The sequence below is a fragment of the Bos taurus genome, chromosome 16 (genome assembly GCF_002263795.3).
Source record: "Bos taurus isolate L1 Dominette 01449 registration number 42190680 breed Hereford chromosome 16, ARS-UCD2.0, whole genome shotgun sequence".
In the NCBI taxonomy this organism is placed as follows: Eukaryota; Metazoa; Chordata; class Mammalia; order Artiodactyla; family Bovidae; genus Bos; species Bos taurus.
In genome coordinates this window covers 29,119,215-29,263,393 of record NC_037343.1, presented here as the reverse complement: position 1 = coordinate 29,263,393, position 144,179 = coordinate 29,119,215, and the positions used below count along the sequence as shown (strand labels likewise).

Here is a 144,179-nt window from a genome sequence, read left to right as displayed (position 1 = left end):
TTTAAGTGCCTCTCTTTATTCCAAAACATCTCTTTTTCATTGTCTGTAGACCAGACTATCAAAAATTCTCATGATTAAAAAGGAACATATCAAGAAATTAAGGGAAATGAACACAGAAGCAGAAAAACTGGTAAGGATATTTTTTTGTTTACTTGTCTCATTTTCAAATGGTGGGGGCTTCTATATTTAAGGGTTGAAAATATTTTATGAAAGAAAACCTAGAGATAACTGTTATTTTAAAATCCTGATTTACTCTCCCTATGTTTTATTATACTGAACACATGCTTAATTAGCAGTACAGAACAGTTCATTACCCTGGACCTCCTTATGTCATTGAATAGGATTAATGGATATATATTAGATTCTTAGACAGTTTACATGAGTGTAGAATTCCTAGCATTGGTGCTTCTGACTAAGGAAATCATATTAGCAGAGGTTATTCAAATGGTTCAGAATAAATAAATCAGGAAATATGTAGGCTGGTATCTTTAGTTATCTTGACAAAGCTTATATCCTATTTTATCAATCCAGTGAGTACAAAATATGAAAGTCAATTTAATTCATAGGAGAGAATTATCATAATTTTTTAAGATGTAGAAAATATTCACTAAGAAAGTTTTTTAATCATACTGAAAGTCATAGTTATGATTTTATAGGATGGTGAATGGTTTTTATCTCAAATACCATCTCCAACTGATTAGAAATGGTTGCTAGAAAGTTTGAAAGAAAAGGAGAGCTCAGTGACTAGACTTGGCGGCAAAGGGCTTTAGCTAATTACCAGTGTCTGTCATGAGTACAAGAATAGGGAGTTGTCATAACATTAATCACCTCTTGCATGGAATGGTGTGAGGGGTAGGTGTGAATAAACAGCTGGACAAGTAGATACAGAATTGAATGAGGAACACTCTTCTTGTAGGTGTTTTTTTTAAAAATCTGAACATGACTTTGAATTATCCAGTTCAAACCCATCATTTTTATGGAATTGAAAACTGAAGACCAAAGATGTCGAGGGATTTTGACCTAAGATTTTGCTGCTATTTAGTAGTACAGATACCAAAACAGACTTCTTGGTTCCAGTTTAACTCAAGTAGGCATGTTATAAAATTAATATTGTCAGATACACAGACTATCAAAGATCGAAAAAAATTAGGCATAACGTATTGCTGTTGTATATCCTGAACATAATAATATTAATGTGCTTGCTTCTTTGCTACTGGACTCTCGTTCTTATCTTGGTTTCCATTAGTTCTACTTCTGCCCTTTATTCTATGGTTTTTCAATGTTCACCCGCTGCATTTCCTCTGATCATACCATCTTTTCCATCTTGAGAAAAGTGTTTAAGTTCTTCAGTTGTGTCCAACTGTTTGTGACCCCATGAACTGTAGCCCACCAGGCTCCTCTGTCCATAGAATTCTCCAGGCAAGAATACTGGAGTGGGTTGCCATTCCCTTCTCCAGGAGATCTTCCCAACCCAGGAATCGAACCTGGATCTCCTGCATTACAGGAAGATTCTTTACCATCTGAGCCACTAGGGAAGCCATTTCATCTTCATGCGTAATCAAATTATTTTACTTTCATACCACTAACTAGGACTTTTCCCTGTAGCTGGGTTTCACACCTTAAAGTATTAGATTTGACTCAGCCGAATTAATGTTACCTACTTTTAAATAAAGGCCTATTTTGATGTTGGCTTGGCTTCTTGGCATGTGGAAACTCTGCACAAATCTAATTTTCTTGACAGACTTTATAATTTTATTTATGATTAGAAATAATTTCCATTATAAAAATACAAATATTGTGAAACTAGTATATGGTATAAATATTTTTTATGCTTAGCATATGGATTTCTTCTTCCATGCATTTACTTTCATATTTTGTTTTGTTTTTTGAAGTATAGTTGATTTATGGTATTGTCTTAGTTTCAGGTATACAGCATACTAATTTAGTGGTTTTGTCAGATTATATTCCATGATAGGTTATTATAAGATACTGGGTATAATTCCCAGTGCTATTCAGTATATTCTTGTTGTTTATCTATTTTGTATGTAATAGTTTCTATCTGTTAATCCCATACCCCTAATTTATCCCTATTTTCCTCTCTCCTTTGGTAACCACTAGTTTGTTTTCTCTGTGAGTCTGTTTCTTTCTGCTTACACATTCATTTGCATTGCTTTTTAGATTCCACATATAAGTGGTATGCAGTATTTTCCTTCCTCTGTCTGACTTATTTCACTAAGCATAACATTCTCTGGGTCTGTCCACATTGCTGCTGATGGTTTTATTTCATTCTTTTTTATGACTAAGTAATACTTCATTTGTGTGTGTGCAGGTGTGCGTGTGTGCCGTGTCTTCATAAACCAATCTGTTGCTGGGCACTTGGGTTGTTTCCATTGTCTTGGCTATTTTAAATTGTGCTGCTATGAATATTGGGGTACATGTATCTTTTTGAATGAGTGTTGTCATTTTTCCCAGATATATACCCAGAAGTGAAATTGCTGGATCCTATATATTTTTAGCTTTTTGAGGAACCTCCATAGTGTTCTCAGTAGTGACTATACCAATTTACATTACCAGCCATGTACAAGGGTTCCCTTTTCTCCACACCCTGACATTTGTTTTCTGTAGACTTTTTGATTATAGCCATTTTGACTGGTGTGATGTGATACCTAATTGTGGTTTTCATTTGCATTTCACTAATAATGGTGATGTTGAGCATCTTTTCATGTGCCTATTAGCCACCTGCATGTCCTTTTTGGAGAAGTGTCTATTCAAGTTTTTTGCCCATTTTTGGATTGAATTGTTTGTCTGTTTGGTTTCTTAGAGTTGTATGAGCTATTTATGTATTTTGGATATGAACCCTTGTCAGCCTCAAGTTTTTTTCTTTTGTTGATAGTTTCCTTAGCTATCTAAAAGTTTTAAGTTTAATTAGGCCCCATTTGTTTATTTTTGCTTTTATTTATTTTGCCTTAGGAGACTGATCCAAGAAAATATTGCTGCCAATTTCTGTCAGAGTATTCTGCCTCTGTCCTAAGAGTGTTATGGTTTCAGGGCTTACATTTAGGTCTTTAAACCATTTTGAAGGGGTTTTTTATTTGGTTTGGTTTGGTTTGGTTTTTTGTATAGAAAGTGGCAGGGTCAAAATGTATGAGCATTTTAAAGATTTAATTGTACTCCTAACTTAAGATGGTAGGCTGGACATGTGTTTTCTTGTCGCTTACAATTTCCACATAAAATAAGTACGAAAAAAAAGTAAATAGAATATATGGAAACAGATTGTTTAACAATGTATGAAAGGGTTTGTTTGTTTGTTTTTTTACATTTTCTGACGTGTTGGATGAAATTAAAACCTTGGCTAAAAGAGGCTGCATGTTGGAACCCTGAAGAGACTCCAGGCCAAGAGTTGCAAATATGATAGAGGAATGCAGAAGTGAGATGCTATACTTTAAAAGGAATTGATTTAATTTCTGTTTTCACATTTCCGATCTTCATGTAAATGTGGCTTTTACCCAAGTTAAAAGGAGAGAAAGAAACTGACACTCCCCTAAAGAATTTGAACATACTGTTTGGAAAAAGTTAATGCGCTTCTGCTTTTGGTAATGGTAGGCTAGATAATTTGGATTAGTCTTCCTAATCCAAATAGTTAAGAACAGCTATTTCCTCTGGAATAAAATGTAAAAACAAGCCAAAGACACTGGAGCATTAATAAGGTATTTAAGAATTTTAGGGATAGGATCTAGGAAAAGAATTAAACACAGAAGGAGGATTCTGGCAGTTAGGATTCCTTTTTCCTTAGGGGCTTATGCAAATTTCAGAAAAGATGGCTGAGAAACCGAGTGGTGTTCTTAAAGGGCTTAGAAGAATGGGGAGGACAAAAATTAGAGTCCAGAGAACCAGCAAGGGTTGAGAGAAATTGGCAAATTCCTTCCATGTTCTGGATTGGACCCCAAAAAGGCTGCATTGGCCCAGCTTCAGATTATTTTATCTCTGAAATTGAACTAAGTTGATCATGGAGTTTCCCAGATGGTACTAGTGGTAAAGAACTCTCCTGCCAGTGCAGGAGCCATAAGAGATGTGGGTTTGATACCTGGGTTGGGAAGATCCCCTGGAGGAGGGCATGGCAACCCACTCTAGTATTCTTGCCTGGAGAATCCCATGGACAGAGGAGCCTGGCAGGCTACTGTCCACTGGGTCTCAAAGAGTCAGACACAAGTAAAGCAACTTAACACACACAGGCCCCAAAGCAGCCATCCAGAAGTAAGTAGTCCTCTTAGGGGAATATAATATCATACTAGACCTGAAATTATTTCTACAGTTATTAACATACAGTATCTAATACTCAATTTTAAATCCCAGAAACAGTAGGAGACATGATAACACTAACGAAAAACACAAGAAAATATGAACAGAGGGCAGATTAAGGAGAATGTTATTTTTAGACATAGATTTTGAATGCTTATTTTGTTTAACGAGGTGAGACAAAACAGAATTTTAGAAGAGAACTAGAAACAACAACAAAAATGACCTAATGAAAACTCAGGAAATAAACTACAGTAATCAAAATTAAGAATTCAATTGGTAGATATAACACAGCAGATTAGGAACAGCTGAAGAGAGAGCTAGTATTTGAGAACAGATCAGAATGTCCAGAATTAAGCATGGAAAGATGGATAGAAAGTACAGAAGAGAAGAATAAGAAATAAGGGATATAGTGAGGAGTCTAACATGTCTAATAGGGTAGCAGAAGGAGAAGAGAAAGAAAAATGAGACAAAAGGAGAGAGAATTTTTGAGAGATAATAACTGAGAATTTTTCAGAACTCTCAAAATTCAACAGGCTACAAATCCAAGGCCCCCATAAATCATAAGGTAAATAAAAAGATAATGACTCCAAAACACAGCGTAGTAAAACTGCTGAAAGCCAGACACAAAGTGGGAGGTATTTAAAGTACCCAGAGTAGGATGGAGAGGGGGAAGTACTTTCAAAAACAGTAACAGTTCGTTTGACAGCTGACTTCTCCACAGAAAACACAGAGGACATAAGTGAATGGAATGACATCTTTATAGTGCTGAAACAAAATTACTGCCAACCTAGATTTCTATATCCAGTGAAAATTTCGTAAGGGTAAAGTTAATACAAGGACATTTGCAGGCAAGTTATAGAATTTGTTACCAGAGTATCTGTACTAAAGGAAATAATACAGGTTTTCTTCAAGCGGGGGGGGGGGTGGAGGGAACAACTTGTTTAAGACACTTAAAAGTTTCAAAAAGGAATGAAAAACAACAAAAAGAATGAATATGTGCATTAGTCTAAGTGTCACCGTATAAAATAATAAAATTGTATCTTGCGGCATTTAAAATATAAAGGTTTAAAAATACAGTGCAACATTTGTTGATTAGGGTAAGGAGTGTGTATTCCACATAGATTTTGAAAAATGAAGAATGTACATTTTACTTTCTAAGGCACCTATTCAAATAATGGTAAAAGATTAATAACTACCAAGCTTATCAGGGGGAGTTGCATGAGGGAATGGAACAATTAAGTGTTCACTCAGTCCAAGAGAAGGCAACAAAGGAAAGGAAAAAATGACACCAAACAAGTGGGACACGTAGAAGGAAAATAGTGAGATGGTAGATTTAAATCTAAACATTTTGATAAATAGCACTGAGTATAAGTGGACTAAATTTCTTAAATAAAAAACAAAGATTGCCAGACTGGATGAAAAATAAAACCCAGTTCCTACCATATGATTCAGCAGTTCCACTCCTGGGTATATATTTGAAGAAAACAGAAACACTAATTCAAAAAGATACATGCATTTCAGTGTTCATAGCAGCATTATTTACAGTAGCCAAGATATGGAAGCAACCTAAGTGTCCATCAACAGATGAATGGATAAAGAAGATATAGTCTGTATATATGTGTGTACATGTATATACACACATGCACGCATACATGCTTACACACACACACTCAGTGGGCTATTACTCATCCATAAAAACAGAAATGCTGCTGTTTTCAGTAACATGGATCGAACTAGAGGGTATTATGCTTAGTGAAAGAAGTTAGAGAAAGATGAATACTACTCTGTGTTATTACTTAAATGTGGAATCTAGAAAATAAACATGGATATAACAAAACAGAAACAGACTCACAGATATAAAGAACTCGTGGTTACCAGTGGGAAAAGGGTAAGGGGATGGGCAAGATAGGGGATTTAGAGTTACAAGCTACTTCTATGTATAAATGGACTTCCCTGGTGGCTCAGACGGTAAAGCGTCTGTCTACAATGCGGGAGACCTGGGTTCAATCCCTGAGTTGGGAAGATTCCCTGGAGAAGGAAATGGCAACCCACTCCAGTACTCTTGCCTGGAAAATCCCGTGGACAGAGGAGCTTGGTGCAGGCTACTGTCCATGGGGTCACAAAGAGTCAGGTGCGACTGAGCGACTTCACTTTCACTTTTCACTATGTATAAAACAAATAAGCGACAAGGATACTACACAAAGAAATTCTTAATATTGGAGAGTAATTAGCCTCTAATTAAAAGAAATAAATTAAAAAATAATAAAATTAAATAAATTTAAATTTTTTTTAAAAATTAAAAAAAAAGAAATTCTTTGTACTACACAAGGACATTTAGCCATTATTTTGTAATAACTTTAAGTGAAGTATAATCTATAAAAAAAAATTGAATCACTGTGTTGTATACCTGAAACTGATATATTAGTTTAAATAGTTGTAAATCAACTACAACTTTAAAAAAAATCCAACTCTATGATTCTTGAAAGAGACACATTTAATATAAAAAAATCCAGGATAAAATCATTAATGTATGAAAAAATAAACAATACAATTATTTATTTATGGCTATGCTGGGTCTTTGTTGCTTTGCGGGCTTTTCTCTAGTTGTGGTGCATGGGCTTCTCATTGCAGTGGCTTCTCTTGTTGCAGAGCAGGGCTCTAGGGTGGGTGGGCTCAGTAGCTGTGGCACATGGGCCTAGTTGCTCAGTGGCAGGGATCATCCCAGATTAGGGATCAAATCCATGCATCCTGCATTGGCAGGTGGATTCTTTATCATTGAGCCACCAGGGAAACCCCAGCAATACAAATTTTAAAATAACAACAGAAAAGCATGTAACTATATTCAGTTCAGTTCAGTCACTCAGTCGTGTCTGACTCTTTGCAACCCCGTGAATCGCAGCACGCCAGGCCTCCCTGTCCATCGCCAACTCCCGGAGTTCACTCAAACTTATATCCATCGAGTTGGTGATGCCATCCATCCATCTCATCCTCTGTCGTCCCCTTTTCCTCCTGCCACCAATCCCTCCCAGCATCAGAGTCTTTTCCAATGAGTCAACTCTTCTCATGAGGTGGCCAAAGTACTGGAGTTTCAGCTTTAGCATCATTCCTTCCAAAGAACACCCAGGGTAACTATATTAGTATCTGATAATTAAATGTAGGGCAACAGATATACTGGTATTACTGGATATAGAGAGAGATGCTTTCTAATGAAGAAAACTTTAATTCACCATATCTTACTGGATGTAAAGAGGTGTGATTCTTAATGATGAAAGGTATAGTTTCAAAATAATAACTTGAAAGTTATATGTACTTAATAACATGGCATCCAAATATATAAAGCAAAAACTGGCAAAACTCAAAGGAAAAGTACAAATCCACTGTTGTAACAACACAGTTTCCATAGCCCTCTTAGTAACTAATAAAACAAATAGTCAAAAATCAGTTAGAGAAAAAAAAAAAAAATCAGAGGGCTTCCCTGATGGTTCAGTGGTAAAGGATCCACCTGCCAATGCAGGAGACACGGGTTCCATCCCCAGTCCAGGAAGATCCCACATGCCACAGAGCAACTAAGCCCGTGCGCCGCAACTACCGAGCCTGTGCTCTGGAGCCCAGGGGCTGCAACTGCTGAAGCCTGCGGGCCCTAGAGCCTGTGTTCTGTAACAAGAGAAGCCACCACAGTGAGAAGCCCATGCACTGCACTTCTCTCTTACCACTAGAGAAAAAGCCTGTGTAGCATTGAAGACCCAGAGCAGTCAAAATTAAGTTAGTTAATTAATAAAAATTTTTTAAAAATCAGAATATATACTTGAAAGACACAGTTAACAAATGATTTCATTAGCATACGGAGACAGTTACACCTGCCAACTGTAGGATACCTATTATTTTCAAGCCTGCATGGAATATTTACAAAAATTAATTGTACACTGGTCTTAGATCAGATTTCAACAAATTGCAAAATGATTAAAATTGTCCAAAGTAAGTTCTCTGACCACAGTACAGATAAATTTAGAAGTTAATAACTAAAGGATCAGTTCAGTTCAGTCACTCAGTTGTGTCTGACTCTTTGCGACCCCATGGACTGCAGCACACCAGGCATCCCTGTCCATCACCAACTCCCAGAGCTTGCTCAGACTCATGTCCATTGAGTTAGTGATGCCATCCAATCATCTCATCCTCTGTCGTCCCCTTCTCCTCCTGCCTTCGGTCTTTCCCAACATCAGGGTCTTTTCCAATAAGTCAGTTCTTAACTAAAAGATACCAAGAATAAAACTCACGCTTCAAGATTAAAGAATACAATGCTAAATAAACCATAAAGCAAAGAATGAGTTATCAGAGACCAGAAAATGTTTTTAATTTAGTAGTATTGAAAATTATATACATCAAAATGTTATTATGCAGCCACACCTATTTTAGAATAAAAGGCATGTTTAAATTGAAGATGGACTGAAAAAAATTAGTGAGTTACATCTATCTCAGTAAGTTAGAATAAGAACAACAAATTAAATCCAGAGAGAAAAGTAATGAAATAGAAAACAAATGTAAAATAGAGATGATCAACAGAGTAAAAGTTCAGCCCTTTGAAAGACCTAATAAAATTGATAATCCTGAAAATGCTAATCAGGAAAGATACAGCTTACTGCTATTAAGAAAGAGGGTGGTCCAGTGGTGGGGAATCAGCCTGCCAAGGCAGGAGACACGAGTTTTGTCCCTTACCTGTGTGCCACAACTGCAAAGCCTGCACTCTAGAGCCTGAGAGCAGCAACAAGAGAAGCCTGCACAGTGAGAAGTCCAGGTACTACAACACAGAGTAGCCCCAACTAGGAAAAGCCCATAAGCAGCAATGAAGGTCCAGCGCAGCCATAAAAAGAAAGAAAGAGGGAACATCGCTATAAAACCTACAGACATGAAAAAGATCTTGAGAGGATACTGTAGGATTGAATTTTGTGTGCTTCAAATTCATAAGTTGATGCCCTAAGCCACAGTGTAACTGTATTTAGAAATAGGGCCTTTAAGGAGATAATTTAGGTTAAATGAGGCAATAAAGTTGGGACCCAAATCAGTAAGACTGGTGTCCTTACAAGAAGAGGAAGAGACCCCAAGAGGTCTCTCCATGTATGCACAGAAGGAAGGCCATCTGAGGACACAACGAGAAGGCAGCTATCTGCAAGCCAGATAAAGTTCTAAAGTTCTATTTAGAAACCATCCCTGACAGCACCTTGATCTTGAACTTACAACCTTCATAACTACAAAAAGAATTTATTGCTATTTTTTAAGCCACCAGTCGTGGTATCCTGTTATAGCATGCCAAGCGGACTAATACAGTTCATAAACAGCTTCCTGTAAATATTTTTGAAAATTGAAATGAAGGAGGCAAATTCTTAGAAAAATACTTGTCAACACTGATATGGGAAAAAAGTCTGAATAGTCCCATCACTGCCTTATAAATGAATCTATAATGTAAACTTGACCACAAAGAACCTACACCACTAGATGAATTCTTCCATACCAATGAATTCAACTAAATATTTACCATTACCATCACCTTGCAAAAACTTTTTTTAGAGAACAGGAGAAAAACTAGGAACATTTTCCAATTCCTTTTTGTAATTCTTGAATAAGTTGATATTAAAACCTAACAAAGATATTACAAAAGAAATAACTACTAGCCAATATCATTTATGAATATAGGTGAAAGAATCCTAAACAAAGTATTAACAAATGGGAATGTTTCCAAGGTACATCATGCCAACCAGTAGATTTATTTCAGGAATGCAAAGGTAGTTTAACATTCAGAAATAAATAAGTGGAGTCTTAGCCACAGAAGAAGATGATGGTCCACAGACAGATTACAAAAATAGAATATAAAACATGTAAGCTAAAATGACCTAAATATCCAGAAGCTCCTCCATTAGGTAGATTTACAAGAAAACTTAATATGAAAAGAGTTATTTCCAATGGGGTGGCAGATTCACAGAACATACTAATGTTAAGCAAAATGTCAGAATTCATATTAGCTTTAAAACCATACTTCAGATTCTTTTCCTGTTTAGGTTGTTGTATAATATTGAGCAGAGTTCACTGTGCTATACAGTGGGTCCTTATTGGTTATCCATTTTAATTATAGCAGTGTATACGTGTCAATCCAAAAGAGATACATGTATATGTATAACTGAACCACTTTCCTCCACACATGAAATTATCACAACCAACTATATATATTGTTAACCAACTATACTACAATATAAGATAAAAGGTTAAAAAAAGCTAGGAAATCTAATGATGTCCAAAGAAAATATGAAACTTCTGCAGGCATTTATATAAGAAATAGCAGTTGATTTTAGGGGCTATCCAGCTTCCTGTCTTGGTTATTATGGTGCAAAAATCTCAAACATTTAATAAAGTTATTCCAGCTGGTGAACATAACATGTTCTTTCGTTGGTAATAAAATATTTAAAACATGTATACTCATTATGTTTTCAGACAGCAGGAGGACAATGTGCCCCTATTTTTTTCCTGATGTCAAGGACTGTCATTTAAGCATAAACCTGGAATTCAGTTCTATAGGATAAGATCAAGGTATGAAGTATCAGACTGCTTTAGAATAAAACTGTTCCCCAAAGAAGAAGAAGCATAAATCACATACTAGCCTGGCGAAAGAGTTGAAATTTAAATTGTTCAGTGTAGCGGGTATAAGGAATGCTATTGCAAATCCTGTTGCTTTTTAGAGAGTTGCTAACTGCCAGTAGTATAAAACAGAGAAGGCGATGGCAACCCACTCCAGTACTCTTGCCTGGAAAATCCCATGGACGGAGGAGCCTGGTGGACTGCAGTCCATGGGGTCGCTGAGTTGGGCACGACTGAGCGACTTCACTTTCACTTTTCACTTGCATGCATTGGAGAAGGAAATGGTAGCCCACTCCAGTGTTCTTGCCTGGAGAGTCCCAGGGACCGGGGAGCCTGGTGGGCTGCCGTCTATGGGGTCGCACAGAGTCGGACACGACTGAAGTGACTTAGCAGCAGCAGCAGCAGCAGTAGTATAAAAAGTATATTCAAGGTTATTTGATCCTTGTACTCATTAAAAACAAATGGTGGAGAGAGATGGATTTCTATTCACAGTAGGTCCTGTGTATAACATGTATCATGCATGGTAATTGTTTGGTCTTTGTTTAATAAACCATACCCTTTAATTTAAGTGGAATCATCAAAAAGGAAATAGTATGGTATGTGATGGCTCAGATGGTAAGGAATCTGCCTGCAGTGCAGGAGACCCAGGTTTGATCCCTGGGTTGGGAAGATCCCCTGGAGAAGGGAATGGCAGCCCACTCCAGTTTTCTTGCCTGGAGAATGCCATGGACAGAGGAGCCTGGTGGGCTATAGTCCCTGGGGTCGCAAAGAGTCCGACATGACTGAGCTACTAACACTTACTTACATGATTTGAGATTAGTTTTAAAAAGTAAATAAAACATGAAAATTATCTTCAGAGACTGCCATTTCTATTATATTGATATAAGTACAGTGCTTTGCTGCTGCTGCTGCTGAGTTGCTTCAGTCGCGTCTGACTCTGTGCGACCCCATAGACGGCGGCCCATCAGGCTCCTCCATCCCTGGGATTTTCCAGGCAAGAGTACTGGAGTGGGGTGCCATTGCCTTCTCCAATGCATGAAAGTGAAAAGTGAAAGTGAAGTCGCTCAGTCGTGTCCGACTCTTAACGACCCCATGGACTGCAGCCTACCAGGCTCCTCCGTCCATGGGATTTTCCAGGCAAGAGTACTGGAGTGGGGTGCCATTGCCTTCTCCGACAGTGCCTTATAGAGGTAGTAAAAATCAAATTATATCCATTAATCATAACATACCTATTATTTATTCTGTTTCGTATATCACTTGTGAGTTGAAATTTTGTCGAATATTTCAGGGACAAATACAAATTATTCAATTAGTTTAATTCCTTCTTTACAGAAGGAAGAATCCTAAGTATTATAAGGAGATTTTATTTTTAATATATCCAGAACTGTTATTTTTTAATATCTTCAGAGGTATAACAGTTCTTTCATTTTTATGGATTACAGATTTTCTTGGTATGCATTTTTTCCTAATTTTCTGTGATACATCAGGTTAGTGTCATTGAACTAATTTAATGTTTATGTTTAAACCCAAATGATTTTCACACTGAGTGATTTTATGGAGAAAAGGAAAGATATACCCATTTGAATGCAGAGTTCCAAAGAATACCAAGGAGAGATAAGAAAGCCTTCCTCTGTGATCAGTGCAAAGAAACAGAGGAAGACAATAGGATGGGAAAGACTAGAGATCTCTTCAAGAAAATTAGAGACACCAAGGGAGCATTTCATGCAAAGATGGGCTCAATAAAGGACAGAAATGGTATGGACCTAACAGAAGCACAAGATACTAAGAACAGGTGGCAAGAATACACAGAAGAACTATACAAAAAAGATCTTCATGACCCAGATAAGCACAATGTTGTGATCACTCACCTAGAGCCAGACATCCTGGAATGTGAAGTCAAGTGGGCCTTAGGAAGCATTACTACAGATAAAACTAGTGGAGGTGATGGAATTCCAATTGAGCTATTTCAAATCCTAAAAGATGATGGTGTAAAAGTGCTGCACTCGATATGCCAGCAAATTTGCAAAATTCAGCAGTGGCCACGGGACTGGAAAAGGTCAGTTTTCATTCCAATCTCAAAGAAGGGCAATGCCAAATAATTTCAAACTACTCCACAATTGCACTCATCTCACATGCTAGGAAAGTAATACTCAAAATTCTCCAAGCCAGGCTTTAATAGTAGGTGAACCATCAACTTCCAGATGTTCAAGTTAAATATAGAAAAGGCAGAGGAACCAGAGATCAAATTGCCAACATCCACTAAATCATAGAAAAAGCAAGAGAATTCCAGAAAAACATCTTGCTTCATTGACTACGCCAAAGCCTTTGACTGTGTAGATCACAACAAACTGTGGAAAATTCTTAAAGAGATGGAAATACCAGACCACCTTACCTACCTTCTGAGAAATCTGTATGCAGGTCAAGAAGCAACAGTTAGAACCAGACATGGAATCTTTAAATGACATCCCTTCCCTTGTCTCCCTGTGACATTGTTTCCCTTCCTCCTCTTTCACTGCATCAGATCTCATGGTGGAGGAATTCTGATGCAGTCTACCTTCAGATCCTGCATGCTTACCACTTATTGGCTTTGGTACATGGACCTCAGATTCCTCCATATGTAATGTGGGGATAATTATAGTATCCTTCTTGGGATGGTTGTAAGGATTCTGTGAGATTCTCTTAAACACTTAGAACAGTACCTGGTACATTATTAATAGTGTGTGCTGTTGAGCAAAACATTTAACTTTCCTGGGCCTCAGTTTTCTCATCTGTAAAATGACAAGGCTGAACAAGATGATTGCCAGGTTTCTGTTAGCTCAAACAATTAAAACTCTGTGATTGGTTATTAGTGCAAGTAGTTTACCCTACCAGTCTAGGCACACTTTTATTTCTTAATTGTACTTGTTTCTCCAGTGCACGATGGTCTGCTTTCTTAGAAATCCTGTGAAAAACAGAAGTGTGGTTCAATTTGGCTTGACTAAAGAAGTCTCATTGCAGCATTTGTAGCTGAAGTGGAACGGATAGTGTAATTTATTGGAGGTGTTATGAAGAAAGGAAAAGAAATGGAATCAAAGTCTGTTTACACTTACTGGTAGGAAGCAGATACGAAATGATGGCAATGGTGGTAACAGTTAATACTTAATGAATATTTTCTATGTGGAAGGCAATATGCTACCATATATTATTTCATTTAACCTTTGCCATAATCTCATTAGATAGAAGTTCTTTTATCCCCAGTTTGCAGATGAGAAAACAGGCACAGAGAAATTAAGGAACTTGCTTAAAGTCACACAGCTAATATGTAATAGTGTTGGGTTTTGAACATGTAATCTGATTCTAGCACGCATGACTGTTATCCATTATGCTATACTGAATTGAGTCCAAATGGAGAATCAATTAAATTACTAGAACACTTCAAATGAATATATATAATTTTTTACCAACTTTTTATTTTTGAAAATGATAAAGTTACTAAAAAGTTAAAAGATTTTTAAGAAACATAAGAAACATACATAGATTCAACAGTTTTGAACATTTAATCTGTCTTGCACACACACACACTCTATATATATATATACAATCTCCATTTTTTAAAAAGTAAATGACAGACATCATGACACTCATAAGAACAAAGACAATCACCTAAATAACAATAATACCATTACCACATATAAGTAGTATAACATTGAGCATAGTCTGTTTTAATAACCTGTTTGTCTATTTTGAATAAGTCCTGGGGAGGGAGGAGGGAGGAGGGTTCAGGATGGGGAACACATGTATACCTGTGGCGGATTCATTTTGATATTTGGCAAAACTAATACAATTATGTAAAGTTTAAAAAAAAAAAAAAAGTCCTGTATCCTAGTAGATCGTTGAAATTGCATTGTTAAAAAAAAAAACCTTATCAAAATCTGACTTTTTTTCCTTCTCAGAAATCATATTCCATGCCCATTGGCATTGAATTTCAACGGAGATATGCAACGATCGTTTTAGAGCTTGAACAACTGAACAAGGACCTAAACAAAGTCTTGCACAAAGTTCAGCAGTACTGCTATGAGGTAGGTGGTGTGTGCGGAGTTCCCTTGAGGGGGCTGTGACCCCCTCTTACTTGAAACTGATTCTGTTACCATCCCATCTTAGAAAACCCAAACTAAGCCAAGATCTTTGAGCAGAACCATATTTATATACTTTTTTTTCCCTTACAGCATCAACATTGAAGAGTGCTTTATACACACCTGTCAATTCTGTTGGTTTTTTGTTTGAATTACAAATGATTATAGCTCTCTAAAAATTTAGAAACATCCAGAAAAATAATTACTCTTAATTCTACTACCACAAAAACTTTATTTTTGTTTATTTCCTAATTTTTTTAAACCATACATGCTTTTTCTTACAAAGTTATGACCATGCTGTGTATACAGTTTTGATTGCTCCTTTTTAAACTTTACATTTGGGGATCCCTGGTGGTCCAATGGTTAGGACTCGGTGTTTTCACTGCTGAGAGCCTGTGTTCAATGTCTGCTTGGGGAACTAAAATCCCACAGGCTGTGAGGCACAGTCAAAAAAATAAATAGAAATTTTAAAAATAAACTTTACATTAGAACTATGCATTTTTGAACTGCAGTCACATACATTATAGGATTATTTGTGAATTATCATTATTGTTATGTACATATAATTATATGTATGAAGGTGGTTCACCAGTTTCATCAAAAATTTGAGTTTCTTACAAGGAAGAATGAAATGATTGTAATGAGTTTAGTATGCTCCAGCATTTGCATTCTTAGAAGTTGTATATTTCCAGTAAAGCCACTTTTTTTTTTTTGAAGTAGGGTTTTTTGAATTAGCATTCAAAAGGTATCCTTTTGAATTAGAGTTTTCATCTTTTCCATGAGTGGGATTACTTGATCATAATGGTAACTCTGTTTTTAGTTTTTAAGGAACATCCATACTGTTCTCCATACTGACTGTACCAATTTACATTCCTACTCAGTGTAGGAGGGTTCCTTTTCTCCATACCTTCTCCAGCATTTATTATTTGTAGACCAGTTGATTTACAGTGCTTCAAGTGTACACAAAGTAATTCAGAGACATATGTTCTTTTTCACATTCTTTTCCATTATAGATTATTACTGAATATAGTTGCCTATGCTATACAGTAGGACCTTGTTTATCTGTTTTATATACGGTAGTGTATATCTGTTAATCCAAAATTCCTAATTTATCCTCCCCCCATCCCTTTTCCACTGATAATCCTTTCTATGTCCTCTTTTCTATGTCTGAGAGTCCATTTTGGTTTTGTAAAAAATTTTATTTGTATCACTTTTTGATCCTTTTTTTGGTACCATGTTTTTAGATTCTACAAGTAAGTGTTATCATAATGATATTTGCCTTCTTTGTCTGACTTACTTCACTTAGTATGATAATCTCTAGGTCCATCCATGTTGCTGTAAATGGCATTTTTCATTCTTTGTTTAAAGCTGAGTAATATTCTATTGTATATATGTACCACATATTCCTGTGGTTTGTTTTTTTTTTCCTTATACCACATCTTCTTTATCCATTCTTCTACTGATAAACATTTAGGTTGCTTCTATGTCTTGGCTATTGTAAATAGTGTTGCTATGAACTTTGGGGTGCATTTATCTTTTTGAATTAGAGTTTTCATCTTTTCCATGAGTACGATTACTAGATCATAATAGTAACTGTTTTTAGTTTTTAAGGAACCTCCATACTGTTCTCTGTACTCGCTATACCAGTTTACCCTCCTACCATCAGTGTAGGAGGGTTCCTTTTCTCCGTACCCTCTCCAGCATTTATTATTTGTAGACTTTTTGATGATGGGCATTCTCACTGATGTGAGGTGATAACTTTTTGTAGTTTTGATTGCACTTCTCTCATAACTAGAGGTGTGGAGCATCTTTTCATGTACTTGTTGCCCATGTGAACGTCTTCTTTGGAGAAATGTCTCGGTCTTTTGCCCATTTTTTGATTGGGTTGTTTGGGTTTTTTTGATATTGAGTTGTATAAACTCTTTGTTTATTTCAGAAATTAATCCTTTGCGGTCACATCATTTGCAAACATGTTATCTCATTCTGTAGTTTGTCTTTTTATTTACAGTTTCCTTTGCTATGCAAAGGCTTTTAAGTTTAATTAGGTCCCTTTTTTTTTTTGCTCTTGTTTTCATTACTCTAGAAGATGGATCCAAAAAAATATTGCTGTGATTTATGTCAAAGAGTGTTCTAATATCTTACATTTAAGTCTTTAATCCATTTTGAGTTTACTTTTTATATGGTATTAGAGAATGTTCTTTGCATGAAATGTTCCCTTGGTATCTCTAATTTTCTTGAAGAGATCTCTAGTCTTTCCCATTCTGTTGTTTTCCTCTATTTCTTTGCATTAATCGCTGAGGAAGGCTTTCTTATCTCTCCTTGCTATTCTTTGGAACTCTGCATTCAGATGCTTATATCTTTCCTTTTCTCCTTTGCTTTTCACTTCTCTTGTTTTCACAGCTATTTGTAAGGCCTCCCCAGACAGCCATTTTGCTTTTTTGCATTTCTTTTCCATGGGGATGGTCTTGATCCCTGTCTCCTGTACAATGTCACGAACCTCTGTCCGTAGTTCATCAGGCACTCTATTTATCAGATCTAGTCCCTTAAATCTATTTTTCACTTCCACTGTATAATCATAAGGAATTTGATTTAGGACATACCTGAATGGTCTAGTGGTTTTCCCTACTTTCATCAATTTAAGTCTGAATTTGGCAATAAGGAGTTCGTGATCTGAGCCACAGTCAGCTCCCGGTCTTGTTTTTGCTGACTGTATAGAGCTTCTCCATCTTTGACTGCAAAGAATATAATCAATCTGATTTCGGTGTTGACCATCTGATGATGTCCATGTGTAGAGTCTTCTCTTGTGCTGTTGGAAGAGGGTGTTTGCTATGACCAGTGCATTCTCTTGGCAAAACTCTATTAGCCTTTGACCTGCTTCATTCCGTATTCCAAGGCCAAATTTGCCTGTTACCTCAGGTGTTTCATGACTTCCTACTTTTGCATTCCAGTCCCCTATAATGAAAAGGACGTCTTTTTTGGGTGTTAGTTCTAAAAGGTCTTGTAGGTCTTCATAGAACTGTTCAACTTCAGCTCTTCAGAGTTACTGGTTGGGGCATAGGCTTGGATCACTGTGATATTGAATGATTTGCCTTGGAAACGAACAGAGATGATTCTGTCGTTTTTGAGATTGCATCCAAGTACTGCATTTCTGACTCTTTTGTTGACCGTGATGACTACTCCATTTCTTTTAAGGGATTCCTGCCCACAGCAGTAGATATAATGGTCATCTGAATTAAATTCACCCATTCCAGTCCATTTCAGTTCGCTGATTCCAAGAATGTCGATGTTCACTCTTGCCATGTCCTGTTTGACCACTTCCAATTTGCCTTGATTCATGGACCTAACATTCTAGGTTCCTGTGCAATATTGCTCTTTACAGCATAGGACTTCGCTTCTATTACTCACATCCACAACTGGGTATTGTTTTTGCTTTGGCTCCATCCCTTGATTCTTTCTGGAGTTATTTCTCCACTGATCTTCAGTAGCATATTGGGCACCTACTGACCTGGGGAGTTCCTCTTTCAGTATCCTATCATTTTGCCTTTTCATACTGTTCATGGGGTTCTCAAGGCAAGAATACTGACGTGGTTTGCCATTCCCTTCTCCAGTGGACCACATTCTGTCAGACCTCTCCACCATGACCCACCCGTGTTAGGTGGCCCCATACGGCATGGCTTAGTTTCACTGAGTTAGACAAGGCTGTGTCCGTGTGATTAGATTGACTAGAAATGGTATACCTAACAGAAGCACAAGATACTAAGAAGAGGTGGCAAGAATACACAGAAGAACTGTACAAAAAAGATCTTCACGACCAAGATAATCATGATGGTGTGATCAGTCACCTAGAGCCAGACATCCTGGAATGTGAAGTCAAGTGGGCCTTAGAAAGCATCACTACGAACAAAGCTAGTGGAGGTGATGGAATTCCAGTTGAGCTATTTAAAATCCTGAAAGATGATGCTGTGAAAGTGCTGCAGTCAATATGCCAGCAAATTTGCAAAACTCAGCAGTGGCCACAGGACTGGAAAAGGTCAGTTTTCATTCCAATCCCAAAGAAAGGCAATGCCAAAAAATACTCCAACTACTTCACAATTGCACTCATCTCACACGCTAGTAAAGTAATGCTTAAAATTCTCCAAGCCAGGCTTCAGCAATATGTGCACCGTGAACTTCCTGATGTTCAAGCTGGTTTTAGAAAAGGCAGAGGAACCGGAGATCAAATTGCCAACATCCGCTGGATCATGGAAAAAGCAAGAGAGTTCCAGAAAAACATCTATTTCTGCTTTATTGACTGTGCCAAAGCCTTTGACTGTGTGGATCACAATAAAGTGTGGAAAATTATGAAAGATGTGGGAATACCAGACCACCTGACCTGCCTCTTGAGAAACCTATATGCAGGTCAGGAAGCAAGTGTTAGAACTGGACATGGAACAACAGACTGGTTCAAATAGGAAAAGGAGAACGTCAAGGCTGTATATTGTCACCCTGCTTATTTAACTTATATGCAGAGTACATCATGAGAAACTCTGGGCTGGAAGAAGCACAAGCTGGAATCAAGATTGCCGGGAGAAATATCAATAACCTCAGATATGCAGATGACACCACCCTTATGGCAGAAAGTGAAGAGGAACTCAAAAGCCTCTTGATGAAAGTGAAAGTGGAGAGTGAAAAAGTTGGCTTAAAGCTCAACATTCAGAAAACGAAGATCATGGCATCTGGTCCCATCACTTCATGGGAAATAGATGGGGAAACAGTGGAAACAGTGAGAGACTTTATTTTGGGGGGCTCCAAAAGCACTGCAGATGGTGATTGCAGCCATGAAATTAAAAGACGCTTACTCCTTGGAAGGAAAGTTATGACCAACCTAGACAGCATATTAGAAAGCAGAGAGATTACTTTGCCAACAAAGGTCCATCTAGACAAGGCTATGGTTTTTCCAGTGGTCATGTATGGATGTGAGAGTTGGACTGTGAAGAAAGCTGAGTGCTGAAGAATTGATGCTTTTGAACTGTGGTGTTGGAGAAGACTCTTGAGAGTCCCTTGGACTGCAAGGAGATCCAACTGGTCTATTCTGAAGCAGATCAGCGCTGGGATTTCTTTGGAAGGAATGATGCTAAAGCTGAAACTCCAGTCCTTTGGCCACCTCATGCGAAGAGTTGACTCATTGGAAAAGACGCTGATGCTGGGAGGGATTAGGGGCAGGAAGAGAAGGGGATGACAGAGGATGAGATGGCTGGATGGCATCACTGACTTTATGGCCGTGAGTTTGAGTGAACTCCGGGAGTTGGTGATGGACAGGGAGGCCTGGCGTGCTGAGATTCATGGGGTCGCAAAGAGTCGGACACGACTGAGCGACTGAACTGAGAGAATGTTCTATTTCATTATTTTACATATAGCTGTCCAGTTTTCCCAGCACCATTTACTGAAGAGATACTACCTTTTTTCCATTGTATATTTGTGCCTCTTTGTTGTAGATTGACCATAAGTGCATGGGTCTAGGACTTCCCTGGTGGCTCAGATGGTAAAGAATCCACCTGCAATGCGAGAGGTTCTATTCCTAGATTGGGAAGACCCCCTGGAGGAGGGCATGGCAACCCACTCCAGTATTCTTGCCTAGAGAATCCCCATAGACAAAGGAGCCTGGTGGTCTACAGTCCATGGGCTCACAGTGTCAGACACAACCCAGCAACTAAGCACAGCATGGGATATTTACAGCCACATCTGTTTGTGATGTGAGATAAACAGCTTTTTATGATACTAACCTCATCATTGAGTCCCAAAGATCTGCCATTTTTGTTGATACCAGTCCACTTGAACTGAGAGAAATGAACTGCGATTACCTTTAACTAAATTCTGAGTATGTTTTGCTCATTCCTTCAGCCATCCATTATTATTTTTATTTTCCTGATAATTGTCATTTACCTACATAGCAATATGTGTTGTCCCTGCAAATAGAGTTCTCCCCCTGGACTAGCAACCATCCACAAGAGGTGCAAACCATGCTGTCCAAGATGACGTGAAACATGCAGAAGTGGATGTCCTTTTGTATCTCACTGTGTACACAAGGCCATATGTGACACTCATTTCCTAATGGAGTAAACTTAATTTAATTTTCACAAAGCTCTTATGGAAGCACAATATTGATTTTAAAATGAGAACAAGCAATTCCACTTCTGTGTATATATCAAAGATATATGAACATGTATTTACCAAAGGATAGACACTAGAACATATATAGCATCACTGTTCATTATAGCCAAAAATTAGAAATTACCCAAATACCCATCAATACTAAAATGAATCGGTAAGTTGTCATATAATATGGAATTCTTAGCAATAAGAATGAATATGTGAACATATTTGTTCATATGAGAACATGCAAATATTGAACAAATAAAGTCAGACACAAAAGAATATATAATGCATAATTTCATATTATGTAAAGCTCAAAAGCCAGCAAAAACTAATATATATAATAATATATAGGTCTGTATTGTTTATATATATATAAAAGTCAGGATGGTAGCTACCCTTGGAGTATTATATATTTATGTATACTTCAGTTTAAAAAAATGTTAAATGTTAGAAGACAAGATTATTCATTGCAGTGTTTCTGACAGTCACAAAATATTAGAAGTAACCTAAATGCCCATACATAGGGAATTGGCTGAATAACTTATGGCACATCCCATAGTGGAGCGGTGTGCTGCTCTAAGAACAAGGAAGCTGTCTGTGCTGATGGAGGCACATAGCTTCCTTAACCAGGTGATCAAAGATAACATAAGCAGTAGTGGGGCAGATAAACATCATACACCTCCTAGTCACAGTGAACTGAGAACAACATCACTTTCGTGGTGTTCCCGCCGAAGACCTATTACTTTAGTCTAATCAAGAGGAAACAGACAAACCCACATTGAGGGATATTATGCAAAATAATTGGCTGATATTCTTCAAAGCTATCAAGGTTATGAAAGACTGAGGAACTGTTCCAGAGTAAAGGAGTCTAGAGAAACAGGACAACCAGATGTATTCAGGGGGAAAAATAGCTAGGTATTGGGACAGTTGATGAAATCTGTATATAGACTGTTAGAAAATGGTATTATGTCTTTGCTAAACTTCCTGATTGTGATCAGATCATTGCTCTGTGGTTATTAAGTATTTAGGAGTAAAGAGGCACAGTGTTTGCAATTTATTCTCAAATAATTAAGAGAAAAAAAATTATATACAGAGAAAGGTCGAATGTTAACTCAAACACAGTAAACCATAAGCAGTTAGTGAATCTGGGTAAAAGGTTATCAAGAAATTTTTGTTCTATTCTTTTTTTAGAAGTACCTCAAAATTAAAAGGTACCCAAAATATAAAACAAATCAAAAAATAAATACTGTTAGAGGAGAAAAAATTTCTAAGGTAAAAGTGAGGTTGTTTTTGTTACACAAATGCTACTTTTTAAAAAATCCTAATCTGCAAACAGGGCACAAACACACAGAAATTATCATGGCCTTATGAATGTGTATCTTGTGTTTTAATCATCTGTATTCAGCTTGCTCCAGACCAAGGGCTCCAGCCTGCAGATCAGCCGACAGACATGAGACGAAGGTGTGAGGAAGAAGCACAGGAAATAGTTCGGCATGCAAATTCCTCAACAGGACAGCCCTGTGTTGAAAATGAAAATCTGACAGACTTAATCTCCAGGCTTACAGCTATTTTATTACAAATTAAGGTAAATTTCAGAGGACCTTTTGGGGAAAATATTAAGAATACTTTCTTCATTTTGACACCTAAACAAACTGTGCTAATTTGGTGCTAAAAAATTAAACTGTATATTAGAGCAGAGTTTTTGTCTGTATTCGAAGTACAATTTTGAAATTTTTTTTTCTTTAGTGTCTAGCAGAAGGAGGCGACCTGAATTCCTTTGAATTTAAATCACTTACAGATTCACTAAATGATATCAAGAGTACAATAGATGCTTCTAATATCAGGTAATTCGTTAGATGTACTCTATTTTTATTGAAATTCATAGTGATTTCCAGTATAAGCTTTAAGAATTGTACGTATTTATGAAGTAGTCATGATTTTTATCCTTTAAGTAAATTGTAAATGAGCTTTCATGTTATATGCAGTCTATTGACAGAATTTTCAGATGGATTTTTTTATATAAAGGCGTCAAAGACATATAATATTTAGGTTTGGGTTTGGCATAGAGGTTTAACTTTGAAGTGAGTCTTCCCCAAAGAGAGATTTGTCCATCCTCTTTCCAGTACTTCCATGGTTTCTTGGCTTCTTTCAAGCATACCTTTCAGTTACTACTGAAATAGAATTATGGCTAATGTAAAGGGAAGATATGTTACTTATGTGGGGTTGTTATCTTAGCTATTTCCTAACTGAAATTCAGCTTTTTCTTTTTAGAAAAACTGTTTTTAATTTTGTGAGATAAAGTAGTTAACCATATTTCTTCTTTCTTTAGTTGCTTTCAGAATAATGTAGAAATTCATGTTGCACATATTCAGAGCGGCCTGAGCCAGATGGGAAACTTACATGCCTTTGCAGCAAATAACACCAACAGAGACTGAATAGAAGATTTAATTATCCCAACTGCATAGGACATTGTTTTTGTGAAGTTCTCTTCCTTTATATAGGCTTCCAACACCAAATAACCTATCTGCTGGAAAACAAGGAAAATTTAAATCTCCAAATAAGGCATTTTAATATACTCTACTGCTTCTTGAACCAGCATTGCTGACCAGCATTATATTTATTTTTCTTTTATTACTCAGCTGCAGTAGCACTGCTTATGTTATATATGTTTATTAGCAAGTATTTTTAAACTGAAAATGTCTGAACATAACATAATTTCATGGAAGAATATTGTTGACCATTTTTTTAATGTGCATGAATTCAACTCAACCCAGGCAGACAACTACTGCAGTGGAGAACATGAAGAAACATGGTCTTTTGTGCATTATGCATGGCAATGTGGAAATTCTATCTAGAAAATTACAACTCCAGTTCATTTAGTTGATCACCACTTCAGTCTTCAAAAGATAACATCATGAGATATGGGAAGTCCTCATTTTTAGGAAGCCACTGGAATATAGGTGGGAAATACGGACTTTACAAGTATATATGATATATACTTGCAATGTGACATGGTTCTATAGATCATTTTATAATAATAAATATTTTAATTTATCATAATTTATAAAAGAAACCTTTGTTGTTTGTCTGTTGAAAGAAAATGAAGGAGCAGGAAAGAAACATTACTGCAAGATGCTAAATTTCAGCAAATGGATTTGGCATGTCTTTTCCCATCAATTCAGGGCAAAAAGTGCCATTGTTATGGGATTTATTTTCAAAAGACTGATAACACACTATTTTCATATTTTTTTGTTTATTTGCACAATTTTTGAACCAGATTACTGGTTAAAATCCAACAGTTACACAATTTTTAAAGTAAAAAAAATTTTATAAGGAATACAAATACAATAGCCAGTGCTAGAAAATGGAGAAAAAAGGTTTGTATTTGGTTGTGGGCTTTTTTGGTTCTCGGTTTTTTAAGGAAAACCCTGCCTAAGATGTTAATCTTGTAAAAAGTGTGTATTTGGAATTTTCTCTGTTTTAATATAGAATATTATAAAGTCAAAATATAATAAATTGTTTTCAGATTTGGAGTTTAAGATATAGCTGTAGAAGTGGCTTTGATTCTTTTAGATGTCTCATAAAATGAGACTTTTTATATTAATGTATAATAAAACTGAAACAAGATTATTTTCCATTTGAAATTTTTGTACAGTTTAAAAATGCTTCCATATTCTTTGTTGGTATTGTGCCACTGCAGAACTTTAGTGCAGAGTTTATATTTAGCTAAACTGTTATGTTTAATTAAGAAATGCATAAATCTTTTATTCTTAATATTTGTAATTCTAAATAAATTGATTTATGAAAATTAATGATCTTCATTTTCATTTAATTAATACAAGTTGATAAATATTTCTTCTATTTAAAATGTTTTTTAAAATTATCTTTTCCACTAAACTATATTTTTTGGAGGAACAGTACAAATTTATTACTAAGTCATTTTGAATTAAAATACCATTAGGACGTTTTTTCCCCACGGCTAAGTAGTCACTACGGAAAACACTGAGCACGTAAGTTACTTGGCTTACTCTAGACTAGAGAAAGGTTGCTTTTCAATATATTCTGCCTAGACTTAGGTAAGCATTTTTTATATTTTTTCTTCTACATTTCTTAAGGCTGACTTGTCACACTTAAATTATACCTAGTTTTGCACTTACGTAATTAAGCATCATCTATATCTTTCAGTGCCATCATGTGTTGATGACAAGAACTGTGCCTAAGAATAAATATGAATTTTATTTTTGTTTAAGGAAGAAGAAATCTATATAATTCAAAGTAGTCATTTGGGATCGGCTGTGCATTAATTTAAATGATGCTGCCACTGCTTAACACCTTTATGGAGCCCTAAAGAAAACTATCAAAGCCAGATTGAGCGAGCAAGCAAGTACATCATGCTTTATGTAGATTTGGTTCTGAATTTCTATTAGTTCCAAAAATCAGATTCACTTGCTACCATTGAGAATCTACAAACAAACTTGCCTGTTAAATTTTTTTCCTTGAATTCAAGCCCTTTCTCCATCTTCATTATCACCAGTACTGTCCACCCAGTGCCCTCATCCCTATCCTGGAATACAGCAGAGAGTTCTTGTCTCCCAGCATCCACTCAGCTCTCCGCAGAAGCGGCCAAAGCGATGCTCTTAAAATGAAGAACTGGTCAGGTTATTCCCAACTAAAGTCTTCTGTCTCTCAGGACAAATTCAGAACTCTTCTACAAGACCTACACAGCCATGCCTGATCTGGCCTCCCGTACAGTTTCTCCACCCTGCTCCTTAAGTCTCCAGGGTCTTTGCACACTCAGTGCCCTCTGTGTTCCCTCTCCCTTTACTTTGGTAACTCCTGATGATCCTGCAGATTTTACCTTCAGCATCCCTGTCTGAAGGTATCTTCAGAAATGAAGATAATCTTTGACCACTACATGTCCTCTCCAGGCCCTCACAGGCCTCCTCCATCCAGCACTGGGTCACATTTGCAATTTTGTATTTCTTCTGTCTCCATCCTGGCTTCTTGGGTCCATTAGGTGGGGGACCATTGCTGGTTTTGCTCACCATTTTATTTCCAGGCCCTGCTAAAGTGCCTTTCATAGGCACCAAATATTTGTGGAATAAATGAACAAGAGTTTCTAAGGAGTTCTAAGCAACATTTGAGTCCCTGGAATAAAAGTAGGGTCCTTTGTGAGGATTGCTTTGAAAGATGAGACATACTCACTTGGATGTACAAATACTGATTAAGGAGTTGCCTTTAAACCTATCACGTTATCATTAGTCCTAACTAAAAGGTCAGGCCAATATAACAGCCATTATATGGTGGTGAATAAATGGTGGACTGAGTTCTAGATTTGAGTCCTGGCCATTATTTATTAGCTATGTGACTGTCAACCACTACTTAAATTTCGTAATTTTTAAAATAATAACAGTCCCTACCTTACATGGCAGTTGTAAGGATTAAATCTATAATGCCTGTAATGCATTCAACAGTTAGGGTCTCAAGTGTTTCAGAACAGTACAGACCATTCTTAGAGGATCCTATATTAAAAATCGTGACAGTACTTAAACATTTGTAGATTTTTTTTTAACTGTTCACTGGGGAAAAGAGAACATAATGTAAATACAATAATAAAATTAATATGTTCATTATAAGATTTCCTTTAAATGTGATCCTTAATGGACTGTTAAGTTTAAATGATATGCCTCTCAGTTGTGAATGTATTTATATTATCTCATTTGGCCTTGTCACAAGTCTAAATGCGAAGGAAGCTGTGATTGTGAGACCTCCTGGCCAACCCCATAGTAGGCCCCAAGTATAATGTATAATACAAAGCAAGCACTGAAAATAAGACCTAATGTTTATCATCCCATTTTTTATTTCAGACAGTTTTCAGAAGTCATCTGCTACTAAAGCCTGAACTATATCCTGGTTGCTTATAATAGTGGATGTGCTACTCGGAAAAGTACAGGCCACTCAACCCTTCTATGAAGATCAGGGTAGTGGGCACGTATAATCTCTGAGGTTTTCAGTGTAGTTCACAGTCTTCTGGTAATCAAGACCTGAGTCCTGTGGAATTCCCTGGTAGTCCAGTCCTGGGGAATTTCCTGGTGGGCCCTCGCTTTCACTGCCAAGGGCCCAGGTTTGATCCCTGGTTTGGGAAATAATATCCATGCTAAGGCATGTGTGCTGAGTCACTTCAGTTGTGTCTGACTCTTTGCAACCCTATGGACTCTAAGCCCCCCAGGCTTCTCTGTCCATGGGGATTCTCCAGGCAATAATACTGGAGTGGGTTGCCATGCCCTCCTCCAAGGAATCTTCCCGACCCAGGAATCTAACCCACGTCTCTTGGCTCCTGCACTGCCACCTGGGAAGCCCCATGCCAAGGCATATTCAAATAAAAAAAAAATTCCATTAAAAAAACAGAAACACCTGAGTCCTGGCCCCAGCCCTGGTTTCTCATGCTGCTAAGTTGCTTCAGTTGTGTCCGACTCTGTACGACCCTATAGACGGCGGCAGCCTGCTAGGCTGCCTCATCTCTGGGATTCTCCAGGCAAGAACACTGGAGTGGGTTGCCATTTCCTTCTCCAATGAGCTGCCTCCAAAGTACAATTCACAAAAAAACCTTACCTGTGATTACCTCATATACAAAGAGTTTCCTTTTGCCTTTAGAAGTTTAAAAACCCTCAAAATAACAAGACAATAATTTATCTCAGAATAACTTGAAAATAATAATTTTCATACATCCTTATCATATAAATTGGGAACAAGAAATCTCCTGGAACCAAAAGATTCGTGTTACTAAACTTTGAACAAGCTAGACCGACTTTTAACCAAGTTAAACTTAATACAGTGGCCTCCGGATATACCAGTGACTGGCTTTAGAAACTACATTTGCAGAAACTTCTTGCAGAAATGTTCTTCATGGCCACAAAATATGTGCTGAATAGTTATGGAGTGAAGTGCTGTACTAAGAGCTGTCTAAAGAACAGAACTCATTTAAATAGAATTAACAATGAAACATTTGTGGGAAACATTTAATAATAATAAACTAAAGTTGCACAGAAGTACAGTTAACAAGTGCTAAGGGTAATGATGCTGCAGTGACTGAAGTAACAGGTACAAAATCAGGATTAGAGAAAGTTACAGCCTTCAGCAAGAGGGAGGTCTAGAGTGTTTTGAAAGAGAGAGGTTATGCATTTGCTTCCAAAACTGAAAGAAATGGCTTTGAGACAGACATATATTGTGGATGGGTGAAATTAAAGATGTGCATAACTGTCCTATAGGCTACCAATGTCCGTTACCTAGAAGAGTAACCAAAGGCTAGGCTAAGGTTAAGTCACTTCAGTTGTGTTCGACTCTGTGCAACCCCATAGATGGCAGCCCATCAGGCTCCCCCGTCCCTGGGATTCTCCAGGCAAGAACACTGGAGTGGGTTGCCATTTCCTTCTCCAATGCATGCAAGTGAAAAGTGAAAGTGAAGTCGCTCAGTCTTGTCCGACTCTTCTCGACCCCATGGACTGCAGCCTACCAGGCTCCTCCATCCATGGGATTTTCCAGGCAAGAGTAACCAAAAGGTCTTTATAATTTGGCAGCAACTGAAAGTTACTACAGGTTTTAGAGAGTAGTTTTTTAAAAGTTGAGAAAATAGAGGCAGGGGTCTCTTGAATAATCTGGATGCAGAATCACTGGAACTATGAAGGTGTGTAAAGATGTGAGGCCCGATTTTAAAAGCAGTAAATCTTGACGATAGGAGGAGGGTTGAAGGAGCTGGGTTAACATAAGTTTAAGGGTATTAGCCTTTGGAGGAGCCATATGAAGACAGCAGCTGTCAAGCAAAGGGGAAATTGAGTCAAACTGAGGAGTTCTTGTGAAAATAATGAGTTCTGAGAAACTAATTTGAAAAAATTACAACAGGGCTGGTAAGAAGGAACAGATAAGGGGACCAAAATGAATGTGCATATTTGGAGATGTGTTGATAAAAATAAATGCCAGAACTCCTAGGTGGTGTGTACTGTGAAGAAGGAACAGGCCATGAGCAACAGGTGAGAGATGACTCAAGGACCATTATCAAGGTTAACACGGATGAGTCCTTAACATGGAAGCCAGAAAGGACGGTATTCCGATGTGCGTCCCCCTGACTGTCAGTCATGGTTCCTCTGAGCTCACCCTGAGTCCTCCCAGACTCAAGAGTTACCAAAGGCAGAAAAGATGTGTTCCTCCCATGAGTCCAGCTTTGAACCAATATCTTCAGAGAGAGGAGAACAGGTTTCAAAATTCTGACTCTGGGAGCTAGAGTCAGAGATGCCTCCTCCAACCTTGTTGGGATCGGGCAGGCAGTTCACATCTACCTCCAGAGGCGGCTGGGCCTTCAGATATTTTGCTTCAGTTTCACAAGCAGAGTGGTGGAGGAACAGCTCCGGCCTGGCTGAGGGTTGAAAGGGTTTCCCGCTCTGACGACGTGACTTGGCACGCCTGTTCTGGAACCACACCTGCAAGAGGGAAGAAAGAAACTGCTTCTGGTTGGAGTCCTCGTGCTTTGACCTTCATAGTTCACTGTAAGTTCCAGTTAACATGCCCTGGCTCCCTGCTCTGGAACCTTATGGTTTTCACACAACACTTCACAAAATCAGAGCACCCGGCTTTCTCGACCTCATCATTCCCAGGTGCAAAACTGCAGTAATACCTAGTTCTTTATATAGGGACATCTGCAATGAAAAAATGCCACAGCAACAACAGCACTTAGAATTTTAGGGGGAAAAAATGCTACTATGCCTTAAAAGAATCTGGAGAGTCAATTTTCAAAAGTATACTCCCTTGTCAAATTATTTAAGGAGGCATTTTTCTCAGTGGACTTCATTGACTTAGGTGAATAAAATTTTTGCTCACTATTTCCCCACAAATACCAAAGGACCCGTCCTGCTTAGGAAGCTTCTGTGCCTGCTGTTGAAACTGACAGATGCATTCCACCAGAGAGGCAGAAAAACAAGTCCACTGTTTCCCAGTGTGAAAATCAGGGCTCCTACTTAGGATTGCTCTTAGGTACAGACCATGGTGCTACAGACCAGGCAAAAAAGGTAGGCTTCTTATGACCACCAAGCTCCAGGATTCTGATCTAAATTACTTTAGGCAATAAACACACCTTGCACTAAACTTTTCAAACCGTGACAAGAGACTCCATATGCTTCAGGCTTTACCCGCAAGACATATCCTTTACAACCCACATTACAAATCCAACACCTGCCAAGGAAGTGGCCTAGGGACCCAGGGGGGGCAACTTGGTGAGCCAGCAGGGGGAAACACCAACTGCACCTCATCTGCCCCTCCTTCCTGGATAAGGAAAAAAGTGTGAAAATACTCCCTATTACCTTCCTGCTGAGGATTTATTTTTTGACCATTTTAAGGGACCAGCTAGCCTCCCGGAAGGAGCCCTTATACTCAGCAATGAGAGGCAGAAGTCATTGAGCCTGAGACTGAATTACTTCATTCAAGCCTCACGATCACCGTAGCCAATAGACACTTATTTTACAGCCTAGAACACTAAGGCTCAAAGGAAATAACTTGCCCAACGTCAAGTAGGTGGCACCGGCGAACTCGCCAGCCCGCCGCGAGCCGCTCACCTGGATCCTGGACTCGGGGAGCAAGGTGAGCGCGGCCAGGCGCTCACGCAAGTGGATGTCGGGGTACATGGTCCGGCGGAAGACGAGCTCCAGCAGCTGCAGTTGCTCGGGTCTGAACGACGTGCGCTTGCGGCGCTGCGATGCTGACGAGACGGCCGCGCCTTTAGGGGGCGCAGGCGGGCCCAGGCCGGCGTGGGGCGGCGCGGCGGGCCCGGGACCCCTCCCGAGAAAGCCGGCGAAGGCTACTGGGGCGCCGAGCTCCGGAGCGGAGCCCGAGGGGCGCGCGAGGAGCAGGCCAGCGTTGGGGTTCGGGGGCGGCAGGAACGCCCCGCCGGGGTGAGCGGGCAGGTAGGCTGGGGGCGCGGCGATCTCCTCGAACTGGAGCTGGCTGGACTCCGCTGCGGCCATCGCTGCCCGACCCCAGTGCACCGCCGGGAGGGACACGGCCTTTAGTTATACTGGCCCCGGGGCCGAGGGCGGGGGCCCGGGGTGGCGGTGCGATCAAAGCGGTGGACGCGGGGAGGCCCGTGTCTCTTCGGGGTGCGAGCCCGCCCCCCACCCCGCCAGACGCCGGTGGGGAATAATCGCTTCCGCTGCCCGTGGGATGGAGGGAGGGAGGCGTGAACTTGGGCCTGGGCCCCCTCCGCCCCCTCCCTCGTCCATCTGCCGGGCCAGCCCCACCACCGCCGCCACCACAATCAACATCCCCCAGAGCAGGTCTGCCCGGGATGGCAGTGCCTAGGGATCCGAGTGCGTGGGCGGAGTGGGGCAGAACCGCCCTCCTCTAGGGCCAGGTCCCGCACGCAGGGCAGCGAGGGGCCAGCCGCCTATCTCTCCCATGGCCAGGCAGAGAGCCTTGCCCGCTGCCCTGTCTGTAGTCATCAAAGGTATTTATTTACACCCCCTGCTATGTGCTAGACCCGGTACCAGGTTGGTCAAACAGCCCAGCCCCTGTCCTCCTCAGACCTCCGTAACAAATCCTGAATCAGAAGGAGGGGGTGCAGATAAAGGAACCTCAAAGAGAGGCAGTAAACTCACCTTGGAGGGGAGGAGACCTTTTGTCTGGAATGTCCCAGTGGGCCTAGGAATAAGGGTACCCTAGACACAGCAGAGTTAGGAATGTGCCTTTCTAGATTCAGTTATTGACTCCTGATCTGGCCTCTCTGGAGATATCCTGCAATGCTCAAGGCTCATCTAAGCTGGAAGGGAGAAGATGAAAGGGGCACCCCGAAGTTTCCACTCCCTCTTGTCTTTGCCCTCAGGGCCTCATTTAAGATTCCTATTTTATTCTTATTTGTACTGTGGTTATGGTTCCGGTACCTGCCTCCCCTCCTAGATTGTAAAGGCTTAGGGAGCAGGAGCCACTTCTCTTGATCATGTCTGTCCAGTGGCTGCTTTGTATGTCTGCTGCTATGTATGTACAAGGCACCATGCCAGACTCTCAGTGAAGGTCTGTAGAAGTGGATGGCACTGAACCGATTTATCGGAACTCACGGTCCAGAACGGAAGCAGCTCCACCACAGTGCAGTCTTCAGGAGAGGAGCACAGAGACTTGGCTCTTCTTGCTCCCAGAACCTGAGCCCTGATTTCACCAGGACCATGTTCTGTCATTGGCTCCAAGGGGACTCTGAGCTAGAAGGATCTTTTAGGCCACAGCCCCTGCCTGTCTCTATCCATTCTAGAATGCTCAGAGACAACCTCAGGAAGAGCTTGGATATTTTTGTCCTGAGTGGACCTTCCAGGTGTCAAAGCAGAAAGAATTTTTTTTTTTTTTTAACTTTTTGGTTGCACCTGAGCAACTTCTTACTTTCTCTACCAGGGATCGAACCCTCACCCCCCTGCAATGGAAGCATGCAGTCTTAACCACTGGTCTGCCAGGGAAGTCCCCAGAAAGAATTATTGGGGCTGCTGCAAATAGGATCCCTGTGCTTGATTCTCTCCCTGTGGGTGTGGGGGTGGAAGATGGGGTCTGGGACACAGTCCCAGAGGCTCTTGCAGGCAGTCTGACCATTCTCACAGCCTGCTTGCTCCTCCATCGACCCCACAGCACCCCTCTTTCTCTTCCCCCTCCTCCTTCCTTCTTATTCCTTAGCCTGGTCATTGGGGTTTTCAGACATAGACTGTATGGGATGGGAGGTCAGACCCTTTTATTTTACTCTGTGCCTTCATTCTTTCATTAATCCAAAAACCACTTATGAAGTGTCATTGTACTAGACTGTGCTTTGCATATGTACCTGTGAAGTCGAAATTCCTATCCCAGTTTTCCAGATCAAGAAGTACTCCACAGTCTAGACGAGGCCCAGATGACTCCAAAGCCACCGTGCTAAGCCGGTCTCCAGACATGACCCCTGGGCCCCCTGCTGATCTTCCCAGCCGCCCTCAGAGGTGGGTGAAGCCCCTGGCCCTCTCCCATCTCAGGGTTGTTCTCTGAGGCACACTGGGCCCTCTGGGTTCCCAGGCACAGGCGATGGAGGAGATGGAGCCAGATCCAGTGCTTCCATTGCTTTGCTCTGGCACCGTTAGGCCAACCAAGCAAGGAAAGCAGAGCTTGGCTTGGCTGCTGGCTGCCAGCTGAGGTCTAACAGCCTGATGGCCCAGCAACCCAGAAACTCTCCGCAGAGGTCGAGTCATCGGAATTCTCTAGCCTATGTGAAAATCCCCGCTAGTCCAGTGCCCAGCCTCATTCCTCTGCTGCTGTCTGCTCGCCTGTGAGGGGCCCTCCCCTACCCTCAAGCCTGCCTGTTTTACAGTGAGTGGGCCAGGAAAATGGACCTGCAGAGACAAATGGAGTGCCTGGTGACGATCTGATGAAGGAATCTAAACCTATAAGACAGTCTTCTCTCTGTCTTTTAAACTAGTGATAGGAAATTGCAGTGTTCAATTTGTGGCTTGATAATCCTCCAAACTGACTAAACAAGCATTATCTTCTTATGACTTTTCCTGAGAATCTATGAGAGTCTGTGGAATTAGAATCCTCCATGTTGAAATAACATTTCAGCCTTTCCCCTTCTCTCCTCCTTTTCCTCTAAAATGAAGTTTTATTCATTTCGATATTTGGCAAAACTAATACAATATTGTAAAGTTTAAAAATAAAATAAAATAAAAAAATAAATAAAATGAAGTTTTAATGGCATGTGCTTGTATATACCTACAAAATAACTTCAGTGAGGAGACTGTGCTGCAAACCCAGGGTTGGGAATTGGAGTCAAGTATTAGAGATGGAGATTTTAATGTATACCTTTTGGTGCTGTTTTTTTTTGTTTGTTTGTTTTTTACTTTTTAAATCATGGCCTGTATTGTTGTTATAAGTATATTTTTAAAACTTAGTTTTTTGATGACTAAATGTCCTGTGGTATTCTGAGTTGGGTCGTTAGAAAAGAAAAAAGAACATTAGTGGAAAAACTGGTAAAAGCTGCATTTTTTTTTAACAAACTAACTTTTAAAAACTGAAGCACTGTGGCGGATTCATTTCAATGTTGGGCAAAACTAATACAATATTGTAAAGTTTAAAAATAAAATAATTAAAAAAAAAACTGAAGCAAAGAATACAGGGAAATGTATCTGAAAAGAGATACTACTTCCTGGTAGGAATGAATTTCCCAGTTCTCTTGGATTTTCATTGACTAAAATCGGTAAGCTATAAGTGTCTAGAGGGTCTCTGCAAAGCTCTGAGGTGTTCATTCACTTGAAAGTTATTTTCTGCTTCTCCTTTGACAAACACCTATAAAATCATGAGTGAGTGAAAGTCGCTCAGTTGTGTCCAACTCCTTGCAACCCTGTGGACTGCACACCACTAGGCTCTTCTGACCATGGAATTCTGCAGGCAAGAATACTGGAATGGGTAGCCATTCCCCTCTCCTTCTCCAGGGGATCTTCTCGACTCAGGGATCGAACCCAGGTCTCCCACCTTGCAGGCGGATTCTTTATCATCTGATCCACCAGAGAAGTCTCAAAATCATGAGTGGTTTTCACTAAATCCAAGTTTTAGATTCCATACTCAGTTACCATGCCGCAAGCACACAATGAATATTCGTTCTTTCTCCTATACCTGTTTCTCCAAATGGAAAGTGGAAAGAGCTCGATCCTTGGCAATATCTTAAAAAACAATTATTCCAAGTGATTTTCCCAAAGTAGATGATCTGTGAAATTTAAGTATATTTTAAATAAGCTCTGTAAAGTACTTGTTTCTATCAAAGGAAGTCAGTTTACCAGTTTCAGAATAGCAGACAAGTTCAGGGTTAGCTGAAGATGAGGATCACTGAGATCAGGGGTCTGATTCCCCCTCGCCAGTACCTGGGCTCTGCTCCTCACCACTTGATGTGCTGAGAATTTGGGGCCATTATTTTATTCAGCCTGTCAGGAATGCCTGTTGAAATAGACACAGGGAAGGGCAAGGTGAAATAGCAGACAATTTTCAAGGCTGCTTTCTGTATTAAGAGGGAAGTTTGGTAAAAATACAAGTAAAAATGCAATAGAAAAGTGATGCAGAAAGAAAACATTATTCTCCAGAGCCACACTGGCTCTGAGGCCACCGGGCTGGGGAGGATGGAGCCATTCGGGGTCACCGTCGTGTTCTGGTTGCTCCACATTTCCCACCACGGTTCCTGTCACCAACTCCCCCAGACTTCACAGAGGCCTGCCTTTCCTCTCCAAGTGCTAAGTACTCTCTTCCCCTCTGCGCTGCCCTCAAACCTGGCCCTGGAGCCCCGGGTGTTTATTAAAGAGAGAGCCAGGAAAAGGCAGCCCAGGGGAGTCGATGGCTCTGCTTTCACCTTGAGATCCCAGAGCTGTTGGCCCCTTTGATCCTGGCCTCGCTTTGATTTCATCTCCTCGGCTGCCCAGGCCTCTTCGGTTTCTGAAGTTTATTTCAGAACCAGTGGTTGCAAGAGATCGAAAGGCAACACCCACCTCCCCCCTTCCCCTGCAAAGGTATCAATGTGCCAGGAAAGTGATAAAATGTTAAGAAGCTTTTTTGTTGTTGTTGAGTCAGCGTCATATAAATTCAAATAACAAACACAAAACAGATTTGGAACCTAGCCTGTTGAGCTTTTTGAAAGGATGATTCCTTTTCTTCTTTCAAGGATTTTTACCCAAAAGCCTCTAAGCAAGAAAGACTCTTCTGGACGTCTTTCACAATGCTGATTCCCATAGCTGAGAAATGTTAAAAGAACATTTCAGCCTCAGAGAAAGGAAACCGTAAATTTTTAAGTTTATGTCTACACACTTGAAAAGAAAAACGGAAACAACTAGCAGAGTATTTTGTCCTCACATCCATACTTGTCTGACATTTCTTTCTACAACGTACCTACTGAGCACTTTAAATAGGGTTGGTGCCACCAGGAACTGCATTTTTAATTTTATTTCCATTCAATGATTTAAAATCAAGTAGACACATGTGGCTAGCGGCTGTTGTATTTAAGCTCTATATCATCCAGAAAATCACTCTTCTTTGATCTTTTTTTTTCATATGAAGTTTTTATCTGGTAAATGCTAGGTTTTGTAGCTTAGGTTCTGAAAATTTTCATATTTGTCCACAAGCTGTATGTCTGTGCTCCCCTTTATTTTGATTCTATTTATTTTTAATTGAAATATAGTTGATATTTTTTATTGACGTATAGTTGATTTATATTGTGTTAGTTTCAGGTGTACAGCAAAGTGATTCAGTTTTGTATGTTTAAATTTATAGTTACATATGTAAATATATATATGCTTTTTCAGGTTCTTTTCCTTATAGGCTATTATAAAATATTATGTATAGTTTCCCTGTGTTATACACCAGGACCTTGTTGGTTAACCATTTTATGTATATTAATGTGTACATGTTAATCTCAGACTTCTAATGTATCCCTCCCCCTCTCTCCCCTCCGGTAACTGTAAGTTTGTTTTCTATGTCTGTGGATCTATTTCTGTTTTATAAATAAGTTCATGTGTATAATTTGTTTAGATTCCACCTGTAAGCAATATCATATGACATTTGTTTTTCTCTGACTTACTTCACTTAGTATGATAATCTCTAGATCCATGATAATTTTTTTTTTGGTCGTGTCTTTCAGCTTGTGGGATCTCAGTTCCCCGACCAGGGATTGAACCTGGGCCATGGCAGTGAAAGCCCAGAATCCTAACCACCTAACCAAGGAACTCCCCCATGGTAATTTTTTTATATTTAGATACAAAAAGGTATTCAGTTGATACAAAAGCATATACTAGATTTGAATTCTAGAATCTCATTTTTATTGTTTAAACAAAACTCTGGATCATCAAAATGATTACCAGTTTCCAGCCAGTCAGTCTCATACAGATTTGACTGAGCAGCATATGAAGTACTCCTGTAGCATTCATGCATGGTCTTTCTCCGAAGTGACAGTGTGAGAGAGCACTGCTGATTGAAGTCTTATGATACCATGAGTTTCTTCAATATTGTCATTTGACTTAAACTCCATTTCATTTTGATGATTCTGTTCTCTTCTAACTAGGTAATGAAATTTAGCTTCAGAATTCCCTGATTCTCTGTGGAGTGTGGCATGGTATTGAATTAATGCATATCATGTGTCTTGCACAAAGTTAAACTGAACCAGGACAAGTAAAGAGAGAGGTATTAGGAGAACACAGAATCTGCCCATACCTGTCTTTTCTGCCCCCAAATAATTTATTCATGTGTTAGCAGATACTCAAAGTAATCTAAGATCATTTCTGGACTCTGTCCCAGCCAGCATGTACTGGGTCTGAATTTCCAATACATTGTCTTTTACTGGATATATTATAAGCTTATAATAGATGGGGCTTCACGGGTTGTTCTAGTGATAAAGAACCTGCCTGCCAATACAGATGTAAGAGAGGCGGGTTCAATCCCTGAGTCCAGAAAATTCCCTAGTGGAGGGCACAGCAACCAATTCCAGTGTTCTTGCCTGGAGAATCCCCATGGACAGAGGAGCCTGGTGGGCTACAATCCATAGGGTAGCACAGAGTCAGACACGACTGACGTGACTTAGCACGCACGCATGCTGTAACAGATGAGAAATTCTGTGCAAGTAAAATACCACCTATAGTTAGTCTAATCAATCACAGATTCTTGGTGGATATAAGATATAATAAGGCACTTTCAGGGTTTCCCAAGTGGCTTAAGTGGTAAAAAATCTGCCTGCCTATGCAGGAGACACATGAGATATGGGTTTGATCCCTGGATTGGAAAGATCCCCTGGAGGAAGAAATAGCAACGCACTCCAGTATTCTTGCCTGAAAAATCCCGTGGACTGGCAGGCTGCAGTCCGTGGGGTTGAAAGGAGTCAGACACAACTGAACGTGCACACACGTGCAAGGCACTTTCAAATAGATCCTAGTCCATTTTAGCGTGCACCAGGAAGGGCAATTTTTAAGTAAAGAGATCCACTCTTTCAGACAGTTGGGCATTTAGCTTTTCACTGTCTCAGCATTCAGACTCCTTTGGAAGAGGAAGTAACCTTGACCTCCCCTTCTTTTAGAGCACTCCCGTGCTTGGTGGCCAGCTCTGCTCCAGACACCAAGCTGCAGGACCATGAGGAACATGTCCTTACTGCTGGGCCTTCTGCCTTCCAGCTTGGCTTCTTGGGCCAGTGGCCATCCCATGAAGCCCACCCCATGCGGCTGAGCCACCGCTCTGAGGCCCCAGTCGTAGACCCAGGCTCAGCCCACCCCCTTTTATTGCCCAAAATACACTTGCCTTGGGCTTATCGCTTATACATAGTGCCAAAGCGGGTCCTGCTTTTGATTTGGTTGCTTATTCTAGGATTAATTAAACTCATTCGCATTGAAACTTTGGCTTCTACATATTATTTCCTATTAAAAGGGGAAAAAAAATGCTCCTTTGCGAAATGATTCATTCTAGGCCTAGAACAGCAAATGTATGAGTCTGAAATATTTAGTCATACCTGAAAATGACAAAACTATTAAGCACAACCGAGGGAGCCCTCACAGGAGACAATCTGAAGAAGCTCCTGCTCGCCAAACACGAGGACAGTTTGAGCATCAATAAGAATCCTGAAAGCAAAAACAAAAAATCAAAAGCAGAATACTAAAAGCAATAAACCTATCAAACATGTTAAAATCCTTTATTTCATAATGATCACACAAAAAACCCCCAAAATTGGTCACCTTGGAAAAATCCTTCGTTCTGAAGAAAAGCAAGTATTTATCCTGTCTTTTCTGTATGACTGTAACTCCTGGGAAACAAACTCTTGATAAAGAAAAATTTCTCCTTATAGAGGTATTTTGCTAATACCCGAAGAAGAAATGATAGAATATTCCCATTTGCAACTTCTAATGAAACAGGGGACCTAAGCAGTGATCATCATGCCTGCTAACTGTGCTTTCTTTAGAAATGCACATCACCACCTATAACTCGTTCTCGCCAAAATTTAGAACCAGAATCTCATCCAGTTATTAGAACTCCCTAACGGTTCAGAAGAAATACAGGGAACAGGCACAGTCTCACAAGGTTACTCTCTCAAAACCCAGATTGTGGAAAATTCTGCAGGACAAATCGATAGCTGCTTCATCAAATAAACTGCAGAGAGAGAGAAAAAAAACCTAAAGACTAAACGAGACCAAAGAGATGTATCAACCCAGTGCAATATTTCGGTCCTGATGCCAACGAACCATCTGTAAAAATTCATTTCAAAAACAAGGTAAAACATTTAAACAGTAGATAGGAGATGATATTAGGGAATTGCTGTTAACATCTTTTTCATTATGGTGATTTTGTGTTCTATTTTTTAGAGATTCATTGTCTTTTAGAGATATATGGAAACACTGGCAGATGAAATAAGATGTTTGGGGGTCATCTATTTTGGGGGTTGGGAGAAGAGAGGCAAAATATAGCAGAAACAGAATTGGGTATGAATTGATAACAGTTGAAGTTATGTCATGATCATTTATGATGTTCTTGTCTCTACTTGTGTAAACGTTTGAGATTTTTCCAGAATGAAAGTTTTAAAATGCAATAGACAGTATTTTTTAAAGAAGTGGAAGACAGATGCTGAGCCTGAGGAAAAAAGTATCACTTTGGAGCAGCAGGGTCTGCTGACCTAGAGGTGGCACTTGCTTTATGAACCCCGAGGAGAGCAGAGTCACTGCTTGCAGAGGTGGGGCTGGAGATAAGTAGGGTCTGTAGCAGAGTCTTTCCTCTAGGGAATCTGCCACAAGCCAAGCTGTGCAAATCACAGCCAGCAATCAGTACCTACTGCACAACCATGATACTGCCACGCTACTGTGTCAAATGAAGGGACGCTGGCCGGGGCGGGGAGGAGGAGAGTACATGGGGGAGAGCCGAAGGCAGGCCTGGCGGGCTTAGTGGTGCAGAAACAGTTCCTGGGCGCAGAGTGGCTGGGCTGAGCCTCGCAGACGGTTGTCAGGCTTTAGGGAGGCTGTAAGAAGGACTTTGGGAGAAGAGGGTGTGAACCAGGTACGAATGCAGGAATAAGCAAGGGCCTGTCCAGGAGCTTGGGTCCCCACCACCAAGCATCAGCCTAAGGACAGGGACCTGGAAGAAGAGCTAATACACTAGAGGGAAGAAAATCAAGCTTCTCCTTCCACCGCTCTTGAGGAATTTTTTCTTCTTCTACAAACTGTTCTTCACCCAGAAGGCCCCTTTTTCTTCCCCATCATCCTGTGCAAGTTTCTGGGGCCTCTGAGTTGAGTTCTGGGGCATCCCCTGGAATTTGTCTCATCTGTTGTTAAGTCTTCGCCAGAGGAGAAGTTGCTGGAAGTCATGCCCACCGTGGTGGCAGAGAGCCAGAGAGAGGGCAGCTTGGGACTGATCCATTTAAGTCTGCGAAGAGACTCCTCAGCTGCAGCCACAGCCCTAAGATGTCTTTGAGTAGGGCTTAAGAAAACAGCCCACTACAGGATGGCCCCTCTCCGACCTTGGGCGCTGGGGCTGGGTGTGCCTTGGGGTGCACGCTGCTTGGGGACCCTCACCTTCCTGCGCTCCTGGGCCTGGGCCCAAGGGCAGGAGCAGGGGTACAGGTGATGGGGAACCTCTCCCGGAGGTGCTGAGCTCAGGAGCCCACCCTGGGAACTTTCTAGAACAGGAAAGACTGCCTCAGCCTGTTGCCAGTTCTCCACGTTGTCCCTGTGGGCCTAGCAGAGGACTTATCAGAGGAGGCCTGGCCTGGAGCTCCCTGTGCGGAGGCCGTGCAAGCCTAATCTCATGGAGCCTTGGCTCCCTGGGGTGAAGGGTGACCCAAGAAGGGGACAGGCCCAGGAGGCCCCGGGGGGTTGGAATCAGAGCCCGGCTGACCCAATCCAGAGCCTGTGTCACCTGCTCCCCCTCAGGCCATCCCCCCGCCCCACAGCCTCTCAGATCAGCTCATCTATTCCTCCTCCTTCTCTGGAGTAACTTGGTTCCTCCTCCTGATACTTGTTCCAGATCCCACCCCCACCCACTGCCAGACTGGGTGCCAGTCCTCCTCCCCCAGGCCTGCCCCAGCTGCCACTGTTCCTTGGTTGTGTATGTGGGGGTCTCCAGCCAATTCCTGTGAATCCTGGTTTCTGCAAAAGTCAAATGTAAACCACAGAAAAAAGAAAAGACCCAGAAATAAATCTATCAGAGGTCATCCGTGATCAACTCATTCATATAAAACCTTTTCTTTGTAGCCATGTGTGTGGGTGTGTGTATTTATACATATATTTATATAATTTTATGTATAGTTTTATGTAGTTGAATCTTGTTTCCTTAGCCAGACTATAATTGCTTTGTTTGATATTACTGTGCCCCCTCCATGTGCCTGCTGCAGCTGCTGCTGAGTCACTTCAGTCGTGTCCAACTCTGTGCGACCCCATAGACGGCAGCCCACCAGGCTCCCCCGTCCCTGGGATTCTCCAGGCAAGAACACTGGAGTGGGTTGCCATTTCCTCCTCCAATGCATGAAAGTGAAAAGTGAAAGTGAAGTCACTCAGTCATGTCCTTAGCAACCCTATGGACTGCAGCCCACCAGGCTCCTCCGTCCATGGGATTTTCCAGGCAAGAGTACTGGAGTAGGGTGCCATTGCCTTCTTGTGTGCCTAGCACACTGTAAAAATCTGTCATGGGCTGGAAAGAAGTCACAATCTAAAATCTGTGCGTGTGCCCATCTGTGCAGGGAGGGGACCTAGGTGGGAGAGAGCGGTTTTCACACTTTACCTTATAGACTATAGTGGTTATATCTGTACTTATTGTACAGCAATCAATCTCAAACTCTTGTAATCTCCTGTGTGTTCTAGGTTTGGAAGGACTCAGGCGATGCCCAAGGATGGATGCCCCCAGGGAAATCCCTAGATTCCCAGTTCTGGGACTAGCCCACTTTACTGGAGTCAGTCCTGCTTTGGAAGCATCTGATCCTGACTCTGCATGAGCCTCTTGATGAGTGTGAAAGAGGAGAGTGAAAAAGCTAACTTAAAACTCAACATTAAAGAAACTAAGATTGTGGCATCCGGTCCCATCACTTCATGGCAAATAGAAGGGGGAAAAGTGGAAACAGTGACAGATTTTATTTTCTTGGGCTCCTAAATCCCTGTAGATAGTGACTGTAGCCATGAAATTAAAAAGACAGAAGAAAATGGCAACCCACTCCAGTATTCTTGCCTAGAGAATCCTGTGGACAGAGGAACCTGGTGGACTGCCATCTATGGGGTCGCACAGAGTTGGACACGACTGAAGCGACTTAGCAGTAGCAGCAGCTTATAAGAAAAGCTATGACAAACCTAAACAGTGTATTAAAAAGCAGAGACATCACTTTGCCAACAAAGGTCCAAATTGACAAAGCTATGGTTTCTCCATTAGTCATGTATGAATGTGAGAGTGGGACCATAAAGAAGGCTGAGCACCGAAGAACTGATGCTTTCAAATTGTGGTGCTGGAGAAGACTCTTGAGAGTCCCTTGGACAGCAAAGATATCAAACCAATCAATCCTAAGGAAGATCTGCTGCTGCTGCTGCTGCTAAGTCACTTCAGTCGTGTCCGACTCTGTACGGCCCCATAGACGGCAGCCAACCAGGCTCCCCCGTCCCTGGGATTCTCCAGACAAGAACACTGGAGTGGGTTGCCATTTCCTCCTCCAATGCATGAAAGTGAAAAGTGAAAGTGAAGTCACTCAGTTGTGTCTGACTCTTCCGACCCCATGGACTGCAGCCTACCAGGCTCCTCCGTCCATGGGATTTTCCAGGCCAGAATACTGGAGTGGGGTACCATTGCCTTCTCCGCCTAAAGAAGATCAACCCTGAATATTCATTGGAAGGACTAATGATGAAGCTGAAGCTCCAATACTTTGGCCACCTGATACAAAGAGCTGACTTATTAGAAAAGAGAAAAGACCTTGACACTGGGAAAGATTGTGGGCAAGAGGAGAAGCAGGCGACAGAGGATGAGATGGTTGGATGGCATCACTGACTCAATGGACGTGAGTTTGAGCAAGCTCTGGGAGACAGTGAAGGACAGGGAAGCCTGGCATGCTGCAGTTAATGGGGTCGTAAAAGGTCCACAGGACTTAGCAACTAAACAACAACAGCAACAAAAATGTTCTGCAAGCCTTTAAATTAGGAGAGCGCCAGAAACTTGAGCACACCTCTCCTTCTGTGACCAGAAAGGAATGAGGGTGAGTAGAGAGCGTGGCTGAGTGTATCTCTTACTTGGGGTCCATGAGCCACCTTAAGTCTGTGGGCTGAAGGGGTGGAGTCTGCAGGGACTTGGATGAGGAGGGGCTGACTGAGCTGTTTGGGGAGCACCTGTCTTAGACTCTCAAAGGTCACTCCCTGTGTTAGCCCCAGCTTTTCCTCAAAGCAAGAGTCAGTCAGGAATATTACTGGCTGTGTTTGAGTGTATTTGACATCCTGGAGCCAGATAGGGGTGACACTCTGGCACACAGTCCATCTTCACGACTCCTCCCTCCTTCCCACACCGTCACTACATTTCCTAATCTGAGCTAGATGGCCTTGGGTTCTGTCCCAGGTAGAAGTGTGGTGTGAACACCCAAAAGGAGTGCTGAGCCCAAGACCAAAGCCCCTGCTCCCAGCCCTCCTGTCTGCATGTTGCCTGGGATGCCTGAGTAAACATCCACCTGCCCTGGGAGACTAGCGGAGCTGAATCTGACTTATTCTCCACTCCCTCAACCCCAGCCTGATATCCAGCACATAGCAGAGACTCGGCGCACTTTTCATTATGATAAACACCTAGCAGGTCAGGGCGCCCTGGGGCCTGGCACATTGCACAAGCTCGGGGGTCCTGCCTGCTCTGGGTCAGGTTACCAGCCCCCAGGGAAGGGTGCAGATTCTTGCGTTTGTTTTCACTTTAGTCTTGATTAGTCGTTGGACCTTGGGCAAGGGCTTTAATGTCTCCAGGCTTTGGTTTTCTCCTCTGCAAAATGTGCCCGCGGAGAGTAGAGGCCCTTCCCTCCCCGCCACCCACTCCCCACCTCCGAAAAAGGCTTTTTTTTTTTTAATATTTATTTATTTGGCTGCACCGAGGTCATAGTTGCAACATGTGGGATCTAGTTCCCTGACCAGGGATTGAACCTAGGTTCCCTGCACTGGGAGCCTGGAGTCTTGACCACTGGACTGCCAGGGAAGTCCCCTGAGAAGGCTTTTTAAGCTGGGTAGCCCGGGCCGTGTGCACGCCTCGGCTGACATGGCAATGAACACTCCAAAGACTGCGCATGGAGCCTCTGGCTGGTGCTTAGGACATTACTGGTGGTGCTGCAGAGTGAGTGAGGCAGAGGGACCCTGTGCACTCCCTTTGGCTCTGCCCACACGCCCTCCCACCCGCCATGACCTCCACTGCTGGGTCTCTCACATCTCACATGCTGCTTTGCAGTGTTTTTTCAGGTGTCCTCATCTCGGCTCCCATCTGGCCTGTGAGCTCCCAGAGGGCAGGTCCCTGGTGTCCGCTGAGCTCCGGGGCTAGCTCCACCGTGGCTGCACGGGCAGTGGTTATACGAGGCTGGGGCCTTCGGCTCCTGAGGGTACGAAAGTAAGGGGGTTGCAGCACCCACCCCAGTTACCGAGACGCAAGAAGACATGGGAGGCTGTCCAAGCCAAAGCCACTGTCTGGTCCACCAGCTCTTTCTGGAAGACTCGGTGGGGTTTCTTTCAGCGCCTGCAGGTTTCTGTCAACTGATTTATCTCAAGAGGAACTAGAGGGGGGACAAGGAGAAGGCAGCAACTGACAGCTTCTTCCAGAGCCTCAGTTTTGCCAGCAGTGAAATGGGGGGAGTGGTACCTGTCTCCTACCTTCTTCCTGGGGGTTCTTTGATAGGTGAAACTTTTCACTTTTAAAAGGCTCAGATGAAAGGCTCTGATGGGATGAAAGGATCTTGGGGCCATATTAAGTTTCTCCACAGTTTTTGAAGCCTGAGAGGAGCTGCTGGAGGAAGTGGTCAGCTGACAGGTACTTGTGAAGCCGCCCAGAAGGTGATGCTGGGCAGAATTAGCATGCCAATCAGCCACACCTAGGGCGTGAGGGCAGCAGGGAGCGGAGCCCTTATCTGGGGCAAAACCTGTCATTTCCCTGAAGAGGGGGTTGGGGCAATGTTCTGAGGGAGATGGACAAAGCCCAGACAGGCAAAGCCTCGGGCAAGCCCTCCCCTCCCTGGGCCTTGGTTTCCTAAGGCACAAAAGGAGGAAACAGAGGAGTAAGTTGCCCCCGAACTGGGCCGTATTCACACTGTGATGTCATCTCCTGGGGACATCTTTAAACCCCTGACTCCAGATTGTACTTCAGATGGAATAAACCTGAGCCTCTGGGGTGGAACCCTGGCATCAGAAGTTTTTAAAGCTACCGGGTGATTCCAGTGTGCAGCCCAGTTCAAGCTCTGGAATAAAGGATTTCCAGGATTCTAAGGTTCGCTGAGCATAACTTTCCCCCGACTCAAGGAGTCTCTGAGGGATTCTGTGAGGGATTTGAAAATTTAACTCACATATCTGAGTCTTTTGGAGCCCTCTCTGTGTGCGGAACTCAGTTATTAATTTATTTCAAACCACTTCTCAAATATAAAATTTTTCTAGTGTTCTTTTTAGTCCGGTTTAGTTTTCTTCCTCTAAATTATTTTTTTAAAAACAGAGGACCTCCCTGGTGGTCCCTTCCAATGCAAGGGAGCATGGATTTAATCCCCGGTGGGGAGCTAAGATCCCCCTTGCCTTGTGGTATAACCAAAAAAATGTTTAATTTAAATTAAAAAAAAATAAAAAGAACAATTGCAAGTGGGGAGGAGCAATATAGGGGTTCGGGAATGAGAAATACAAACAGGTGTAAAATATGCTACAAGGTAGATAACCAATGGGCTTCCCTGGTAGCTTAGCTGGTAAAGAATCTGCCTGCAATGCAGGAGACCCCAGTTCAATTCCTGGGTTGGGAAGATCCACTGGAGAAGGTTTAAGCTAGCCACTCCAGTATTCTTGCCTGAAGAATTCCATGGACAAAGGAGCCTGGCAGGCTACAGTCCATGGGGGCGCAAAGAGTTAGACATGATTGAGCAACTAAGCACAGCACAGCACAGATCACTAATAAGAACCTACTGTATAGCGCAGGGAACTCTACCCAGTACTCTGTAATGACCTATAAAGGAATAGAATCTAAAAAAGAGTGGATATATGTAAACATATAACTGATTCACTCTGCTGTACAGCAGAAACTAACACAACACTATAAATCAACTATACTGAATAAAAATTAGTCTAAAAAATAAAGGGAGTGACATACTCTGAACCTTGAAAAAAAATAAACATAAGCTACAAGGTTATATTATACAACATGGGGAATATAGCCAATATTTTATAGTAATTAAATGGAGTATAACCTTTTAAAAATTGTAAATCGTTCTATTGTACTTCTGTAAAATATAATGTTGTACAACTATACTTCAGTTTAGTTAAAAGTTTAATCATTAATTAATTTGATTTTAAAAACCAGAGTTGCAACCCCAGTAGTATTTGAGTTTTCAATCTCCTGTCATTTTTCCTGACCCTCTTTGGTGGAAACCTCAGTGAGCAGTGAGATGGGCACCAAAAGTCAGCAGCCAGGAGAGAGGGCGCAAGAATGGCAGACTTTCCAGGCACCACCAGTAGGAGGGGTTTCCTCCTGATGCCAGCTCCTCTCCCTCTCTCTGCCACAGGGACTCCATCCCCATCCAGCAGAAACTTGCCGTGGCAGGGACTGGTTGGTTTCAGGGTCTCACTGAGTCTCTTGGCTCTGGACCTGCGCCAGGGTCGTGGGTACAGAGAGCGAAACTGTAGTGCCTGAAGGTGGCAAGGATCCTTTGTTTGGCCTAACTTTAGTCAGGTTCCTGAAACTTCTCCCAGGCTCATCTGTGCACTTGAATCCAGTTTTAGCAAGAACCCTGGGCTTCCCTTGTAGCTCAGTTGGTAAAGAATCTGCCTGCAGCGCCGGAGACCCGAGTTTGATCCCTGGGTTGGGAAGATCCCCTGGAAAAGGAAATGGCAACCCACTCCAGTATCCTCGCCTGGAAAAATCTCATGGACACAGAACCTTGGTGGGCTGCAGTCCATGGGGTTGCAAAGAATCGGGCATGAGTGAGCAACACAGTTATTGCTATGTTAGTTTAGCAGGAAACCCCTACCCTCCATGTCTGATCAGGTTCCTCGTCCTTCACTAGCCCCAGGTGATGTCTGGTCACCCTGGCCTGTCTTCAGCAAGAACCTTGTTAGCTTGATTAGCCAGAATACCCCTTTCCCCTGATGTAATTTTAGCAATTACTTCTTAGTAATTTCTGTCCACTAATTCCCATCCTGTTCCTTGCCTAAGCTGTATTTGGAGCTGAGACCAATCTCTCTCCCTCCCTTGCAAAATTCGGTCATTGTGGTCCCTATATCTATCAAGATGTTCCTGAATAGAGTGGACTCCAGCATCTTTAACAAGTAGCATGAATACATTTTTTTTTTCTTTAACATACAGGCTGTTCAGAGGGGAAAGGACCTCGGAGGTATGCCCATGACTGCACATCGTGCAGGGGCCTCCAGACTCACAGCAGCCTGCGGGCTGTCACCCCAGACGTCATGGGAAACGAACAAACAGCTAGTGCTGTGTTTGGAGTTTCGGGGACCAGAGGGAACAGACAGAGGTGGCCAGATATCCAGTGGATTTTTCATCTGTACCAAGTTCTCTGGCCCTTGGTCCCTTGTATGCTAGGATCACTGCCTGCCCCCTCTGCTGACCCAGACACTCTCCCACCCCACTGTCTGAAGCTCTGCAGCAGTCCCTGAGTCTCATCGTGTCCACCACAAGGCCTGGCAGAGAGGCGGCAGCAGCCCTCAGCCCCACCCTTCTGATGGGAGATGCAGCCGTGGTTTTATTAGACTGCTGAGAACAACCCGTGGGACACAGTATGTTGTTGTTTAGTTGCTAAGTTGTGTCCAACTCTCTGCAACCCCCTGGACTGTAGACTGCCAGGCTCCTCTGTCCTTGGATTCTCCAGGCAAGAATACTGGAATGTGTTGGCATTTCCTTCTCCAAGGGATCTTCACGCCCCAGGGATCAAACCCGAGTCTCCTGCATTGTAGGCAGGTTCTTTACCACTGTGCCACCTGGGAAGCCATGGGACACAGTCCACCAGCCTTTTATTGCAAATCTTTTCGTAGCTCTGACCAATAGTGTACTTCATGTGCATGCATGCTTCAGTCATGTCCGACTCTATGCGACCCCATGGACTGTAGCCCGCCAGGCTCCTCTGTGCATGGGATTCTCCAGATAAGAATCCTGGAGTGGGTTGCATGCCCTCCGCCAGAGGATCTTCGCAACACAGGGATTGAGCCTGCGTCTCTTACACGTACTCCAAGTAGACCCACACCAAACCCTCTTGTGAGACTTTGCTCTCATATACATATCTACTTAGAAACAGAGACTCAGCACAATCCACTTAGGCCCTCTTCAGCCCCACTGAAAGGAGAAAGGAGGAGTAAGTATCCATGGTAGGCCAGGACCTTTTCTAGCTGCCATGCACCTATTACCTTAATCCATTCCTCAATAATCCACTCTTCTTGTGCCTTTTCTCCCATTTTTCCTTTCTTTTTTTTTTCCTGTTGCCTTTTCTCTTGTTTTACAAGTGAGGAAACCAAGGCCCCAAGAATGTAGATGACCAACCCGAGATCCCACAGCTTGTGTGTGGTGGAGATGGATCTACCTACACCTCCAAGCCCCATGCAGTTCCCACTACCATCCAGCAGCTGGTACTTGCCTGGAGACGATGAGAAAGCCAGCACCTTCTTCCTCAGCTGCCCTGCCCTCTTTCATCCACCCAGGAACAGCTAGGTGTCGAGTAGTTATCTCGCAGGAACTCGAAAGGGACTGAGGCTTGAGATGACAACCTTGTCTTTCGGACAACCACTCAGGACAAAGCAGATGTTCCCTGACTTTTCTGGAGCCTGTCCCCTGCTCGATGTGCTCTTGCTCCAGTTCTTTCTCAGCATACTCACCTCAGAAGTTTAGGATTTCTGAGCCCCCGACATCCCTCGTGAACCTCAGATACTTTCCTGAGCCCCCCCACCCTGACACAAATTACAGGGGAGGCACGCTGGCCTCCTGACTCATTCAGAGGTGTTCCAAGGGTGCCTACCATCAGCCCAGCACTGTCCCAGGCCCTGGGAACACGGCAATGCACCAAACAGCAAACCTCCTGGCTCCCATGGGGTTCTAATTGAGAGGAGACAGACAATGAGCACAAGAAGTGATTGATAAGATGTGAATTTGGGATGGTGTAACTACACAGTTTGGTAGAATTGGTATAAAGAGTAGGGAAGGAAAATAGGGTGGAACATCTCTGGTGATCCAGTAGCTAAGGCTCCATGCTCCCAATGCAAGGGGCCCAGGTTCGATCCGTGGTCAGGGAACTAGATCCCACATGCTGCAGCTAAGACCTGGTGCAGCCAAACAAATAATTGGTTTTTTTTTAAGAAGGAAGACACTGTGAAGCAGCCTAGTCAGGGAAGTCTGAAACAAACACTGAAGGTGATGGCTGTGAGTGTCTGGAAGGCAAACGCTAATGCAAAGGCCCTAGGGAGGCAGTGTGGCTGGTGGGTTGCAGGAACCCCAAGTCCTGTGTATGCAGTCGGGGAAACAGTAGGAAAACAGGCCCGGGAGGGGACGGGCCCACATTAGGTCGTAGATGGAGTAATGACTTTGGCTTTTCCTGGGAATCCAAGCCCTGGAAGGCTTTGTTCAAAAGAGGGGCTTTGTAACCATAGCTGACACTAATTGAGTTTTCTGTGCTGAATTCTGCACTCAATGCTTTCTATTCTTTATCTCATTTCACTTTCACAGCCTCCCTATGTGGTAAGTACAGTTACTGTGACCATTTATTTTAAGGAATGAACACATAACCTAAAATTAACCACTTCAAAGTATACAGTACAGTGGCATTTAGTATTTATACAATATTGTGCAACTATTGCTTCTATTTCCAAAGGATTTCATCACTCCCCGGGGGAGATGTCGTGTCCACTAAGCAGTTACTCCTCCTCCTCTCCTCCCCCAGCCTTTGGTAGCTGTCAGTCTTTATTCTGGATATTTTATAAAAGCCAAATCATTCAGTATTTGATCTTTTGAATTTGACTTCTTTCAGTTCAGTGTAATACTTTACACTAAAGGTTTGTCTAACGTTGTGGCATGTATCAGCACTACATTCCTTTCCCATGGCTGGAAAATATCCCATTGTATGGTTATCACTAGTTATTTCCTAAATGAAGAGACTGAGGTTTGGGCACAGGACCAAATAACTTACTCAAGACCTCCTTAACCAAGCTGCTTAAGTGGCCGGCCTGATCCAAGCCCAGGTCTGCCTGACACCACAGTCCAACCTCCTCACCGTGGCAACGCTCCATCACTCCCTTCTCTCAACTCGGGCACATTTACAACCTCCAGCAAAACGATGCATGGTCTCCTGTCATTCTCCCCACCCCACACACCACCGCTGCCAGCCACACAGTGCAGCATTCAGGATCTTAGTTCCCCCACCAGGCATGGAACCCACGCTCGCAGAGTCTTAACCACTGAACTGTTGGGGAAGTGCCTCCTCTCATTCTTAATCAGTGTTTGCAGATGTTTGACTTCTGGAGGACAGGAGCTGTGACCAGCATTCTGCCCTTCCCTCAGCACATGCTGGACTCAGAGAAGGTGCAGGAAATATGGACTGGGTGATAACTTAACCCCTTTACAGTTGATCTGATTACAAACCAGCACCAGCAGAAGGTTGGCTGGATAAATTATGGTACATTCATAATATAGAACATGATCCAACCATTGAAAATTGTGTTGTGATATAACATTTATTATCATGAGAAAATGACATATAGCCCCCTCCACCACAAAGGGGGAAAAGCAAACTGTGTGACAAAACTATGGAAAATATATCATTTTCTGAAGATAAAAAGCACACATACACATATAAATTCACAGAAAAATTTCTGGTGGGGCATCTTTGAAAATACTAATGCTGCTTCTTTTCAGATAATGAGATCATAGGTTGTATTCACTTATTAAATATGGGGGGAAATACTCCAATAAATCCATTATTTTAAAACTCCATGAGTCAGATGGATTCACTCCCCAAAGAAGCTACAGCAAAGGCCCCTTGCTGCCCTGACCCCTAGTTCTTGGTAAGGCACATGAAGGCCCCTCTCAGCAGTTTTCAAAGCTCTTCCCAGACCAAGAGGAGGAAGAGGCCAGGGTGGTGGAGTGTGAGGGCAGGGGGATCGAGTCCATAGGGAGGGGTGGTGGGTCAGCTGTGCTGGGGGACTTTGGGTCAAGTACAGGCTTCCCTGGTAGCTCAGCTGGTAAAGAATCCATATGCAATGCAGGAGACACCAATTTGATTCCTGCATCAGGAGGATCCGCTGGAGAAGGGATAGGCTACCCACTTCAGTATTCTTAGGCTTCCCTGGTGGCTCAGCTGGTAAAGAATCTGCCTGCAATGCGGAAACCTTGGTTTGATCCCTGGGTTGGGAAGATCCTCTGGAGAAGGGAAAGGCTACTCGCTCTAGTATTCTGGTCTGGAGAATTCCATGGACTATCTATTTCTGCTTTATTGACTGTGCCAAAGCCTTTGACTGTGTGTATCACAATGAACTGTGGAAAATTCTGAAAGAGATGGGAATACCAGACCACCTGATCTGCCTCTTGAGAAACCTATGTGCAGGTCAGGAAACAACAGTTAGAACTGGACATGGAACAACAGACTGGTTCCGAATAGGAAAAGGAGTACGTCAAGGTTGTATATTGTCACCCTGCTTATTTAACTTCTATGCAGAGTACATCATGAGAAACTCTGGGCTGGAAGAAGCACAAGCTGGAATCAAGATTGCCGGGAGAAATATCAATAACCTCAGATATGCAGATGACACCACCCTTATGGCAGAAAGTGAAGAGGAACTAAAAAGCCTCTTGATCAAAGTGAAACAAGAGAGCAAAAAAGTTGGCTTAAAGCTCAATATTCAGAAAACGAAGATCATGGCATCTGGTCCCATCACTTCATGGGAAATAGATGGGGAAACAGTGGAAACAGTGGCAGACTTTATTTTGGGGGGCTCCAAAATCACTGCAGATGGTGACTGCAGCCATGGAATTAAAAGACACTTACTTCTTGGAAGAAAAGTTATGACCAACCTAGATAGCATATTCAAAAGCAGAGACATTACTTTGCCAACAAAGGTCTGTCTAGTCAAGGCTATGGTTTTTCCTGTGGTCATGTATGGATGTGAGAGTTGGACTGTGAAGAAGGCTGAGCACCGAAGAATTGATGCTTTTGAACTGTGGTGTTGGAGAAGACTCTTGAGAGTCCCTTGGACTGCAAGGAGATCCAACCAGTCCATTCTGAAGGAGATCAGCCCTGGGATTTCTTTGGAAGGAATGATGCTAAAGCTGAAACTCCAGTACTTTGGCCACCTCATGCGAAGAGTTGACTCATTGGAAAAGACTCTGATGCTGGGAGGGATTGGGGGCAGGAGGAGAAGGGGACGACAAAGGATGAGATGGATGGATGGCATCATTGACTCAATGGCCGTGAGTTTGAGTGAACTCCGGGAGTTGGTGATGGACACGGAGGCCTGGCGTGCTGCGATTCATGGGGTCACAAAAAGTCGGACACGACTGAACAATTGAACTGAACTGATACAGTCCATGGGGTGGCAAAGAGTCGGACACCACTCAGCAACTTTGCAACTTTCACTTTCACTTCTCAGGCTCTTTGACCATCTGGTGGTGACTTGGGTCAACACAACCCCTCAAGTTTCTCATCCATATGGTCTGTGCACTGGACTCTTTGTTGTTGTTGATGTTTAGTTGCCGAGTCACATCCAAATGTTTTGTGACCCTGTGGACTGTAGCCCACCAGGTTCCTATGTCTGTGGGATTTCATATGCAAGAATATTGGAGCGGGTTGCCATTTTCTTCTCCAGGGGAACTGGAATCTAAGGCCCCTTGCAATTCCAGGATTCAAACCCTTCCCAGGCCTGCAGTGAGAGAAGAGATGCTGCTGCTGCTAAGTCGCTTCAGTCGTATCCGACTCTGTGCGACCCCATAGACGGCAGCCCACCAGGCTCCCCCGTCCCTGGGGTTCTCCAGGCAAGAATACTGGAGTGGGCTGCATTTCCTTCTCCAATGCATGAAAGTGAAAAGTCAAAGTGAAGTCGCTCAGTCGTGTCCGACTCTTAGCTACCTCATGGACTGCAGCCTACCAGGCTCCTCTGTCCATGGGATTTTCCAGGCAAGCATACTGAGTGGGGTACCATTGCCTTTTCCAGGAGAAGAGGTAATGACACACAAAAGCCACCTTCTGGAAGGTGGCCCCTCTGCCCCACCCGTCCCCAGGTGTGCCTGAGAGGCTGCAGGGCTGAGTGCATCTTGTCAGGTTTGCTGTGCCCTCCACCCGCCAAGTTTCCAGACGGTGCCCATACTCCCTGCTTTAATAAACTGGGGTACATTGGTTCAAAGGCAATCTAGACCCAAGCAGAAAGAATTTGTATTGAGTTGGCAAAAAAGGTTGTTCAGGTTTTCCCATAACATGGTTTGGAAAAACTCAAATGAACTTTTTGGTCAACCCAGTAGCTCTAAATGTACTGTCTGGAAAGAACTGTGAAATGAAAAAAGGAAATTGCCAAACAAGACCATGTATGCTGTGTGTGCTGTGCTTAGTTACTCAGTCGTGTCCAACTCTTTGTGACCCCATGGACTGTAGCCCACCAGGCTCCTCTGTCCATGGAGATTCTCCAGGCAAGAATGTTGGAGTGGGTTGCCATGTCCTCCTCCATGGGATCTGCCCAACCCCGGGATCAAACCCAGGTCTCTCGCATTGCAGGAGGATTCTTTACCGTTTAAGCCACCAGGGAAGCCTGATGCTACTTTAAACACATGTGTATGTTTCTAAAGAGGTTCTAGACTGTATATACATGAATATATTTGCATATGCATAGAAAAAAATTTCAGGGAAGGATACTGGAGAAACTCTGACCTCTAGAAGGTGGGACTGGGGAGTTTAGGGGTAGGAGAAGGGAATTTAACTTTTCACTTCATATCCTGCAGTGCTGTGTGAATATATTTTATCACAAATCTGTGTTATTTTGTGATGAATTTAAAAGTAAATATATTAGAAAGAAGTCAAGAGAAATAAAGAATATTTCTCTAAGAATTAATTACTATTGGTATTTATATAATTATTTTAATGATTGTATTATAGCAATATGATGTATTTGGGCTTCCCTGGTGGCTCAGTGGTAAAGAATCTGCTTGCAATGCAGGAGACGCAGGAGATGCAGGTTTGATCCCTGGGTCGTGAAGATCCCCTGTAGGAAGGTATGGCAACCCACTCCAGTATTCTTGCCTGGGAAATCCCATGGACAGAGGAGCCTGGTGGGCTGCAGCCCATGAGGTCACAAAGAGTTGGCCACGACTGAAGTGACTAAATATGCACAAATGCACATGATGTATTTATCTTTTAAACAATGCACCATATATTAAAGTTTATAAATTATAATTAAGTATTAATATGTAAACTTCATAAGAAATAAAAATAGTAAGAAAATATTGCCTGATCCCACTGTCTGTTTTTTGACCACTGAACTGTTCTCTAGGGCTCTCAAGAGTTGCCATCATCACTCTGCTTCTCAGGCAACTTAAAAAAGTTTGCTTTTTAAAATAAATAGATATAGGCTGGCACACAACCCTGTGCCATGGGGGAGGGCGTACGTATACGTAGCTGGCATACTCTTGGTACTTATTTTAAAGCCCTTTGTGATGGGGGTTTTATTTGATTATCACCTTTACATCTGCCTCAGCCAGAACCCTGCTGTCTGGCACCTGGAGCCTACCCCCCAGTCCTAGCGCTGGGGCTTGCACACCACATTTTTCCTGGGTGTCGGGACTTCCTGCAGCTTGAAGATATGCAGTGTGACTGGGCTGGTTCTCTGCACCCTCCCGGGGCAGCCTCTGGACCGGGTGCTTTTAGTGTCTCCCTCGAGCATTTCTGCTTTTGTCACCCAAGCAGACAACGAACCCGGCGACTCGTGGGCAGGGCGGGGACACTCCATGTCCTTCAACTCTCAGGTCAGGTCACCCAACTCCCACGTCCCACTGGGTGGTCACGGAGACAAAAAGCCAGTCGGCATTTATCCAAGCACAGACCCTGACTTTCACAAAGAAACACAGTGAATTTTTGCACCAAAATTTCCAGGGTAGTGTCTATGCATAATTTCTTTTCAAGAGTCGTTCATAATTTCAAAAAGCTTATTGCCAACAGCAACAACGTCACCCATCTGTATTTATAGCAGATTGTTATAGCGCCTTGTTTTCAAGGTGTACTACGTATGCACGCAAGTATCTGACCACTTCATTATTGTTCTAGAAGTCATGCTTAAACAGCAACACTTTTATTATTAATCGCTTTCCCTGCATTTCTCCTTTATATTAAATTTAGGACATAAAAAATGACTTTATAGATACGCCATTTCATCATCTGATTTTCTTCAGATAGGAAGAGGGATACTAAAAATCATTTGTTTTAAGAAGTGGCGTGGGGTCTGATAGAGTTGAGATTCATGGCCTTTGACCTCCAGGTCCTTCAGTGCAGAAACCACATCTGTTTTGCCCCTGCACCTGGAATACATTATAGATCCTCAGTAGATATTTATTGATCAAATAATAAATTCTCAAAGTAATTGGGGGAAGCTAACGCCAGCCCCTTCCTCTGCCTTGTCCATATAAGTGACCAATAAATAGTTCCTAAATGAAGGTGTGAAAATGTACTTTTGGGTAGAACACCAGGGCTGCAAAGGTTACATTTAAGATAACTTGCTCTGGGACTTCCCCAGTGGCCCAGTGGTTAAGACTCCACACTTCCAATGCAGAGAGCATGGGTTCGATTCCTGGTTGGGAAACTAAGATCCCATTCACTGAGAGAAATGCACTCCCTGCCAAAAAAAATGAATAAAATAAAAAAGATAACCTGCTCTTCAGAGACTACGGGAGAGCTTGAGGGGTTGAGCTCCATAAGTGCAGGAATTTAACCCAGGAAGTGTTCTCTGAAGGTAAACAAAAGTCAGAAAGATATGCCTCCAACCTATTCATCAAAAGTATTCATCCAATGAATAGTTTATTCAGCATCTACTATGTGCCAGGCATGAGGAGGGGTGGTAGTCGTGCCAGCAATGACGGCTATCACCTCAAAAATTCCTAAAATAGTCTTTGAATAAATGTTAACTTTTATGAAATTTATTTTATTGAAGTATAGTTGACTTACAATGTTGTGTTAGTTTCTGCTGTACAGCAAAGTGATTCACTCAAACATATATGTGTGTAAAAATGTTAATTTTTCATATACAAGAATAGATTATCTGTAAGAGTAGAAGAGCCATGTATTTTAACACAAGAATACACAACAGATAGGTTTTAAAAATAAGCCATTATCTTCCTTCCCAGATAATCCTCAGGGGTATTTTAAAGTAAAGCCCATATAAGATTAGAACATTCAAACAGTACAGAAAGGTAGAAAATGAAAGGTTAAAAACCTCCCTCATATATCCCATATACATCAATTTCTTTAGCCACATAAATATTCTAACCTAAAAGAACCATGCTATAAACGTGGCTCTTAACACAGTAATATATTTTTGAGAGCTTTCCACATTGGAACTTTTTTTTAATAGTTACTAGAACTCTACTAACGGAGAAGGCAATGGCACCCCACTCCAGTACTCTTGCCTGGAAAATCCCATGGACGGAGGAGCCTGGTAGGCTTCAGTCGATGGGGTCGCACAGAGTCAGACACGACTGAGCGACTTCACTTTGACTTTTCACTTTCATGCATTGGAGGAGGAAATGGCAACCCACTCCAGTGTTCTTGCCTGGAGAATCCCATGGACAGAGGAGCCTGGTGGGCTGCCATCTATGGGGTCGCACAGAGTCGGACACGACTGAAGCGACTTAGCAGCAGCAGCAGCAGCAGACTTTATTTAAAATCACTATATTCCCTATGCTGTACAGTATATCCTTGTAGCTTATCTATTTCATACACAGTAGTTTGTATCTCTTAACACCCTACCCCTATCTTGCCCTTCCTTGCTTTCCTCTCCCCTCTCTACCGGTAATAAACCACTAGCTTATTCTCCGTATGAGTCTGTTTTGTTATTTTCACTCATCTGTTTTATTTTTTAGATTCCACATGTAAGTGACAACATACAGTATTTGTCATTCTCTGTATGGCATTTCACTAAGCCTAATATCCTCTAGATCCATCCGTTTTGTTGCAAATTTTTTTATTCTTTATGTTTGAATAGTATTCGTGTGTGTGTGTGTGTGCACGCGCGTGTGTGTATCTTCTTTATCCATTCATCTGGTGATGGACACTTAAATTGCTTCCATATCTTGGCTATTGTAACTAATGCTGCTATGAGCATTGGGGTGCATACATCTTTCTGAATTAGTGTTTTCATTTTCTTTAAACACATACCTAGCAGTAGAATTGCTGGATCATATGGCAGTTCTATTTTTAAGTTTTTGAGGACCCTCCATGCTGTTTTCTTTGGTGTTTGCACCAATGTACATGTCCACCAACAGTGCACAAGGTTTTTCTTTTCTCCACATCCTCACCAACATGTGTTCCTTTTTATTTATTTTTATTTTGGCTATGAGGCACGGGTGGCAGGATCTCAGTTCCCTGACCAGAGACTGAACCCAGGCCAGGATAGTGAAGTGCTGAATCCTAACCACTAGACCACCAGGGAATCCCCAACATTTGTTATTTCTTGACTTTTTGATGATAGTCATTCTTACAGGTGTGAGGTGGTATCTTGTCATGGTTTTGATTTGCAAAACCCTGATAATTAGTGATGTTGAGCACCTTTTCCTGTACCTGTTGGTAGATCTCACCAGACAGAGCCTCTTCAGGGAAAAGGCTGTGCATATTCTGCATATGAAATGCAAGAGCCCATGGGCCAGCAAGATGCAGGAGATACTGGCAGACAGGGCCGGAGGAACTGGCAAACCTCCAGGGTGGGGTCGGCTGTGGCTTTGGTATCAGACAGCTTTGGTGCAAATCAAGGCTCCTCCACTTGCTGTGAACAAGGGTTTGTGACCCTATGCATGTGACTTAACCTCTGCAACTTCGTCTCTTCATTTTAAAATGAGGACAGTGATGCCTATTTCAAACAGCTACTGTAAGGCTTCAATGGGAAATGTACATCAAAAGTTTAGCCTAGTTCACAGCACATACAACATGTTCAGTAGCTATTATTGGTGTTCTTCAGCTGTCAGTTCTAATTTTTAGAAAGTCCTTCCTCCTATTGAGCTGAAATTGGTCTCCTGTAACTTCCTTGCATTGCCATGAAATCTGTAAGTATGCCCTTTCTTTTTTAAAAAAAATTTATTTATAATGTTTTTTATTGTGGTATGTTCTTTCAGTCATTCAGCAAACATGGATTGGATGTTTCTTGCTGCCAGGGACTGGGCCAGGCCTGTGAGCACAAATGAGAAAAAGGACCGGTCCCTCTATGTGGGAGAAGTACCCCTCCTCCACATCCGAGTCACTGGAATACGTAAGGAGAACCATCACTTCTTCCTTGACATATCTTTTTCCCAGACTCAGCCCCCCTCTCCCACATCTATTTAGCTGTACTTCTTGCTCTTGTTGCTTGTTGATTTCAATCAAGGCCCAAAATCATCCCTTCTCCAGGAAGTCTTCGAAAACCGCACTCAGCAACCATATCCTCCTGCCCCAGTTATCCTATCAGCACGTGAGGACCCAGTTTCCGTTCTCCCTGTTTGTTTGCACTTGCCAATTTTCTGATGGATTCCCACTTCTCTGGAGAGCAAGCTAAGGCTCCCAGGCACTGTGAAAGGAAAGGGAAGACAGCAGTCCCGAGTCACAGCCGGTGTCCCTCAGGAAATCTCAGGTCAGTCTTTGGCTTGGCCACCAGGGAGCTGAAGCCCATGTGCAGGTAAAGTAAGTTTTCGCTGCACCGAGTGTGTTGTGAAGCTGGAAGGAAGCGCAGGTTGGATCCAAGATACAGGACAAGTGACCAAACCATCTGGGAAGTTGTGTCTCCAGCTTCAGTTCTATGCTCTTTGGAGAGCAGCCCTCCAGCGCAACCAAGCAAGGGCAGGCACATCCTGGCCCGAACCTTATTCAACTTTGCGGGGGACAGGGAACTCTTAGAGAAAAAAGATAAATGGTTAGGTACAAAAATGAATGCTTAATCAAACTGAGAAATGAAATCACAGTGAATCACGAATAAAAAAGCTGACTAGCAATGACAAAATTCAAAGGACACAGCTACAACAATGGTCAACAACAGCTATTACTATTATTACCAACAGCTATTACTATTATTACTACTAATACTGTTATTTGATTCCCTGACACATCCTTCATTTTTTTGCCTGCATACTCCTTGTCCTCCATTTGATAACAGTTTCATAATTTAATTTTTTACTGAGAGCATAGAAAGATAATTTAGTCTTTTCCTCTAGCATGGCTGATCAAATTTTAGGTTTTACATTCATCATTTTGAAGTGTCATCATCTAGGCAAACCTGCCCAGGGCCCCAGGCTTCATCCTGGCTCTGCAGCTCACAGGCGGAGCCCCAGCAGCTGCTCCCCTGTGTGTGAGTTGCTCAGTCGAGTCTGACTCTGGTCTGTCCATGGAATTCTCTAGGCAAGAATACTGGAGTGGGTGGCCATTCCCTTCTCCAGGGTATCTTCCTGACACAGGAATTGACCCACATCTCCTGCATTGCAGGCAGATTCTTTGCCGTCTGAGCTACAAGGGAAGCCCAGCTGCTCCGCATGGCTGCCCGCATCTCTCTCCCCCAACCCAGGAGATGGTTACAGGGCCGCGGCTGAGGAGGCAAGTCTGGCAATCCCAGAACACCAGTAAGCCCCGCTCAAGCAGCGCTACCTCCTCCCGCCAGCAGGTGGGGCTGAGGGGCCCTAAAGCTTACACATTAGTCTCGCATTTTTTGAATAGATCCCTTGCAATCAGGGCATCTCTCTTCCTGAACGTTTCACCTCTTCTTACTGTAAGTGGAGAATATTACTTTATAATCATCACCATTATTATATGAATATTATTATTTGCAAGACAATGAAATAATGTACCCCACATTGCTAATACTGGTTAGATCTCAATAATGGGATTATGGAAGAGTTATATTTTTAGATACAAATATCTATGTTTTTGACTTTTTTTTTTAACACAATGGAGCAAAAAATACTCTTTTATTAATCTGATGTCCATTGAATATCTTTGCAGCTGTTCATGAATATTAGGTGTCTGGCACATAAATATATACACACTTCCACAATTGAAAGATTTGTGCTGTACACCAGTCATCCCTGTCTTTGACTTCTTTTATTAGACTCACTTTTACTTTTGAACCTGAAGAAATATACATCATTTCATAATGGAAAGTGGCCCTAAAGTGTTTTGGATGTGGAGGCCTGGGAGGAATGGTAACAGCAGCCATGCTAATCATATCTTATCTGTTCAGGAATTTTACAGTTTCTAAAGCACTTTCACAGTATAATTTAGGCCTTTTCACATCTTGATGGATTTTGAAAGGCCAGGGCAGAAACAATTTCTACTTTTTATAGATAAAGAGACAGAGGTCCAGAAAATGGCCCTAAGTTCACACCACCTAAATAAAAAAGGATTCAGTCCCTTGCCCTTACTGACTCTGGCTGGCTCTGTTGTACATCTCTGGAATCTGTCTCTTCCTTGTCATCTCCTTAAGCTGCTCCTCTTCAGGATCACCTGGTTTTCACCTGGGCTAACAGCAGCTTCTTTCTGAGCTCCCTACCTCCTGCCTCCTCTCCAGGTTCTCCTTCCACCACTGCCTAAGTTATTTGTGAAACTCCCTTGCATAAAATCCTTCAGTGACTCCCCACCAGCTTCAAGACTGCCTCTGGCCTACCCTTCTAGGCTCTGCACATCTGACCCCTCCTATCTCTTCAGGCTTTTCTCTACTTCTCTAAGGCTAACCAAACCTGCCAGCTCTCTTAACCCTCAGGAAGTTAGCAAATGGTATCCCCTCTGCCTGGAATGTCGTTTCTACTTTCCTCTAATGTAAGCATGCACAGTGATCATACTTATCTCCTCTCTGAGGCCATCTCTAAACCCTCCTGGCAATATACCATTCTCTTCCTTCTGCATTAGGAAGTTCCAAACACAAATGCCTACAACAGCCAGGCAAGTAGCAATATAAACTGAGTCAATATAAAATGAGCAGTAGCCCAAGCTACAGGCCCACACTAAACACCAAGAACGGTGTCTGTCCCAGTGGGCTGGGGGGGGGGGGGGGTTGTTGCAAACTTGAGAGCTTGTGTCCCTTGTTAAGAAGGCAGCCTCTACAAAGTTCTAGCTCATGGTTGTCTAGCACCAGTGCCAGGCCAGTGCCACCAACTTTCTTAATGTTTTAAGGTAACTCAGATATCTGAATTTTTAACTTAAAATTCCAGATTTTTAGGGGGAACTCTCTGACCGGCCAATGGTTAGGACTCAGCTCCTTCACTGTCGTGGGCCCAGGTTTGATCCCTGGTTGGGGAACTAAGATCCCATAAGCTGTGTACCGAGGCCAAAAAATAAATAAAGTAAAAATTCCAAGTTTTAAAATGCTAGCAACTGATTCAGATTTAAAGCACTGCAGGGACCAACTCTTGCGAGCCAGGTAGAAGACACTAGTGGGCAGGCTTCATTTGATGGGCCTCCGGTGTGCAATATTTCTTGGACATTTTTTGTCTGCATGGCCTGTAGGATCTTAGTTCCCCCATCAGGGACTGAACCTGTGACCATGGTAGTGAAAACACAGAGTCCTAACCAGTGGAACACCAGGGAACTCCTCTCTTCTACATTTTAATAAAACATTGTACATAATAGTGGCCAAATTTACTTCATGCTCACTATATGCCTGACAGGTCCTTTTCTAAGTGCTTTACACATATTCATGCATACAGTCTTCCCAACAGCCTAAGAGGTGGATACTATTATCATCCCCATTTTATAAAAAGTCACCGGATTGCTGAGTTCATTCCAGTACTGGTACTGATCATAATATAAGTGCTTCTTTCATGTTCTTACCTACTGGACCGCGATCCTTTTGTTACAGACACCAGAACCTCTCATCTGTGTATTTCCTACAATAGCATACGGGGCACTCCTTAAATGTAGGCTGAGCTTTACTGCATGTAATAGATGTAATTATACCTTCATTCATTCACTCAGTAAAACATCTGGAGTGACTACCATGTTTCCTGTCCTGTGTTAGGGGCTATGTCCCATAGCCGTTGGTCTCCAGGTGCTTCCAATCAAGGAGTACAAAATAATTATCACTGGTGGCTCAGGTGGTAAAGAATCTGCCTGCAATGTGGGAGACGCAGGTTCGATCCTTGGAAGATCCCTTGGAAAAGGAAATAGCAACCCACTCCAGTATTCTTGCCTGGAGAATCCCATGGACAGTGGAGTCTGGTGGGCTATAGTCCATGAGGTTGCAAAGAGCTGGACACAACTGAGCGACTAAGCAGCAGCACAAAGGAATAGTATTGATCATTAACAATTTGTTATTATTTTTATTTTTTTGCACTGGGTCTTTGTTGCTGCTTGTGGGCTTTCTCTAGTTGTGGCGAGCAGGGGCTATTCTTCACTATAGTGTGCAAGCCTGTCTCTGACCTATGGGAGACCGGATTCTCATTGCAGTGGCTTCTCTTGTTACAGAGCCCAGGCTCTAGGCAGATGGGCTTCAGTAGGCGCAGCACTTGGGCTCAGTAGTTGCAAGCGTGCAGCTCTGAGGCATGCGGCCTTCAGTAGTGGCAGCTCTTAGTTGCTAGAGCACAGGCTCAGAAGTTGTGGTACACAGGCTTATTTGCTGTGGAATCTTCCCAGACCAGGGATCGAACCCATGTCCCCTGGATTGGCAGGTGGATTCTTATCCATAGGGCCACCAGGGAAGTCTATAATTATCATTACTAAATAAGACTAACTGGAAAATTTTACCAAGGACCAATAATGAATTCACCAGATGAAGCAGGAAACATACAATTCAACCTAGTCTCTGTCTGGTGATCTAATTAGTCTACAGAGAAGATGAAAATATGTGGAGAGAACAAAGGGAAAAGTTGATTTTAGGGAAGACATTTCAAAAGCATTTGAAATTTTTGGTAGATTTCAAATGGTAACACTTCACCTGAATGTGATGGTGCTTAACTGAAATCCACACAACAAAGTTGTTTGGTTAAAAAGCACTCTTTTGTATAGAAACAGACTTAGGGAAGATATTCGAAAGGTTTCAGAAAATATACCTTTTTGCTAACTCTGTGTCTCCTCACATATAAAAGACAGGAGTGTGGAAATAGAGGTAGTTTCCCTGAACTGTTTATAGAAATCAGATTCTACTGTGACAAGCACATTCGAGCAACTATTGACTGAGATGTCTTGGGGGAGGGAGGCACTAAAGAAAGGGTGATGCACATGTTTGTCATCTTCATTGTGGTAATGGGTCTGACAGGTATTTGTATGTTCAAACTCATCAAATTGTGAACTTGGAATATTTGCAGTTTATTTGATGTTAATTATACCTCAATAAAGCGATGAGAAAAAGTTTCCTAAACACTTGAAATGCAGTCTGTAGATAGCAGCATGAGCCCAGAAAGCTTATGAGAAATGCAGACTCTTGGGCCTCCCTCCTAAGTCAGAATCTGCAGTTTAACACGACCCATGAGTGATTCTCATACACGTTAAATTTGACCTCTTACAGTGAATGTCTGGAACTCATTTCCCACCATGAGTTGTTAACGGAAAATTATATTCCCTACTCTGTTTTAGTCACTAAGAGCAACTCCCTACTGGGCATTCTTTGATGGTTACATTAGAAAGAGGTTTACCTGTTTGCTCTAGAGGATGAGCAGATTTTCAAGAATTTTCAATATGTTAAAGTCCAAACCAATTTTTAAAAGTCAATAATTACTAGTGTATCATATTTTACCTGTCCACCTTTCTAGGTGTGTTCTATAGGCTTTAATATTTACAGTGCTTTGGAAAAAATTATTTTCTGATCACAAAAGAAATGCTTATTATAGTAAACTTGGGAAGCAGAATCTGTAATTCTAGGAAGTAGAGTTATATTTAACCATCTCATTATCACCCTCAAAAGTTACTGAATACTAAAGATAGACTACAAAAAGGTAATGTATATATGACTTCTTGGAGGCAGCGCCTTGTATTCTAACATGCATATTTTTTAAATAATTAAAGCTAAATCTGAAGATCCCAGCTAAGTGGAAAAACTCACTGGGCTTGGAATAGCAGAATTCATTTTGAGACATGGGTTTACCATAGATTAATGAAGCTTAAGCTTCAGGATGCCTAACACTTGCTCGGGTCACTTCCAAAGCCCTTGGAGAGACCCTGGCAATATATTCACTAGGTCAAATGTTTCTGTAAAAGTTTCTAAATTATTTAAGACCATCGTCACATTGTATTCAAACTTCCATCATTTCTCTTCTGCAGTAAACGGCGCAGGAATAGCTACTGGCTTTTTTGAGACCTGGCTAAGGAAACAATAATTGACTTAGGGATATATTTCATTTGGGTTTAGTGGCATGCATTGACGGTTTGCAGTCATTTCCGTCTACTGTTAAATTATTATTCATTGTGGGTGTAGGACTGGCTTTCTGGAATTCACCTACTGCCCATTATGCCAACTCAGCCAGCACCATGTCACAGAGGTACACGGCTAGAGGCGAGAGCTCTGTGACGCCGGGCACAGGAAATACACGGGCGACAGAGAAACAAGGTTTGAAAGAAAAGGAGAAACGAGCCCATTAAAAAATCCTCCCCACTCTCAAAAGTAAACAACTCTTAAGTGGAGGGATCAATTTTCTCAATGCCTAACCTAAAATGAAGGTTCTCATTCATCAGGAATCTAAGTAATGTCTTATATTCAATTGTAAGTGCACCGTACTTATTTTTGTTTTTGTGTGAAGCATAAAAATGGAATATATTGGAATTCTTGTATCTGTAGAAAACAAACTTGCAGTTGTTTTACCGAAAGGTATGCGTGGGGAGTCCAGCTGCTTGCCACTCAAAAGCCAGTAAACAGGCCAGGTTGGTAGAAAAGAAAGTTTGCTTTATTTCAGATGCTGGCGACTGGGCGGGTGGCAGGAGGGTGGCAGACATCTGTCCAAAGACTGACTCCACCCCTGACAAGCAGGGGGTGAGAGCATTATAGACAGAGTAGGGTGGGGCGGGCGGCTACATGCAGAAACAGCACAGTCATCTTCAAATTGGTCATCAGTGGTCTGACTAGCATCTTCTTGGTTGTTTTAGGTACAGTTAATCTTCAGGGCTGGGGTGCACTTGTTTCCATTTCTTTGGGGTCAGTTCTCGGAATTGTGGCAGCTCAAGCCCTAGGTACAGTCTGGTCATCACATGGTTAGCTTCTCCTCCTGGTTTTTTAGTATCTATAAGACAGCTCACAGGATATGGCTCAGAATATTATCTATAGCCCTTGAGAAAGAACTAAAGGTCCTCCAGTGTGCTTGATGACTACATTATTATTTAGTCTCCTTATACTGTTTTCGTTTCAGCATTTCTCACTTCTCAGGTTAAACTTAGTCTTTGACTAAAGTTTTCCAGACAATAGGCAGACATATGGCCCTGATCCACTGCAGTTGTGCTACAGTAAGTCTGTACGTGAAGTCACATGTTTTATTCATCTTGATTAATGAGACCCTGCCTTAACATAGATAAATCTTTCCCTGAAGAGTACTAGAGATCCAAGAAAAACTAAGCGATAAATTGCCATTGAAACAGCCAAACATCCTGAAATATTATAACTCATATATGAGAGAAGCTTCATACATGTTTTCCCAAATTTGACAATAATCCTCAAAAAGTAGTAAGTTGCGAAGCTAAAACTTATAAACAGTAATAAAAAACCAATGGTGACCACCATGTTAAAAAGACAATACTGATTTTTCTATTTTCTTTAAACATTAAAAAATAACTGTTATATATAGCAAAGTGATCAAAAGTATACAAAAACAGCGGGGGAAATGATTGTAAATGGTGCCCCGAAAGTCTAGAGACACAGATAAATATACATAGTTGTCAAGAGCATTATTAATCTTAAAAAAAAATTACGTTTCTGGATTTTTTGACACCCTGTAGAAGTGCGTCAGGCAGTTACCAAATATTTTATGGTTTACCTGTGTGACGTTTGTGAGTTTTGCTAGCCTTTCAAATGTCATTTGTGAATTCTTTCTCATTCTATATATTCATTTCCCTAACTCTCTGCTTCTAACTTTTTGCTTTTTAACTAAATAGGGACCCCACAAATTGTATGAGCTTCAGTTCCAGCGAAACCAGGATGTGCTCTTCTACGAGTCTCAGAAACCGCGGGATTTCTCTGCAGCCTCAGTTTCTTTCACAGGAAAAAAAAAAAAAAAGGCATTTTCTCGGCATCTCCTTAAGAGTTACCAACAATTACTCCAACCACACAACTCTCTACAAGTGGGGAGGGTCTACAAGTGGGGAGGGTCTGACCCGAAGGGTAGGGCGCCCGCCAGGAGTCACCCTCTCCGCACAGACTGCACGCGGGTCCCGTCCGACCCCGCCCCTGCCGGACACCGCGAGCTGCGGGAAAGAACGGCAGGGCCGGGGCCGCTGGGCGTAGCACCAAGCCTCCGGGAGGAACGAGGGCCGGAAGGGAACCGGGTGAGGGTTGGGTGGGGCGTTCGAAAGCTGCCGGGCTGGTGGGCGGGGCGGGTGGTGAAGGGGCGCAGCCCACAGACGACCCCCGGGGTGGGGGCGGGGCACCAGGCCGCAGCCCCTCTCCGGGAACTCTAGCGCCTACTCAGCGGCGGAAGTTCCGGTGTTGGTGAGCGGAGGTCATAGGTCAGCAGGAAGTCGATACGTGGCCGCCGCCTGTCCCCGCCGAGGAGGCGCAGCAGGCGGAGATGGCGGCGGTGCTAAGCGCAGAGCGACTCGAGGTCTCCGTCGATGGCCTCACGCTAAGCCCGGACCCGGAGGAACGACCCGGCGCGGAGGGCGCCCCGCTGCTGCCGCCGCCGCTGCCGCCGCCCTCGCCTCCAGGGTCCGGCAGGGGCCCGGGCGCCGCAGGGGAGCAGCCGGAGCCTGGGGAGGCGGTGGCTGGGGGCGCGGCGGAGGAGGCGCGGCGGCTGGAGCAGCGGTGGGGCTTCGGTCTGGAGGAGCTATACGGCCTGGCGCTGCGCTTCTTCAAAGGTGAGCCTGACAGGCCCCACCCCCGCCGCCTCTGCCGGGCCTTGGGGAGACTGGACCCGAGTAGCCCTGACCTACCCGTGCGGGACCGCGGCGACTGGAGCTGGGCTCTGTCCTTGGGGGTACTCGAAGTTTGTCACTATCCGCTTGGTCACTGGGTCACACCCCTAGGGGCCTGGAACCTTGGTTTAGCTTTCCGGGTCCTGCCTCCCGGAGGTTACCTAGATTTAGTTTCTCGGTTTTCCAGGATCCTGGATGGAAGAATGAGTTCTCTTTCCCAGAGGTTCCCAATCTGGGATTTTTTGTTTTTTAACAGTCGCATTCTTTTTCTTGTTTCTTGTGACTGGCACGTAAGAACCACCGATTTTTGCCCTCCTACAGTGGAAGAAATTTTTTCATGGGTTCTATTCTTAACGCTTTCCATTCATTCTGGGGATCCAAAACTCGAATAGGGCTTAATCACCTGGCAGTATTGATATGGCAGAGAGAAAGAAGTATTAAGCTAATCCTTTCTAGCTTGTCAAACTCTAAGTTAGAGAAGGGATAGCTGCTGTGTTCTAGCGACTTCTAGATGGTTAAAATTTTTCCAGTGTCCAAGAGTGGATTCTCACATAAAGGCCTAAAAGTAGCCTCTGTATTTCTCACAATTAGTTGTAGTAAATCTTGTCTTAGACCAAAATTGTGGTCTTGGATTTGTTTTGTTTTTTTTAATTGGGTGATTCACTTAGTCAAATGGTGAGTCACATGACCTTGTCAGTAGGAAAGACTGATGAGATATTTAGATCTCGTGGGGCAGACAAACAGGGAGAAACATCGGCAAATGAAACTTTAAAAGTGGTTGCTAGGTTCTATATACATTCCAAAACAGCATATTTATGACCTTTCCCCAGAGGGAGTACCTTTTGGAGTACATATTTTACTAGCTGAAGTTGAGTCGTTGAAACTAGTGATACATTCAAAAGTTACTTGTTTTCTCTGAAAATAATTGTGCAGACTGATGATAGCCTTTCTTGTATAAATTTTACAGAAAATTTAGTCATTCTCCATTCATTGCATTTAAAAAAATTTTTTTATTAGGGTAAAAGATTGTTTTACAATGTTGTATTAGTTTCTCCTGCACAGCAGAGTGAATCAGCTGTTCATATGTATATACCCCCTGTTTTTAGGATTTTCTTCCCACAGAGAAAGAAATGTGGGAAATGTCAGAGAAATGTCACCACAGAGCATTGAGTAGAGTTCCCTGTGCTCTCCAGTAGGTTCTCATTAGTTATTTTATATATAGATACACAGGAGTGTGTATATGTCAGTCCCATTCTCCTAATTCATCCCACCCCCTAGTTCCCCTCTGGTATCTATTTTCTATTAAAAAGTTTACCCTTGAAATATTCATGGTCGTTGCACTATTAGTTCAGCCCTCTGCTAGTTTGGGGAACTGGTAATGGCTAATGTGTTTCGGCGGAGGCAGCAATGGCACCCCACTCCAGTACTCTTGTCTGGGAAATCGCATGGACGGAGGAGCCTGGTGGGTTGTGGTCCATGGGTTCGCACAGAGTCCGACACGACTGAAGTGACTTAGCAGCAGCAGCAGCAATGAGTTTTGGAACACTTGACCCTTAGATCACTGGCTTGAATTTAGAGTTTCCTGAGGTGATGATATACTACCGCTTACATAAAAACCTGGTGGTTTTTGTAAAATTTATATGACTATATTTTACTTTAAATTTTTATTCTTGGAACTTATGTTTCCAGTGTATGATAAGATTAAAGTGTATCTTAGCAGAACAATGTGTAAGAATAGAGAAGAATGACCTTCTGGTCCTAACTTTTGCCACATGACTAACAAATAAATGAATACTTTTATCTTCTGAGTCTGTATTATTTGAAGATAGTAGTAGTGTCTTCTTTGAAAAATTAAAACACTGTTAATGTGCAATAAATTTAGCATTGCTTGGGAGTCAAGTTTGGACTCTTTTTTAAATTTTTTTTTAAGTCGTTCAGTCATGTCAGACTCTTTGCGACCCCATGGACTATACAGTCCATGGAATTCTTCAGGCCAGAATACTAGAGTGGGTAGCTTTTCCCTTCTCCAGAGGACTTTTTTTTTAATACACTAGGCAGCCTGCGTGACCCCAGTTCCCCAACCAAGAATTGAACCTAGGCCACAGCAGTGAAAGTACCAAGTCCTAACCACTGGACTGCCCCCTTTCGATTCTATTAACCTACTCCTAGCCAATTAACTTTTTTCTTTGAGACTCAGTTTGTTTCTGTCCATGGGATTTTCCAGGCAATAGTACTGGAGTGGATTGCCATTTCCTTCTCCAGGGATCTTCCCAACCCAGTGCTTGAACCCGGGTCTCCCTCATTGTAGATGGACGCTTTACCATCTGAGCCACCAGGGAAGTACATAGATATATATGACTGGATTAAATGAAATTTGACATCTCACATTCACGATTTAGTGCTCTAAACCTCCCATTATTTTAACATGTTTGTCAAATTTAAGACTCTTAGGGGAACCAGTAATTTGGGAACTTAGTTACAGGTCACCATAGAGGGAAAAAGCTACATTGATAAGTATGGTTCAGGAAGTTCCAAAGCTCTCAAAGTGGTATCCAAGTACTTAAAAAGAGAAATAACGGTCTGGCAATTAAAAGGTACATTTTTGCATGGATCATTACATGGTTAGCAGTGAAGAAGCTATTAGTATATGAGGTTACTGATTTAGGTTGAGGGGAGGGAGGAAGGATCTAAAAGCAGTCAGAAGGGTTATGGAAAGTGGGGTGAGTGAAGTGTTGCTGCCTTTGAATTAATGTGTGAAAAACCCTTTTTCCTGCATAATACTTGACATTTTTATCAGTCTTGCGGGGACTTTAATAAATCACTATTTTGTGGTTTTGTATCTCACATGAATTAGAAATAACATTACATTTTATCTTTTGCTGTGGGATAAATATGAATCTTGAAAGCATGGGCATCTTTTTTGATTGAAAATGACTTGAATTAAGAATCAGGAACCCTGTTTCTTATTCTATCTCTATCACAGTGATCATAGGCCAGTGACTGAACCCATTGTGTCAACTGCCTATGCTCTTAGTTTTTGATGGTAAAAGTGAAATAATAGATGAAAATATTGGCAAATGTAAGTTAGCATTTTATCACCTAAGCTGAGTTGTTGAATCCTTATTATGGGTACAGCTTTATATTAGGCTACCACTGTAAATGAATAGTATATTCCCTTTTGCTGTTATGAAACTTATAGTCCAAGGAGTTAAAGCCTCAGTGGCACTGCAGCACAGTGTGGAGGATCCAGAGAGCAGAGACCCTTCCAGAGAAGGGAAAGTTCTGTGTGTCTGGGAAATGGCAAGTAGGGATTAGGTAGTTTGATGGAGAGAACTGGGAAGCTAAGTTGGTATCATATCCATATAAGGACTTGAATGGCATTGTAAATAGCAAGATTAAGCTGATTTTCTTACCTGTTTGGGTTACAGACTAAATTGGTTGCCTTTACTGGAGCCTTTATACTTCTTGGATATAGTTACCTGGGAAGTTGTGTTTTGGTTTTTAGAGTTCTTAGAATTGAGGTTTTCCTTCTCTAATAACTTTATTACCTCACTCCATTAGCTGGTAGGTGGTTGCATTCATTTAAAATTCTAGACTAATAATTGCCGCCAGTTATTGAGCAGATGTTTGCTAAATATCAGGTACTATTTTGAGAGCTCTTATGATAGATGCTCAAATTGTACCATCTTTAGCAAGTGGTAGGTCTCTTCAGATTGGCTCCTAAGTTCCTTTGACATGACTAATAGTCTTCATAGCTTCTTTGCCCTCTGGTATAATGAAATAGTCCAGATTCATCATATGCATTTCCTGCCTCCATTGCAATCAGCCATTTCTCCAAAGAGACTTGGTTCCTTTAGTGGAAAGTGGCATTTGAAGAGCCATAATCAGGATGCTGGCAGTGGGCGCTCATTGCTACTAGATTGGTCATTATTTCAGTAGACAGATCTAGGGGTGTGTGTGTGCGGGGGGCGGTAATGTGTGTGTGGAGTGATAAGTTTTTGAGAGTATGATATGTAAAAGGAAGCTGTAGTCAAATTTGGAGGGAACTAAAGTTTTAGACTCAGTTTTTCTATGGAATTGTTAATGCATTTCCACTAACATTGCTATCTATTACATGGTGTTATATTGCTGATAACAGAGAAGCAATTATATGGACATACTGAATGGTTCCATTTTCTTCTGTCTTTAAATATATGCACTTCCAAGAACTTTTATAAATGGCTCCATTAATGTTTTAAAATACTGTAAAGCTGTAATTTATTCTTCGGTGACACATATAATTAGTGTGTGCTTCCTGGACTTAAGTGGACTAGCCTCAGATAATTTCAGGTTTAATTGTTACTACTGAATGTCTGTTAAATTTTGAGTTTATTTTCCTCTTCTTTATTGTCTTTAGGTATAAGTGTATAGCATAGAACGATGCAGAGACCTGAGACAAAGAAAGAAAATTATAACCACCAGGAATATAATGCCTTTTAAACATCTCTTCTTATTTGCTATTTCATGTTAGATTTGAACTGAACTAAAATTTTCCTTTGAATACGGGGTATTCAAGGATATATATATGTTTTTATATTTATGGATGTTTTATTGTGATTTTAATATTTACCTGAGGCCTCCCCTTTGTTTACTACCCCTGCGGAAAAGTATACAAATCATAAGTGATGCTTGATGAATTTTTGCAAATGAGTACACTGTGGTAACCAACCCCCAGAAGATGTTTACTTTTGTCAGTTAGCTAAAATGAGAGCTTCTCTGCTTAAGTATTTAGAAGTTGAGCTCTGGAGTGAATACTACCTGGGGTACTACTTCCTCGTTCTGTCACTCAGTTATTTAAATTCTGCCTTCCTTTACTCAGATTATTTATAAACTTTTAGCAGAGTACCTAGCAGTTGGTATCCTGTGACTGCCTATGTTGAAGAGGAGAGATTACCAAAAATTTATTATGGAGTGTGATCAACTTTTATTAAGCACTTCGTGCAGGCTAGGCAGTTTACAGGGTTGCATATTCATTAACTCAGAAATACTGCATTTATTATACTTTATTATAAGTAGTACAAGAATATATAAAATATATTAAAAATATATCACTTTTTTCCTTAATTGAACATGGGAAAAATGTGGTTTTAATTTTAATATTTCTAAAAGATGGATTTTATTCGATGTGTGTTCTCTGCCACGCAACAGTGATAGGGCCACAAAAGAAAACAGATTTGAGCTTCGGCTGCTTTGGTGGAAGTACAGTATCTGGAATGAGAGAAGAGAGAGATGGTCCTGCTCTCATCCACGCAGTTCAGACAATCGCTGGATCCTGCTTTCAGTTTGAGGGATCGTTCACAGAGTTAAAGACAAAATGGAGCTAATTCAGAAGAAAGCAACTTGTATATTGTGGGAATTTGAATCCCTGCCATCATTATAATAGCTGCTGCTTAGTGAGTGTCTGCTCTATGCAAGGCACTGTGTCAAGACTTTGGAACACATTATTTCCACCCCTCACAAGAAAGAGAAGTTATTTTCTCCATTTTTTGATAGCAAAACTGAGGCTCAGAAAGGTTATCTGTATTTTGTACTTAGTAAATAACAGAACTGAGATTTAAACACAAGTCTTTAGGAGTTAAGTATGAGTGAATAAGCTGAAAATATTTTGCCTAAAGAATAGAGAACTCAGGGCAAGTATAATGTGCAGTATTTTGTGGCATTTGTTTGTTTTTGAGGTCTGACCTGTTAGATGTGTTTTATTTAATGTCGAGGACTAGAAATAGACGCTGTGGATAAAATTGAGAAGAATCTAATCAGAATAAAGAGCTAAAAATTACAGCTATCCATCCAAACATGGAATAGACTGTTTGAGACAATGAATTCCCATCACCAGGAAGTGTTCAAGCATATGTTAACAATTACTAGGTGGTTATGCTTTTGATTTCTTTATCATAATCTTTTATGTATCTGCCTCAGATTTTTTTCTTTGCTCTTACTGTGAGGGATATATAAAATATTTTATAGTTATACTGTCTAAGCTGATAACATTCATAGAATACAGAAACTCTGTACTTTCATTTCTCCCTTCCTCACATAAGTTGTATGATGTGTCCAGTAACAAATTATTGTAGACCAAGTGGTTATGTAGAGAGGATTTGAACTTTGTGCAGTTCAGCCATCTATCTTTAATATCCTTTCCAACCCATAGATTTTATTAGCTTTCATTTCATAAGATAAAGACTAGAAGGAACGTTGAAATAATTTGTTATATTTCTCTATCTTTCCCTCCAGAGAGAAAATAAAAATATTTATCAGTAAACTTACTCTAGCAGTTGATGTGTGAGACTAATAACCTTTTGTATAATTAATTTCAGGTGGAAGGGTAATCATTTAGTGCTTTGGGCGTGGTCGCTGTGATTATAACACTATTACCAAAATTATTTATGCTGTCTTATTAGAACTGTACAGTTAAATACTTAAAATTTAATAGGAATGTAATCTAGAAGCCTTTTCATACTGTCATGGGGTTCTTTTGATGAGGGTGAAAAAGCTGGCTTGAAACTCAACATTCAAAAAACTGAGATCATGGCATCTGATCCCATCACTTCATGACAGATAGAAGGGGGGAAGGTGAAAGCACATTTTTATTTTATTTTCTTGGGCTCTGAAACCACTGTGGACGGTGACTGCAGCCATGAAATTAGAAGATGTTTGCTCCTTGTAAGAAAAACTATGAGAAACCTAGACAGCGTATTAAAAAGCCAAGACATCACTTTGCTGACAAAGGTCCATATAGTTAAAGCTGTCATTTCTCCAGTAGTCATGTGGGTGTGAGAGTAGGACTGTAAAAGAAGGCTGAGAGCCGAAGAATTGATACTTTTTAATTGTGCTGTAGAAGACTCTTGAGAGTCCCTTGAATTGTTGTCAAACCAGTCAATCCTAAAGGAAATCAACCCTGAGTATTCATTGGAAGAACTGAAGCTCCAACACTTTGGCCACCTGATGTGAAGAGCAGACTCATTGGAAAAGACCCTGATGCTGGAAAAGATTTTGGGCAGGAGGAGAGGAGGGTGGCAGAGTATGAGATGGTTAGATAGCATCACTGACGAAATTAAAATGAATGTGAGCAAATTCCAGTAGATAGTGGAGGACAGAGGAGCCTGGCATGCGGCAGTCCATGGGGTCACAGAGTCAGAAACAACTTAGCAGCTGAACAACAACAGATCTAGAAGCCGTTTCTATCTTTATTAACTTGGGAAAATGTGTTACCTCAAATTTAGTGGCTTGAAACAACACATACTGTTTTATAGTCCTGGAGGGTTAGTAGTTCAGAATGGGTCTCACTGGCTTAGGATCAAAGTGTCACCTGGGCTGTGTTCCTTCTGGAGACTGTAGGGGAGAATCTGTTGCCTTGCTTTTTCCACCTTCAGGAGTCACCTGCATGCTTTCACATGTGACCCCCTTCTTCCATCTTCAGAGCTAGCAGCGTAACACCTTCATACCTCCATCTGTCTGTTCTTTCTCTTCTTCCATTTTTAAGGACTCCTGTGACTACTTTGTGCCCATATGGGTAGTCTGGGGTAAGGTCAGCTACAACTTTAATTCCCCCTTTTCATGTAACCTAATATATTCACAGGAATATACTATAGATTGTGGGGATTGGGATGTGGATGTCTTTTGAGGGGAGTATTATGCCTACCACACGTTGTAATCTCTTATGAACTAATTACTGAAATGGAGCAAATGTGTTTATTCGTTTTACCTTTTTATCAAAGTGGAAACCAAGGCAATTAGGCCAAGTTGTAATATAAAATTTATAATGAAAAATATCCATCCCCCTGTTTCTTTTCCCATCGCCAAGACCCTCTCCCCCAAGGCAGCCACTTTCCATTATTTTAACTGTTTCTCCTGGTATTTGTCTTCACTTTCCTGCTGCTGCTTTTTTTTTTTTTTTAAAGCAACTTAATATATATGTGCCTCTCTCTTCCTCCTTCCCAAACTCCCAATTTTATGATACCACATTTGTGATTAAATCACTCAGTTGTTTCTATTTGTGTTATTTATAGCCGAGACAGATCACGCACTTTGATTATATTTTGGTTCTTATGCAAACTCTTTGTCTTTTGTATGGTTAGAAGTAATTATCATTTGTTTTCTTTGTTCTCAGGTAAACTCTTTTTTAAAAAAAACATCTCTCCTAGATGTCTTAAATTTTTGATCCAGTCTTGGCTTTCTCCTTTGTTGAGTCTCTACTTACTGTCATCCTGAAAATTTCTTTCACCTCTCTGTGATGTTGAAATTTCTTCTGGAATTCCTTTTCTTGTAGACTTTTTTTTTTTCCTTTTGGAAAATTTCTTTTTACACTCCCCCTCGCCCCCAACCATGTTGGGAACTTTCTCAAATGTTGGGTGATCCTTGGGCATTCATTCTTTAAAGGGTAAGGCATTGGAGAGCCAACTATAACCTTGAGTACAGCTTTTATTGTAGGTGATGAGGCAGAAGTTTCATTGAGGATCTGTAAATATCATTACCTTTCAAACCAGTATGTGCCGGTGTTTTAGGCCAGTTTTTTTAATGAAAATATTCCTTTCCCCTGCCTGGCGTGTATGAATCTAGCTGCCAATATTTTGGCAGTAGACAGGAGAAGGGAGCATGGGTGGAAGTCGTTTACCATTTACTAGGGTAACGTTCATTTCATTTCTCTTTTCAGTCCTGCAGCTTAGTCTTAGGCTAATGTCCTCCCACCTGAGTATATGTGATTTGTGTTCTCGGTATATATTGCCTCTACTAAAGTAGGGGAAAGGTAGCCATCTGTCTGCTTGGGGTTGGGTAGGTAAGGGTACGTGCTCTTTAGATAGTTTTTAAGCCCAAATCCCTATTTTTATCTAGACTCCAACTTTTAATGAACCTGGTATCTTCAATTCCTGAGCCTTTTCAGTGTTCTCTAAATTAGCTTCCTTATTCCTTTTAGTGGAGTATCGTTGAGGATCAGATGTAATTGTGTATATTCAGTTCACCAGGTTTAACAGAAGTTTGTGCTCAGTTGCTAAGTTGTGTCCGACTCTTTGCAACTCCATGGACTGTCACCCACCAGGCTTAGACTTTGTCTATGGGATTTCCTAGGCAAGAATACTGGCGTGGAAGTTTAACTATATGTTTTCTATCCTTTATTTGAATTTTTTTAATTCAGTATTTAAAATATTGAAGTTAGTTTGGCTTTTGCATTTCTTCCCTTAGTCCAGGGTCAGCAAACATTTTCAGTAAGTCAGTCCAGTTCAGTTTAGTGGCTCAGTCGTGTCTGACTCTTTGCAACCCCATGAACCACAGCACGCCAGGCCTCCCTGTCCCTGTCCCACCACCAACTCCTGGAGTCCACCCAAACCCATGTCCATCGAGTCAATGATGCCATCCAACCATCTCATTCTCTGTCATCCCCTTCTCCTCCTGCCCTTAATCTTTCCCAGCATCAGGGTCTTGTCCAATGAGTCAGCTCTTCACATCAGGTGGCCAAAGTACTGGAGTTGCAGCTTCAACATCAGCCCTTCCAGTGAACACCCAGGACTGATCTCCTTTAGAATGGACTGATTGGATCTCCTTGCAGTCCAAGGCACTCTTCAAGAGTCTTCTCCAACACCACACCTCAAAAGCATGAATTCTTCGGCGCTCAGCTTTCTTAATAGTCCAACTCACATCCATACATGACCACTGGAAAAACCATAGCCTTGACTAGACAGACCTTTGTTGACAAAGTGATGTCTCTGCTTTTGAATATGCTATCTAGGTTGGTCTTAACTTTCCTTCCAAGGAGTGAGCATCTTTTAATTTCATTGCTGCAGTCACCATCTGCAGTGATTTTGGAGCCCAGAAAAATGAAGTTAGCCACTTTTCCACTGTTTCCCCATCTATCTGCCATGAAGTGATGGGACCACATGCCATGATCTTAGTTTTCTGAATGTTGAGCTTTAAGCCAACTTTTTCGCTCTCCTCTTTCACTTTCATCAAGAGGCTCTTTAGTTCTTCTTCACTTTCTGCCATAAGGGTGGTGTCATCTGCATATCTGAGGTTATTGATATTTCTCCTGGCAATCTTGATTCCAGCTTGTGCTTCCTCCAGCCCAGTGTTTCTCATGATGCATAGAAGTTAAATAAGCAGGGTGACAATATACAGCCTTGACGTACTCCTTTTCCTATTTGGAACCAGTCTGTTGTTCCATGTCCAGTTCTAACTGTTGCTTCCTGACCTGCATACAGGTTTCCAAACAGGCAGGTCAGGTGGTCTGGTATTCCCACATCTTTCATAATTTTCCACAGTTTATTGTGATCCACACAGTCAAAGGCTTTGGTATAGTCAATAAAGCAGAAACAGATGTTTTTCTGGAACTCTCTTGCTTTTTCCATGATCCAGCGGATGTTGGCAATTTGGTCTCTGGTTCCTCTGCCTTTTCTAAAACCAGCTTGAACATCTGAAAGTTCACAGTTCACATATTGCTGAAGCCTGGCTTGGAGAATTTTAAGCATTACTTTACTAGCGTGTGAGATGAGTGCAATTGTGCGGTAGTTTGAGCATTCTTTGGCATTGCCTTTCTTTGGGATTGGAATGAAACCTGACCTTTTCCAGTCCTGTGGCCACTGCTGAGTTTTCCAAATTTGCTGGCATACTGAGTACAGCACTTTCACAGCATCATCTTTCAGGATTTGGAAGAGCTCAACTGGAATTCCATCACCTCCACTAGCTTTGTTTGTAGTGATGCTTTCTAAGGCCCACTTGACTTCACATTCCAGGATGTCTGGCTCTAGGTCAGTGATCACACCATCATGATTATCTGGGTCGTGAAGATCTTTTTTGTACAGTTTTTCTGTGTATTCTTGCCACCTCTTCTTAATATCTTCTGCTTCTGTTAGGTCCCTACCATTTCTGTCCTTTATTGAGCCCATTAGCCTTTGACTGTGTGGATCACAATAAACTGGAAAATTCTGAAAGAGATGGGAATACCAGACCGCCTGATCTGCCTCTTGAGAAATTTGTATGCAGGTCAGACTTTTTCTGGGCTCCAAAATCACTGCAGATGGTGACTGCAGCCATGAAATTAAAAGACGCTTACTCCTTGGAAGGAAAGTTATGACCAACCTAGATAGCATATTCAAAAGCAGAGACATTACTTTGCCAACAAAGGTTCGTCTAGTCAAGGCTATGGTTTTTCCTGTGGTCATGTATGGATGTGAGAGTTGGACTGTGAAGAAGGCTGAGTGCCGAAGAATTGATGTTTTTGAACTGTGGTGTTGGAGAAGACTCTTGAGAGTCCCTTGGACTGCAAGGAGATCCAACCAGTCCATTCTGAAGGAGATCAGCCCTGGGATTTCTTTGGAAGGAATGATGCTAAAGCTGAAACTCCAATACTTTGGCCACCTCATGCGAAGAGTTGACTCATTGGAAAAGACTCTGATGCTGGGAGGGATTGGGGGCAGGAGGAGAAGGGGACAACAGAGGATGAGATGGCTGGATGGCATCACTGACTCGATGGATGTGAGTCTGAGTGAAGTCCGGGAGTTGGTGATGGACAGGGAGGCCTGGCATGCTGCGATTCTTGGGGTCGCAAAGAGTCAGACGTGACTGAGCGACTGATCTAATCTGATCTGATCTTGCATGAAATGTTCCATTGGAATCTCTAATTTTCTTGAGGCCATCTCTAGTCTTTCCCATTCTATTGTTTTCCTCTATTTCTTTGCTTTGATCGCCGAGGAAGGCTTTCTTATCTCTCCTTGCTGTTCTTTGGAACTCTGCATTCAAATGGGTATATCTTTCCTTTTCTCCTTTGTTTTTCCCTTCCTTTCTTTTCACAGCTATTTGTAAGGCCTCCTCAGACAGGCATTTTGCTTTTTTGCATCTCTTTTTCTTGGGGGTGGTCTTGATTCCTGTCTCTTGTACAATGCCACAAACCTCCATCCATAGTTTATCAGGCAGTCTTGTCTATCAGATCTAGTCCCTTCAATCTGTTTCTTACTTCTACTGTATAGTCATAACGGATTTTCAGTAAAGGGTTAGATATAAATATTTTAGACCTTAAGGACCGTATGTGGTCTGTCTTCATATTCTTTGTTTTTTGTTTGTCTGTTTCTGCTTGTTTTTAAAAGATTAAAAAAATTCTTAGCTCACAGGTCTTAAAAAAACAGTTGTGCGGGGGGGGCGGGGAGAACGATGGCTGAGTATGACTTACTACTAGTTAAAGCGGATGTTACCCAAACCAGTGGGAAAAAGTTAAAGATAAATGAATTTAAACAACTGTGGGCAGAGTTGGTCTAGTCTGCCAATCCCTGCTTTAGTCTGTATCCTTTAGGTAAAATAGATTTTTAACCTGACTTTTGGTCTTCAATCTTATTGAAAATAAACTTTTTTTAATATAATTATCACTGGACAGATGCTAACACGTGATCCCTTTTAGTCCATTTGATTGAAAATGGCCAGCTTTGTACTCAGCTTCTCCAGGTAGTAGAAGTAGTCATTTTCTGCTTTTCATTGGTGTGTTTTCACACGCTTGCATCTGAACAATAGCTCTGCAACTTCTTTCCAGCATAATTTATATTTGTCTTTTTGGTTGCCATAGAAGACGGTTTTCCAAATTGATTGGATTGACTCTATAAATGCAGGGACCAAGGGAAATGGCTCTCTTCCTTAATGGCAGGACTGAAGAGCTTTCCTGTAGGACTGTGGCCCTGACTATAAAGATTTTTGAGTTTCAGCAAGACTTTTTCTGTCTATGCAGTTACGGTAGTAACTTCTTTTCTGCTATGTTTAATGCCTTTGGAACCAAAAATAATTTAGGAAAGAGAATTCCCTGGTGGTCCAATGGTTAGGATGTGGCGTTTTCACTGGTCAGGGAACTAAGATCTCACAAGCCTGAGGGCACAGACAAATTTAAAATAAAAGTAATAATAAAATATAGTTAAAAAGTAATTCAAGAGAAAATTATTTTCATCTAATGTAGAAAAACTAAATAAACCCTCCTAGTGTGCGAACTCGAGCCATCTGAAGAGTGAAAGAGAAGTAATTTTTTTGTAACACTATAATAGTCTGCCTAATGATACTGATCTGGGGGGGTTCACTTTCTGTACTCTTTGAGGTTTAGAATGTCAACATGATGTGGGTTGTCCTATACTAAAGGTGGTTGGGATCCTTGGTTTATCCTCCTGGGTTTTGTGTAGTTCTCAGGAGAAAATAAATGCTCTGTTACTCTCATCCTAAAGGCTGAAAGGTTAAGTTCCCTTCACTTTTTAAAAATGTTTGCTATAAAAGGAAGAAAGCATATGTGTATTTGATATAAAAGTACATATGCATATTGGAAATCAGAAAATAAAAGTGAGAGAAGGAAAAAAAAATCTGTAATCCGATCTCTTAGGAATAAGTGTTAACTTTTGGTATGTTTCCCCCATGGCTGGGCTTCCCTGGTGGCTTAGCATTAAAAAAAAAAAAAAGAAAAGAATGTGCCTGCAATGCAGGAGCAATAGGAAACACAGGTTTGAGCCCTGGGTAAGGAAGATCCCCTGGAGAAGGGCATGGCAGCCCACTCCAGTACTTTTGCCTGGAGCATCCCATGGGCAGAGGAGCCTGGCAGGATACAGTCCATAGGGTCTCTTAAGAGTTGGACACGACTGAAGCAACTTTGTAAATTTTGGAGACTAATCCCTTATCGCTCATATAGTTGCTTATAGTAGTCTCTTAGGATCCTTGGTATTTCTGTGGAGTCAGTTGTAACTTCTCCTTTTTCATTTCTAATGTTATTGATTTGAGTTCTCTCCCTTTTTTTCTTGATGAGTCTAGCTAAAGGTTTATCAATTTTGTTTGTCATTTCAGAGAATCAAATAAGAGGGGGGAAAAAGAAAAATTAGCAAATGTATAAAGATTCTGTGGAAATGCCAGTAAAATTCATAAGAATGGATGTACTGTTTTATTCTCACAAAGATTGACCTTTACAGTCAGTTTCTTCTTTAGAGAGATTTCTTGGGCATGGTTTTGCTGTGGTGAGTGTCTATTAACAAAGCTTGTGCTTAGCACTGGCTTTCATGGTGGTGAGCAAATTTGAGTGCTTGACCAGAACTTACACTTAAAAACATATTCCTTTTTTGAAAAATCCTTTATGGATTGGCAGTATATTCTTACTCCTGTCTGGCATATAAAGGGCAGATATTAAAATGACATCTAAATATCCTGAAACCCCCCCTCCCTCTGTTGATGAGTCATCTTTTAGGGTCACGGTTAGACTAACACCTGCTGAAAAATGGGTACAGTTTCCTTGTTGACTCACCCTCTGCTAGTTTGCACTGCCGAATACTTGAAGTAAAGGAGCAGATTTATGGTAAGAAATGGACCCTCTCTCCATTAAAGTAACTTTATAGTAGTCATCTTTTTAAAAAATATGTACTTTTAATTTTGATTTTATTTTTGGCTGTGCTGGGTCTGCGTTGCTTTTCTCTATTTATGGAGAGCAAGAGCTACTCTCTAGTTGCTGTTTCTCATTGCAGTGGCTTCTGTTGTTGCAGAGCAGGGGGCCTAGGGCACGTGGGCTTCAGTAGTTGTGGCTCCTGGGCTCTAGAGCATGGGCTTTAATAGTTGGGGCACACTCACTCAGTTGCTTTGCAGCGTTTGGGATCTTCCCAGATCAGGAATTGGACCCATGTCTCCTGCATTGGCGGGCAGATTCTTTACCACTAAGCCACCAGGAAAGCCCTAAAATACTTTTTTTCATACCCACTGGTCTTATCTGTTAGCTTCAGATCATCTCCCTGAAGCAAATGATTCGTGTGTGTATTTGAAAATTGCTATATTACATGACTGATCAGAAAAGTGGTCTTCCAGTGAATAAAGTTTCCATTTGATGTTATCTTTATTGATTTTTATCTTTATCTTTATTGAAGGGGTCAAAGCAACCACTTTAATAGAATTTAGGTGTTTGTTTGTTTTTTTTTTTAAAGGAAAAACAAAATCTCAGGGATCCTGATGGAACAAAGCAGAGAGTCTACCCTTGAGGGTATGCTGTCTACCCTTACTGTTTCTCAGGCTCACTGTATCTTCTTTTTTTATCTCGACTCACCAGCAGCATATTTTTCTTTTATAAGGCTCAAGATAACATGAACAGTTAAGTTGGCACCTGTTTGGTTTATCTTTCATCTCATAAGCTAAGATCAAGGTTGGAGCTGTTTTTCAAATCATCACTTTTGGGGAATGTGAGAAGAAAGTTGTCTGGGCTATGTTTCTCTGAGGCGTAATTAGCATAAGAAAACTTTTGGTGACTAATATGTACAAAATTAAGGTAGATGCTAGAAGAAGCTTATAAGCATCTTGAAAATTGAAAAAGACTTTTTGGTAAAAAGTTGCCACTATTTCACATTTTTTTAACACTGTTATCTTAGAATACAGAGTTCTGGCAGGCTAATTTTGTTAAAAAGAAAGATGTATATGTGTAATCACCCATTTTTACATAGTTGTAAACATAAAATTATTTTTTAGTATCTGTTTTTATGCTGCTAGTTTTCATTAATACATCATAAGTATTCTCTGAAATGATATATAGCCCTTATATTGTCATTTTAAATAGCTGTATAATCTATTCAGCAGATTACTGTAATTTAAGTATTGTGTTATTGTTGAATAATTAGATTTTAAATAACGCAGCAGTTAACAGGTGTAACACCGTTTTTAAGATAATTTTTCAAGGCAGTATTTAGAAAAGAATTTATTAGACTTGTTGGTTTTTACATGAGAGATAATGTAAAGATGTATTTTGGTTTTCTAAACTCATCTGTTTTGCTCAATTTTTATTATATATTACGTTGAAATTAAACCAATAAATTGGTCCAACCTAAACAGTTGAAACAAGTCATGTTATTACCTTTCTGACATTTTTTCCTAAACACTAAAATAATTGTTTATCTCAGTATAATTTTTAATAATTTGTTTGCAGTGTATTTATACCTGAAATAATACACCTAGACACAATTATATACTGGATTGCCAAGTTACACATTTTTAATTGAGCTCAGTGGTTTGTAAACTCCAGGAGGCTGATGAATCCTGGTGTCTCAGTCAGTTCAGTTCAGTCGCTCAGTCGTGTCCAACTCTTTGCGACCCCGTTAATCGCAGCAAGCCAGGCCACCCTGTCCATCACCAACGCCCGGAGTTCACTCAGATTCACGTCCATCAAGTCGGTGATTCCATCCATACATGTCATCCTCTGTCATCCCTTTCTCCTCCTGCCCCCAACCCCTCCCAGCATCAGGGTCTTTTCCAATGAGTCAACTCTTCACATGAGGTGGCCAAAGTATTGGAGTTTCAGCTTTAGCATCATTCCTTCCAAAGAAATCCCAGGGCTGATCTCCTTCAGAATGGACTGGTTGGATCTCCTTGCAGTCCAAGGGACTCTCAAGAGTCTTCTCCAACACCACACCTCAAAAGCATCAATTCTTCGGCGCTCAGCTTTCTTCACAGCCCAACTCTCACATCCATACATGACTACTGGAAAAACCATAGCCTTGACTAGATGGACCTTTGTTGGCAAAGTAATGTCTCTGCTTTTGAATATGCTATCTAGGTTGGTCATAATTTCCCTTCCAAGGAGTAAGTGTCTTTTAATTTCATGGCCGAAGTCACCATCTGCAGTGATTTTGGAGCCCCCCAAAATAAAGTCTGACACTGTTTCCACTGTTTCCCCATCTATTTCCCATCTATTTCTATTTCCTATGATTTGTATGCAAGGGCTCAATAAATATTTACTAAGTTGAATGAATGAATATACAAAAGGTCTTATAGTGTTCATAATTGAAACAGACTTCTAAGAGTTAGATTTTAAAATGGGAACTGCCTTTTAGTTGGTATATATAGACCTTTGCATAATCCTTTTCTAAAAGCTTTAGAGGAAGTGCCTACTTCTGGTGCTAATTGTTTAGTGATACTGTGTGCTCAGTAACAAAGACAGATGGCAGGTCCACAGGTTTCTGAGTTGTTACAATTTTTATTAAATATAGATAAGGTCAGTGCCACAGTTTTGTCTTTTTTCAAGTATTGATGAGTTCTTATTGAAAAAAATTCAGATTGAAGTATATGTATGTGTAATTATATAGAAGTACAACCAGTCCATTCTAAAGGAGATCAGTCCTGGGTGTTCTTTGGAAGGAATGATGCTAAAGCTGAAACTCTAGTACTTTGGCCACTTCATGCGAAGAGTTGACTCATTGGAAAAGACTCTGATGCTGGTAGGGATTGGGGGAAGGAGGAGAAGGGGACGACAGAGGATGAGATGGCTGGATGGCATCACTGACTCGATGGACGTGAGTATGGGTGAACTCCGGGCGTTGGTGATGGACAGGGAAGCCTGGCGTGCTGCCATTCATGGGGTCGCAAAGAGTCGGACACGACTGAGCGACTGAACTGAACTGAACATAGACATAATTCTTTTCAGTCCCCACTGTCTTTAACAGTTTGGTTTGTTCTTCTGAGTATTTTCCTTTGAAAGATTAAAATATTTCTAGTTTTAAGGTCTCTGATCACTACTCCTCATCTTAGCCCTCTCCCACTTTCTCATTCTCATCTTTTTAGTGTGACTCTATCTAGATCTTTTTCTTTGCATTTACATGCATGTAAATGTACCCATAGAATATATATGTGAGTGTGCTACATGCTGTATTTCATCAATTCTAAGACTTACTATTATGTACTGTAAAGAAAGAAAAACTGCCAGTTACAACTATAAAATACAATAGATGTAAAAACTAATGTGATTTTAGAGATGTTAAAGTGTAGGTTGGGGGAGTACTTAGAACTGAAGATAATATATTTTGTGCTGTATGATTGTATATAATTTTCTGCAGCTTGCTTTTTTCATTTAACTGTATTTCCTTTGTGCTCAATCACTAAGTTGTGTCTGACTCTGCGGCCCCACAGACTCTAGCCCACCAGGCTCCTCTATCCTGGATTTCTCTAGGCAAGAATACTGGAGTGGGTTGCCAGCCTTTCAAATTATATGTAATCTCCTATGCATATATCTCTTATTAAAAATGCTCGATATAAAAAATTTTTGAACTTATTTTAAAAAACGATTGCTGAACATTTTTAATATTTGAAAAAGATGTTAAGTGGTGTACTAGTTTGTGTGTGCCTTACTGTTGCTTGACATTGGTTTCTCTTTAGTAATTTTTTTTTAATTGGTTTACTCTTTGTAGTAATTTTAACATAAGTAAAGCTATTTCCTTTACTTACTTCATTTATTCCATAGACTGTGCCACATTATTTAGCTGTTTCCTTATTGATGAACTTTTAAGTTGTTTACAGTAATAAGAAAAGAGTGCTGCAATGAAAATACTTCTGTGTCCACCTCCTTCTGGGTATTTGGGAATGCTTATCAAGAGTAGATGATGAGAATTGGAATTACTGGACCATAGGGCATCTATATTTACAATTTTGGAATATATTGCCTCATTCCCCTTTAAGATAACTAACAATTTATACTTTCAACATTAGTGTATTGAGAATGGATACCTGTTTGTCCTGTTCTTACCAACTCTTGATGACCTAACTTTTTTGACCTATCTGGTGGTAGACAGCATCCTGAGTATCTAATGGTTTTGGTTTCCATTTCCTTGACTAGTGAAATTGAGTGTCTTGTGATGCTTGTATTTTTTTTTTTTCCTCCTGTTACGATTCCTTGGACAGGATATGAACTATTCGTTAAACCATATTCTTCTCTTATCATGAGTAATTTTCTTTTGGTGACTGCTCTGTACATGGATAAAATTTGTAGCCAATAGACACTACTTTTAATCTCCTTTTTTGTTTTAAAATGTGGTAGTCTCTTATCATTAGAACCAACCAGTAACGAACACTCCATTCATCAAAGAAGTAGGATTTCCTATTTTGTCAGCACCCAGTTTCATATGCTTTTAAGTGTTCCCAGTGGTAGTTAAGTCTCTGTGGGTCATACTGGCTTCACTGTAATTGCCCATTGGCAACCTGCCAGAGCAGAGGAAAGATCCAACAGTTATTACCATTAATACTGTCCTGTTACCTCTGAAGTAGAAAAGACTCTTTATTGATAAACAGACTAAGAGTTTAAATGGTCCTATAGCTGCTGCTGCTAAGTCGCTTCAGTTGTGTCCGACTCTGTGTGACCCCATAGATGGCAGCCCACCAGGCTTCCCCCATCCCTGGGATTCTCCAGGCAAGAACACTGGAGTGGGTTGCCATTTCCTTCCCCAATGCATGAAAGTGAAAGGTGAAAGTAAAGTCGCTCAGTAGTGTCCGACTCTTTGCGATCCCATGGACTGCAGCCCACCAGGCTCTTCCGTCCATGGGATTTTCCAGGCAAGAGTACTGGAGTGGGGTGCCATTGTCTGAGATGTCTGATTCCAAAGTCCTTTCCACTGCATCGTACTGTTTCAGTGGGATGGATACATTTTGAATATAGCCTTTCAAATAATATGTAATCTCCTATGCATATATCTCTCATTTAAAATGCTTGATATAGAAATTTTTGAACTTATTTTAAACGATTGCTGAACATTTTTAATATTTGAAAAAGATGTTAAGTGGTGCACTAGTGTGTGTGTGTGCCTTACTGTTGCTTGACATTGGTTTCTCTTTAGTAGTTGTTTTTTAATTGATTTACTCTTTGTAGTAATTTTAACATAAATATTAGTATTTAACTTTATTTTAAAAAATTAACTCAGCATGAAGTTTTTTTATCTTGGCTTTGATTATTAAAATTTAGTACTTGAAATAAAAATCTTCCTACAGTGGTTTTTATAGGCAATGTAAATTTCACAGGTAATTTGTGATATACCTTATACCAGAATTTCAACATACAGTGCTGAAAATGTTATATTTTGCCAGTGCTAATTGTTTTTGTGTTTATTTTTGTTACAGAAAAAGATGGCAAAGCATTTCATCCAACTTATGAAGAAAAACTGAAACTTGTGGCACTGCATAAGCAGGTTCTTATGGGCCCATATAATCCAGACACTTGTCCTGAGGTTGGATTCTTTGATGTGTTGGGGAATGACAGGAGGTAACAGTGTTTTATTGTGTAATGAATTTAATGAGTGAGTGCGTGCTAAGTTGCGACTCTTTATGATCCTGTAGCCCCCCAGGCTCCTCTGTCGGTGGAATTCTCCAGGCAAGAATATTGGAGTGGAGAGAAGGATACGGAGTGAATTGGTTCAGATGTAAATAGCTGGCTCATTAGCTTTAGAATAAGAGCTAAGCAAACATTTTTGCTTGCAGCTTCTGGAGTCGTCAGATGTTTATCTGTTTTTGGTTTGGAGATGTTTGGGGCTAAATATTGTGAAAGATGTTTACTCATCTGATTATGAACATAAAACAGCTTCATTTGATTCTTCCAAAATAATATTACAACAGCAATTTACAGTATAGTAGTTGATTCCCTTGTTGGGACACGTACAGAGTTGTGACAGGAAAGAATATATTAAGCATTTTATTCAATTAAGGCTAACTATAAGAAAAGTAGAACTTTGATACCCTTTTACTGGTTATGGAAATTATCAGCAATGCAGTTAAATTATGGTGTAAGTTTGGTTTGTACGTAGGCTATTTAGTTTAGTAAACCAGTCCATACGTGTTGAAGTTTTGAATCTGTATAGTCGAGTCATTCTTCATTTTAGTTATAATTGAGACTTGTTTATATTTAGGTTTAAATGAAATCAAATTTTTTACTCTTTTAAGAGTAGCAAGTAACTTTCTTGTTGTTCTTTACAGGAGAGAATGGGCAGCCCTGGGAAACATGTCTAAAGAGGATGCCATGGTAGAGTTCGTCAAGCTCCTGAATAGGTGTTGCCATCTCTTTTCCACATATGTTGCATCCCACAAAATAGAGAAGGAAGAGCAAGAAAAAAAAAGGTGAAGTTTGACAGCACAGAATACTAGATCCTTGTGCAGCCTATCTGCTGCATAGTATCCTGATGCGCTTGCTTTATGGAGTGTCTGTTCTCAGTCAGCTATCTTAACATCCATTGGATCCCCGCTTTTTATGGCAGTTGCTCAAAACTTTCTGATGTGAGCAGGTGCTTTTATTATGAGTTTTGAGGGTTTACTGCTTCCGTCTGACTATACCTTTATACATTCATCATGGCAGCATTCCTTTTGTGTTACTGCACTAAGTTTCTGAGCAAACACAGTAAGCTCAGCCACCCCTCCTCCTTACCCTCTGGTCTCTCACACCCTTTGCTGCTGCCTCTCTTGTTTTTCTAGAATATTCATACTCTATATCATGGTTATCAGCTAGGCTACATGGTATGCCTTATCTAGGCATTACATATTGGCTGTGGCTTCCAGGTAGCTCATTAATTACTTCCAGAGGTTGCAGGGGGTGCTATTGAATGCACTGTTTATGCTTATAGGATTTTCTGTCATGATTGTGAATTCAGCAGAATTATAGTTAAACTTTATTTTCAAGAACAATCTGAAATTTCTAGATAATGAAAATAATGCTATAAAGGCATCTGAAACAGTTCTTTGCTGAAAAAGACAAAATTTTGAAAAGGTAAAATTATGAAGTTTCCTGAAAAATGCCAGAAAGTCATAGAATAAAATGGTGAGTACATTGTTCCAAAAATTCGTGATTAAAAGAAAAAAATGAGATATCATTTTATAGCAGTCACTGTGAGAACATCCTGAAATGAACATATTCATATACTGTTGTTTGTAGTGAATATAAATATTTACAAATAATTGCAAATAATTACAAACTTTTTAGGGGACAATTTGTAGAATTTATTAAAAGTTCAAATGCTACCTAGCAATCCCACTTAAACCCATTCTACAGAAATACCAGAATATGTTTACAGAGACTTACCTTCAAGGGCTTCCCTGGTGGCTCAGACGGTGAAGACTCTGCCTGCAGTTCAGGAGACTTGGGTTCAATCCCTGGGTTGGGAAGATTCCCTTGAAGAAGGAAATGGCAGTCCCCTCCGGTAGTCTTGCCTGGAAAATCCCATGGTCAGAGGAGCCTGGTGGACTACAGTCCACGGGGTTGCAGAGAGTTGGACACGACTGAGCAACTAACAGTTTCACTTCATTTTCGAGGATGTTCATTGTAATTCTATGGAAACAACAGCAAAAAGCAAAAAATGCTAGCAGTCAGCATCTGTAGTGACAGAATGGTTAGTTAGATAAACTAAATTACGTTTAAAGAAAAATTCTATAAAGCTAATTTTCCCTCAAAATATGTTTTACTTACTTTAGAAACAGTCGGTTCCCTGATTTCCCACCTTATCCTGGAAATAACAGAAGGGAAAATAGCCTGACAGTGAAGGAAAAGACAGAAACCACGAAAAATAATTGTAAGAATTATAAAAATATGGCATCAGGGGTCATTTAATGTGAAAGTAAACTATCCCTGCATTATAACATGTACTGTATTTATGTTTGGAGTTATAACTCCTGAGTTTTCAATAGACAGAGCATTGGGTATAGTTTGTTTGTCTTTAAAAGGATAGAACATTTTGATATTTGGCAAAACTAATACAATTATGTAAAGTTTAAAAATAAAATAAAATTAGAGAAAAAAAAAAAAAAGAATAGAACATATCCTCATATATTTCCAGAAAATATTTATCCAAAGGACTATAGTTGTTATCCAAAGAAAAAGTTTTCTTATTAGAATGGAAGGAGATTCCTTTACTGGAGACTTGATCTATGTGCTGCAATCCATTGTGTAGTGATTTTGGATCAGTGAGGTGTAGCTGTGTCTTTGAAAGGAGTATACATTGCTTTTTACGTTCTTTTATAATGATAAATTGAATATTTAAGTTACTACTGAACGTATAAAACTGTGTTTTTCCTTTTAAAAATATACTCTTGTCATGAGATGAGGTCCATGTCTAATTCTTTTAAAGCATTTAAGACAAGACCTCCTCTGTGCTGAAGCTTACGCTTTGGCTTTTGGGACATCTTGCCCTGTGTACTGTCACATGTTGAAATTAGGTCGTGTTGCTACTGTATTTTGAGTCTTGGTTGGTTGTGACTCAGGTGTGTTAATCACTTACAGGAGTTTGGGGAGGTAAGTGGGGCAACCCAGACACTCTCACGGCAGGACCATGAAACGGTGTCTTCTCTGAGGACCTCGGAAGTCTGCTCTTTCGTCGTGTCTTCAGCCTCCCTGTCTTACTCCTCCTCTGTGACCTGTGTGGCTTTCGTTCCTAGTGCATCTTGTCTCTCTTGAGAAAGGGGTTGCAGGGGTGGGTGAGAGCTGGGTAAAAATCTAGCTGCACCCAGGTGTCCAACTGTTCTTTTCTTTTTTTAAACTAAAAACTTTAATTTTTTTTTTAAATTTCAGAAATTATACATGAACATATAAACCCTGAGACTACAGTTGTGTGAGACAGGCAGTCCCTGCCCTTATGTAGCATGTACTTCAATGAGTAAGGCAGATACATTGCTACATTTATCACATAAATTTATTTACAACGACAGCAGGTAGTATGAAGGAAAAGCTTGTGATGCTGTGAGTATATCTTAGACGGGAGCCTTCGAGGTATTGTAATGGTTTAAGTGGTACCTCACTGATAGACTCCTTTTTCTCTTACCGTGTAGCAGTCATTGTTCTTGTTGTGATCTGTATAGTTAGAGATTGATTCCATATGATAAATTTCTCCTCTTGGAAATGTTCATTTCAAATTGTGATAAAATTATCACGTTTCTCCAAGAAACCTGGGTCAGTCTTCACTGGGAAAGAGTCTTAAATTATTTTTAAATAGGATTCTTTGTTTAGGGTTCATTCTCTCTGTCCTTTACCTCTTAGGAAGGAGGAGGAGGAGCGAAGGCGGCGTGAAGAGGAAGAACGGGAACGTCTGCAAAAGGAGGAAGAGAAACGTAGGAGAGAAGAAGAAGAAAGGCTTAGACGGGAGGAAGAGGAGAGGAGGCGGCTAGAAGAAGAGAGACTTCGGCTGGAGCAGCAAAAGTACGCTTGTTGGGTATTGTCTAAGAATGAGAGATGGGCCACCACACCTCTGCACTTGACGGTTCACCTTGTGTGCCTTGGAATATTTCCCTGTTTTGTTCGACTGGGAGGTAGATCAGCATTAGCTATTGCCATTTGTACCAGTGATGTGTTACCAAGGTGAGGGCCTCATCTTAAGCATCATTGGTTGCAAAAAGAAGAAAGACGTGGGATTTGCTCCCAGAACCCAGACGCTAGAAGAGGAGCTGAGGAGCTTGCTCTCTGTCTCTGGGTCCATAATGATCTCCTGTCCTTGATTCTCTCGGCTGTGTCTCTGATGCATTCTTCCTCTTCTCTACGAATTGTCACTGTGCTTTGCCAAATGCAGGGCTGGATTTACGTGGTCTTTCTTTTCATGCATCTGACAGAGACTGGCTAGAGTACAAGAAACCCAGTTAAAAATTCCCAGGCCAGAGAATCTCTTGGTTCAGCCTATGTCAGATGTCTATTCCTAGTCCCCTAGAACAGGACCTGGGAGCTGAACCCATTTCTTATTCAGTAAGAGCTGTGAGAGCCACTGTCTCAGAAGGGATTCGTTCAAGAGGGAGCTGTGGGAGTGAGGAGGAAGGGATTAATGCCCATAAAACAAAGAGAAGGCCCACGGTTCTAGAGGTGGCATATCATGTAGATTAAACCAGACAACATGCAGGTCCTTTGTTTTCTCCCCATTGTTTGTGAAGACTTCTTAGAAAAGCTTCAGACTGATTCAGGGTCTGTGTCTACCTTCGAGAGAGGCTATGAATGCTGCTCTGTTTTGGGGGAGAGGGGTGCCCTGGTTGGACCCAGTATCATGTTCTGTTTAGGACTTTGTGAGATTTAGCTTTCTTATTACCTGTTAACAGATGGTTTAGAGGGCATTACTGTTAGTCACGTGACTGAGTTAAGCACGTGGTTCCTATATATGGGGGAAAAGGAATAGTACTAGTTCACAGAAATCAGTATCTCTAGACCAAGTGTACCCAGATACTGTCTTCAGTGCTCCTGTTAAGACTGGCTTTACATTAAATGCCAGGGTGCTCAGATTTCCACTGGCTTTATTTGTATTTACCAGAGCCACCTGTAACATCTTTTAGCTATTATTCAGCCTTTTACTACTTTACATATATTTATGTAGAAAAACCATGGCCAGCAGTTAAATATCTCATCTCTGTAATAAATGACAATCCACTTTTCTTACAGCAAAAACTATAGGCTGGAGCCAGACTGCCTAGACTTGAATCCTGGCTCTGGCGTCTACTCACAGTGTCATCTTGGGCAAGTCACTGAAATCTTCCATTTCCTGCTTTGTGAAACCCCACCTCACAGGGTGGTTGTGAGAACTAGGTGGGTTGGTACATAGAAGTACCCTGAAAAAACTGCCTGGCACGTTGTAAGGGCACGATAAATGGTGATGACGATGATGGCAGTGACCGTGATGCTTATTATTCTCCTTTTCCATCTCAAGTTGGCCTTGAAAAACCTAGGAGAAAAATTAGAAGCCAAGTTTATTTTCTTAAATCTTTCTCTGGACCTTGGACGCATGCTGCTTGGTATACATTACTACCTTAATCATTTTTAAGAGGTATTCGTTATAAAACAAAATAACAAAGACATTTTATTTTGTCATGAACAGCCAATCTCCTGTAGTCAGACTAGTGTATATTTTTTAATGTTTTTAGGCAGCAGATAATGGCAGCTTTAAACTCCCAGACTGCCGTGCAGTTCCAGCAGTATGCAGCCCAACAGTATCCAGGGAACTACGAACAGCAGCAGATTCTCATCCGCCAGTTGCAGGAGCAACACTATCAGCAGTATATGCAGCAGTTGTATCAAGTCCAGCTTGCACAGCAACAGGTACGATAGCTAACACCCAAATTCAGCCTTAGAAGGGGTTTTTAGTTTCATTGAAATGAAAGTTCTTTTTTTAACAGTTGCTGATGACTTTTGCATTAGTTAGCCCCTCAGATATCAAATAACTTTTAGGTGACCTTTATTAACAGATTTTTAACATTGCAGTGGCAGTTATGAAAGAAAGTATATAATTTCGAAGCAACAGATGATGTGGCCTCTATTATTGTGTCACAAGTGTATTTGGAATTTGTATGGACCTAGTGTTATCCCAGTGAGTTTGACATAGCTCTAAACGTGGTCCCAGGACCATGGAGACTTGGGTGATTAGTGTTAGTTCAAGGACAGCCTTCAGGCCAACTGCTGTCATAGTCCTGGCCAGCTTCTAATTGGAGGACCCGCAGTCCCTAAGGCAGAGCTTGGTTGGGTCCGTCTTGCCCTTTTTGTTGGGTGCAGTAGCTGCGCTGCCTGCCTGCAGCACATCGGTAGTCCTCCTTGGCTTCCTGCCCCCGCAGTCTTGCTTCCACACAGGAATAGGTGGTTGAGGGGAAGGACACAGCGCTGGAGGTCACACACCACTTGGATGCTGTCCTAGTTTTGCCATTATCTTGTTTGATCTCAGTCTAGTTACTTATTGCTCTGATATTTCTGCCTTTTCTCCAAACCAATAAGAATGGGATATGAAATCCTGTTAAGTAGTCTTGTTAACCTCACAGGACTATCAGAGGAATGAAATAAGAAAATAGTTACTCTGTGTAAGTATTTGATACATAGGGAAGATAGCTGATTTTACATTAATTTTTTTACATCTTGCAGAGGCGTAAAATGCCTCTTTAAAGTTAACCTTTAAGTTTTACTTGAAGTTTTCTTATTTAATTTTCAGTTACAAAACAGGTACTACTTGTCAAAATACCTGAGTGAAGAAAAGTGTTGTGAGGTAATTCCCTGGTAGTCCAGTGGTTAGAACTCGGCGCTTTCACTGCTAGTGGCCTGGGTTCCATCTCTAGTCAGGAAACAAAGATTCCCGCAAGTCGCCTGCCTTGGCAGCGAGGCCAGAGTAAAAACCAAAACACAAACTATGTTTCTCTATAAATTTAATAAAATGTCTTAACATTTAAAACAAGGAAAAGTGTTGTGTTTTAGTTGCCCCACATTTCTTGTTAGGTGAAGTAATCTTTGTTATTTTGCCACGCTCTTTAAAATTTCTTGAAAATTCATATCCTTACCTAAAATATGTTTTCCCCTGAGTCTTTAGCGTCAGTGAAGCAGTTAAGAGGCACTGCAGATTTTGTATAATCCATGAGAAGAGGAAAAGGATGTCAAACCAGAGTTACAAGATAACAAGTGGTATTTTTGAGGGATTTCTGTCCTCCAGAGACTGTTTATACTTTGGCATATCACTCCCTTTTCCTTCTTCTTTAATGGGTATTGAGATAATTTCTTAATAGGCTAGTTCATACACACTGTCCTGCTTACAGGTTGCTATCATTTAGTGAGAACAAAGTCAGTCAAATAGGGTAAAACCAAAAATCTTTGAAATAGAATTGGAAAGCCATAATTTAGATTGCAGTGATCAGACTCAGTTTATCAGATTGATTGCTTGTCTCTGATAAGAGAGAATGAGAGGAACTGGGGAAGGAACAAAGGGAACCTCAGCCCCATAAAGTATTAATTTTTATATAAATACTGAGCAGAATGACAAAAAATGGGAACACTTGTTAATTTGGGGTGTGGTTACATGAGTGTTTTATTGTTCCTATGCCTTTCTGTGCTTTTAAAAACTTCCTGGAGTATAGAAGAGAGATTATATAAATAAAAAATTGTGATCTATTATATATAATAGATGTATACTCATATTCAGTAGGATCACAGGGTAGGCAGGTGTTCATCCTGCTAGAGAGTTTCAACAAAAGCCTAAAGTGAAGAGGGACCATTTGAGCTGACCAATTGATCATCAACAGAAATTGCCTTTTTTTTTTTTTTGGCTTTCCTGTCATGCAGTGAAGTATTCTGAGTGTGCTGACTTGTTTTGGTTGTATGCCTATTTTCTGAAAGCTGGTACTCTTAGAAAACTGATGTGGAAATTACTGAGAATCTAGGCTTTGGAAGAAGATATTTTAAAATCTTAAGTGTTTTGCTAACCAGCACTAGCAGCAGAGAGAGGTGTTGTTGCTTAAGCAACTGATTTGTAAATGATTAGTAATGTAATGATTTCATTAAATGAAATCTGTATTCAGATAGGCCAAAATGTATCATTATCCCTAACCCATGAAATTATACAGGCTTTTTTTTCCTATTTTCTTTAAACTGTTGTAAATATATGCTCACTTATTATATAACTTAATATTTTAAAGTTACTTAAATGCCATAATATAGATTGGGTAAATTTCCTATTTTCACAATAGCATATTCTATTGCAGTGCAAACAAACAAAATACAGTTACATACTTGTGACTTTATAGATAAACCTCTCAAAACAAATCTTGAGTAAAAGAAGCCAGACACAAAAAAAGAGCATATAATATACAATTTCATTTATATTAAAGTTCAAAGACAAGCAGACCAAACGTGTAATTTTACAGGTTAGTTTTGTCATTACCCTTGAAGGACTTTCTGGAAAGGGGCACCAGGAAGGGTTCTGGGATGCAGAAAATGTCTTGATCTGGATGTTGGTTTTATGTGTATGTTTCTCTAATGAAAATTGATCAAGCTGTACATTTTTGATTTGTATACTTTTCTATATGTTTGTTATAGTTAATTTTATTTAAAGTTTCCCCAAAAGTTATGTAAGTAATACTTAGGCATTTCTCGTAATGTTAATACTAGTATTTATTCATTTTAATATGCGAGGAATGTCCTAAAGTAGCTGTCCTTTGGATTTAAGCTGTTTTTATTTTCCATTTTTCAGAGGACTTTTAAATTTTACATTTATGAAAATACATACTTTAATCATAATTATGTAAAGTGATGCATTTTTTTTTAAAGAAATTATTTTGACCTCAAACTCCATTTTATAAGCCTATTTAATTTTTAGGTCAGTATTTTTTTTACTTGATTAGCAGTTTTTAGTTTGTGATAATTTTTATGTGTATAAAGATATATTATTAATTTTTTTGTCCATATTTGATTTGTTGATTACATTTGGGGCCATTATCAGGTTTCACCATTTACAGCTTCTCCCTTTGGGAATTTTCTTCTGTTACCATTTATTTCTACCAGGTTTAGTTTTTCTGATGAAAATTTTATGTATCTGGATTTTATTAAGTTTTTTTTCTATCAGTTTTAAGAACAGATGTTTCCATGTTCAGTTTTTACCCATAATAATTTTATTTGGGATGATTATTTCTACCTACTTTAATTTTTCCTAGTTTTTCTAGTGATCCTTAGATCACAAGAATGTGGTCCTCAGAATATTATTATACTAATATTCATTATAGATAGGATAAAAACTCATAAAGTGTATTAGTAATTTCTTGGAGCTACTTGATGAGGCAAAAATTCTGATGGGACCAGAATGCATCTCAGGGTAAATGCCCCATTTTTAGCCTCCTGGTCAGCATGTCTTCACTTTTTCTTGACTTATAGGCAGCATTACAGAAACAACAGGAAGTAGCAGTAGCTGGGGCTTCCTCTCCTACATCATCAAAAGTGAATGCAACTACACCAAGCGATATGATGTCAGTTAATGGACAGGCCAAAACCCACACTGACAACACTGAAAAAGAGACTAAACCAGAAGCCGCCGAAGAAGCCCTGGAGAATGGACCAAAAGGTATGGTGGTTGTATGTGCACTTCCATCCAGATACTATAATTCAGACTCGTGAAAAGCAAAAGTCAGAAAGTCAGATTAATTAACTTTCGAGAGCAGTTACATATTTGTGAGAGTTGAATGCTTTTTCACTCTTTTTAATCTGAATCTGATGCTTCTGGTGACTCCTGGGATAGTTCAGAAGAGCACATGAGGTGTCCTTTGGACCTTTGGGTTGTCTTATTTTATATACTGGTTGTTTGTTGCTGTGTAACACATTGTGCCCAAGTTTAGCAGCTTAAAATAATAAACATTTATTCTCTCTCACAGTTTCTGTGGATTAGGGATTGAAGAACTGCTTAGCTGAGCGGTGGGCTTCCCTGGTAGCTCAAATAGTAAAGAATCTGTCTACCATGGGAGACTTGGGTTTGATTCCTGGGTCAGGAGGATTCCCTGGAGAAGGAAATGGCAGCCCACTACAGTATTTCTGCCTGGAGAATCCCATGGACAGAGGAGCCTGGCAGGCTACAGTCCATGGGGTCGCAAAGAGTCAGACACGACTGAGACTAGCACACACACACTAACTGAGTGGTGGTGGTTCTGGTCTCTTATGAGGTTATGTTGACCTCTTACGAGGTCAAGCCTCATGTGAAGGCTTGACTGGGACTAGAGACTGCTTCCAAAATGGTTCCCTCACATGACTGGCAAGTTCATGCTGGCCGTATGCAGGAGGACCTCAATTCCTTGCCCCATGGAGCCTCTCTAAAGGGTTGCTGGAGTGTTCTCAACACAGTGGCTGTCTTCCTCCAGAGAACATGATGCAAAGGAGAACAAAGCAAGAGTGGCAGTGTCCCTCATGCCCTAGCTTTGGAAGTAATACGTCAGCACTGCTGCTGTATTCTGTTGCTCCTGGTGAATTTTGGGTGGTGACTTTACAAGGCCATGAATACCCACGGTGAGGATCACTGGGGGCAAACTTGTAGGCTTTTTACCATATATTCACAATATATTTTTTGAGACAGAAGAACCATGTTACCGGTAAGATAATTTAGATTTTCAAAGGTCTAACTTACCTTTTCACAGGCAGCTCATTCATTCAACAATGGGTTCAAGATTTTCTGGGTGTTGGGTTACAGAGGTGAAGCAAAATAACACACATACAATGTAAATTGTGGCTGTGGTAAGTACTGTGTGGAGAGAAAAGTCCATTTCAGTGTGAAAGCACATAATATGGAGATGGGAGCTAGTTATGGTCACCAGAGGTTTTCCTGGGGAAGGGACACTTAAGCTGAAAGGTCCAAATCAAGAGTACCAGTTCCCAAGTAAGAAGGAAGAAGAGACCATGTCAGTGACTGATCAGAGATGGTGGTAGTGTGGTTCATAAGAAAGTTGGTTTCCTTGTCTTTTTAAAACAAGTAATAGAATAGTTGCAGAGAAGACCTTGAAATACCTTGATTCATTCCTCTCTTCCCCTTTTTTTCCTATTAAGAGTTAAATCTTTTGTCAAAGGCTCTGAATAACTCTGGAAAACCTATTGAGTGCACATAGATATTTCTCAGTAACAAGACATTACCCATTTTCCTCAGTTGCTAGCAGTTCCATTCTGAGTTTCCTTAGAGTAAGCCCTCCCTTAGAGCTTTGGTTTACTCCAAAGTCAAGACTTTTTTTTCTGACAGTCTGAAGTCAAAGCCTGCCTTCTTTGTTCACATCCAAAAATGAATTTATTTCAAGTCCAGATCTCTCTTTGTTTGAATGTTTCCCTCTTTCCAGCTAGGAGGTTTCCAAGGTCATTCTTCCATGCCCATATGCAGTTAGAGTACTGGAAAAAAATCCTTCTTAAGAATATGGTTTGCATTTGTTACTTAAAATGGGATGTTGACCTCTGAATACCTGTGGTGTTATTAAATATAGGAATTTGGGGGGAGACTTCCATGGGGAGGCTTTTAAAGTCCTCAATCTAAGGTAGACCAGATTGCACTTGGTGCCTGCTCATGGCTGGGCAGGTGGTCCTATGCAGATTGCTGCCTACACGTGAAGGCTCATCCTCTTTATCCTTTGTAATTCCTGTTGCCTTTAGAATCTCTTCCAGTAATCGCAGCTCCATCCATGTGGACACGACCCCAGATCAAAGACTTTAAAGAGAAGATTCGGCAGGATGCGGATTCCGTGATCACAGTGGGCCGAGGAGAAGTAGTCACTGTTCGAGTACCCACCCATGAAGAAGGATCATATCTCTTTTGGGAATTTGCTACAGACAATTATGACATTGGGTTTGGGGTATATTTTGAATGGACAGACTCTCCGAACACTGCTGTCAGCGTGCATGTCAGTGAGTCCAGCGATGACGACGAGGAGGAGGAAGGTAGAGCCATTGGTCCATATTCAGTAGCTGGGTTGTGCATTGGCAGAAATGGTAGCAGTTCTGATGTCAGCCAACCTCATGCTTCCTGATCAACTTCCTGGACAGGGATCAGACATTTCAGTGGTGGGACCTTAGGCCAAAAAGATTGTGAGAGAAGCTAGCCTCCTGAGTGAGGCCTGAATTTTTATGAATGCCAGGGAAGTCTGTTTGACAGTTTATTTTACTGCTTTCTGAATGCTGTTATACTTTTGCGCCTTGTGTGTTGAAAAGCCAAATGTGCAAGGTCATTTTGAAAAATTATAAAAGAGCAAGCAAGAAATTCTGCCAACTCTGGAATTTATATTTCTGATATCAGCTTTTTAGGTTGTTAGTCTAAGATGTATTTTCTCTAACTAGACAAAATCAAATGTTTCCAGTGACAGTCTCAGCTGTCTTGATGTTGGGACTTCCCTGGTGATCCACGCTTCCAAGGCAAGGGGCACAGGTTGAATACTTGGTTGGGGAACTAAGATCCCATATGTCTTGTGTAGCCAAAAAAAAAACTATCTTGGTCTAGGAAGTAGGTTGTAAAATGCATTGCTTACTGATTGAGAAGGTAGTCTTTTTAATTTTGTTATTATCCAGAAAAGTTAGAACACAGGGCTTTTGTATCCACCTAATAAGTACTTAAATATTTGTTGACTTGATTGAGTAATGTGGAAGGAGTGCCCTGGCTGGGAGAATGGGAAAGCACCTTCAATTCTTGACCATAACTAACCTTTCAGGTGACTTACAAATGAACTGCATATTGAAGAGTGTAGGTAATCACAGAGACTACACTGGGATAAGTATAAAGAGGTAGTTGTTGAAGGCACATGGAGGGAGGCTAAAAGTTGAGTCCGCTTTTGATAGACAAGCTGAATCTTGGTGATTCGGTTATATCACCAAGATACTCTGAGCCCCTTCAGGTCGTGTATGGCAACACACACACATGGGCCAGTGTCGTTTAGGAGCTGCTTTCTCTTCTAGCATTTAGTTTTCAGCAATCTTTATTCTGAGTACCACCAGCAAGGGAAAGCACTGCACGTAAATACTGCTGACTGAACCAGACCAAAAAAATGTCAAAGTAGGGAGGAAAAAAAAAACTAGAGAGACCTGAGTTTGCAGGGCAGGTGCCACTTCTGTTGCCTCAGGTGCCCCTCAGCAGTATCAGGACAGGAACTAAGCCCTTTACTAGTCTTTCTGATGCACACGGGGACTCATTACAGTTAGGTGACTTGCACATACTTGGGAAGGGAAGTTTTTAGTATATGCAAATTGCTGTATTTTTAAAGAGCTTTGTGAATAATAAGAGAATTCTCTATTAAGTGGGTTGAAGTAATCTATTTCTCCTGGTTTGTAAGCTTGAGAGCTTTTAAAGCAGGATACTTCATAGTCTGACCCCTCAGCTGATTATCATTGTGTTATTGCTGTTGGGAAGAGCACTGATCAAAATGGCTGGGGTTCAGTGCCTCACTCAAGGTGAGAAGCTACACGTCTTTGACCTTTGCACTAATGTATGATAGCCTCAAATGGAAAATGGCATTACCTGTCATGATCACCTGTAACGAGATTTGCAACTAAAACTGACCCACTGAAGCCTCTGCACTGATAATACAACAACGGTGAGGGGAGTTCCTCGGTGGCCTAGTGGTTAGGAATCTGGGCTTTCATTGCTATGGCCCAGGTTCAGTCCCTGGCCAGGGAACTGAGAATCCCACAAGCCACACGGCATAGCCACCTCCACCCCCCACCCCCCACCCCCCCAAAAAAAGAAGTAACAGCAGTGAAGATTTAACTCAGAATGGTTTTATTTGCCCTGTGTCTCCCTATGGAGGCTGCTGTGCCTCCAGGCCTTGTCCACATTGTGTATTTTGTTTTATGTGGGGTCCTTTCAGCTTGGTTTAAGATGGAAGCAAAGTCCAGTTCTTTTGTTCATTGTTTTAGTTTTTCTCCATTAGGTCTTGAAAGACGGAAGAGTTTGTTTGAGGAAAACATGATGGGTAATCCATCCTTCTGCTGTAATTCTCCACTTGATTGTTTCTAGGTCCCAAGTCTTTGCTTAGATTGAAGAAAGATGCATCTTTCATCTATTCTAATAACCTTTAATTTTGTAGATTTTTGAGCAAAATTTGGATTTTGAATTAATGGGCCCAATAATCTTATTTCATGGATATCCTTATGGGCAATAGTGTGTACTTAGAATGACTTGTATCTCTCATTTGCAAATGAAGTACATTTAATTTTAAGTAGTATTGCTATGATAAAACAAATCTGATTTGGGCCTATTTGTCATCTACTATGGTTGAATAAACTTTTTATTTTAGAATAGCTTTAGATTTACAGAAGTATAGGCAAGAGATAGTACAAAGAGTTCTGAAACCCAGTTTTTCCCTATTGTTAACATCTTACCTTGTCCCATGGTATATTCATCTTAGCTAATGAACCAGTATTGATATATTATTAACTAAAGTCCATATTTCTTCAGATTTCCTTAGTTTTTCTGAATCTTCCAGGATCCCATCCAGGATGCCGCATTGTAGTAACAAGTCTCCTTAAGCTCCTCTCAGCTGAGAGTTTCTTAGACCTTCCTGGTTTAAATTCCTAATAGTGGCCATTGACAATCATCACATAATTGACTCTTGTGCCTATAATTCATTCTGCCATGTTGCAAACCTGAAAGTCTTTTAAAATCTATGCTGAATATTCCCTTGATCTGTTTTCCTTGAGGGACTTCCCTGGTGGCTCAGTAGTAACAAATCTGCCTGTCAGTGCAGGAGATGCAGGTTCAACCCTGGGTCAGGAAGATCCCCTGGAGGAGAAAATGGCAACCCACTCCAGTAGTCCTGCCTGGGAAATCCCACGGACAGAGGAGCGTGGCAGGCTACAGTCCATGGGGTCTCAAAAGAGACTAAAAACAACAACAGTTTTCCTTGAGGCTGTTTATATTACTATATTAAACTAAGACTTTTCAACTGGTTCATAAGTTCTCATTCCTACAGGTTTCTACAGGTATTTTTTCCTAACCTCATACCATTACAGTTCAAAAAACTATTAACCTGGGGCAAACCTAGAATCAAAGCCCATTTTTTGCCACTGGGATCATCCCTGGGTTACACAGACCTAGTGAAAGTGATTGAATTTTCAGAGTGTCTCTGAATGTCTACCTCTTTTCTGTGTCTTTCTGATTTTATTTAAGAAAACAAAATAACATCCTCTCTCTTTGTACTTAAGATCAATAGAAAATAATAGTCCTCAAGCTCCCTTCTCCCCATTCCTAAAACAAGAGAGGACTTCCATATTGTTGGGAAGAAGAGGGTCACAGCAGCATTTTCTGTGGTCTTACTCAGATGACTGATGCCCTACCTGTTGGGAGGAGTTAGGAACTGAGTGGATGTGGAAGGGGAACAGTGGTTCAAGTACAGAGTGAGGAAGGCTGCTGATTGCTGCCGCCACCAGATGCTTGCCGCTAGGCTCCCGGGGCCCAGAAAGTGCTGTGCTTGGTACATAGCAGCTGCTCAGATACAAGAAGGAATCAATACACATTCACATGCACATAAGTTGTAGAATGGATTGAGAGAATTCCTAATGAGCAATTTCTCAAAGGTTGGAGTTTAAAATGCCTGCGGCAGACGTGTGGTTTTCCTGAATCTCTTCACTCTGACGTGTCTCTGTTTTCTTTCACAGAGAACATCAGTTCTGAAGAGAAGGCCAAAAAGAATGCCAACAAGCCCCTGCTGGATGAGATTGTGCCTGTGTACCGGCGGGACTGTCATGAGGAGGTGTATGCCGGCAGCCACCAATATCCAGGGAGAGGAGTCTACCTCCTCAAGTTTGACAACTCCTACTCTTTGTGGAGGTCAAAATCAGTCTACTACAGAGTCTATTATACTAGATAAAGATGTTACAGAGTCTGGAGTCTAGGGTTGAGCGGAAGATGGCATTTAATTTGGAAATTTCTTTGACTTTCGTGGAGCATTGCAGTCAGTGTTTACCCTATTGATTTTGGTCTGATGGTTTGGGACTCTTGCTGGGAATCAGGATTTCCTTGAAACTCTTGAGCATTAGTACTTTGGGGTTAAAGGGATTCCTTAGACTCATCCAGCCCTTCGGTGCTGACCAGCAGAGTCATGAGTGGATGCTGATGTTACCCGAGCTGCGTGTTAAATCTTTTAAAGTCTCCAAAATAAAACAGCTCAACATTGACCCCACCTGGCTGACGGTCAGTCCACTGCTGCCTGCTCTGTGTGTTCTGAGCCCATGGTTACTTTACAGTGCGCTCTGATTTGAAGTCCCGTGATAGTCTACATGAGGCACATCTTACTTTCATCGAAGGTCACCATTTTTGAAACTTACAATGTCACAGATTATAATAGAAAAGAAATTGCCTCAATTTGATCTTATTCTGAATGACCCAGATTGTTTTGCTTTGGGTATGGCTGTTTAGTTCAGAGCTATGTTACAGATAATTATTTTCTGAATAATGTTAATATAGAATGTTCAAACCTAGTTGATAATTGAAGTATCAAGACACATAAAACACTGAAAACATCCATCTTAGCAAGCCTCCACAAACCCTTGGCCCTTTTCTCCTCATCTGGTATTTATACTACCAGTAGCAAAGCAAAAAAGTAATTCATTTTTGTCTTGATTTAGCTTTATAGAGCATCTCAAATTGAAACTGTTTTCTACACAAGCATATAGTTAGGGATTTTGTAAACAAATTGACACCTACTGAATTAAAATATATAAGGTCATTTAAATATAATTCAGTGTATGGTGAATAACATTGCACTAATATGGAAATCACTGCCAGAGATAATCCATTTTCTTTTGATTTGATATTACTTAGGCACATATCCTACATGATCCCAGTTGGGAATTACTTAATAGAAAGAATTGGAAATGCATATGGCCATGCTTAAATATAGCTTTAATCTGTATTATGTCTTCATTGATGGAAGGAGGTACATCTTTGTTTTCCTTACTGGAAACAAATATGGATTAATTGCCTCAAATTTGTGTAAGTGATTGACTAGTCTAGAGATTCTTGTTTTCAGAAGGATGGTATAGATAGAAAATTACAAAGATGGCATTATACACACAATGTTATTATATGTTGTTACTGAGATACTTAGATTTTTAAAATTTTTGATCATAAATCACTTCTTGTAGGAGGGTTTGTTACCATTGATTAGCTGCAGTGTATACAGTTCACTACATAAGGGGCTGTTTGTTTTTTTGTGTGCTGCATTTTTTTTCTGTTTTTTAATACCTGGTTTTGTACATATCTAACTCTGTTCTCTTGGTTATTCGGAAACTGGATTATTTTCTCCTAAGCAGTGCTTAATTTGTGTTTTTTTAATTTCGATTCAGTAGTCCCAGCTAATAGGTGTTCATTCTGTTACACTCAGAAGGTTTGCCACATTGTCCATCAGCTGTCGTGTATATGGTATAGAAACCATGGGGTTAGGCACCTCCTGGCATTTTTTTTTTTTTAATGAGAAAATACTGTATTTAAAATGTAAAATAAACTTTTAAAAAGCAGGCACTAATATATATTTCTTCCAGCCTTTGATTACAGATTTGTCCTTGCACATGTTAAGATGAATTATTCTCTAAAAATATTGTTCCTGGGAGCAGTGTATGTTACTTCACATAGCAGCAATTCCTGTCACATGTTCATGTCAGAACATTTTTGGTTTTAAACTTTTTTTATTGCCTTTGGCTGTTGAATAGAATATTACAAGTGCGATTTCCAAAAGATCTTGAAAATAATATATTTAATCAATTAAAATGTTTATCTGTAACTTGTTGATGTTTCATTAATATAGTTATTCTCTGAAGCATTAGTTCTGTATTTCATCATTTGGGTAGGAGGAAAAGAAATGTTTTAAATGGCCTGTTTTAAAAAGTTTAACAAACTATTGTTGACTGATTATTTTGTTTCTGCTGTGGATTACCGTAGTTTGTTAAAATAGGTTAACAGTTTTTCAGACTTTTTTTTTTTTTGAAAGTGTCCTGTAGCTTGTGAAAGTGTTAGTTGCTTAGTCGTATCCGACTCTTTGTGACTCCATGGACTGTAACCCATGAGGCTTCTCTGTCCGTGGTTTTCTCCAGGCAAGAACACTGGAGCAGGTTGCATCCTATCCCAGAGATCGAACCCAGGTCTCCTGCACTGCCTCCAGAATCTTCACCATCTGAGCCACTAGGGAATCCTCAGATTTCTTGATGGAAGGGAAGACAACTGACTTTTATTTAAAATGACTTACTATATTTCCCCTGTCAAACTGTTGGTATAGCATATTCCTTGAAGACGGAATACGCTACTTTAAAATGTCTCCTGAGGTGCAGCACCTGGGGAAGCAGCAGTGTGAGGCATGCCACAGTCAGTGTGATGTGAAATGCCACAAACTGTTCTTAGAATGACCCCACTGAAATGTCAGGAGACTTGGACATTAAATTTTTTTCCCCTTTGGGAAGTTCCGAGAGGCTCAATGAGATTATCAGCTTTTTTTTCCCCATGTAGTTTGTTGCTACCATGCCGGCAGATCATGGAACAGTTAGAGAATTGTTGATACGTGAGCACATCTTGGAAACCATGCTACAGAGCCTTGACCATAAAAACGTCTTTGAATCAATATTGGACTTCCATCTCCATACATTTGCCTAGGGTTCTTCAGCTTTCTTACTGAAAGTTTTTTAAGACCAAGTTGATTATTACTTCAACACCTTGGAGTGTATTACATTTTTCAGATGCTTATTATGTTACCTGATTTGTTTTATAATTAAAGATGGAGGCACTGACTCTATTTTTATTAGTTGACATGCCACTTGTAAGATGTGAATTGATTAGGGTACTTAATTTTGTACCGGAAAACTAAGTGGATGACATTTCCAGAACTGACATTGGCATTTGGACTCAGGCAGTCCAAACGTAGGTAAAGTATAAACAGCAGTTACTCATTTGTGATGAAAGCTTGTGTGTGGTGGCTCAGTTCAACCCTGCAGTGAACTGGTGACTTGTCTGTTTCTGAAAAGAGCAAGTACAAATTCGGTTACGGTTGCTGATTTTTTTTAAACCTTTCTGACACATCTGTACAATTAACAACAATTTTTACCCTTTTCTAAGATCATTAATATGACAGATAACATGACTTTTTTGAAGGGGGAACATGGCAAAATGGCAAAAACAGAAATGTAAACATGTTTCCAAAAGGTCTACACTTTGCAGCTTATTTTTTCAGGTTGTGTTTGGAGAGTTTCCTGTTGGTTAGTGTGGGTCTCCCGTGTTCTCTCAACCTGCCGTGTGTGCTGTGGAGTGACTCTGGCCGTTGTTTGTTAGTGAACGTTTTTCAGTTACTTCTAACTTTTTATTATAAATGATGTTCCAGTGAACACTCTTTTATATGTCCTCTGCAAATGTGCATGACTTTTTCAAGAGTAGATTCCAAGTAGTGGAATTGGCTGGATAAATTCTGTGCATTTTTAATTTTAATAGACCCTACCAATGGTGCTTCCAAGTGGTTGACTACTTTCCCCCCTGGTACACTAAGGTTGGTAATGTATGAGAATACTGCTTTTTTCTCTTTTATCAGACTTAATTTTGGTTAATCTGATGGGGGAAAGATGAAATTTTGTGTATTTCCCAGTTAACTAGTAAGATTAAACATCTATTTTTATTGCTTATATGTATTTCCTCTTCTATAAATTGCCTGTTTATGTCCTTTACCCATTTTCAGCTGGGTAATTTTATATTGATTTATTAGCATTTAAAAATACAGTTTATATACTGATCGTACATTATATCTAAGTGTTTTCTCTCAGTGTATTGCTGGTTTGTTAATTTTGTTTATGGTGTTTTTTGTGTGTGTATGTGTCTGGCTGTAGATGTTATAAACTATGTTGTCAGTTTTATTGAGTTTTTTCCTTTGTTTTGGTTATTTCCATATATATATGAGTTTGTTTCTAAATTCTGTTCCATTTATTTGGCCATTTGTGTGCTAATACTATACTATAGTTTTAAAATACATTTTGATACATGGTAAATCTCCTCTGTTCTTTTGATACTTTTTCTTGGCTATTTTTGTACCTTTCTTCCATATGAATTTAATCTTTAGGTGGTTGTATTTCATGAAAAAATCTTATTGGGGATTTACATTGGAATACTTCATTAATTTCTAGATTAATTGGTGGAGACTCAGCCACTGATTTGTTAATGTTTTTAGATGGCCTTTCTAAGACAGTTCTTTGTTCTTAAATGGTAACTTCAAGAGAAGAAATGGAAGGTGCAACCCTTAAGTTGTCTTTCCTGCCATTATTAATTAGAATACTGGCTAATCTGGGACAACAGAGACTCAAAAATAAAGTAGTTCAAGAAAGATAGTTTGCGATCTCAAACAGGCCAGAGAAGGCAAATGTTGCAGGGCAGGTGGGCTCCAGCATTCCCAGAGCCTCAGATTCTTACAATGTTACTGCTCCATTATCCTGAGTGAGGGTCTTGAGTCTTGTTTTTGTGTGCATGGTTGACTCATGCTTGCAGGGATCACATTCCTGATTCAATCAGGGCAGGGGGGTGGGACTCATGTCTAATTTGAAGGGGAAAACCCTTATTTCATGGATCATTTTCCGTTAGTTACATGGCCTCCTCTAGCTACAGTGTCTCTTGCTGGGCACTCTTGTCTGTGGCTATTAGGAAAAGGAAATGGATTCTAGTGGACAGTTAGCAGACTTGAATTTATCAGGTGAGTTTTAAAATAACTTTCATTGATTTTTTTCCCCATTATAAAAGCCATACCCATTTATTATAGAAGATTTAGACAGTATGCATAGAGGAAAAGAGTAAAACTTTAAACCTACAACTAGGAAATGATAGTTATCATTTGGGAATTTTCCTTCCGATCTTTTTTTCTCATTTTCAATTATGATACAATTCTAGTGTACATTAAAGTATAGAACATAATATGAGCACTCATGTACCCACAACCCCCTTTGGTGACATGTGCCCTTTTACCTTATTTGCTTCAGATCTTGCCAAAGTAATAAAACATGAATGAAAGAGTTGAGCCCTGTGTACCTTCCCTGATTACCATTCCTCTTTCTTGCTCCCAAAGATAATCGTTATTCTAATTTTGGTGTTTATCATTCCATATGACTTTTATAATAATTGTGTGTTGCCAAAAAGGTTTGGTTGCCAAAATAGTTTGCTTTTGCAGAATGCTTTTGATTTTATATAAAATGATATCATTTAATAGTTTTTTCTGATTTGCATTTTTTTTTAGTGATCAGCTTCATACAGCTCTATGCTGAGAGTAATTAATCATGTGGGTACTGTATAACACCATGGAGTCATTCTCCTGCTTTTGGATTTTTAGGATTGTTCTCAGGTTTCCACTACTATAAATGTTCTTGTATGTGTCTGTCTGTACTCATATGCAACAGTTTCATGTGTATATATCAAGAAATAGAATTAAGTCTTAAGCTGTATGGATTTCTAGATGGTGTGGAATCATTCTTCAAATGATTGTGTCGATTTACATTCCCAAAAGCAATATACAAAGGTGCCTTTGTTCCACATCTGTAGTGACAATTGTCAGATTTTGGTATTTTACCAATTGGATGGAGGTAAAACTAAAACCTTATGTGTGGTTTAACTGCATGTCCTTAATAACCAGTGAGGATAAGCATCTCTTTATGTTACAGGCCATTTATGAAGTGCATATTTATATCCCTTATCTTGTGCTTTTTTCTTGATTTGTAAGAGTACTTTAAATATTCGGGATCCTACCGTTTATTTTTGGTCATTTGCAACCAAATAACTGATGCCAGACCTCAGATTGTCTTTTTACTCTATAATGTCTTTTACTATTTAGAAATTTTTACTTTAAATTTATTAAACTTTCACAGTTTGTGTTTTCCATATCCACTTTAAGAAGTTTTCCTCAGCCCAGAGGATATAAAGATTCTCTTCTTTAAAATGTGTTTTGTGTCTCAAGTACACATGAAATTTATTTTTGGGGTGAGGTAGGAGTTACTACTTTATTTTTCTATAGGGATAACTAAGATTATTCCACTATCTTTCACAGACTAGTTACCCTGTGTGAATTTTTATATTTATTTATTTATATCAGTCTGGTACATAGAGATGAAACATAGTATGTATTCATACTGTAAGTGTGTTTGGGGACTTTTCTCTATTCTTTGGTTTGTGGTCTACTCTTATACAAGTCTAAATATCTGGGAGAGTGAAGGTCCCATCTCCCCTTAATCTTCAAAATTGTTTTGATTAGCTTTGTACTTTGCTTTTCCATGTTAACTTTCTTTTTCTCTTAGTTTTTTTTTAATATTAATGCATTTACATGGTTCAAAATACAAAGGGTACAGCAATACATAGGTACAAGCTTATATAAAAAACAGCTTCTACCCTGTCGCCAGCCACTCACCTTGCTCTCTGACGGCAAGCAATATTACAGATTTCATTTGTGTTATGTAAAACCAAGTAAATAAGTACATATTTATAAATTCTCCCCTACTGTATATACTCGACAGCTTTTCAACTTAAAATTTTACTTTCGTAATCTTCTGTCAATACCTAATAGCCTGGCTGCTTCACGGTTCTCAGTCTCCACTGAGCCATAGGCAGAGGTCAGAATGCTGTTTTAAAATGTAATTAAAAGCACTGGTTGTCAACAACAAAAAATACATAATAGCTTTACTCTTTTTTATAAATATATAAATCATTGGATAGAACAATGCATTTTTAAGTGTGTGATTCAGTGATGCTTACAGTGTGCAACCAGTGCCTCTAAAAGTTTTCCATCTGCCCAGAAGAACATCAATAGCTGTTAAAAATGAGCCTATTCTCTGCTCCTCCCATCCCTTGGCTTGACCATCACTAATCCATTCTGTCTCTATGGATTTGCCTGGTAGATATTTCATATATAAGGAATCATACAATATGTGATTCTTTGTGTCTTTCATAAAGCATGTTTTCAAGGTTCATCTGAGTTACATTTATGGGATGTATCAGTACTTCGTATGTTTTTTGTGGCTGAATCCTAATCCATTGTATGGATATACCACAGTTTATCTCTTCACTTGCTGATGGACCTTCTGGCATAGTGTTGTTACGAACATTTGTGAACAGGTATTTATTTGAATATTTATTTTTGGTTCTTTTGGGTATGTAGGAGTAGAATGGCTGCATCCCATGCGAATGTTATGTTTAGCTTCTTAAGGCACTGCCACATTTGTTTCCTGCAGTGGCGGTACCATTTTACATTCCGCCAACAACACGTGAGGGTTCTGTTTCTCCACAACCCCTCTTTTCTTTTTTCTTTAAGGCCATCGTAGTGGATGTGAAGTGGTATCTCATCGTGGTTTTGAAATTTGTATTCTATTAATGACCAGTGATGTTGGTTATCTTTTTCAAGTACTTATTAGCCGTTTCTGTATCTTCTTTGGAGAAAGGTCATTTCAGGTCCATCGCCCTCTTTTTTTTTTTTTTTTCTTTTTTAAAGTCTTTATTGAATTTGTTACAGTATTGCTTCTACTTTCTGGTTTTGGTTTTTGGCCATGAGGCATGTGCGATCTTAGCTCCCTGACTGGGGATGGAACCCACAGCCCCTGCATTAGAAGGCGAAATCTTAACCACTGGACCACCAGGGAAGTCCCTCCATTGCCCGTTTTTAAATTGAGTTGTCTTTTGTGTCTGAGTTTGAAGAGTTTGTTCTGAATCCTGGATATTAAACCCTTATTCGATTTTTAAATATTCTCCCCTGTTCTCGAAGTTGTCTTTTCACATTCTTGTTAATGTCCCTTGGACACACAAACTTTTGTCACTTTTTATGAAGTCTGGTTTATCTTATTCTTTTGTTGCTTGTGCTTTTGGTATCAAATACAGGGATCTACTTCCAAATCCAGGGTCATGAAATACATCTATATGTTTGCTTCTAATGTGCTGTGCTTAGTCACTCAGTCGTGTCTGACTCTTTGTGACCCCATAGACTGTAGCCCACCAGGCTCCTCTGTCCATGGGCTTTTCCAGGTAGGAATACTGGAGTGGGTTACCATGCCCTCCTCAGCGGATCTTCCCAACCCAGGAATCAAACCCAGGTCTCCCACATTGCAGGTGGGTTTTTTACCATCTGAGCCAACAGGGAAGCCCTTGCTTTTAATAATTTGATAGTCTTATATTTAAGACCTGTTTTTTAAAGTTATTGGGCTGTATCGAGTCTCGGTTGCGACACACGCTATCTTCGTTGCAGTGTGCTGGCTAGTTGCAGGCTTAGTAGACTTAGTTCCCTGACCGGGGATTGAACCTCTGTCCCCTGCAGTGGGACTACTGGGCAGACCACCAGGGAAGCCCCTCGAGTTAATTTGTACATATAAAGTTAGATAAGGGGGGGTCCAGCTTTGTTCTTTAGTATGTGGTTGTCCCAGCACCATTTCTTGAAGAGACTGCTCTTTCTCCATTGAATAGCTTTGGAATCCTTGTTGAAAATCCTTGTTGAAGTCATAGATGTTTCAGTTTATTTTTGGCCTCTCAGTGAATGGGTTGTATAATTTCACTAGTATAAGATATTTAGGTTTCTAGTCTTTGCCATTAGAATTTGTCAGTTTTAACAAAACTACCAGACTGCTTTTCAAAGTAGCTTTACCATTTTGCGTTCCCACCAACACTAAGATTTCTAGTAGCTTCATATCCTCACTAGCACTTTGTCAGTTTGGCCATTTAATAGGTAGTCCCTCATTGTGGTTTTCATTTGCAGTTCAGTATATGTTGAGCATCTGTTCATGTGCTTATTTGCCATCCATGGCTATCATTTGATGAAATATTAGTTCACACTTTTTGCCCCTTTTCTGGCTTTTTTCTTAATGTTTACTTGTAAGAGTTCCTTATATTTCAGGATGCAGCCCTTTTACAGGAATGGGTTTTGCACATATTTTCTCCAAGTGTTTGACTTGTCTTTTCATTTTCTTAACAGTGCCTTTTGATGAGCCGGCATTTTAATATAATGAAGTTCAGTTATCAACTTTTTTCTTTTATGATTTATGGTTTCTGGCCTAACTCAAGATTTTCCTGCTATATTTTCTTTGGAAGTTTTATAGTTTAGGTTTTACATTTTAACTTTATGATCAATTTCAAGTTGGTTTTTGTACATAATGTGAGGTTATAGTTTTTGTTTTGTTTTGTTTTTGCACATAAATGTCCACTTATTGTTTCCTCTTTTGAATTGTTTTGGCATCTTTGTCAAAAATCAGTTGACCCCCAAAAAAATTAGTTGACCACATCCAGGTTTCTCCACTGAAGGTAGAGCATTCCTCCCGAGACATTTCATAAGCTGAAGTGTATAAAAGTAAAGCAGTTACATTAGGACATACCTTGCCAACAGCTGTACAAAATAAATCAAGATAAAGCTGAGATGCTCAGCTATGATAGCTTGAAGTGAGATGCTGAGTGCAGTTCCCAAGGAAGGAGGTCGGCAGTTCCACTCTGCTCGGGGTGCACACTAAACACTCAACACCCTGCAGAACATGCCTTTTAAAAGGAGCGGTAAGAGTGAGACATCTTTCTTGACTCCATCTTAAAGAGAAGAGATTTAGTCTTTAACCATTTAAGATTATGATAGCCATAGGTTTTTCTTTATCAAGTTGAGAAAGTCCTCTTCTGTTGGTTTGCTGAGAACTTATGTTGAATATTGCCAAATGTGTTTCTTCATCTATGGAGATGAGCTGTACATGAATTTTCTTTATTGGCCTGTTGATACAGTGAATTATATTGATTGCTTTTTGAATATTGAACCAACTCTGCTGCATTTTCAGGAAAAACTCCACTTGGTAATGATCTTTTTAATATATTGCTAGATTCAATTTGCTAAAATTATTTCTATGTTTATGAGGAATATTGAAAAGTAGCTTTGTTTTCTGATGATACTGTTGTCTGGTTTTGGTATCAAGAGTAATACAGGTCTCCTAAAATGAGTTGGGAAGTATACGCTCGTCTGTTTTCTGGAAGAGTGTGTGAGGGTTGTTGTTATTTCTTCCTTAAATGTTAGTGGAATTCTCCAGAGAAGCTATCTTGGCCTTGAATTTTCTTTCTTCTTTTTTATAACTGTGAACTTAATTTCTTTGATTATGAGAGCTAATTCAGGTTCTCTTTCTTTCTTTTTTTTTTTTTTTTGAGAGTTTATTTTCCTTTTACTAATCAGATTAGTTCTGGGGATGTTGTACACCAAATCCTCAAATGTTACAATTCAGGTCTGAGACACTTTATCTGGAAGAGGAGTAAATCCCGGGCTCATATTTGCTCTTTCTCCATACTGTCATATTTTAATTACAGCCTTAAACTTGTATTTATTTTTTTATATATATTTTTTAAATTTTATTTTATTTTTAAACTTTACATAATTGTATTAGTTTTGCCAAATATAAAAATGAGTCCACCACAGGTATACATGTGTTCCCCATCCTGAACCCTCCTCCCTCCTCCCTCCCCATACCATCCCTCTGGGTCGTCCCAGTGCACTAGCCCCAAGCATCCAGTATCATGCATCGAACCTGGACTGGCATCTCGTTTCATACATGATATTTTACATGTTTCAAAGCCATTCTCCCAAATCTTCCCACCCTCTCCCTCTCCCACAGAGTCCATAAGACTGTTCTATACATCAGTGTCTCTTTTGCTGTCTCGTACACAGGGTTATTGTTACCATCTTTCTAAATTCCATATATATGCGTTAGTATACTGTATTGGTGTTTTTCCTTCTGGCTTACTTCACTCTGTATAATAGGCTCCAGTTTCATCCACCTCATTAGAACTGATTCAAATGTATTCTTTTTAATGGAGTGAGCTTTAGCTTTCAGGCTTCCCTGGTGGCTCCTTCCAAGCAGGAGATGTGGGTTTGATCCCTGGTTCAAGAAGATCCTCTAGAGAAGAAAATGACAACCCACTCCAGTATTCTTGCCTATTAAATCCCATGGGCAGAGGAGCGTGGCAGGACAGTCCATGGGATCTCAAAAGAGTCTGACACGACAGCAACTAAACAACCAACAATGAGTTTTAGTAGTTTGATACTTCGAAGGAATTTGCCCCATTTTACCAAACTGTCATTGCTTGGCATAAATTTATTAGTAATATTTCCTGGTGTTCACTTAATGTCTCAGGATCTGTCTTTTTAAAGAATCAGCTATTGGTTTCATTGATTTTTTTTTAATGTAATTGATTTTACCTCTTATTATTACTTCTTTCCTTTGGCTTGTTTTGGGTTTAATTTGTTTCCACACATAACCCCTCAATTTCATAAGGTAGCTTAGTTTTGTTTTTTTAAAGCCTAGGTTTTTCAGTTGGAGATCTTTATCTAATCATTTGAAGCTATGAGTTTTCCTCTAAATGTTGCTTTATCTACATTCTATAAATTTGATATATTGAGAGAATTTTTTGCATTTATTTAAAATATTTTCTCATTTCCTTTGTGATGTCTTCTTTGATACATAAGTTATTATTTTAAAGTGCTTTGTTTCATTTCCTGATATTTGGGAATTTCCCAGATGTTTTCTATTGCTGATTTCTAATTTAATTCTGTGTAGCCAAAGAACATATTTTGTATATTTCAAACCTTTTTATTGAGACTTGTTTTAGATCCCAGAATAATCTCTCTTGGTAGATATTCCATGTTCACTTAAATAGAATGTGTCTTCTACTGTTGTCGGGTAGAATGTTTTGTAAATGTCAAGCAGGTCTAGTAGCTTGGTAGTGGTGGTAAAGTTTAGTCGCTAAGTCGTATCCGACTCTTTCACGACCCCATGGACTGTAGCCCTCCAGGCTCCTCCGTCCATGGGATTGATTTCCCAGGCAAGAATACTGGAGTGGGTTGACATTTCCTTCTCCATGATAGTGGTGTTAAGGTCTTCTCTATCCTCACTGATTTTATGTACACTTGATCTATCAGTTACCAGCAAAGGAGTGTTGAAGCCTTTAACTAAATTCTGAGTTTGTCTATTTTGAATCCCTTTTTTTTTTTTTAATCAATTTTTAGATTATGTATTTTGAAGCTCTATTTTTGGGTATCCACATTTATGATTGTTATGTCTGGATAAATTTAGATTGATTGACCTCTTTTTTAATTATGCATGTCTTCATGCCTAAGTTACATTCCTTGTCCTAAAGTCTATTTCATCTGGTATTGGTACTACCACTTACGCTTTCTTCTAATGTGTACAGAATATATCTTACTCCATGTTTTTACTTTTAACCTATGTCTTTATATTTAAAGTGTGTTTCTTGTTGATAGCGTATAGATGGATTTTTTTTAATCCAGTCTGATCATTTGCTCTTAATGGTAGTGTTCAGGCAATTTACATTTAATTCTTGATGGTAGAGTTACATTTACATCTATAATCTTGCTATTTTGTCTTTGTTGGGTCTATTCTTTGGATGATTTTCCCTCTCTTTTACTGCCTTTTTGGGAATTCTCATGTTGACTCAGTCATTCATATTTAACTTTTTTGGTTTATTTAGTATTTGTGCTAGGGTTCATAACATATGTCTTTAGTATATCACAGTCTACTTTCAGCTGTATTATACCCTTTATGTACAGTGTAAAAACATCACAGCAGTATACTTCACGTCCTCCCTAGTGGCTTTGGAACAGCTTTTTGCCTGGGCTGTGGAGGAAAGGTTTCCTTCGAAGGAGGCGGGTTTCCATATCTGTTCCCCACAGAGCTGTCGGTCCTTAATGGCATGCCTGTGCCGCCAGGGGTGGCTCTCTTGCTCTGTACCTTTGGAGACCCAGCCTAGAAAAGAGTTTGCACGTGAGTGTGAGTTCTTTTCTGGTCCTCCCTGCTGTCATAATTGATACACTCACCCACACTTGGCTTTTAAAATCTTGTTAAGTTTTAGTTTTTCTTCCTTTTCTCCGGTGGCACCCACCTTTTTCTTCCATGCTCAGCATAACTGGCATGCTCAGTACAGCCCTTATCTGCCTGGATGGGTTTCTTAACCCCTCGAATTCAGTTTATTCATATGCTTTGTAATAGCTCTGAGATGGGCTCAAGGAAAGTTACTATTTTTCTCAATTTTAATGCATTTCTACATCTTAAGAATGGTGAATTGGGACTTGCTTGGTGGTCCAGTGGGTTAAGGCTCCGCACTGACAGTGCATGAGGTCAAGGAACTAAGATCCCACGTGTTTGCTAATGGCCAAAAAAAAAGGAATGGTAACCAACCAGTCCATTCTGAAGGAGATCAGCCCTGGGATTTCTTGGGAAGGAATGCTGCTAGAGCTGAAACTCCAGTACTTTGGCCACCTCATGCAAAGAGTTGACTCATTGGAAAAGACTCTGATGCTGGGAGGGATTGGGGGCAGGAGGAGAAGGGGACGACAGAGGATGAGATGGCTGGATGGCATCACTGACTCGATGGACATGAATCTGAGTGAACTCCGGGAATTGGTGATGGACAGGGAGGCCTGGCGTGCTGCAGTTCATGGGGTCGCAAAGAGTTGGACAGGACTGAGCGACTGAACTGAACTGAAACCTAGAAAATACATCGAGTCTCCTCAGACCAGGGATTGAGCTGTGTCTCCTGCATTGATTCATATCAACTGCAGCACCAGGGAAGTCCCATATTACCCATTCTTAAGTGTACATTTCAGCGGCATTGAGTATATTCATGGGTTGTGAAACCATCACCAGTGTCCATCTCGAAATTTTTCTTGATCCCAAACTGAAACTCCATCCCCATCAAACAGTAACTCCCATTTCTTCTCTACCCCAGCCCCTGGTAATCACTGTTTTACATTCTCTGTGAATTTGACTTCTCTGTGTACTTCATATAGGTAGAATCATGCAATATTTGTTCTTTTTGTTTATGGTTTACTTCAGTTAGCATAATGTCTTCAAGGTTTACCCACGCATGTCTTCTTTGGATAAACGTCTGTTCATGTCTCTTGCCCACTTTTTAAATGGGTTGTTTGATTTTTTTGTTGCTGTGATGTAGACGTTCTTTATAATATATATTCTGGGTATCAGTCCTTTCACAGATAAAATGATATGCAAATATTTTTTCCAGTTCTTTGGGTTGGACAGATTGATTTTTTTTTTTTTCCTCAGTTGAAGGAGTCACTTGGAAAGGCAGCGCCTCCTCGGGTTTTTTGTGTTGCTCTGTTTAATAATTAATTGGGCTCCGTAGGGCCTGCCTTGGCGTCACGTGGCTTTCGTTGCAGCACCAGGGACTCTAGTTGTGACACAGGCTCCAGGGTGCGCGAGCTCGTGGTTGTGGCGTGTGGGCTTAGCTGCTGTGAGGCATGTGGGATGTTAGTTCCCCAACCAGGGATGGAACCCACATCCTCTGTATTGCAAGGCAGATTGTTAACCACTAGACCACCAGGGAAGTCCCCAGATTGATTTTCTGAAGGCTTTTGCTTTCTTACTTGCAGCATAAGCAAAATTGCTGAACCTTTTAAACAGTACAGAGGGAATAGGGAGCAATGATGTTCCCACATCCATCCACTGGGCTTCCGGATTATAATGAGAACTAGCTTCAGAGTCCAAGGTCTCGTGAGGACAAAAATTTGTCACAGCCAGTCGGTGATTATACTTTGAGCCGTGCATTCCGTAAAGCCTCTCATCTGTAGTCTCAAAGACCTTTGTTTGACTACCTACCTTCCCAGCATCTTCTGTCTGCCTTTTTTTTTTTTTAAGGTCCTTTTCTCAACAGTCTGTGAGGTTTCTGCCTGTGTTGTCCCCCACAGTGATTGTCAGGGACTCCTCAGAGTTCAGCCTTTTTGAATAAGGCAACCACAGCAATAGCCTGAAGCCTCAGTTAATTGTCTCTGAGGACAGCTACCTGTCCCCAGAAACATTTCCCCGTGAAACTGGCTGTGAAAGGGGAATGGAATCTTTCTCGAAACAGATTCACTTAGCTCTTTAATATAATTAAATCCCTTAAAGAATTAAAAATCCTGTGGCAAACACTGTCTTTATGTTTCATTTATTAGTATCCTGTGAATACTGTTTCTGCCTGAGAGATTATATGCCTTTATAGCATCTTTAGGAAATCTTCGTATTATACAACAAAGCACTGAGTACACCTATAGACCTGCTACCCGTGGAGATCACAGAAAATTAAAGGGAAGATTTTGTTTCTTCTGGCCCCAAAATGGGTGTGCCGCAGATCTCTGTAATACATTCTGGCTCCGTGTACTAATTGCTAGTGTCTGAACAGGCTGCCTCCCTCTTTACTCAGTTTCCCGGTCTTTCCAAGACAGCCCCGCCCACCCACCTATCCTGTCCCGAGTGTAGGGCGCACACGTGCTAACACCATCTGTGAGGTTCACAAAATACAGCTTTTGGGGGTTGACTTGTGTATCTCAACCTGTGAAATGGGAAGCTTGGACCAGATGAACTGATCTCGGAGATGTTTTATGACAGAACCTCTTCCCCCTTGGGCAGTTCTTTCATTCTGGGAGGGGACATAGTTCCTTCTGGTGTCCGTAATACGAAGATCTCTATCCTGGCCAGAAAAGGCCCCAAATTCTGGAGACAAATTAAAAGGGAAAGTGAGTGGCTAAGGCAAGCTCCAGACTCAAAGCAACCTCAGGGAGGAGGTGGCCACACTGCTGGTGATCTGCTGCCAGTTGGGGGCAGAGCCACCAGACTGAGCCCCTGAGGCTGTTCCCAGGGTTGCTGACTCATGGAAATTTCTCAGGCTGGAAGCCTCTGAGCCCAGGGAGCCTGAGCTATCTAGTCACTGCCTTTTAACAATACGTTAAAAACAAAAGGAAACTGTGTACCTACCTAAAAGCATAAATCGTTTGCAGTAGAGCCAAAATTAGATTTGGAGCTAACCATTCATTCACAGGGAGCCCTGTTTTGATACCCTGGTTTTCTCCAGTCATTTTGCAAGAGGCCTTCCTATTATTTCACCATAAATGTAGACCTGTTGACACCACCACCCCCGCCTCTTTTTGGCTTGTGCTCCAGTTGCTTCAGGCGTGTCTCTTTGGGACCCTGTGGACTGTAGCCTGCCAGGCTCTTCCATCCGTGGGGACTTTTCTAGCAAGAATACTAGAGTGGAATGCCATGCTCTACTCTGGGGGGTGGGGGTGGGGGGGTCTTCCTTACCCAGGGATCAAATCCGAGTCTCCTTTGTCTCCTGCATTGATAGGCAGACTCTACCGCTGAGCCACCAGAGGAGTTTTTTGGTTTTGTTTTTTCTTGGCTAGTTTTGCTGCTTTTGGCTTTTATGGAGAATTTTCTTCCTTCCAGCTGGTTTTATTGTTAACACTCGCTCTCGTGGAACCACAGTGATACCAAAATACAGACAAGACTGCTACCTCCATAAAGTGAGGGTTTGGAAGAGGAGGAGAAAAAACCCTTGATTTTGTTTCTACACTTGGGCTGGCAGATGCTTCTGGAGAGAAAGTCCTTCATCTCTGCTCTACATCACCTCACCTCTCTGCCTTGCTTCCACCTGTCCCATTCCATCCCCATCCCCCAGATCCTCCCTGCATCGTTTAGGTTCTCTTTCCTCCCTGGCCGCCCTTCCCTTCCCATGTAAGCATGTTCACGTTCCATCCTGTGTGTATATATGTATGTTTTTTATTTATTTGGCTGCAGTGCAGGATCTTCGCTCTTCAGTTCAGCATCATCAGTTGCGGCATGTGGGATCTAGTTGTGGCATGTGGGATCTAGTTCCCTGACCAGGGATCAACCTGGGCCCCCTGCTTTGGGAGCACTGGACCACCACTGAAGTCCCACTCACTTTCCATCTTAAAAAAGGCTCACATCTCCTGAGTCCTGTTAACTTTTGCCCCATTTCCTTTCCATCTCACACATGAGCTACTCAGGAAGCCCCCAACTTCTTGCCGCTACCGTGCTAGGCTGGCTTATGCCCTCGCCAAAGGTTACCAACAGTCTCTGTGGTTAACCATTGACACATTTCCATCCTGGACTGCTTTGCCATACTGATCCTGTTTGCAACTTCCTTCTTGAAATCCTCTGCTGCACTGGCCTCCAGCACCCTCTCCCGACTTCCTTCTGAGCCTTTAGGGACTTTGATCTTCTCCTTAAGCTCCGCTTCTTCCCATTTGTCACCTAAAGGCCAGTGTTCCCGGGGTTCTGGCTGCACCTTTCTGCACCAGGAGGCACCTACACGATTTAGGGGCTGCCTCTTCTGTCGTCCAGGAAACAGGAGCTCCTCTGTAGTAAACAGTGGTTTAGAGAATCAGAGGAAGGAAGCCTCCTGGTTGGTCTTCAGACCCCATGGAGAGGCTATGAGGGCACAGGGGCCCTGGAAACCTGCATGGGAGATGTGGACTCGTGGCTTTGCTCTCAGCTTTCTCCGATCTCACAGGACTCTGGGCAGAGTTAGTGCTGCTGCTCTGCTCTGCTCTGCCTGGCCCATGCCCCTCCCCTAGCTTCTGCCAGCTCCTGGCTTCACTGCCTAAGTAGAGTAGGGATGGACAGCTCCGTAAAAGGGGTATCATCACCAAGCAGGACTCGAATCAGACTTGGTCCGCAGGAAAGGAGAGAGGTGCTGGAGGGCCTGGGGAGGGAGGGCCCTGCCGGAGGAAACGGGCAGAGAGCAGGGTGGCAACATCTCCCTCAATCTGCCCCTGACCCAGGATGCTCAAATGCCAGGGCTTGGAAGCAGCTTGGACCAGCGCTCCAACAGCACAGACCCTCCCTGCCCCTCATCTCCCCTCGCCAGACACTGGTGACACTGGGGCATCAAGCCTAACAAGGACCCTGCTGTCAGACAGCCGACATCGTGCTGGACGCTGGACAGACAGACCAAGGAAGCAAGAAAAAAGAATGTCAGATAATGAAAGCATGATGAAGAAAGTTAAGAAGATATTGGGGCCGGGGGGGACGCGATGGGATATTGAGCAGGGGGCCACTAATCCGGCTTGGACAGAGGTGATCAAGAAGGTTTCTCTAGGGGTTGTTTTGTCTGAGGCCTGAATGGGAAGACAGCCTGTGCAGTCAGGTTAAACTGAAGTGTGACATGGCCTGCTTTATATATGTGTTTGGCTGCACTGGGTCTTAACCACGGCACACAAGATCTTCCTTCTTCCTCGTGACACAAAGGATATTTAGTTGCTGCATGTGGGATTTAGTTCCCTGTTACCCAGTCACTCAGTTGTGTCTGACTCTTTGCAACCCCATGGACTTATAACCGACCAGGCTCCTCTGTCCATGGGATTTCCCAGGCAAGAGTACTGGAGTGGGTTGCCATTTCCTCCTCCAGGGGAGCTTTCCGACCCAGGGATCAGATCTGGATTGGCAGGCAGATTGTTTTCCGCTGAGCCATCTGGGAAGCCACAGAGTATCCGCCCCTTAAACTGAGTAGGTTTGCGGGTCTTAGTCACATGGGAGGAGGGGAGGGTAAGGTAAGTCTGGCTTGCCTTATCGGGGTTGGGGGAGGAGGGTTGGATGACATCCTTACAATGGGGCGGCTGCTCCTGCTCCTAAGGAGAGACGCCCCAGTTACACAGTGCTCTCCAGGTACCTTCTGGATTCTCCCGTGGATGTTGGAAACTTTCCCCAGATCTGCCCTCCTCCTCAATCCCCCATGTCAGCGAACTTTTTTTTTTCTTTTGGCCTTGTACCTTATGGGCTCTTAGTTCCCTGACCAGGGAATGAACCTGGCCCCTCAGCAGTGAGCAGCCCTCACCCCTGGACCATCAGGGAATTCCCACCTCCCAAGCACTCTCCGGCCAGCAGGCTCTCCCCAGGGCCAGCCCCCATTCTCCATTCGCCTCCCCACCCACTCATCCATTCTCTGCAGAGCAGCCAGAGAGCTTTCCAAAAAGCAGATCTAATCATGTCCCAGAGGATTCTAGGTAAAAGCCAAATTATGAAGGCAGGCTAATTACAACGCTCACACCGTCGCCGCCTCCACCTCCCCATTCGCCTCCAGGACACTCCCCTAGAACTCCAGGTTATTCTGCCAGGGCTTTCCTCTGGGGACGCGTCTACTCCCTCGTGAGCTTCGGGACTCCAGAACCCTCTGTTGCCCCTGTCCTCACGTGGCCGGCTACCACAGCCCAGGCACGGGTACCACATCAGCCCTTCCTTGCCCCTCCTCTGCAGACCGGAACCCAGAATCCCATGAGCACCCTTCATCCCGATGTCTCAGGGTTCCTCCCAGAACCAGGCCTCTGTCACGGGATGAATGCCATCCCTTCCCAGGAGGGGAGGAGGCAGGACGCTAAGAAGAGAAGGGAGCGAGTCTTTTCGGAAGACCTGACAGACTTCGGAAGTTACGATGGGAATCCTGGGTGGCCTGGCTGGGGGGACTGGCACCAGCAGGCGCCACGGGGCACGGCTCACTGCCAGCAGCACTCCAGTGCCCACACAGTCGCTGGCCCTCAGCCCGTGTCCACAAGCCACTTTATGAGCATGAATTGGGGAGGAGGGTGACAGGGAAGGAAGGGTAGGGGTGGTTGCGCCATCTCCCTGCAGCTCTCGCAGCTGCGAGACCTCTGGAGTCTGCCCTGGTGGCCGCAGGGCGGGGAGAAGATGGGTTAGTCTGTGCTCACGTGTATCTGCTCAGAAAGGTCTCCTTCTGGGTCAGGGCGGGGCCAGGGCACCCTGGGCAAGCTGGCTCACTCGAGGCCCTGGGGGCTCCCCTAGCTAGGGGTGCTTCCTGCCCCCAGGGCCCCATTCTCCCTGCCTGACTCACTTCCCGTCCCTCTCTCCCCCTCCACCATTCTCTCCCCAGCTTCCCATAGATCTTTTTGGATTTTCTGAGCTTCACTGCATGAGGGGTAGGTGAGGGGTACATACAATCCCACCAGAGGCAAGGGGTCCCTGCTGAGTGAAGTAGGATAGTTACTCAAGCCAGTAAAAGAAGTGGAAGAGGACGTCCCTGGTGGTCCAGCGGTGAGGATTCAGCGCTTACATTGCCAAGGGCCCAGGTTCAATCAGTCCCTGGTCGGGCAACTAAGATCCCACAAGCAAATCAGTGCGGCCAAAAAAAAAAAAAAAAAAAATGGAGGGAAAGACTAGGGGGAGCCTGTCCACGAATAGAGGCTACCATCTGAAGTTCACGTCCACCTGACGGAAGAATAATAATGGCTAATGCTGATGTTCATGGTTTTGCCCTAACCGTGGTGCTAAGTGCCGTAAGCCTGCTCTCACCTGCTCTCCCCATTGTACAGAGGTGAACACTGAGCCTAAAGAAGTGAAGTAGTTTTCCCAATATAGAGACCAAATACTTGCCAGGGCTGAGATTCAGATTCAGCCAAATGTAATGAAGACTGTGGCTTCTAGAGTAGACTGCCTAAGGTCAAACCCCGATGCCAACCACTGTCTGTGTAAACTTGGGGGAGCTACTTAAGTCTCTGTATTTCCATTCCCTCATTTGTAAAATGGTAATTAGGACTGTTCGTACCTCGGGTCCCCACTGAGGAGAGAAGTTAACACCTGAAAAGGGCTTGGCAGGGGGCCTGGTGCACGATCAGCAATCCACAAACGCGGCTAGTACTATTCACTGTCATTACCAGGCTGCAGACCAGGAATTGGCCAGCTACGGTTCTGCCGGGCCAAACGGACCTCTGGTTTAGTCGCCCTAGTCCAAACACAGAAGAAGGCCCTGCTAGATCTGCCATCTTCCTGGAGCTGGAAGATGATACACATGCCTTCTTCTTATCCAGTCGCCTGCTGGGGGCGTGACTGGATGTCACTAGCTCCTCAGCTCTGGGACTAAGACTCCCCACTCTCCTGGCGGGCTCCAGAATTGCTATTTGGACTAGTATTACTGATTTTCCCTTTTACTTGGAGTTCCAATATGGTTCAGACAGTACTGAGCCTGTCTTTATGTAGAAATTTGATACTTTGTTCATCATGGATTTTTTGCTTGAGGAATTTTCTTTCTTTTTCTTTTTTTTTGGCTGCCACATCTTTGTTTCCCGACTAGGGATTGAACCCAAGCCCCCTGGGGTGGAAGCATGGAGTCCTGACCGCTGGACCACCAGAGAAGTCCCCCATGAGTTTTCACTTTTTATATTACATTAAAATATTTATCTTGTTTACTGACTTTGTTGGCACCCCCTTAAGTTTTATTTTTTGGATATGTGTGTGATTCTGCTGGGTCTTCATCACTGTGAACAGACTTTCTGTAGTTGTGTGTGTGACTCTGCTGGGTCTTCATCACTGTGAACAGACTCTCCGTAGTTGTGACAAGTGAGGGCTACTTTCTGGTTGTGGTCCACGAGCTTCTCATGTGGTGGCTTCTCTTGTCACAGCTCGTGGACTCCAGGGTGTGTGGTCTTCAGGAGTTGTGGCTCATAGGCTCGGTAGTTGTGGTACACGGGCCTTGCTGGCCCATGGCATTTGGAATCTTCCCAGACCAGCACATGGGATCTTAGTTCCCCAACTAGGAATTGAACCTGTGCCCCTGCCATGGAAGCACAGAGTCTTAACCACTAAACCACCAGGGAAGCCCTCGCACCCTTAAATTTTGAGCCTGGAAATTTCTTGGCAGTCTAGTGATTAAGACTCTGCACTTCCATGGCAGAGGGCACAGGTTCAATTCCGGGCCAGGGAACTAAGATCCCATGTGCTGCACAGTGTGGCCAAGAAAAAAAAAAGGGTGGGTGGGTTTAGCCTGAGGCAAGTGCCTCACTCACCCTGATCCCAGCCCTGCTCCATAGGCCGACTGATGTCCTTACAGTATGGCAGAGGGCTCCCCAGGACCAGCGATCAAAGAAGAAGCTTCAAAGCCTGTTAAGGCATAACCTTGGGAGACACTCCATCACTTCTGCCACGTCCTGTTTGTCACACAGGTCAGCCCTGTTCAGTATGGGAAGGACAGCACAGGCCCAGGAATACCAGGATAAGAAAATCACAGGGCCATCCTGGAGGCTAGCTGCCATACCAGTTTCCTGCCAGGGGTTGAGGGAAGCCTCCACAGGCTGGAACCAAGTTTTCCCTTCTTTCCTTATTTCCCTCCGTTACACCCTGAGTGGTGCTGACCAGACTGGGCTACCGGGGCCCACATAGGTCCCACTCACCTGATCGCAGATGATGGGAGAAGCACCTGACCCAATCACCCCTCCCACAGAGTTTAATTTGGGAATCAGTCCCCGTGGTGTCAGGTGTGGCCCGTGGGTGATTATTTCCAGCTGGATGGAAACATCAGCCATGAGAATCGAGAGAACTCATTCCAGGCCTCCCTCAGCTCCCACCGTCCATGAGGCCAAATGACATCCTTGTTCTGCTTTGTCCATTGTCTGGGGTTTAGAATCAGTAATAAACTCCTACTTCCTCCCAAGTGTATTTGAGTCGAGTTTCTGTCTCTTCATCACCTCTTTGTCGGTGGCCTGCTGTGGAAGATGCTGCGGGGTGGCTTCTCAGCGTCTGGCCAATGCTACCTACATCCAAATCGTGTAGGGCTCCTATTGAAAATGTCGGGGCCCTGGACCCCACTGCAGACTCGGGGAAGGGTCCGGGAACCCACAGTCTTCACGCTGCAGCCTGGGGCCTGGCCGGTACAAGGCAGTGGCCGTTTTCTACTTTTCCTCTGTTCCAGCCCAGGTGCTGACGTATATGGGGATGCTCACGGTGTGGAGGGCCCACGAGGGGGGTGTGGGCTCACAGAGTGGGACCAAGTAGGGTGAGGACCTGTGGACGTCCAGGCTGAGCTGCAGCCAGAATCTGAGAGGAGGGAGAGCTATCCCGGAAGGTGGCTGGGAGAGGCTTCTGACTGCACCTTGTTCTTGATGGATGGTCTTGACATGTCAACTCACAGCCTGTCTTCCCGGCTCCCCCTAAGCCCATGTCCCCCACCTCCGCCCCGTTAAAAAGAAGAGGTTGACCCAATGATTGCAGAGACCCTTTCTAGCTCTAAAACTCATGACTCTGGGAGGTGGGTGGTTTCCTTTGCACAGGCTTGGCTGCCTTCAGGTTGCTCTCTCTGGGTTGCTTCCTGAAGGGTGGGGACCTGCACTCACCCTCCCTGGCCAAGGGCTGATCTCTACATTTGTTTGTTCACTTCGCTCCTCCCCAGGGGCTGAGGTTCCCTCTGGGAAGCAGGTGCCAAGGAGGCTGGGCACTTCTGGGCGTAGCCTTGTTTCCATAGCGCCTGGCCACCCTGCCAGGAGGATGTGGGTTCCTCCTGGCTGACACTCAGAGGACCTTGGCCTCCCCCATTTCCTGCCACACTGCTGGATCACACAGAGAAAGTACGGGACATGCAGTAAACTGGGATTTGCAGGTACTGAACTCAGTCTTTCATTCAGGCCAGTCCTTCTGGAAGGTGCCAACCAGCAATAGCAGTGCACCTGGGAACTTGATAGAAATACAAATTATTGGACCCCACTCTATACCCACTAATTCTAGGGGTAGGACCCAGCCATCTGTGAGTTAGTGAATCTCCAGCTGTCTCAGACGCACGTGAAAGTCTGAGAACCACTGCTTTATCCGTGTGCCTGGACTCCCTGTGTCAGCACTGAACATCTTGAGTCCCCAGAAACCTTTTAGTCCCCACCAAACTGGGATGGTTGGTCACCCCTCCTTTGTTTTATGTTTCATTTCCCAGTGCTGTGAAACAACACCGCCCCCCAGAAGGTAGTGACCTAAAACAATATGATTTTGTTAAGGAATCTGCTATTTGGGGGTCAAGAAGCAACAGAACCTTGTATGGAACAATCGACTGATTCAGGACTGAGAAAGGGAGTACAAGCAACAAGGCACCCTGTGTATTTAACCAGGGAAGCCCTCCAAGGTGTTTAAGTGAGGCCCCTGACGCCTTGGGAGAATCTTCACCAGTGAGATGAAGGGGTCAGGTGCCAGAACTAAGGGGTCAGGAGCTGGAACCCCTGCTGCAACGAGGCTTCCAACGCCCAGGCCTCATCTTACCGGCTTTGGCGCCATCTAGTGGATGCAAGTGGGCCGACCTGGCCCGCAGCTTTTTCTGAAGCCGGAAGAAAACCCAGCGATTTACCTAGTCACTCGGTGGCCTTTGGACTTTTAAGCCCCAAATCCACAGGCCAGCCAGTCTCCCACTAGACTTGGCAGGTAGTGGGGTGCCTGCTGGATTCCAAGTCACTCCTTCTCCCGAGATGGGCAGGGACTCACACCAAGACTCCTCTTCAAGTCCCACCCAGCCCTGTACTCAAACGTGTGCACAAAAGTGGGCATAATCAGAGCAGAATGACATGACCCGAATGTCCATCGAGGCGGGGAACACTGTAGGAAAACGAAATCCGAGGGGCAGAGGGAGAGGTGGGCAGCTGGCCAGAAAGCAGCATCCTGTGAATCAAGGCTCACATTCTCCTGTTCCAGAAGTTGCCTCATGGAGAGAAAAGGAAAAGGGGAACAAAACTGACTTTCCTTTCAAAATATTTAGAGAGGGAAAATATTTTTTAATGAGATTAGTGCAAGTAAGAGAATATGCCCTGCAGTGTGAAATGCTGAAGTGAGAAACCAATCAGATGCTCCTTTAACCCAGCAGCCATCGGGAATCCACTGTTGCAGCTGCAGTAATGGGAAGTTCACAGCTTTTTAATTCCCTTCTTCCAGAGTGACAGAAAAACTGAACGAGGACGCTCATACCTCCCCCAGTCGGAACTTCCCCTTCTTCATCACCTTGTCCCTTTCTAGCTTCCATCCAAGTGTTTTTAATAATTAGAAGAAAAGTTAACCAACCACCTTTCAAAGACATCGTCACAGGTACACTCAGGAATTGGAAAAATGTGGTGCAAACTGGCAGTGGCCCAGCAGGCGCTGCAGGGAGTCCCTGAGTGCTTTTGGAAAAGTCAGTGAACCCCTTTGATCAAGACTTTGGTTTTTGTTTTTGTTTTGGCCCCGCCACAAGGCTTATGGGATCTCAGTTCCCTGAACATGGAACACAGCAGTGAAAGTGCCAAATTCTAACCACTAGACCACCAGGGAACTCCCGATCAAGATCTGGTTTTAACTATAAAAGGAAAATACTGATATTTCATCCTCCCAACTCACAGGGACTTTACAGGGATTCAACCTGAGAGGAATTGAAGCATTTTCAAAGGCGGGGGAATTCCCCAGTGGCCCAGTGGTTAGGACACTGCACTTTCACCACCAAGGGTATGATTTCAGTCCCTGGTCAGAGAACTAAAATCCCATAAGCTATGTGGCACAGCCAAAAAAAAAAAAACCTAAACATTTTCAAAGGTGGAACAGGACTGCAAGAAATAAAGGACACAAACAGGGAGAGGGGGACGTCACTCCTTCCAGAGTGTGTGGTCCTAGGATGGCTGTGAGGATTGGTGCGTGGGTCTGGATCCAGTGATTATCAGCAGCATGTTAAGCAAGGCACTACCAATTCACTGGTTACGTTTTCTGAAAAGTGAAAGTCACTCAGTCATGTCCGACTCTTTGCAACCATGGACTGTATAGTCCATGGAATTCTCTAGGCCAGAATATTGGAGTGGGTAGCCTTTTCCTTACTCCAGGAGATCTTCCCAACCCAAGGATCAAACCCAGGTCTCCTACATTGTAGGCAGATTCTTTACCAGCTAAGCCATGAGGGAAGCCCAAGAATACTGGAGTGGGTAGCCATCCCTTCTCTAGCAGATCTTCCCGACTCAGGAATCAAACCGGGATCTCCTGCATTGCAGGCAGATTCATTTACAACTGAGCTATCTAACTTTCAATAAAATCATCTGGTTAGAATAGGAAAAAAAAAAGAGCAAACACTGATTCTATGGAATGTTACGTAGTAGCTAAAAGGAGTATGCAGGACGGGAAACATTTCCAACAAGCATATCACAGAATGACATACACAGTATGATTCCAGTTACTAAAGAAGACCAACCCAAACCCGACCTATGGCTTACACATCAGTTTAAAATGCAGAAGAGGGCTAGTCAGGACACACGCCCTGGTGAGGGGGGTGGGAAGAGTGCAGGAGGCCTTTCGTTTTACACAACTTTACTGTATATCCTCTTTTCAGTTTGTGTGTTTGTGTATGTGTTTTCTTTTGTGTATTTGGCTGCATCAGGTCTTAGCTCCGGCATGTGGGATCTAGTTCCCTGACCAGGGATCCAACCCCGGCCACCTGCACTGGGAGCTCGGGGTCTTTCCCTGGACCACTGGGGAAGTCCTCTTGTTCAGTTTTTAAGAGGTAAGTAAACAAACAAAAACCTAACCTGACTTCCTGCTTCTCTGCCAGGGAAAACAGCCCTGGTTTTCTGATCCAGTTCCCAGCCCCCGTCCTGGGCCATCAGGCTCCCCAGTGGCTCTGCTGCCCTCCCCTCAGGATGGCGTTCTCAGCCTCACACATGGCAGTTTAAACTCTGCTCAGGCCTTGGCTAGCGGTGCCTGCCTACGACATCATCCCCAGTTGGGGGGAGGGGGTCTTTCAGAGCCTTATGTGGTCCAGCCCCCTCCTGCTGAAGACCCCTGAAGCTCTCAGCATCAAACACAGGCTGTCAGCGTTCACGCAGCCCTCCCAATGGGGGCAGCCTGTGAGTCATCCTAGGAGGCAGGGCCTTTCCTCCCACTTCAGAGGCTGTAGGGCGCCCCCTCTCCTGGGCAATGGGTTGCAAGCGCAGACCTTGGGTTGGGCAGTGGGAGCTCCCTCAGGAGCAGAGCTTCCAGCTGAGTGATGGCAGGTGAGGGGGCTGCGTCCAGCAGCGCTGTAGCCCAAATAGTGGCAGCAGCCTAGACCCCGTTGGTCCCTCTTTGTTTTCTGAGCCCTGGGAGTCCCTCTCAGCTGTCATAGGTACTGCTTGTGTGAGGGACCCTGATACGTGCAATAGCCCGTGATCCGTGCATCCAGCAGCTGCTGGTGGTGCAAGCAGTTCCCTCAGATGTTCAGAGTGGAGCATGTGACTGACAGGCAGTTTCTACAACCACGGGAGATGACTTTGCTACCTTTTCGGGGATATAAGAGGCTTGGTGAGCTCCCTTTCCTGGCCTGGCAGGCCGCCCATGCCGCCGCCACTGAGCACTCTTCAGGGAGGAGCTGGAGAGAGGCGTGGGCTGGGGAAACACTTGCTGGTGATGAATCCCGTGTGTACTGTTGTCAAGTGTCACTTTTACAAACAGCTCCAGCCCTCGTGGGGCCGCTTCCCGGGTGCCCTCACCACCCTCTACCAGCCCTCAGACCTCCTCAACTTCATCCCCGCTGGGCCCATCTTCTCCAACCCAGACACAGCTCCGAGCCTCTCTCTTCCAGGCGGCTCCTCACTGCCCTCCAAAGCCCCTGGGCTGCCAGGCTCCAAACAGTCCGCTCAGATCTTTCCAGCCGCCTCTGCTCAGCTGGAGTCCAGGCAGCTCAAGTCCCACCTTCATCCTAACAGACACTTAGACCTGTATTTACTGAATCTCTGCCATGTGCCAGGTTCCAGAGCCCGCAGGCAGACAGAGGCCCTGGTGGGGGGCTCTCTACTCGTCCCCCATCTGCCTCTGACTCTTCCAGCAGCAACCACTCCCCACCCCCCGCCCGCCGACTTCCGCACTATCTCCCCCTGCTCCCCAGGTCCGTCCTGCTTCAGTCCTGCCCTGGAAGGCAAGGCCGGAGCCCTGTGCTCGCGGAACACTCCCCTGCCCTGTCTGGGCTGCAGCCGCCCCTCAAGTAAGAGCCTGTCTTCTCGAGGCAGCACCCAGGAGCTGGGATCAAATCAAATCCTCAGAAGCAGCAGCGGCAACTCCCTCTCGCCCTGTTCTGACTTTACAGTCCAGGAAGCGGCGCCTTTTGACTGGGCTCTGCAAATAAAGGGCGATTTCTGAAAACCAGAGGGTGCCGGGGACTTAGGCAGCAAACTGCCTCCCTCACAGGGACTGGGGCGGCCTTTTCCCCGCCTCTGCGCCTCGGCCACCCCGGGGGACTGGGCGCGGGAGGGGTGCGGTTCTTTCGTCCGCCAGAGGCTCACGCTGGCCCCGGAGACCTGGGTTCGGGTCCGGGCGGTGCCGTGTGACTCAGAGCGTCACCTGCCCTCCCGGAGAGGTGTTCTCGGCGGCAGAACGATCACAGCCGCCTGCTCTTCTCACCCGCGAGGGGCGAGTCCCGGAAGGCGGCGGGCACCCGGGCTGGCGAGGCCGCGGGTGCGGAGGGGTGGGGCTCGCGGCGGACAAAGGGCAGCGGGAGCTGGTGAGGGCCCTGGGGGGCTCCTCCTCGCTCACCGCCACCCCCGCCGCCTCCCCGCCCGGGGCCCCGTGGGCGCGCCCCTCGGCCGGTGGCCCGAGCGGAGCCGCGCGCCGCCGCGACAATAGGCACCATTTCCGCTCGGCGCGGCTCCCCCTGGCTCCTCCCCGCGGGTCCCGAGCGCGAGGGCGTCTCTCCCGTATTATAGACCAGGTGTCTCTTGTCGACTTCATTGATTTTTTTACAGAAGTTCAGTTCCATCCAAAAGTGCTTCCTCCTCGGAGAAAAGGGGGCGCGCGGGCGCGAGGCCCAGACACCCTCGCTCGCGGGGGGAATCCCAGGCTGCCGGCGCCCCCGCCCGGCGGCGTTGTGGGGGGAACCCGCGCTCCCGCTCCTTGCCCGCGGCGGCCACCAGAGGGCGCCCGGCGCCGGCCGCCTCGGTCCTCCCGCGCCCCGGCCGCCGAGACCTGGCCGAGCGCGCGTCCTGGGCTCGGGCAAGGGGTGCCCCCCGGGCGAGATCCGCGAAGGCGGGCTACCCCGCTTCGGCGCTGGGCGGCGGGCACCTGCTGCCTGGAGGGCAGCCGGCCTGGCCTGGCGGGGAAGGATCGGGGAGCGGGGTGTGTGCCTTGGGGGACAATCGCGCGGACCCTGTCCCGGCCCGAACCTCCAGAGGCCACCAGTCAGAGAACCGAGCCGGGTAGCTGTGTGACCTCGGGGCAGGTGTTGACCTTCCTGGGGTCTCGGTTGTCGGCCTGAGGACGGAGAATGAGCACTGCCCCTCAGCCTGCGGGGCGCGATCCCAAGGCGCCCCAAGCTCACCCGTGAAGGCCCGGCGGTGCAGGTGGGCTTTCCCAGCGCGGCACGAAGTGGGACCAACTGCCTCCTTATTGTATTTATTAAAATAAAACGTGGGAAAAAAAACTAAATAAAAATAAATAAATAAAATCAAACGTGGGTGAGGGTGGGAGCCAGGTCCTCTCATCACCAGGTGCAGCAAGCCCCAACTCTGTGATGTCGCGACTGGCTAGCAGCCTGGGCCATCCGGAGTGGCTCTTTTGAACACACTCTGTACAGGGAAATCTGGCATCTGCTTAACAAAGGGATCCCTCCCTTTACAAAATCGTTTGCGATGGGATTTCTCTCAATGAATAAACTGTAGGAAAGTGACCCTTGTAAACAGAACATTCATATCAGGTCAGGGGACTTGAAAATTAGTCCTTTTCTAAAATAAATACTTCCCTTTTAATAACAGACACAAGGGCTTCCCAGGTGGTACAGTGGTAAAGAATCCACCTGCCCGTGCAGGAGGTGTGGGTTGGATCCCTGGGTTGGGCAGATCTCCTGGAGATGGGAATGGCAACCTACTCCAGTATTCTTGCCTTGGAAATCTCATGGACAGAGTAGCCTGGTGATCTACAGTCCATGGGGTTGCAAAAGAGTCCGACAGGACTGGGCACACACGAAATACTGAGCCAAGGGCAGGCATGTGATGAGGGAGCTGACTAAAGGCTCAGCCCATAGATGCCTTGTTCAGTTCTTTTCCATTCACTCTATAGCCTACCCGGCAGAGAGCTGGGATGTCAGGATTCTGTCCCCCATGGCTTGGGGATACTAAAGCTGGGCCCCTTCCTGCCTCAGTTTCCCCTCCTTTTCCCTTTTCCCTCGTCCCTGCTCCACATGCCTCTGCTGGAAAAGGCCTGGAGTCCATCCAGGGAGCAACCTCACTGGCCAGCCCACTCTTGTATGCTGGCCAGGGCCTCCCACCCTGCCTGCAGTGGGTGCTTCAGGTGGGGACTCTGGCTTGGGGGCATCACGGATTCCCTACACCCACCCACGCATGTCCACACATTCTTAAAGTCAGTGGGACACCTCTCTGGTTGCTGGCAGATGGAGGAGTTGGCATCTTGGGCTCCAATGTGAAGTGTGGACCCCATCTTGGTCCACCAGTCTCAGGCCACCCTGCCGCAAGGCAAGACTCAACCACCCAACTTGGGCAAGGAGGTCACACAAACCTTGCCCTTCCCTTGGCCATTTGGTGCTGGGCAGAGACCCACCATTAGCAGATACCACTGCTCACTCACTTTTTTAAAATCCTCTGACTTTTGTGAGTTTTTCATTAAGTCCAAAGAGCCAAGGGAACACACAGGTGCTCACGTGCCTTGGCTGAGGGGAGACTGACTCAGGGAATGTCAGGGTTTGCCAGGGCCCTCCTCACTCCCCTTTAGGTTGGAAAGCCTCCCCACCCCACCACCCCAGGGCCCTGGGCCTCCCTGGCCAGAGGGCACGGACCAAGCCTGGGAAGCCTGTGGGGAGGGGCACACGCCCTGGGGCTTCAGGTAGAAACCACCCCCTGCCTTCACCACAGCTGCTCACTTCCTCTCCCCTGAAATTGCAGAGAGCCTGGAGCCTGTTCAGCAGAGATGGGCTCCATCCTCTGGGCAGCATGTGCAGAAGGCACCTCAGGAGGCAGATTTCATTCATCGTTTCCTATTCAGTCTTCGCTTACTTGCTCTACACACAGTTCCTGACACCTATTTTGAATCAAGCTCTCCAGGAGAGGTGGGAGTGGAGACCTGAAACATATTTTTATAGGATCCATGAAGAGTGCTTCTTACTTCCTGATACTGAGGCAAAGAATTCTGACTTCACCACTTACCAGTTGTGTGACCTGGGGCAAGTCACTCAACCTCTCTGAGATTCAGTTTCTTCATCTGTAAAGTGAGATCAAGGGCACCTTGTCCTGAGACCTCCCCCATGATTCTTGGCCATAGGGCTGTGAGTAGTCCCTGTGGAACTTTCTTTGGTCAGTGGAAAGACAGCTTGAGGCTCTGGGGGTGGAAATAGCCCAGACCCTCCTCCCCAAAGGCCCTGGGTCTCCCTCTGTCCTCCCTCACATGTCAGGGCTCCTGCAGCCTGATCATCATTCCTTCTTATTGTCTGGAGGCAGCCAAGCATGTACTGCCTGCGTGGTTGGTAACTGATTGACTGAATATCAAGGAAGGACCACCAAGGACTCCTGCCCAGGACAGGTGCAGACATCCCATGAGCAAAGAAAGGGCTCCCCAAGTCAGGAGCCCCCGCCATGTCCCAGCTCTGCCTCTGGTGGCTGTGTGCCCGCTCTCCAGGTCTCACCCCATCCCAGGAGGGCCTGCTCCTCACACCTCCCTGAACTCAGCCATCAGTCGGGGGAATTCTTCTGGACCCCTCATCTCCTTCCTCATAGAAATACACCCCCCACCCAGGAAAATGCCCTTTCACAGATCTACTCATCCTCCCCACCAAGGAGCGCCCCTCAGCAGCCAGGGTTCCTGGCCCTTAAGAGAAGCTGGTGCCTCCTGTCCCTGCCCCTGCCTCTCCCCTTCTGCTTTCCTCCCGGCAGTGGGCAGCAGCCCAAGGTCAGAGGGGAGACAGACACTGCAGGCACCACGCTCCCCCACAGCAATCCTGATTTCTGTGATGAGCCTAGATAGAGGCTGCCAGAGACAAGGAGCCTTGCGTGGGGCTGGCACTGTTGAGAAGATGCACGGTTCAGCTCACCCACGTTCATCATCATTATTCTTCATCTCCTCTCCGTTATTGTCAGGGGCTTCTTTAATGAACCTTCTAGCAGACATTGATGCTACCCCTCCAGGAAGCGACAGTCCCCTGCAGAAATGATCATCTGATGCAGGAGAATTCCCTCCTCTCCCCACTTCTGACCTAGTTCCCCAAACACTAAAAGTCATCCGGAGTACAACTGGCATTGACCTCCCCCTGCCAAAGGGCGAGAGAGGACCCTTTCCCCCAGGGACAGGGTCTGTCCTCAGGAGCTCCATGGTGGAGGGAGTCAGGGGGACCCAGTGTAGGGAGATTTCCCACTGCTCAGGGTCCCTGACCAGTGGAGCAGAAGGGGAATGGGGCTTTGGGGACACACCAGGAGGATGACACCAGGCCTAAGAAAGGAAACATAATGCATGCGAGGCCATCAGTACCTGCCCTCACTGGGGCGATCAGAGCCATGGGACCCCAGGGAAATTGGGAGCAGGCACATTCTTTTGCTTTGGGCCCCCTTAAGCACCACCAGTGCCTTGAGAAAGCCAGGAGGGCTTGATGGTGGGGCCCAGACAGCCAAGATTCATGCTGTTCCAACAGACTGACATCCCTGGCCCTGGGTCAGCAGTGACCAACATACAATTCCCTCATACATGGTCAGGGCTTTCCCGTCATTTCAGGGGTCCTCTCAAGTAGCCCCCAGGCTCCTAGCCCACTCCAGTCTCTCCTGGCCCATTCCCTGTGCGTCTTCCCAGCCAGCCCCCTTTGCTCCCAGCCTCTCCCAGGCCCTCAGATCCACTCGGGCCCCACCCTCTGCTGGCTTTGCCTATAATTGCCATCCACACCATCAGGTCAGAGCCCATGTTGCCCTGCGGGGTCTTTTCCTCATGATACATCCAGATGGGGGCATCCTGAGGGCAGAGAACTTACATCCATCCAGTGCTTCATATTTGAGAGCTTGACTTCATGGACCCATAGGGGATTGAATGAAAAAAATGGGCTTGGGGGACTAAAGTTGAAATTCTGGATCAGCCCTGTGATGGATTTAAAAGGTGTTCACAAATGCTTTGGCATATCTCCCTTCCAAACATGGAGCAAAATCCCCTCCTCCTTGAGTGTGAGCTGGACTTGACCTAATGACTGGCTTATAATGAACAGGATGTGGTAGAAGTGACATGGGACTTCTGAGACAAGCTCATAAAGGGTATTGCAGCTTCCATGTGGCTGGCACTCTCTCTCTTGGATCACTGGCTCTGGGGGAGGCCAGCCTGCATGCTGTGAGGCCACTGGAGCAGCTTCAGAGAGGTCCTGAAGGGGGAGCTGAGGCCTCCCACCACCAGTGGCACTAACTTGCCAGGCACGTGAGTCAGCAGCCTTGGAAGCAAACCCACCAGCCCTACTCAAGCCTTCAGATGACTGCAACCCTTGCAAGACATCTGGGCTCTAATCTCACGAGAGACCCTGAGCCAGAATGAAGCCACTCTTGAATTCCTGGCCCACATAAAATGTGAGAGATAATAAATGTGCTTTGTTTCAAAGCCACTGAGCTTTAGGGTCCCCAGCAGTATATAACCAAGAAGGGCTTCCCAGGTGGCTCAGTGGGTAAAGAATCTGCCTAAAATGCGATGCAGGATCGATCCTTGGGTTGGGAAGATTCCCTGGAGGATGGCATGGCGATTCACTCCAGTATTCTTGCCTGAAGAATCCCATGGACAGAGGAGCCAGGCAGGCTACAGTCCACAGGGCTGCAGAGAGCTGGACATGACTGAAGTGACTGAGTACTCACACACACATATAACCAATGAAGCTACTTATAAGCTGAGTGTCCTTGAGTTTTCTGAGCTTCAGTTCCCTTAACTGTAAAATAAAGATCAGGTACCTCACAGAGTTATTAAAAGGATTAGAAATAAGACACGTAACACTCTGCAGCAGGCTCCTAATATGTGGTGGCTGAATATTAATCAAATATGGGTGCTCCCTTGTCAGCCCATCCTTTCCACCAACATTCCCTGGATTCTTGACAGACAAGGCTTCAAGTCTGCCTCCAAGGCTGGTACTGCAGGTGGTCCCAAAAGGTGGTCCCAGAGTCCCGCTGGCCAGAAAATTTTGCGGTGTAGCTGGGAGCTGAACTTTTCAGCTGGGACACAGGACTGAGTCTGCTTTTACAGAGGAGAGCAGAGTTGCAGGGGCCTGGGAAGGCAGGAAGTTTGAATACTATTTTGTGTCTTTTGAATTTTGGACAATGTGAATGTATCAGCTACCTGACAAGTTCTTTACCTTCTGAGCCATCAAGGAAGCCCAGTAAGTAAGTCAAATATTTACAAAAGTGAGGCATAACAATAAATAAATAAGCACAATAAATAAATAAGCACAACAGAGTAACATTGCGGGGGGGAAAAAAACAAGGAGGCCCAAAATGGAGTTATTTATGCTAAGCCCTACATTACCAACGCAAGACTTAATTACAGTTTCCGCAGTCCCAGAAATGTAATCTAAAACCAATCCATCAGGAAACAAACCCAGTCAGCACTAGTGAGCTTATCCACCTGACGGACCCCTGCCATCCCCTAAAGAAAAGCGACCTTGCGATAACCCACCTGCTTTCAGCCTCGTATTAACTGTTCCTTCTCCCTTCTGCCTATAAAAGTCCCTCCTTTTGTACAGCTCTGTCAGATTGGATGCTGCCCAATTTGAACTGAGTTTTGATCAAATAAACTTAAAAAAGATTTTTAATCTGCCTCAGTTTATCTTTTAACAATACAAATCTTAGAAAACCCACCAATCAAAGGACCAAAGTGTGATGATCCACTTTGGAAGTGGAATGAGGCCAGGGGGTTGGGCACACCGAGAGCCAGGAGGGGCAAGAAAAGGAGACAGAAGCAGGGGAAGCCGGGAGCTCCCTCGTCCGTCAGGGCCCAGTGTCTGGCCACCCACACTCCCACCCTGTGCCCAGTCAACCTCCCGACCCACCTCAGTTAGGGCACCTAGGGGACTGTCCTAGAGCTAGTCACTTATCTGGCTCTCTTCCCCACCCAAGCCCTGAGTTTCTGGTGCCTGAGAACCATGTCCTGTGGTCTCCTTGCCCCAGGCCTGACCTGCTCTCTGCTGAAGGGGAGAAGCGGGAAGGCTGTGTAGAATTAGCGTGGAGCAGAAGTCTTCATTTTTCTGTGAGAGCAGGAGGACCCCAGCTCTCTCTTCAGCAGAGGAGCTCAGGCCTCTGGGCTGTGCCTGAGGTCCTATCACAGGTATCCCTGTTGGTCTTGACAATAAGGGGCCGAACACTGGTGACCAATGTCCTCTGGAGGGGAGAAGAAGGGGGGCCCTTCTCCTAGGAATCCAGTCCATATCCTGGGTGGTTTGGAAAGCTGCACGTGTGGGCCCAAGGCTGCACCACTCAGGAGAGACCAGAGAGGGCCCTGGTTCTCCACACATCCTTGGCTGAATGCATGCCTTGCACGCATACTGAAGAGACACAAAAGTGCCTGGTAGAAAGTAAAGGCAGGGTCAGTTTTGCACAACTGCCTGAGCTTTGAATGCATTCCCCTGACTGGAAAAGGGTAGAAGCCTTACTGGCTCAAATGTGTGGGCACAAACCTCTGACCCATCACTTGCTCACAGGGATAGCCTCTAGAAATGCCAGATTAAAAATCAAAACGAGAAGAAAAAATGGAGCAGAGAGAGCAGGAGTGGCACATTATGGGGAGACAAACTCTGCAGAATTGGTCTGAGCCGGTCAATAAACAAATCCACCCAATGGTAGACTTAGGGGGTTGTGGGGGGATGCGTTCAGGTCCAGAACCACTAAATGCCTAACCTAAAATGCCCACTTATTGATTAAAAAAGAGAGACATGCAAAGAAATAGAAAAGTAAGTCCTGTAAGCTGAAAAAAAAAAAAGGCACTAAAAACTCTGAGGAGGCCTAGATGTTGGGCTTCATTGTCTCTCTCCTTCCCTCCCTTTCTCCTCTGTTCCAAAATTCCAGGGAAGAGCCTGATGGGGTCAAGGGTCCACCCTGATCCTATCAACTGTGAGAGAGGTGCGGGTCAGAGGAGGGAGAGAAAATCTGTAATGTCTCAGCAGGGAGAAACTGCCTCTTTGGATGAGGATCAGTTCCCAGAGAAAAGAAGGGTAACTGATTCCAACACTGTATCAACTGAAACATATTCAAAATTCTAAGAGTTTGAGCAAAAACCCACTTGAAGAGGGCAGGGCTAAACTGGAAGTGGGTAGGAGCACTTCTCCGGGGAGCTGGGGAAGACAGAGAGACTTATTTGTGGAAGCAAACAAAGGAAATTATTTCTTGGCCATAGCTTACAGCCTAGCTATCTGTTTGTGATTTATCTTTACAAGTCTGATTTCATAACCTTGAAACATTTACAGGCTTAGATTTTGGTCTGCTTAGGTAGCCCCCAATACATTAGAGCCACAGTCAGTCTAAAGGCCTCCTTGTTTAAGTAGACACCCTAGCTTCCCTCTGAAAAGGTAAGCAGTGAGGCCCCCAGGAGTCCAGAGGCACTTGGATTTGTTCCCTCCCATCAGAGGAGGGCAGCTAGCTATTTCTCAGCCAGGTGCTTTGTAAATATCCATTCTCCCCAAGGAGGGGCTGTGTTGGACAGGGGAGAGGCAGTGGGAAGAGGGCTCATCACCCCTAAGCTCCTTTGTAGTTATCTCAGAAGTTGTGCTATCGTTCTATTTAACAATATAAATTGCACTCAGGTAAATGACTGTGGAGTCCTTTTCCTTTTGTTCCCTCTATTCCCTCTACTATTCCTGCCAGTGATCAAGATTGGGCGGTACGTCCGTCCCTCCGTCGGTAGGACATGGTGTGGAGGGGAGCCCTGACAACACTCGGGGGTGGGCCCTGTGTGAAACACAACTTCCAAGTTGCAAGGGAAGACAAAAGAACCAGGGACAAGAAAAATAAAAGGTATTAAAATAGGCTTAGCTACTTTGGGGTTTTCCTTTGTATTTATTTTTAGCAAGGATTGTGTGCCTAATTCTGCATTAAAATAGCTGATGCTACCAGTCATTGTTCCAGGCTCTTGCACAATGCAGCCTGGCAGGCTTTCTGCAGCCAAAAGTGAAGGCAGCTGGCAGGGTTGGCCCACCCAAGCTGGGGAGAGAGCATGTGTTTCACCGACAGCACCCCCAGCCCCCACGGAAACCTCAGCGGTGGGAATGCAAACAGAAGCAGGGTGCTTTGGGTATGGCCCAGAGCTGGGGGAGAAAGCTCTCTGAAGCCTCCTCCACAAAGCACTCCCTGCTGAGTGGAGCCGGCAGAGGGCTGGAATTCCTCCACGGGATCACCAAAGCTGGCATCACCGGAGACAGATGCGGCAGTCAGTTCTCCATTAGGGGGTTTTCTATGAGTATTTTTTCTAGGAGACCTGGTCAGGAAAGATTTTCCAGTCAGCAAGCTCTACTTTAAAATGCTTGAATCTCTCACATCCTCCCCTCTGGTCCATAGGCCAGTGGGGCTCTGGCGATCTGGAGTAAACACAAGTGGCTAGGACAGGGAGGGGCAAGGGAGAGGATTTCCTGGACACTAGAGTGAGAAGATGCATGAGCCCAGCTGCTTCTTGCCCAAGGGTTTTCAGGTCTTGGCCCTGAAGCGAGTGACCTCCATGCGGGGCTGGACAGAGTCCCTGAGGAGATGGGCTGAGCAAAAAGGCTGCCATGGTATCTACTACCGACTTTGCAATACTGGTGCCGAGACAGTGCCCTGCTGCTGTGTGAGACGACTTCAGTTTTTACCCTGGGGCTGTTAGCACTTGAAGTAACCTTTTCAGGGGCCCCGCTCCAGAGATGGCGAGGTCAACCGCTTCAAATCTCTTTATCTACACATGCAGAGGAGGAACGTTACAGATGAGTTTCTTTGGCAAAATGATCGATGTTCCAGTTGTGTGATTGGCTAAAAAGCCTAAGCAGGCACTTCTGCGGTGAATGAAGGGGATTCTGAAAAGCTGACAAGTCTTGGTGCTGTGGGTCTAGAGTTCTCTTCGTTGCCGTGGTTCCCCTTAGCGGGTGATTCTGTGTGTATCGGGGCGGGGGAGACTACTATAGGAAGCATAGCGAGCAGCGATGCATTTGCTACCAAGGGACGCTTTCTTGCAAGATATTTCCAAAAAGGGGACCTCGCTGTGTAGCAGGTTATTTAACTTCTCCGAGCTCCATTTTCTGAAGACTGGAGATAATGATAACCTTGCAGGGCGGTTGCGAGGAGTATCCGAGCTTTATAAGGTCAGTTTCTGCTGCAGCGCCCTCCCACTGTGCGACCGGACCAAGGTCAGAAAGGGCGTCTGGACCTTGTCGGAGCTCTGGCCCTCACCGTCGTCGGTTCCCCGCGAACGCTGGCTGCGGTTTGAGCTGCAGAGACCCAGCTAGCCGACCCTCGCTCGCGGGGATGCGCCCTCCGAGACTGGGTGCTCCCGGCTCCGCCTTTCCTTCCTCCCCGCTCCCTCCGACGTCCCCTCTCCGGTGGCACACTCGGGGTCCGCTTCTCCCCGCAGGAGCCCGGAGCGCGACGCTCCCAAGAGCACCCGCCGCCGTCGTGCCCGCGGCCCACGGGGTCCGGGCGGCTCCTGGATGCGGCGCAAGGAACGTGTCTGGGAGACGCGGGCCTCCCCCTCGGCCCCACCGCCTCAGGCCTACAGAGAACACTTGGCCTGGCTCCGCGGCTCCCTCTCCTGCCGCATTGAACTTGGCCCTTCCCCCACGCACCGACACTTAAAAGCCGCTGCCAGGAACTGAAATATTAATAGGTACAAACTTCCTGGAAAGATTTTCTGCTCCAAGATAGATGACCCCCGCCTTCTTCCACCAAAATAAATAAATGAAGGGCAGCTCTGGGGCAGGCGTCCGGGGAGCCTGCGGCCCGGGAGCCGCTCGCGGGCGATCCTCCCCCGCCCCGCGTTGGGCTGGGGCCGCGGCAGCGCGGGCGCCCGGGAAAGGCTCTCCTTTGTACGCACGGCCCGCGTGCGCGCCGGCGGCGCGGACGTACCGGCGGCGGGAGAGGGGGCCTCCGGGCGCGCGCCCGCACCGAGTGGCCCCGGGCACCGGAGGTCGCCCGCCGGGCTCGGAGCGGTGGCTCGGGCTTGCACTGTCCCGGCGGGACGGAAGACGGGGAGGGTTTGACCGCCGCGATGCGTCCTCAGCTGCCCTCCCGGGCTTCACGGCCCACAGCCCGCCTCCAGCTCCTTTCCCCCGAGCGCGGGTCCCGCGGGGTTGGAGCGGGGAGGTGCCCACGGGCAGCCACGTGACCCGCGCGTTTTCCGAGCCCTCAGCTCCTCCCCCCGGGACAAAGCCCGGCCCGCCTTCCGTGCTCCTCCGCGGGGGCAGCTGTCATTTAGGATCCTCCGCACAAATCCCCTGCTTGCGTTTAAAGACACGTTTTGCTTTTTCAGAGTTCTTCGACATTCGGATCTCCCGGGCTTCCCTGGGCCGGGAGGCGGTTGTAGCGGAGGAAGCCAACCCGCCTCTGCCTTTCTGCCAGCCTCTCGGAAGCAGGTCACAGCCCCGCCGCTCTCCCAAGACTGAGCTGCCTGCTCCCGCTCCCATCTTGCGGATAGCAAGATTCCAGTGCAGGGAGGTTTCCGTGACCGCCCCTGACCCCGTCCCAACCCGGGGAGCGGTCTGGGCCCCCTGCCAGTTTCAGCTTCAGGCTTCTCAAGGCAGCAACTGCCCCTGGATTTGCTCCAGTTTTTCTGTCTTCCTGGAAGTCACTCACTCAAAATTTTTCTTGAGCGCCTGATAGGTTCCAGGTACTATTCTAGGCACCCAGTTGAGAGCAGCAAAAACAAACACATACAAAAGTCCCTCCTGGAGCTATATTATAATGGAAGAGACAGAACAGCATAAGTGAAATACATAGCGTGCCAGTAATTGAGGCAAAAGGCAAAAAATGCAGGGAAAGAGGGTGTGAAATGTACATGGAGGGAAATAGCGAGATTTCAGTTTGCCTACAGTGTTCCAGGAGCAGCCAGGAGGCCAGTGTGGCTGAAGCAGGGTGGCGGAGGAGAAGCTGGGGCTGAAGGGGTCAGCTGCGGAGGGGTGGGGTCGGGTGGAGGGCAGGGGAGATTAGATGAGGGAAGGCCTTGTGGGGCCATTGTAAGGACTTGGGCTTCTCTCCTGGGTGAGTTGGGAGCCCTGCAGGGTTCTGAGCAGAAGAAGGGCGCATTCTGATTTCTTTTAAAAGCAGCATTCTGAATGAGGACAGACTGCCGGAGGCAGGGTCAGAAGCCAGGAGGCCCTTTAGTAATCTAGGAGCCATGAGGGACATGTCCAACGGTGTTGGGAGCTAAAAATGACCGGAAATGGAATTTTGGAAATACTTTAATGGGAAAACTGACAAGATTTATTGCCAGGCCAGATACGAGGTAAGAGAGAGATAAAGAAAGGACAAGGAGAGTACCAAGGCTTTGTCTTGAGCAACAGGAAGAAAGAGTGGCCATTAACCAAGATGGAGAAAACTGGCCCTGCTCGTTCGGTGGGTGGGAGTGGGCCTCTTTGGGGTGCAGTTTGAACAGATGAGGTTTGGAGGTGTGCATGAGACATCCAAGGGCAGAGCTGAGTAGACACTGGTTAGACAGGTCTGCAGGGCCAGAGGAAATGTATAGGCTGGAGATAAACACGGGAAGTCATCAGCAAGACCTGCTGGTATTTAGAACCACGGTTTTCTGAGAGGATCTAGCTCTGTGCTGTCGGATGTAGTAGCCCCTGGCCACATGTGACTACCGAGCACTTGAAATTAGTGGAAATCGTGCAGCTGAAGTTCTAAATATTTAATTTTAGTTAATTAACATTTTTTAAACTGATACTGGATTGAGTTACTGGTAAAAGCAGTATGTTTGGAGCAAATTGGGTATATACATCTACTTTTTCAACTATAGAGTTCATGAAATCTAAATACAGATCAAGAATTTCCAGTGAAAATTTGGTGTCCACATTGACATATGCTGTGTCATATATACACAATGTTTTGAAGATTTAGTACAAAAAGTTGTGTCTCAATTTTATGTTGATTACATGTTTAAATGGTATTATTTTGGATATATTAAGTTAATGAGATGTTATTAG

General features: G+C 42.9%; 3 protein-coding genes across 3 annotated transcripts in view; 2 read left to right on the top strand and 1 right to left on the bottom strand.

Moving 5' to 3' along the window:
• The window catches only part of LIN9 (lin-9 DREAM MuvB core complex component), an 85,303-nt gene extending 60,321 nt beyond the window's left edge, over positions 1 to 24,982 (top strand). The window contains exons 11-15 of the mRNA XM_024976709.2: positions 50 to 130; positions 14,856 to 14,981; positions 22,576 to 22,755; positions 22,917 to 23,014; positions 23,500 to 24,982. Coding sequence (XP_024832477.1) covers positions 50 to 130; positions 14,856 to 14,981; positions 22,576 to 22,755; positions 22,917 to 23,014; positions 23,500 to 23,605 — 591 coding nt within the window. The 3' untranslated portion in view covers positions 23,606 to 24,982. The remainder of the gene's footprint in view (positions 1 to 49; positions 131 to 14,855; positions 14,982 to 22,575; positions 22,756 to 22,916; positions 23,015 to 23,499) is intronic.
• A 1,888-nt stretch (positions 24,983 to 26,870) lies between these two features.
• On the bottom strand, positions 26,871 to 31,483 carry MIXL1 (Mix paired-like homeobox). The gene is made up of 2 exons (XM_002693978.7): positions 30,773 to 31,483; positions 26,871 to 29,644 (listed from the first exon to the last, which is right to left on the bottom strand). The coding sequence occupies exons 1-2, from the start codon at positions 31,178 to 31,180 to the stop codon at positions 29,339 to 29,341; spliced, it is 714 nt and encodes a 237-aa protein (XP_002694024.2). The 5' UTR covers positions 31,181 to 31,483; the 3' UTR covers positions 26,871 to 29,338.
• Positions 31,484 to 67,160: 35,677 nt separating this feature from the next.
• ACBD3 (acyl-CoA binding domain containing 3) lies at positions 67,161 to 105,646 on the top strand. The gene is made up of 8 exons (NM_001191183.1): positions 67,161 to 67,506; positions 87,451 to 87,592; positions 88,300 to 88,440; positions 91,343 to 91,501; positions 93,199 to 93,373; positions 96,953 to 97,139; positions 99,194 to 99,478; positions 103,184 to 105,646. The coding sequence occupies exons 1-8, from the start codon at positions 67,221 to 67,223 to the stop codon at positions 103,393 to 103,395; spliced, it is 1,587 nt and encodes a 528-aa protein (NP_001178112.1). The 5' UTR covers positions 67,161 to 67,220; the 3' UTR covers positions 103,396 to 105,646.
• The last annotated feature ends 38,533 nt before the right edge of the window (positions 105,647 to 144,179 follow it).

Bases quoted from the DNA above. Each gene is read 5' to 3' on its own strand.
- MIXL1 (XM_002693978.7), bottom strand. From the start codon at position 31,180: ATGGCCGCAGCGGAGTCCAGCCAGCTCCAGTTCGAGGAGATCGCCGCG. The intron at 29,645-30,772 runs GTGAGCGGCTCG...TCCCTCTTGCAG, and splicing joins TCCCCGAGTCCAGGATCCAG to GTGTGGTTCCAGAACAGGCG.
- ACBD3 (NM_001191183.1), top strand. From the start codon at position 67,221: ATGGCGGCGGTGCTAAGCGCAGAGCGACTCGAGGTCTCCGTCGATGGC. The intron at 67,507-87,450 runs GTGAGCCTGACA...TTTTTGTTACAG, and splicing joins GGCGCTGCGCTTCTTCAAAG to AAAAAGATGGCAAAGCATTT. The intron at 88,441-91,342 runs GTGAAGTTTGAC...TTTACCTCTTAG, and splicing joins GAAGAGCAAGAAAAAAAAAG to GAAGGAGGAGGAGGAGCGAA.